Source organism: Sarcophilus harrisii, chromosome 4, assembly GCF_902635505.1.
Source record: "Sarcophilus harrisii chromosome 4, mSarHar1.11, whole genome shotgun sequence".
NCBI lineage: Eukaryota > Metazoa > Chordata > Mammalia > Dasyuromorphia > Dasyuridae > Sarcophilus > Sarcophilus harrisii.
The window spans coordinates 304,455,264-304,579,748 of NC_045429.1; the positions used below are offsets into that span (position 1 = coordinate 304,455,264).

Genomic DNA, 124,485 nt, shown 5'->3' on the forward strand with positions numbered 1-124,485 from the left:
CCTATGTATCTTAGATATAAGACTTTTGTCAGAGAAATTACCTGCAGAGGCTTTCTTCCAGGAACTATTTCCTTTCTAATGGTGTTATTATACTTGTACAAGTTTTTCTAATGGAATTATAATTGAAATTTTATTTTCTATTATTCCTTGTTTAATTAAGAATTCTCTCCCTATCCATCTGTGAAATGCATTTTTCTTTCTCCACTAATTTGTTTATAAACCTATTATTTCATTGGTATATGAAATTCTCCTAAGAACTTCTCCCATCATTGCATTTTCCCCTGCAACTTATGGTATTAGAAAGTGTCTTATGATATTGAGAATTTAAATGGTTTCCCAAGGTTGCAGTTAGTATGTACCAGAGAAAGAACTTGTATCCAAGTATTCTTGGATCTGAGTCCAGTCTACTCTCCGTTATATAATGCTGCTTCTCTTGTATATAATATAATCTTTACCATATTTTAGTCAGGGATCTATTTGGAGCTTATTATGGGGCGTGGTGTGACTGATGGTATAAAACTAATTTCTGCCAGACTACTTTTCAGTTTTTACAGTAGTTTTTATTGAACAGAAAGTCCTTTCAACTTGATCTTCCTCAAGTACAGGTCTGATCACATCATTCTCTTACCCTATAAACTACGACTTCCTGTTATCTCTAAAATGAAATCTCTAGAAAGAGACAAATAAATGTCTCAACATTTAAAACCTTTCAACTTTGTCCTAATCTCCCTTTCCAGTCTTATTAGGCATTATTTCTCTTTATACACTCTACAACCTATTCAAACTGTACTTTCTGTTTCTCATACAGAATACTTTATTTTCCGTTTCTATAACTTTGAATTCACTGTCTCCCATGCCTAGAATTCACATCATTTGTACCCATTCTGTTTTTGTGGGGGACAGGCACCTGATGAGAGAACAAAAAAGGACTAAAGGACAACTTTTGGTTTCCACTATAGGAAACAAAGATTTTCCATGCAATTCTAAAATATCTTCCAGTCTTCCAGTCTTGGGTCACCGTAAGAGGCAAAGCATCCAAGAAGTTAATTATCCCCACCAATGACCAAGTTATTAAGGTCTAGCCAGCCAATGTGTGGGATCACACATGTACAACATATATGTGTATGGGAGGATGACATTGGGGAAAGAAGGGAAGAGACAGGGAATTAACTAATGCTTTTTTCAACCAGAGGTGAATATTATTAACAGAGCTTCTTCCTTTCATATCAACTTCTCAGACTTCCTTTTTCTCAACTCTCCTATAGAAGTGATTCTTTCCCTTTCTCTATTTGAGTTACTTTTTAAAGACACTATCTGTATTATGATAGATGCCAAGAATAGATACCTTTAGGCAAGTCACTTGTATGAATAAACAAAAGCATTTCCTAAAAGCTTATTTATACCTCTGTTCACTCATTTCTATGGTATCCTTCGTGATGCTATTTTTCTTGGCAAAGATACTAGAGTTGATTTGTCTTTGCCTTTTCCAGATCATATTTACAGATGAGGAAACTGATCATACAGCTAGTATGGATTTGAGACCAAATTTGAACTCAGGTTTTCCTGACTCCAGGACCAATGCTTTATCCATTGAACCATTTAGCTCTTACAGTGATTAGGGGGATGTTTCCTCTAAGCATGTGAAGATCTCCCCTCAGTAAAATGGGTGGATAAGAACAATTTGTTCTAATGGTCATGAAGCAGGCTCTATGGAGTGCTCAGAGCTTGGGAAGACATCCAAGACACCAAGGTCTTCTGCCTCATCCTGGCCATTGCCAGTTCGCTTGACTTTTGTCTTATGACTGGACTTAGATACTGGAAGAAAGGATGAGGTAGATGACTTTGTGCAACTTTGCCTCACTTGAATCCAATTCCTGAGCAAATCAGGACATTGTCCTATGACAAAATTGGTCCTTTTTGAAAGCAAAGGGCAAACAGCAAGAAAATCCCAAGCAATAAGTGAAATGAGCAGAACCAGGAGATCATTATATACTTCAACAACAATATTGTATGAGGATGTATTCTGATGGAAGTGGATTTCTTCAACAAAGAGAAGATCTAACTCAGTATCAATTGATCAATGATGGACAGAAGCAGCTGCACCCAAAGAAAGAACACTGGGAAATGAATGTAAACCTTTTGCATTTTTGTTTTTCTTCCCGGGTTATGTTTACCTTCTGAATCCAATTCTTCCTGTGCAACCAGAGAACTGTTTGGTTCTGCACACATAGATTGTATCTAGGACATGCTGTGACATATTTAACATGTATAGGACTGCTTGCCATCTGGGGGTGGGGGTAGAGGGAGGGAAAAAGTCGGAACAGAAGTGAGTGCAAGGGATAATGTTGTAAAAAATTACCCAGGCATGGGTTCTGTTAATAAAAAGTTATAATTATTTAAAAAAAAAAAAATCCCAAGCAAGGAGTCATCATGTCTTTGCAGTCCTCAGAAATTTCCAAGAGAGCTCTGAGTGAATGATCCATGGGATGACTTCTATAGATTCAGTCAGCTCCAACACACTTCCTTTGTAATGAAGAAAAATCAGTTGTGTAAAATCAAGCTTAATAGTATACACCACAATATGTACCTAAAGTCTCAATCTTCTCTAATGAAAAGAGGCATGTTTCATCATTGGGTCTTTTGAATTGAAATTGCTCATGTCATCTAAATTCATCAGCTTTTTAGTGTTTTAATCTACACAGAATCATAGCCATTGTGCCCTTGGCGCTTGCAACCATTTATAAGATCACAGATTTAGGGAGGGAAGTTAAGCGTTCACCTGATCCAACTGTCATTTTACAGAGGAGTAAAGTTAAGGCTCAAAAAGTTTAAGTCACTTGTTCAGAAACTATGTAAATAGTGACAATGGTAGAATTTGAGCATGATTTTAAATCCCAAGTCTGGTGCCTTCCCATTGAATCATGATGCCTCTTGGTTATGAAAATCCACTCATTCTTAATATTAATTAATAACATTTCATTCGTTCATTTGCCATAATTTATTCATCCAACTGAACTTTGCTCCAGTTCCTTTGCTACTACAAATTTCCACAACCATATCTATATCCATATATATATATATATGTTTATGCCTCTAACTTCTCTGTCTTTGGCCTCTTGAACCTACTAGTAAACTTGATGGGTCAAAAGGTATGAACTTTATTGACCTTTCCGGCATTCCAAATTCCTTTCCAGAGTGGTTAAATTAATTCACAATTCTACCAACAGTATTTTACAGGGCCACTGTTTCCATCTTTCGTAGTTCCCTTTTTCAGATGGTTTTGAAGGTCCAGTAAGCCATTGCTGCCAAACCTGCAGCACATATTTCTGTTCCAATCTCATGACCAATTTTCCATTTGGATGAGGAAAAGTTTGCCCAGAGTTCCAAGGAATGAAAGATTAGCATCCCATTTCAGTTCCAAGCATACTGGGCTAGCCATTGGAATGCTGGATCACTGGATCTGCATAGTCTGTTTCCCAGAAAAAAAGAAAGAGTACATTCTTCCCCTTATTTCTAGGTCTTGGGGAAACAAGAGGATCATAGGTAACAAAGCTAAAAGAGACTTTGAAGATGTACTGCCCTAAGGATTCTTAATCGGGGGATTCATGAACCTGGTTGTGTTTTACTTTATAATTGTATTTCAATATAATTAGTTTCCTTTATAATCTTCTGTATTTTTATTTATGCATTCAAAAACATTAGGACTTTACCAAACTACCAAAGGGATCCATGATATAAAAATAGTTAGGACTTCCCGTCCAGTCCAATCTTGTTTCATAAATGAAAAAACTGGGCCGTAGGCAATCTGTCATTTGATCAAGTCAGACAAGTAGTAGATGGCAAAGCTGAAATTCAAATCCAGGTACTATTTCTCTAAATCTATCATATCACCCCCATCTCCCTAGTTTAACAAGTGCATTGTTCTCTGAGGGAAGCTTTCCCCTTAAGGAAACAATGGTGTGCTGAGTAGAAGTGAAAGGCAAGCCCTGGGAATGACCTAGGAAATGATGAACTTTTAAAAGTTTGACTCTATGCCCTCGGCAGTCTCACAGGGTACATTTACAGATTCCTGCCTTAGATATAGGGGCTCAGACTGGCCAAAATAATGAACTAGAAGCAGCATAGTGTAGTAATTTCTATGAAGATGATTCTCAGATTCAAATACCTCATTCTTTCTCCTGAGTTCTAGTCCCAAATAAGCAACTTCTTATTAGATATCTTTAAGTGGATGTCTGGACCTATAAGCTATGTGATCCTGGGCAAGTCATTTTACCCTATTTGCCTCAATCTCCTCATTTGTAAAATGAGCTAGAGAAGAAAACAAATGGCAAATCAATCCCCTATCATTGTCAAGATAACCCCAATAGAGTCATTAAGAGTTGGACGTGATTGAAAAAAAAAAAAAAAAAAAAGACTGAATAGACATCCAATGGATACTACAAGTAAAACAAAATTCATTATATTTTTCTCCAATCCCTGTCTTTTCCCTCTCTATTTCTAATGAGAGCATTACCATCCTTCCAGTCTTCTAAATTTGCTATCTGGATCATCCTTGACTTTTCTCTCTCCCTCAAATTGAATTTTTCTTTCTTCTTTCTTTCCTTCTTCCATTTCTTTCTTTAGAATTGTAAAACAGCCCTTTTGTTGGACCCCAAGTGAGACTAGCATTCCCAAATGCCTCTCTCCATGCACACATATAGTATAGTCCTTTCCTTGGACATTTTCTCTTCAACTCAAATTTCATTTTTCTTCAATAATGATTTGGTTTTTTTTTCCTCATTAAGTTAACAGATCCCAATAAAACTGTATTCATAGCCATTTCTATAAGAATGCTCCAATACCAAAGTTGCATGTTCACGACCAATTACTCATTAGTATTACTGATTTTTTTAAAACAGCATTTTAAAAAAATACATGCAAAGATAGTTTTCCACATTCACCTTTGCAAAACCCTGTTTCAACCCAAATTTCTAATCAGTTTCTAAGCCTTGTAAATTCTACTACCACCACTACATCTCAAATCCATCCTTTTCTCCCCAATCACATGATCACCACCCTAGCTGAGGTCCTCCTTATACCTATACCATTGCAATAACTTCCTAGTTCTCCTTGGCTCTAGTCAGTCTCTATTCCAATCCACTTTCCAAATAGCTGTCAAAGAAATGTGCTTTAAGCACAGGGATAATTATGTCACAACTTGGACTAAGAAACTCCAATGGTTCCTTCTTCCCTCCAGGATAAAATACATAACCTCCTCTGCCTGACTTCTAAAACCTTTCATAATCTGGTTCCTTGCTTACCTTTCCAAAATTAGTGTACAGCACTATCCTTCACAGACTCCATATTCCAGCCCAATTATTATTCATTTTTTCCCATCTATGATTTTCCTTCTGTCTTTCATACCTTCTCTCTACCTCTGCTTCCTTAAAAACTTAACTCAATTGGCCATCTCCTATAGGAAGCCCAAACTAACATTTCCAGTTACTAGTCTCTCCCCTGAGAAATTATTTTGTATCTAATTATCTGTGTATATATCGTTTTCCCCCAATACAGTGCAAATTCCTTGGGATTAGAGATTCTCATTCTTTTTTTTAAGTTTTTGTATTCCTGGTGTTGTCTATGACACTACACATATGAAGTACTTAATAGGTATTTTTAAATGAAAAGGATAAAAAAACACTGCATTAAATATCAGAAGACCTTTCTGGGCTCTTTTTTTTTTTCCCTACAAAAGGAAAGGAGTGAGAGTGGGCTCTTAAGTTGTTTAGCTCAGGCCCCCTGCTCTGCTGAAGTTGCCACCATTCTAAAAAATTCCTTTAGTTTTTTAAGGATTATAGAATATTCTCTGGGACCCAAGAACGGGCTGGAAGAACCAGCAGGAAAGATGTAACCAGTTCCCTTTTTTTTCTTTTTTAAACTCAGTTCAAATGTGGAGAACAGATTTCAAGGAGTTGGGGGGAAAACTAGCTTTGTCATTCACTCGTGTATTGTGTGTGTGCATCCACACATGTATTCTGTGCTATATTGATAAGGCCAAGGTTGTGAGCTAGATCCCTGCAGTTATCAGTTAGCTTTGCTCTATTTTATAGTCAGAGATCAAACCTTTCACCCTAAAACAAGATAGGGTATTGGCAGAAACACATGATTGGAACTCAAGAGCCCCGAGTTTTAGTCCTGCTGCTAATTGGCTGTGTGGCTTTGGGCAAGCAATCTCTCTCATCTGTAAAAAGAAAGGCTCAGGCTAGATGATCCTCAAGGACCCTGCTAGAGTTGAGTATTTTAAATAATGGTGATAAAATGATAGCCAGAATTTCACTTTCTGGATGGGATCCGAAACATGAAAAGCCAGTAGTATTAAGGACATAGGAGAGATGTCCCATACTCACCAGAGAAAAACCACTATTTATATTTGGCTATTCCTCAGTTCCCAGATGCTACAGTTGCTTAGCACCTTTGCCAAGGTCAAATATTCATTCTTAGTACTTTTCCCCCTACACTGGTTATCATGTTGTTTCAAGGCATTGGGTCAAAAGTCCCATGGTAGACTATTAATTCTTATAAAAGAACAGCATACAATTCCTGCTGGTTAGAGTTCGTCAGTCTATTAGTATTGTGTCCCACCTTATAGCAGTTATTTTCTAATATATTTAGGAGTTCTTTTCCATACTTAGCCTCCTTTCTAGGCTTTCAGACTGTCCCCTCCTTTCTACAATGAAATCTTTCTTCACTTCGGCCTTTCCAAAAGACTTGTTAATTTTCTTCAAAGCTCAAGTCCTGTCTTCTAATTCCTTTGTTAGTTTAAATCCCCTCCTCCAAGTACCAAACACATGTTTTTTGTTTTTTTTTTTTTAATTTAAAAAGTTACATATTGTATTCCCCTGGTTTGTTGGGTTCTTCATTCTCAAAGAAAACCAATGATATAAAGAGGGGGATATCTTGACTTGCAAGTGAAGTGAGGCAGAACTGTGGAAAGTTATTAGCCCCACTGTCTCCTCCAACGTCATCAGAATCCAATGACAAGATATAGGTCGTCAGAATAATGGTGATGGCTTTGAATGAAATGAGGGACTTTGGCCTTTTTAAGCCAAGATATTTCCCAGGTCCCAGTTTGTCTACAACAGGACAGCAGAGACTATTCATTTTCACTGTTGAGAAGGCTGAAAATCCCTTAGATTTAAATAAGTCAATTCACTGGAAGGTCAAACACTAAAGCTTAAACTTAAATACTTTGGTCACATGAGAAAACATTGGAAAAGACCTTGATGTTCAAAAAGAAAAAGTTTCCATGGTATATGCAAATAGTATCATGAAACAGTGAACAGGAACATAACACAAATTTCAGGAGATAGTGAAGGATAGAAGGTATGATATGGCCCATAGGTCATGAAGAGGCACACATCAGTGAATGAATTCCTATTTCCTAATATGGGGCGTTTTTTTAAATGTACTCATTGCTTATTAAATACCTGTTGTATTGGATTTGATGAAAATAATGGCTCATTCTTCTAATACTTAAATATTCATACATTGCTTTTTTCAAAATAATCCTATTAGTAGGGGTAGGAAGTACAAGAACTTCCATTTTACAAATAAAGATACTAAGGCTCAAAGAAGTTAAATGATTTTCCTAAAGTCACACTGCTAGTAAGAATCAGAGATGGACGCTTGATCTCAGGTCTCCTAGCTCTAAGGCCAGACCTCATTCACTACAGTGTCCCCATGGAGTCTGTGTGTGTGGGTTGGTGATCGCAGGGGATCATCACTAACATATATCACTTTGAACCACTTGGGGAAATCTTACACCACCTCCTTATTGCTATCTATTCCATAATCCGATATGAGAAGTAAGGACCAAGAACCTACCCATGTTTACCTTTTACTTCGTTTTTTACTGTTTTGAATTATGCTCAATGGGAATGTGAGCTGCCCCACAGAATATTGCTCTTTGATAATCATGAGACAATTTGTATTGTACTCTTATTGTATCCTTATTACTATTTTCCAAGTACTACATATAGCAGGGATCTGTAGATTTCAGATCTGTGAATTAAAGTTTTTTGGTCAATTGCATTTCAATATGACTGGTTTCCTTTGTGATTCTACATATTTTATTTTTATGCATTTCCCAATATTACTGATACACTGGGCAATGGGAAATATTAACAATAGAAAACATTGAATATCTGTACAAATTCCTCCCCTTTCCTCTCCCTCCAAGCCCAATGTATTCACTGAGTTTGGCTAGGTACTAGGACTTTCCCACAGAGAGGTTCAGTCCCTTCACCAGACTGCCCTAAAGTTATTAGCACAATGCTTGCATCAGTTGGTGTCAGCAACATGTCTTCTTCCACTTTCCTTCTCCCCAACCAGCCTGGTATCCTAAGAGCAATCTCACCCAGCTCTTCAGTTCTACCTTTTCTCACCAGCCACAAGAGAAGTGTGTAAATACACATGGCAATTTGGGGCCCTGACACACACCTGCTGTCATTTCCCCAGACCTCTGGGAAAATGCTGTTTCCTCTTATGACCTAGCAAGAGACTGCAGGAGCTAGGGACAGCAATGAGCTGCCAGTAAGTCTGCATATCACCATGAGCCAAGTGGGGAAGCCTCATTGCATCACCTTCACTGCACCTTCCTTTTCCATTGCATCATCATGTAGAAACATTCCTGTACCAATTCCCTCCCTTCTCCCCACCACTTCATTATATTTCCCAGCACTTCATTACTTTCAAATCAAGAAGGAAACCTGGGAATTCTTGAGGAACCAGGCCAAATCATCACCCCACAAGCAAGTAAGAAACTCGTGCAATCTTGTCCATCAAATATACTCTTTTCCCAACTGTTCCCTGCTCTTCTCTTATACAAATGGATTGTAAATTGCCAGAGATCAGGTACCTTGCTTTCTCTTTGACTTCTTCAACTAGCGCTCAGTAAAAGGCTTCACGCAGTATGGAACTCAAGTCTCGCTGCCCACTAACTTTCCCAAACTTCCTTCGGCTCTACTTCTCCTTCTGCTAAATGAGTAATGCAAGAAAGAAAATTCCTATGAAAATACAATTAAAAGGGAAGCTGGCTTTGGTTATATTTCTTTCAGGTTGGCTTCCTGATTTCTCTTATGTAGTCACATTTCAATCCAGGGTCTTCACATACTCCTTTATTAGGCTCTGGGTATTTGGAGCACCATTAGGTATCCAGGACTTTAACTGTGGCTGGCCTCTTCAACAGTGTTGTGGAAGCCACGGATGACATCTTAGGCTATTGCTTTCTGTGCAGGGTTTTTCTGCCTTCCTGGGTCCCTCCCCCTTGCCCAAGTTCTCCCTCTAGTACACAAACAGGAGGTCCCTGTAGAAGCCATTAGATGTTTTTCTCTTCTAAGAAAAGGCTGATTTCATGTTACCCGTGAGATCCCAGGATAATTCCTTGCTTGTAAGATCAGAAAGGTATTGCACCAGCTTCAGGGAATTAGGTAGCTAGGAGTGGGTAGGGACCTGTAAAATCACACCAGACCAGGAAGTAAACGTTCATGAGACCTACTAGTGAGGGTCATCTGGATTAATTAAAATATTCCTTAGCCAAGATCAGAAAACTGACAACTTACATTTTACATACAGGGAAATCTCTCTACCATTCCATGGACCTTTTGTTATATATATCCCTTCCACATTTCTTGAGTTAAGGGTTGGTGCCTCCAGGATTTGGAAAATACAAGTAAAATTTTTTTGACCTTTGCTTTGTATTAGAGAAGTCTGAATTATTATGGTTTTAAAAGATGAAATATGTTGATACTTTTTTTATACTTTATGCATCCGAGTTTCTACACTTTTTCTGTATCATCTGCTGGTCTTCAAGTATCATCTGTGGCTTCCACAATACTCCCCATCCCCAATAATTCCCATTTAATTTCTTACGTCACCCTGAGATATATTGAAATCATGATAAGGAAAGTCCTTATATGGAAAAGATAATTGTACTTTCACATCTCCAAAACCTAAATCAGAACTCAACCTCCAGAAATCTTTTCCTTTTAAACCTCATCTTGCACTGACCACTCCTTTACCATGTTCTGTCAAGACTGTTCTCCTTATATGAATTTATATTTGTTTGCATATGATTTGTCTTCAAATATATATATACATAATACATACAAATATATGTACCCACAATAGACAGCCAAGTGTTTGGGAGGGTGTGTGTATTGAGCAGAAAGCACCGCAGGGGATCTACTGAGTTCTTTTCCACCTTTCCCCCTCACTTCATGAGATTTTAGCTTGTAAAGAACAGGTAAAATAGACAATGAGGTATAAAAGCTTTGTCTCTTTCAGACTTGAAATCATTACATTTGCATGTTATAAAAAATATCCTCAGATTTTAAATGGATGATTTTGCACTTCATATAGGTGTAAAACATTTCTGACTTATTGTTTATCGTTCAGTTGTGTCTGGTATTTTCTTCAAAGAAACTGTAGTGGTTTTCCATTTCCTCCTTCAGCTCACTTTACAGATAAGGAAAATGAGGCAAACAGGGTTAAGTGACTTGTCCAGGATCACACCCCAGTAAGTGTCTGATTTGAACTCAGGAAGATGAGTCTTCCTGACTCCAGATCTAGTACTTTACCCACTGCAACATCTGGTTTATTCAAAGACTATAAAGGGTGAGAAATAGCCCTTTTAGGAGATAAGAATGTTTCCCCATCAACTTGATGGACTCCCCCATCAACATGAAGCATCTGCTACAATCATGGTGGTCTTTTAAAAGTGAGCTAGTCAGCTTTTCTGGTCAGTCCTGAGAATCATATTTGACACTCAAGATGAGAGGTAACCAAAGAATCAAGAATCCAGTTCCTGAAAGGCAATTACTCATTGTTTTTTCATTGTTGCCTCTTCCAGAGAGCAAGGTAGGGGAAGAAGAGCTTTGGCTCCTCTTCTCCCACAAACAATGTTTTCTTGCAGCAGAGTTAGTCATGTTAGAGAAACTATGTCTGGCAGAGAGCAAGCTCTGCATCTGGCTGGAGGGAGGAGCAGGTCCAGGAAGCCTGTCCGAGTGACCTGCACAGCAAATATTCTGCAGAGGGAGTAACAAGCATGTGAAGACATTTAAAAAAATAAATAAATAAAAGATACCTGGCCCTGTCATGTCCTGAGGTGGATTCCCTATGGGTATTGCTTTTCTATTAGTGGACTCTTTGTAGATACCCAATCTTCCCAGTGCACCTCAGATTTGGGGAAGGTTTTTGTAGCTACTTTTCTTAGTATGCAATTTCAGTAAATGCCTTTTGCTTTTAGTGAACTGTACCTTTTGGCTATTAAAGATAAATATATTGGTTGGGGCTTATGGGTTTTGCCTCTTTAATTTTGGGAGTAGACTCTCAAGAGTACTCTGAACCTGAGGTATAGTCATTCTCTGAAGGACCTAATATGTAAGTATGAGTTGCAGAGAGAGGTATTTGGAAGGGGTATAAGCTGGGTGGTCCGTCTATATATGCTTCCCTCTCTAATTTCACATTTGCATATTGGGTGAATAGTGTCTAAAATCAGAAAGATGAGTCTTCTTGACTACAAAATTAGTTTCAGGCTCCTATTAATTGTTTGATTCTGGGTAAGTCACTTAACCCTGGCTTGCCCCAGTTTCTTTATCTGTAAAATGAGCTAGAGAAGGAAAGGCAAACCACTCCATTATCTTTGTCAAGCAAACCCCAAATAGGGTCACAAAAAGTCAAACAACTGAAAAAAGACTAAATAACAATAATAAGGTAGAAATGAAGGAGAGAGAGAGATAGGACCCTGACTTTTATAGGAACATGAATTCTAAAGGTAGAAGGGATACCTAGAAATCAACTTGGTTTAAAACTTTGCCTTCACATAAGTCAAGTATTATCACCACTTTTAAGGAAAAGTTTTAATTAAGGCTTGAAGAGGCTAGGTTACTTAATTAGTAGCTTGAAACTCATGGTCTTTAAGGATTTTAGAAAATGTCATTATTTGCTTGGAAGACACCTTTTCTGCTTAATCAATTCAAATCTAGTTGGGTACGTTATAGTAAATAACATACTTTTAGATATCTTTTGGTCTTTTGATGCAGAATAATTCTGTGATTTTGATTCTAATCATATTTTATCCTTTGTATAGCTTGTTTATCCACAGTTGTTTGTGTGTCATTGCACCTATTAGACAGGGAGCTCCTTGAAATAGGGACTGTCTTTTACCTTTATTAGGCTTAGCAAATCCTAGCATACACCATATATTTAATAAGTGGTTACTGATTGAGATGAAAAATATCAATGCAAAACCATTCATAATAATAAAAGAATGAATCAAAGTGGATTTCTTGTGATCTAGTTAAAAAATAAACTATATATATAGTGAATCTGTACCTGGGGCCAGAAAGACAAGGTTTCAAGTTACCATTGTCACATACTGGCTGCAATACTGCTCAAGTCACAACCTCAGTGCTCTAGGCAATTCTCTAAATTACAAATGAGCTGCTGACTTGCCAAACTGCACCTGGGAGTTGCCTACATTAGGGAAATCACAAGTCTAGATCATTGTATTATAGCTCCAGAATACAAGGATAAAACATGATCCCACTGCAAAATGATATTCAGAATCCTGCTGGGGTTCTAGTCCACAGCCAAGACCAAATATGCCATTCCTTTTACCTATCCCTGATACCTTCTTCTCCCTATCAAACTTCCTATAGTAACATCAGGTTCTTCCCCCGTTATCCTCAGTGGCTGAATTCCTTAAGATGTCCCCTAATTATCACATTTTCCATCTACGGCACCCCTTCTCCAACTTTTAAGCATTTTCTTGGGAACAGTCTAGAGAAGAGAAGTGGTGAAGAGGAAGCAGATGACATTACCTAATTAAAAGAACAAGAGAAACTCACTGGCAAAATGGACTAAGAAGCAGAGACAATTTAAGCAGCCAGAACATGAAAGCAGGGACATTGCTAACAGTACTGACTGGGAGAGAAGAATGGGGAGATTTAACCATGCACTAGTATCGGCCTAGGCTGCCATTCCTGCTTAGTGACTGAAAATGGTCACATTTTCTTTCTCCTATGGGCTCATCTCTAGCCCAAGCTCCCCTCCCCCACCCACAGCTCAAGCACTGCTAAACTAAGCAGATTAAATCAAAATACTGTTATTAATTCAAGCAAAGAAGCAAAATAAATGATACTCTGACAGTGACTGGAAGCGATTGGAGAGTGAGAGTGTGTGAGTGTGTGTATGTATGTAAGAGTAAAAATCCCAGTGAAAAATCCCTCACATGAGCAAAGATTTCTCTTAGGTTTCTAGAATAAGCAGCACTTCTTTTTCTTAAGCTTCCAGAATAACCAACTCTAACCCTTGCACCGGAAATAGGGACTTTGCCCAAGATAAGCAAACTGAACTTATGAAATAGCTGTACTAGCCAGTCAAATTCTTTGCTGGTTGGAAATTGTGTTGTTTACCAGAGAGTCACATTTGGAGTCTCTCAACCCAAATTATCTTTCTAAGGGCTTCCCAGGTCCCCACAGATCCAGGAAGAGAATTTGAGGACAAAGAATTCTGTGTGTGTGTGAAAGAGATGGGGAAGAGGGGGAGGGATTGTTGAAGGTGGACAGAAAGAATTCCAGAAGGTATGGTATATGTGACTTCTGCTAGACTGGCACCTCCTTGTGTGTATGTATATGCATTGGGGTGTAGGTGAGGCAGGTAGGGAGAAGACAGCCCACTGGACTTAGGGCACAAGACCTTGTGAGAGATTTTTAATGACTAGGATTAGCTAAAAATAATTCCCTGTGCAAGGGGCTAAAGGCTGCCCTAGAGAGAAAATTCTGAGTCCCCTGTTGAGTGCACTGGGTGAAAGGCAGCCCCTACAGTCTCACCAATAGTGCTGAGCCCAGGAAGTTTCATTTTTCAGGTTGGCCTAGCATAAGGGACCTAAATGCTTTTCCTTCGAATTTCTGCTGCTCTTATTTTCATTGAGAAGCGATTACTTAAGAGAGGCTGCCAACTCGCACAACATCCCTTTAATTAGATTCTTCCAAATTTACTTTGTCACTGGGGTTATTAATATTTATCTGGAGCAAACCTGACATTATTAGATTAGCAGCTGGGCTCTAGGGAGAAAAGCCTCCACCCTTCCTGTGGTCCCCCTTTTGTGAGGCCGTGGCAGTTACGGAGGATAGGCAAACCTCAGATATGCCTTCTTTTGGAAAATGCACCTTTATTAAAGGAAATCAGTTGGCCTTTGGGGGTGGGGAGATCGTGAGCATGCAGGGAGAAGTAATTCTAGTTCTATTCCAGAGGGGAAAAAACCTAAACAGGCTAGTGTTCTCTTCAGCTTCCATTGCAAGTACTGCAATTCAGTCCACGATTTTACTGGGACAGTGGAAAAGCAACCTGTTCTGTCTGGGCGCAAATATCAGTTCAACACTTAAATATGCTTATTAAGGTGTGCAGTATTTTCTTCCCCACCCACGCATTCATTCCCCACTCCACCCTCCCCCGAGAAATAGCCTATTGCTTATGAAATCAAAAAGAGAAAAAAGCAGCTTCTCTAGGAAAAATGGAAAAGGCACTGACAGCATTAAGATCCCCTTTTAACCAGGGTATCAAGGAACTGTCTTTTTTATAATAGGACTAAATCACCATTCCTACCCACTCACTCCTTTCTCTGGCTACCAAACTGAAAAGGACTAAAACAAAAACCAAAAATATTACTACAGATTATAAGGCCAGGGAAATTCAGAACTGCAATGATGGTAGGCCAGTGTGACATCATTCCCAGAATTTGCTTTTGAAGTTTTGCCCTAAAAAGCTAGACAGAAATCTAAGATGGTTTTAGTGAAGAACAAAAAGGGATGTATTGTCTTTTCCCCTCAGCCCATCTAATTAGTGAGTCTATGAAGAAGACAAATATGTGGAATTGGGATATTCATCCAGTTTAAATTAAGCTTGAAGTTTAATAATATTTAAGAAATATCAGTATTCCAGGTTTCAGCATGGACAAATCACTTATGACAGATTAATTATAATTATGGAAAATAAAGTCGGAAGGGAAAATTCCATTTCAATCTCATTTCTTTAAAATGTGCCAGGCTCAGGGATCACCCTTCTCCAAATGACAGGTGTTCTGAAATCATCTTCAATTGCTCATGGGCACTATTATTAGAGTTGTTATAAGTCTAGCAACTTGGACTTGAGTAACAAAGTTAAAGAACTAATTTCTGCATAAAGATTTCTCTGCTCACCTTCTATACCAGTGGATCCTCATAATTCGAGTAAAATGTGCTTTCAAGAAATGAAAAGGAATTCAGAGTTTACTTTGCCCAAGGAAAAGATTTCTGAAATAGAAATGTCTCAGTATTCCAAAATCCTGTGTATAGAATCTAACATTAGAAAATTAAGGGGCCATACAATTAACTCTGATCCGTCTATATGGAATCCTGTCCCCTTTGGGAAATATATACAAGAGAAAAACTCCTATGAACGGACCTTTGGCATTCTGAATTAATTTCAGATCCAAGATATTAAATGGGATTGTTCTTCCTTAAGCTTGTTAGTTGAGTTCTAACTGGTCATTCAGTAGCTAGTTGTACTTTAAGCTTTAAGACAGCTCTAGCTCTTTGGCTTTGGCTTCCTAAGCCCTGGAAAGGCTTATAATCTGAAACTACTTACAACACCAGAAAACTCCATATTGGCCTCCAGGATCTGAAAGAAATTATTTCCAGTCCCTGGCAGTTTTTTTTTTTAAACACCTGAGGGGGGGCGGGTTGCGGGATGTCTCCAGAGCTATCCTGGACTTTATGTCCAGGCATCAAAACTCAGTGGTGTGCTGAGTAGAGGCAAACGACAGATACAGAGCTGAGGTGGACACTATTGAAGGATAGTTCCTTGTCACTCTGATGCCACACTATGAATAACTTCTTCATATAACACTCAACACATCTGCCATCCTCAGATCTCAAGATGGTGAAGTTGGTACTGAGGTTAGACAAACTCATTCTCTTCATGAAAAGCATGTCTTTGGTTCTTTTGGATTTCAGCTTCAAGCCAAAACTTAGTATCTTTAGCATCTTGGATCATTTATTACACACCCACAGGGAGCTTCTTATTGGATTCTACCCCTTGGAGAATTATCTCAACTACAGAGAAAGGTCTGTTCTCTGTACTTGTTAGTTTTAATACTGTCATGAAGCTTTGGAAAAGCCAGTCCTGTATGCATGCTCACTCACTTGGCTAATGTTCTGTTAGGAGGAGCCTTTCCTAAGCACCCTAGATTGACCTGGAGTCTTTCTGGGAAACCACAAAGAAAACAAAATCTCTGTAGGAAAGATGGTACATTCCTGGCCCATAAATGCTACATGCTCCCAGTGGACACCTACTGTTTAGCATCAGAGCAGAAGGCTTTCTTGGCTATTGGGTGAGACCTCCTCAGGACAACCAGACACTTTGTAGTCAGTATAAACTCTTTTTGACACTTTTTTTTTTGAGGAGAGACTTCAAAAGCAATGGTGGTCTAGCACAGTGGAAAATACCATATTGTGAGGGAGCCATAGCCAGCCACCTTGACAAATGCATCATCACTGGACTCTGATGACTTTGGAGGTGAAACTGTTTCACTAACTACCCATTCACTAGCAAGCTAAGACATCACCGGCATTCTGCCATCACCACTGCCCTCTCTTCAAGAAGGACTAACAATTGTGGGAATACACTGGTCTGGTTGCAGAGACCTATTTAACCATTTTGCCATCTTTTGGGCTGATTCCCTGATTTCAAGATTCCTACTATTCCAGAATGTCTGTTGTTTATTGTATCAAGACAGTTCAATAGAAAGAATACTAGAGTTCAGAGTCAGAAGGCTGGTATTTGAATCTTGGCTTTGCTGCTTAACACCTATAAATACTCAGGTTTTTTTACCTGCAAATTGAAAAATGGACTAGATTATCTTTAATCTTTTCCAGCATCAGAAATTTTAAATTTGAGCAGGAGAACAGTGATTTATTTCATTCTCATTTTATAGAAAAAAACTACCTATGAGTCATAAAGCAAAGTCCTTGTGCTATGGAAGACAAAAAAAAACTTCCAACTCCAACTTCTGCCTCTGTAATAAAATATCCTGAGAAATACATCTTTCACACAAACATACATACATCCTGTCAATTTAACCAAAAGACTATATTCATATCAAAGACTAAACATACAACCACAGAATAAAACTCCAGCCTTTAAAATACATTTCTCTATATATATTCTCTACACATTTACTCATACATTTCCTAGTAACAACAGAACACTATTTCCTGTCTTTTAAAGCAACAGATGACTTTCTTTTTTCTCCTTATGAGAAAAACAGAACTGGTCATTATTTTACTAATGTTATCTAATAACTAATTGTTATCCCTCAATACCAGTTCCTCAAACCTTCATTCATGCATCTCATTTCATGCTTCTTTTTTCTTGGACCTGATTTGTCCCAACTAATCTAAGAATGTGTAGGTGTAAATTGCATAGAATTTCTTAACTAGAAAGAACCAGTATGGTAAACTGCATAAAAATATTTTACTAGCTCTTGTATGCTCCAGTACTACATTAGCTTTTTAAAACAACTGTTTTAACTACACTGGTCTGACAATGTACTTGTAATCTGCTAAGACATGAGGTCGGCTCCTAATATTCTTTATAGCCAAAGTTACCTATTGTGTGTCCATGAAGTTTCCCACCTCCTATCCTTTGGCACATAATTTTCTTTTTAAAAAAATTTTTCTTAAAAAATTTTCTTGTATTTTGCTTGTGTATATCAAACTACTATTCTGAGAGGTTCATAGGCTTTACCACACTGCCAAAGATGTCTACAACACACATACGGGTTGAAATTTGTTCTTAAATCACTTAAATCTGTTGAACTGCTTCTAATTGGTCAGTAATTTGCTAAATTCTGTACTGCCTTCTGATTCACTAGAACTACACCTAAATCAGCTTAATCTAAAACTCTGCTTCACCCGTATTTCTACACGTAGGCAAAAATTAATTTGGTATTTAGTGTGCTTCACAAAGAAAGCAGATAATTTTTATAGTTATAGTTATTGCATGGCACATTTTAAAACCAATATTCCTGGTGTAGATTGAAGGAAAGAGGAAGTCTCTTGAAATTCTGTAACATCTTTTTCTTAGAACCGATTCTGATACTTATTTTATTTTTAATCACTCTCTTCTTCTGTCATTATCCAAATGACCAGTTCTCACCAGGAATAGGGTGACTCTCAGATGGAAATCAACCCTCACTTCCTTACCTGTGTTAGAGATTATCTCAGGACATCCCTGGTAGGTAGGTAAAAGAACAACCACTCTACTAAGATTCCTCAATGACCTTCCCACCTAGCTACTATTTCCCCTGAAAGTAACTACTGCAGCTAGATGATACATGGTGCATGTAGTGCAGAGCCTAGAATCTTCCAATCTGGCTCCAGACACTAGTTGTGTGATCCTAAGCAAGTCAAGAATTTGAATTTAGATCAGAGTTCTAGAGATTACAAAGATCTAGAACAATATGACTTCACAGAGAGTGAAAATGATTACATTATTTCACCAGACCCAAAACAGGACCAAATGAATGTTCTAGTCATAATATCTCACTGTTAAGTTATGCTCAAATCAGAGAAATAGATAACTGTGCTTACATTTGACCAATTACTAACTGAAGCTCCAGTTTGCTTCAGTTTCCTCATCTGTAAAATGAGCTGGAGAAATAGTAAACTACTCTAGTATTTTTTCCAAAACCCCAAATGGGATAATTAAGTCAAATATAACTGAACAATTATACTTGGTTTTTCCATTACCCATAAACTGAACATGGTTTATGGTTTGACTCCTCCAAAATACAATGTGAGCTCTTGAGGACAAAGAACTATCTTGAATAGGAACTACTTGTATCTCTACCATGTGTCAGTTCTCCACACAGTAAGAAAGACTCAAAACTTGTCCATTTATTCCATGGAACTTACTATATGGTAATCCTATTTTTTAGTAGAGAAAGAAAACAGTCATAAATATATCAAACAGAATGATACAAAGAGTACAAAGTGCCATTTGATAAGATTAATGAGAAACTTTCAGGGAAAGCTGTTTTTGAGCTGGGCTTTGAAAGAGCATGTCATCTATGATTCAAATGATCAGTAAGCAGTAAGAAAGCTTTGAGGAACAAGATTAAGGGGATATTGCATCAGAGTTCAGTCCATTTCATACAACTGACAACATTTTCTCAACTGGCCTTGGCCTTCACCTTCAAAAGGTAAAACAGTGGCTTCAAATTGAGAGACAGGACTGGGAATTTCTGAGTCTTGTTTGTTCAGGTGTCTGGATTGGGATATCATTTAGAGGCAACCCCCACAGTCCATTGGACCTTCCAGGAGAGGCCTTTTGGTTGCAGTTGTAGATTTTGTTCTGAGGGCTTATTTTCAGTGACTGATGAGTGGTGGGAAAGGGAGTAGAACTTTTTGGTACTTTCTAAGTTGTCATTTTCTATTCTCCCTTTTCACAATTTTTGTGTGTGCATTCTTGTGAATGCTTAACAATTATATGACTTGTTAGGTATTGCAGAAGTGGAACCCTATTATATGGCTGCTTGTTCTGGGAGATAACATGTTAGGAACAGGATCACCATTCATACACTTGCTGAATTTATGACTCCATTTGGAATATGGCCAAGACGTGCTAAATATGCCAATTCAAACAAAAGATTGTTAGTATCTTTAGAGATGGGGATGCTTTAAAAACAGGGTTATTTTTTAAGGTAAGTGTGATAGAGCAGCTATTTTTCCCAAGGGACCAGGTTGTTGGATTTTTAAAAACCTCTTTGTTAGAGAAATGTAATAACCTGTTGCTTCTAGAAGTTGAACACATTATGGATACCTGGCCAGCCAACCCTGGAATGTTTATTCTACACCTATGTAAAGAAGCCAAGTTTTTTTAATCTTATAACCACTGGGATAAAATCAGGTTGAGGCAGCTTGGTGGGAAGAGCTAGATTTGAAACCAGAAAGAGTCCACCTATTAGAGCTCTGAAAGTCTTTTTTTTGTTTGTTTGTTTGTTTGTTTTAGTGCCTTCTGTATTGTAGGTGTTTTTCAACTAGGCCCCAAAGCCATATCCAACAGCATTCTGATAATATACCTAGCGTAGGTATATATCCTTCAACACAAATTCTCATTTGATAATTCTTTAGTTTTATATTTAAGCTTCTGTTTTCTACAAATGCAATAGAAAATAGTTGAGATTCCACTTAAACTCAATCCCTCTTAAAAAAAACAAAGCAAAACAAAACAAAAAACGTTCTAAGAGGCATATTAACCTGGTTTGCTTCTAAATAAAAAAATCACAAATATGATGTTCAGGTCTTTCTTGAAACTGGAGCTGAGGCTATAGAGGTCCAACAAAATAGGTTTTTCCAGATTCTAGAGAAGGAACTAAGAACAAGACTTATGGCTCTTCAAAGGTCTTTTCCCTAGTAAGACACACTGAGCTATTTCATTAATACTCTGCTGAGAGTTTATGCAGCTGTCCTCGTTTAGCTTCCCTCCCCATCTGTGAGACACTGTTGTCATAAAAGGGTAAAGGAATAGATGTCAGGAGAATAACTTTTATATAGTGCTTTAAAGATTTGCAGAGTGATTTTCTCACAATAACCTTGCAAGGGAGGTAGTACAAGTATTATCATTTCTCAATGAAAAGAATATCAGAAAGATGAACAATTAATTTGTATAGGGTCACAAATTATTACATGTCCAAGTTAGAATTTGAATTTAGATCAGAGTTCTAGAGATTACAAAGATCTAGAACAATATGACTTCACAGAGAGTGAAAATGATTACATCATTTCACCAGACCCAAAACAGGACCAAATGAATGTTCTAGTCATAATATCTCACTGTTAAGTTATGCTCAAATCAGAGAAATAGATAACTGTGCTTACATTTGACCAATTACTAACTGAAGCTCCAGTGACTGGAAGTCAAGACTTCAATCTTAGTTTCAAGGACTAATTGTCCACATAGAACATAAGTTCAATTCATCTCAAATCACAACAAATATTCATTAACTACTTGCTACTGGGTTCTAAATCCAGTTTTGCTAACTGACTTCCCTTCAGACTTATTTCCTCATCTTCTAAAATGAGAGGGGTGAACAGAGAAGAACTCTAAAGTCTCTTTCATCTCTTAAAGGACCCTATCTCTTAAAATAGTAATCCAAGAAAGGTCCTCACCAATTAGAACAGTTCCAAGCACCTTGCTACTCCCATCCTCCCACTGAGGGACCAAATCAAGTCTGCCATTGTTTTTGGATAAGGTCTGTTATTAGTACTGGGCCCCTTTGGGCAGATTCATCATCCAACTTTTGGACCTAAAGTGTTCCAAGGTGACACTCCCCAATTGGAATGTAAATTCTAAAATAAAGACCTATCTTTATTCATATCTTCAGAACTTAGCATAGTACTATGGTACACAGTAAGCACATCCATCCATCCAATTTATAGCATCACAAGTTCTGAAATCATAACCTTGTACAGTTTTCAACAGTACCGTTGAAGCAGTTAATACTTTAAGCTTATTTATTATAACACATCCCTATAAAGGATGAATATGTTTCAAGGAAGGAAAGAATGAAAAGGTTTTAGAGAGAAAGCTGAAGCAAAAAGGTGATATGCATCTCAAGGTAAGATCATACACAAAGGTGGTAGGGGTAGACTTCCAAAAAAATTCTTTTGGCTCCAAACATAAATGTCTCTTACACCCATTTCCACTAACACCGATGTCAACTAACCTTCTTTGTAAAGTGGAAGTCATGATGAATACTGTTTATAATTCTCATGTCTAAAAATAAAACAAAATAACTTAGTCCTTTTGGCTTCAATTTAAGAATTGCCACCTTCTGAGGCTGAATATAGACTGTCAGGTTTTAGATTCAGCAGTATGGTAAAGTTCTCCAACAAAAGGAGAGTCTATCACTTGCCTGAGGAACTTGTTCAGGTCCTTCCTTTAGTATTGCAAAAGATAATTCATTCCCAATCCAAGAACTAACCAATCACTGATGGATTTCCAAAGCAAGCGAGAGCCTGAGGAGATCAGTGAACTAAATGGGACACTTCATTCTCTGTGATTCATCTAAGTTCAGTGCAACCCTGCTAATGCCCATTGACAGTTGGGGGCAGGGAGGTAGGACTCTAAGTGCCCTTAGATTTTAATGACATAAATAACTATGAGCCATTTTTTCTTTTATCTCTCTTCTTAAGCTTCTCAGTTTTTTCTTTTCCCAAACATTAATTCTGTGGCCTACTATTTCAGAATGATTTATGTTTCAAAACTAAATCTCACATAATTCTGAGCCATTCTTATTTATGAATATTCCTAATCACTTATTCAGACAGGACTTTGCTTTTTGTTTTATCAGTGAAGTTCTAATCTTACAATGAGATTGATCACAGTCTCATCAATATATTGTTACTTAAAAAGATATTAAAGAATCTACATAGACCTAGACCTAGAAAACTCAAGTCCTCTCCTAACTTCTTTATTCCCATCAATATTTATGTAGGCTTGCTCTGGAATTGCCCAGAATTTTATAGTCAAATGTTGCCTATAAAATTGAAATGAGAGCAAGTGAATTAGATTTACAGAGCATGAGTGATAATATAGCAAATCACTCACTTGAATGTAACCCCTTCATACATCAATCCCAGTCTGATCATCCTATCATATCCTTTCTTCTTCCCATATCCTGTGGACAATGCAACAGCCATCTTATCAATCCTTATGACAATGTTCCAAACAAAACAGAAAAATCTATATGACCCTTATCTTATTCAATTTTCAATATAATAAATTAGGCATTCCATTGAAATAATTCGCAATTAACAATCATAAAACTTCAGAGACTATGGAGTTCAAACTGCATTTTCACAACTTTGCCAAAAAAAAGATTATTTGGACTTCCCAAAAAAGCCTTTAGTGAAGGATCTGCTATTAATATTCCCTGAGGAAAACCTATTAAGAGATTTACTACCTTTTCAAAGGGAAATCAGAGATCTAAGTGTTGTGATTTCAGGTTTGAGTTTCTCTAGCTTAGAAGAAAAACTCAAGCAATGTACCCAACATAACAAATTTAAAGACTTTCCCAGGAACAAGATGACTTTGTTTTGAATGCAAAGTCCTTAACTCAGCAATATTCTTTTCCCATCCTTCTAGATCTTCACCATTCAAGTGTCATCAATATGGGCTTCCTGAACAGCATGGTAAATCAGATTTCATAGAAACACTCTCTTTGCTATAAACTGTCCACCCCTCTGCATCAGTATACCCTTCCTCACATACATCAAAGGTTACAATTCTTCTCCCAGGGGCCTTGAAACAAATTTGTGTAACATCAATGGCAGAAATTAGTGGGGCTTGAATGCTTTGAAATTTTTTAAGTATGCGCATACACGCACAAGGCAACCAATAAAATTAAGCTACATTTAAAAAATGAGTTAAATAAGCTACATTACTGAGAATAGAGGACTTCTTAACCCCTATTTGCACATTCTGATGGTGGAAAGGCTAGAAGTCTAATGACTGAATTATCACTCTAATGATTTTTGCTGGTTGGGAATAATCCTAGGGCAACAGCTGCTCCAGGGTTTTTGACTGGTTTACTCCTAATTGTATCCAGATCGAGTAAGTTGTATGAGAGGAGCTTTTCCATAGGCCTCTCTATAGCAGCAAATATTAAGAATTTTTCTAGGCAAATCTGCTGAGCTTGCCACAGCAGTGATTTCACAGACCCTTGCTGTTTTGCAGGCTAAAATTTCAATGGGCTAACTACCCCACCCCAATCCACGAGGGCCAGAGTATAAACCATGTGGTAATGACAAAGGCAGACAGCAGGTGGCGCTTTGTTTCCATTCCCTTAATGGGAAACAGTCAGCTGGTTTGGGTGGTTGTAGAGAATGGAGTTCTGTGGTTATGGTTGTGGAGAAGTTGGCAGAATTCAGAATGAATACTTTCCGTCTGGGCATACCAACAAGCCTCTTCCATCACTGGGTCACTGGAAACCTGCAGCTGTATGGAAGGCAGCAGTTTGAAGGCACATGGTACCAACACAAACAAGTGCTCCTTCCATGGATAAGGGGAAAAGAGGTAGGGATCCAAATTATGAAGGGAGCCTTTGTGTTTGTGGGGAAAACCAAAATAGTTGGAAGGTGAACCAATTATTGCATGATCGAGGATCTCTCTTCTCTGGACAATGGCAGTAGACAAGGATGAATATAGTTGAACTGCTTTTGTGTTTCTATCTCTCAAACCTCCCTGAGAAGTTGACAGGTAATTTAAATCAATATTCTTCAGCGGAAATATGTCTTACGGGAATTTTCTAGTACAAAATAAAGATAATTGGTGTGTCCTCTTTCCTACAAAAAAGTTCAACTGCAACACTCCCAGACTCATATTCCCCAATGGTAATAAAGGCTTATCCAGATCTGATGATTCTAAAACTATGTCCAAAAAAGTTCTGGGAGAAAAACTTGAAATTTTGGTTTAATTTCAGCCTTTGGTCTTAAGGTCCCTTCTCTAATGGATTTTGGATTTCAGGAATGTGGAGTGTGATGAAAAGCAAAGCAGCTGGTAACTTCATCTTTATTGCTGATAAGGATCTTTTAAAATGATACAATTCAGCTTAACCTTTCAACTTATATAACTGGGAGTAGAAAAAAATACTTTATTCAGAAGCTGGAACCTAAAGCATCAATGAGGAATGAGGTCTGCTTGTCCACCATTTCAAGCAAAGTTTTTCAGTGAAGGGACTTGGCACTCTTATTCCTTTTCAGGATGACCAAAAGGATTCTCACAGATTATGCCATTCTACTGCCAAATTCTAGCAGGGACATATAGCCCAATCTTTTTATACTAGGAATAAATGGATTGGGAGGACACAGGAAATGGAGGCAGTCCTAAATACTAAATACTATGTGACAATATTTGGCTATTTGAAAGTCAGGATCACACCCAGCAGTAGGCAAATACTTTTGAGAAGGACACTCAAAGAGAGCTGTCATTCCCCTTAAATGAATTCTCTTTTTTCCACGACTCATATAGACACACATACAATCACACAAGATACTCTTGCTCATTCAAACACCATTTGGCTACTATAATGGAATTAAGCAATGAAGCAGGCAAAACTCTTATGTAGAAAACCTGTTAGCTCTGTGAAAGAAGCCAAATGAGATGAATCATACAATCATACATTGACTCAAGAGGAGGCAGTTTCTTTTAGATGTAAGGAAGTATAAAAAGCTAGTGGTATATTTGTAAAGTCACAAACTCTCCAAGTCCTACACTGTCTCAGTATCCCCCAATCAACTGGGCTATTTTTAGTGACAACTTTTATGGCTCAAACTGGAAGTCACTTAGGCAGTAGGTTTTGGTTTCAAGAAAGAAAATTTGTGCATGATATATCAAGAGAAAGAGAGAGACAGAGAGACAGAGACAGAGAGAAAGATCACTTAAAGATTTAGCTTCAAGATTTCACCTGAGGACTGCTCTTAATCTATATGCTTTCCAATATAGAAAGCTTGGTCTTCCTTACTACCTGTCTTTCTATGTTTGAAGTTTAGTTGCTAATGAATCTGGGTCAGTGATGGGGGTGTGGATTATTCTGAAAATTACTCCTCAGTTCAAACAGGAAAGAAAAGTTCTTCTGCTACCTTATTCTGTCATTCTGTTGAATTTTCTTTGAGTTGGTGGTCACATCTTCATTCCTATTTCTCCTGGTTTCTGATGTTGCCATTAAAAAAGAAAAATTCTCCATTTTTCCATGATATTTTTGGTAAACACTGCTTATTCTTTTCTTATACCCTATTATCAGATAAGGATTTATCTAATTCTGATGGCCCTGAATTAGACATTTCCCCTAGAAACATCCCCTCCAACCTCTCTCCAGCTCTATGGATTGGTCCTATTTGCGGAAGCTGAAGACCTCTCGAGTCTTGGGGCCCTTCTTGCCTTCACTGGCAGATTTTGGAGAAGGTTCCTCCACTGTCCCACCATAGGGACAACTCTCAGATTCAGGGTGGTGCCCGGTACACTCCACAGCAGGGATATAACCACTATCCCACATGCCTGTCCCACAGAGTTTACAGAGGTCATGTAGACTACATGGGATCCGGGGCAAGAGGCGAAATTGATAGAGCAAACTCCTCGCCTGTAGAAAAAGAGAACAAGTGATATAGGAACACCAAAGGAAACCTGTTAAGGCTGTTGAGGAAACCCAGAGGGCCAAGTGGATAATAGCTTTTCTATTCAGCAATGATGAAACTCTTCAGCATGGTTGTAGATATTGGTCTGGTCTTGCTTTAGGACAAGGGTTCCCAGGTATAGAACCTATAAATGACTTACACAAAGCAGGTTTTATTAATAGTAGTAATAATGGCAATATAATAAAATGGTAACAATTCACATTGATGTAGTGCTTTAAGGCTTTCTTCAATAACCCTGGTAAGTGGCTGATTTTACAAATAAGGAAGCTGAAACTCAGAGAAACAAAGAGATTTTGGTCCAGGACACAGTGCTAGAAAGGTCAGAACTAGTTCTTGACTCTTGGTCAAGTTCTAGGTCCAAGTCCACAGCCTCAAGTCTCATAGTCCAAGTCCACAGCCTTCATATGCAATGTAAAAGACAAAGTCAAAGCTTTTTTCAGAAGGCTGACCTCATAATGGACCTAGGGGACAATGAGTTAAACTGTACTTGCAGCTTTACCCTCATTTGGCATGACCTTTTCCCAGCACTTCCTTCGCCTCCTTTCATTCATTGACTCCTTTGGAGTTCTTTCCACAAGGCTTCTTGGTACCTCTTTCTACACTATACCTTAGAACATTTGCATATGCATACTTATTTATTCCATTAACAGAAGCCAAGGAACCTGGCACCATTAGAACTTCTGGGAAGATCTACAAAAGACTGAGAAATTGGTGTTTCCATAGAGCCAGTCTGGGGAGAGGACTAAGACGTATATTAATCTCTTCTCGTCTTTCTAATTTTTTGATATAAAACATTACCTCTTGGATTAGTGATGGGACTGCATTAACTGTTCTAATAATCTGCTCCTGTCCAGTCCCAGACAACTTGATCTTTGCTATACTGCATTAAAATAATTGCAAGTGGTGCAGTGCTGGGCAAAGAGTCTAGAAGATCTAGACTGAAATCTGGCCTTAGACAAGATGTGGCCTCAGGCAAGTCACTTAATCTATGCTTGCCTCAGTTTCCTTACTTGTAAAAAGAAAATACATCACCACTACCTCTCAGGGTTGCTGCGAAGATTAACAGTGCCTGGCACACAATATGTGCCATTATTATATTATATTACCTATCATTATTATTATTACCATTATTATTATAATTTACTATTTTCTCCAGATCATGTAAAAGTAATTTTCAGTTGTTTAATGATCTAATAGGGACATAAAATCCATGATGAGTAATGGAACAACTGTACTAGTTGTTACAGAGTAGCCTCTGGGTGATGACTTGCAGAAGTCTTGAGAGCAGAATTTCTCAGAACAAAGATGGGTAAAAGGGAAGATAAAAATATTTTTGAAGCCTCACCTTCCTGAGTACAAGTTCCCCATTCATGTGCATGGCCAGATTTCCAAAGTGCAGAAGCATCTGGTCAGTGGCCAGCTGTTGTTCAATGACATCATCACCATAGATCACCACAATGGCCACACAGATAAAGAGATGGAAGTAGTCTGTCTACAGAGGAAGGGAGAGAAGGCTGAAGGTGGAATATGAGTCATTGTTGTTTTGTAGGTACCTTAGGGGACATCCCAGTGGCCTCAGGTTTCTTCTGGCTAAGGAACCATATTCTGATGTCATGCTGAGTCTGTGACAGTTTCAGCGTTTCTTGTGAAAGAGGCCTTTATTTGAAAATGTACTGAACAATAATACCATACTAAAGGTAGGGTCCAAATATCCATAGGGTGAAGGTATTGAAAGTACTATCAGATCAACTATTCCACTTTCCTGTTTCTAACCTGACTGTACTCATCTATACAGATGACTATTCACTTTTCTGTAATGACTCTACATGAAGAAGACTCCAAAATCTATAGTTACCTAACCAATCAAAGTCTATTATGTTCAAAAGTTTTCCCTATGTCCAATCTAAATCTCTGGCTACATTTTATGGTATTTTGTTCTACCCTTAATGGAAATGGAGAGCAGAGCTCTAAAGCTAATAAGTGAATTTCACCTCATTTAACATCTTTTTTTCGAAGTTCTGAAAACTTAATTTCACTCTAGCTATGGGATTCACTTGGCTTTGGGACATTTAGGGATCCAAAACATCATCAGATTCAATCCCCTAATTTTACGAATCAAAAAAATCAAGAAAGGCCTCAGAGACTAAGCAATTTGCCTTTTGGGATGGGTAGTAGGAAGCAGAATGAACATAAGCTTCAGATTTCAAATTCAGCACTTCCCCCAGCCCCCACTACTCCGCCTCCTTGAGAAGTTTACTTTACAGAAAATTTTTTTATTATGTTTTATCATTTATCAAGTTGATTCCAATTGTATGCTAAAGATTATAGGAAGTGATCATGGCATCTTAACTATGTTATACTTCTTGAATAGATGGCTCTGAGATCTCAGTTTCTGTGGTACATACTGGCCTCCTGACCCAAAAGGAAGGGTGAGAAGTATTGGAAAATCAGTGTTTAGTCTCCTGCTGCTGACAGTGAAAACTGAAGATCCAGGTAGAGAAAAAGGAAGCCAGGCAGGTCCTCAGGAAGACAGATCAGAGAAGTTAAGGTTCATACACCTAGTACCTGGGGCAGGCTTCAAGTCCAGGTCTTCCTGGACACTCTCTCCCATCATACTGGTTATGATATGATACTGGTTATAAATGCAACTTTTGACCAAAGTGAAGTTCCAATTTCAAGGTTGTGTCTAGAGATCTCTGATCTAGTCTCCTCATTTTACAAGATGAGAAGGTAAAATATTTTGTCCAAGGTCACAAGACAATAATTATTGAGGAGACAAGACTCAAAACCAGATCTGCTGAATCTGGAATAATTGCTCTTGATCCTCAACTGCCCTTCTTAACTATCTTATATTCTAAACTTGTCTGTTTCTTCAAGTAGGCGCTTGATTTTTAACTCAATCTGGCATACAAGCACAAGATATAGGTCCACCATCAAAATGACAATTGATAAAGTATCAACTGAATGGGTAGCTCTTTTGAAATTCTGTACTAGATTTAAAGAGAAAATTTCTCCAAGTAGTTGAGTTTAGTGAGTGAGGTCTACAAGTCATAAAAAACTTACTGTTAGCCTAAACAGAGTATTTATGATGATGAGTATATATGATGATGATAAATCTGATGTTAGAATTTATGTTATGTTTTTCAAAGACAAGCAAATTATTTTTGGATCCTTCACTGTTTTGGAATATCCATGTCAGTGCTCTTCTTCACTGGTGCAGAAGACTGCAAACTGACACAGAAAGAATGGCCAATCCAGGCATGAAAAATCTGGACCATTTAAAAAAAAAAAAAAAAAGTGGGGCAGCTGGATGGCACAGTGGATAGAGCACCAGCCCTGAAATCAGGGGGACCTGAGTTCAAATCTGACCTCAAGACACGTAACATTTCCTAACTGTGTGACCTGAGCAAGTCACTTAACCCCAATTGCCTTGGTAAAAAAAAAAAAAAACTTATTAGTAAATAACTTTACAAAAACTATAGAATAGTATTTTAGGCTCCCTAATAGCAGATATAAGCTTTTTATTGATATTAGTAAGTACAGGAAAGAGTGATGAATTTTTTTGGGGGAAAGGGATTGATAAATTTAAAAAATTATCTGCTAGACTGACAATTCAGCAGTTCTCAAGCTTATTTTTGTAAAGATCCTTTAATGGTCTTAAAAACTACAGAACTGCCCCTCCCCCAGCTTTATGTGGGTTAAATCCATCAATATGTATTATATTAGATGAGGAAATGTGTTGTGGATGACTACACATATATGACCTCGGTCAATTGCTTGCCTTCTCATGTGAGGGGAAGGGAGGGAGAGAAAAAGAATGTAAAAATTGTTTTTATATGTAATTGGGGGAGAAATAATATTTTGCCTAGGTCAGTGGCAATATTATTTATTTTGCCTAGGTCAATGTCAATGCCCCATTAACTGCTTGTGGCAAGAGCAAGCTCATCTCTAGATTATGATAAGGAGCACAATTTGCATCAATTTCAGTTATTTGAAAGGCAACAGCTGAAGTCACACTGTGAGACTAGGAAAACTCCCCTGTGAGGAGCCTGACTTATGCCTTATGGGTAAAGGATGTCAAAAAAGGTGATTGTAATTCAGAGTGACAACATGCTGGCTGCTCCATGAACTTCAGCATGCTGTTCCAGACTCCCATGCTCACCTGGTAATGAGCCCAGCATGCTTCCCACATGCGCAGCGCCTCTGCATCCGGAAACTCTCTCTTAAAACACAGAAGGATCCAGCGGTGGCAGAAAAGCATCTGTAGACCATCCTCCCCCAAAGAAACAAGGTGCTGGTAAAAACGTAGGTGGGTCAGCCGAAGCAGCTCACGAAGATATAGCTGGAAGCAAGAGTCAGTAGCATTCAACAATAGCAAAACCATCTCTGGTTTTACTTCTAGTTTATTCTCAGAAGCCCTTGAGAGAATATACCAATCATATATTTACTCTCTTGACCCTCATTCTTGAAATGTACTTATTCTTGAACCCATTCATGTGATGTAACTCTTATTGTATGTGTCTATTTTCTTTGCATTCTGTTTTGAGGGTGTAGAGACAGTGTCTTTGTCAATTTGATTTTTAACAGCCTCTAGAGTATGTATATATAAGTCTCATTGTTTGGCAACTACTCCCAAATTGCAAAACTGGGAGCTTAACAATTATTTTGATAAGAAATAGCAACACTTCTGTTAGCCACCAAAGTAGGTAACATTTTAAAATATTATTGCCAACTATTTTTTTTCCCTCTTAAGGTAAAGATGGCTCAACTACAAGATAGTGACCTCAATTCATTTCTGTTCTTGATCTACAAGATGAATGTCATGAATGAAGGGACAAAGGGAATCACATGAGTATCTGGATTCTCTTTCCCTACGTAGGATGTCAGCTAAGAGCCTTGCTGTGACGCAGGACAAGACCAAAGGCTATTTTAGGCAGCACTTAGGATTGAGCATGACTAGCTGTAGCTGCAGATTTCAAGGACTCCTCTGTAAAATCAATCTCTGGTGAGTGACTGATTAGTGGGCTGTAAGCCATGTGCTTCCAGGGGCCCTTTTATATCCTACCTATCATACCAGATAATTGCCTGGTGAGGTGCTGGCTTTGTGAGGCACCCTGGAAACCTTCACCTCGCCTCAGATGTGTAGGATGATGAAGAAAAGAAAAATAAATCCCCATAGTAACACACATAGTAAACTTGTGTGTCCATGCACGACAGAAATGTTGCATTTCCATTCTGTTTCTGATAGTGTTGACTATAAAGCCAAGCTCCCTCCAATCCATAGCTGGAGTCCAGTTGAACTGAGGACCAAGAAAGCCTGAAGGGACAGGGGACAATCACCTTGAACTTAACTCCTATCCCAAACCATGCAGTAGTTGAGTGACTCATGCTGCACTTGTTGTCAACAACCCTTTCACTTTTCCCCCAGTAGATGGCTAAATTTAGGGGTTGGAGAAAGGAGAGGGGAAACACTCTACCCAGATATGCCTATCATCATAGCTGTTTCTAAAGCTGTATGAGTATACGAAAGAGAGAACAAGGGCTGTGCTGGGGAGGCTGGTATGCCAGCTACAAAGACCCAGAAGCATTATCATTCTTGTCTATAACAAAGAAGAACTCCTACAGGTTATTTAGCCCAATTTTCACTTCCATATTTTGTGATTTAGCTTTCTAGTTGCAAGATTAATGAGACATCATTAGCATGGAAAGGTTACACAGTGATTGTTGCAGTTGCCCTGACACATAATTCTGAAGCCACACCATCAATAGGCTCATCTCTGACTAATAATATAATCCAATATACATGCATATGCATAAAGACATAGGATTGAGACCCTTGTAGCCAGAGTCTCACCAGCTGTTTTTCCATATCCTCATCTCGGGGAGAACTGACAAAGATCGTGTTCTGCATCAAACCTACGAAGCACCAGAAGGTATCTGATTCATCTAGAACCTCAGCCAGGATGGGAGCCACCAGGTCTGACATGCCCTGGGAGTAGCCAATGGTTGGATTGTATACCGCATAATTCAGCAAAATTCTCCTAGAGGACACAGTGGAATAGTTAAGAAGAGCACATCAGTCAACTGCAAATGGTAGGTTGAGTTTCAATTATTGCCTTGTCCTCTTCCTATCTTTATCTACTCTGAGCACCATTTCAGCAAGTGAAATGAGGGGAGAGAGCTATAATTTCTAGTCCTTTGATTTCAGGTACTGAGTTTTTAGGAGTTCTCTCAAATCTCAAGAGACATAGGACTCACCATCTTTCTGAATCTATGGGACGGATTACCCAGTTTGACTATATAATATCATGGCACTTATACAAAAAGTTATGGGTATTAGAGGCATAAAGAACACACACTAGATTTTAATTTAACTAAGTATAGAAACTTGTGAAAAGGGCAGGCTTGTAGAAATTTGTTATGTGCTGGTAATTTTGTTACTACAAGGTGATCTATTACTATATATTGTATAACTAAATGGGAATATGAATGACAAGACTATTTGACAGATGAGGGAAAAAAAGCTGGGGCATTCAGGAATTACAACTGAAAAAGGTTATAAAAACTGCCAATTTTCTAATCAGAAAGCTGCTTTGTGGGAATTGAATTTACAGTGAATTTTGGGAAAGGAGCATAGAGGGCTGTATAATATTTTAGCTCAACCACATTAATAATTCCACTATTTCTATAATGCCGATTTCCAAGAATGGTGAAAAAACTACTGTGTTTGTCCTAATATCCTAGGAGGAGGTCAGAATTATTTTCATCCATTTTTCAAATGGGGAAACTAAGGAACAGAGAAGTGATGTCACTTTTTACACGAAGTGCTGCCCTGTGAATGTAGCCTAGGATTCCTGGCTTTCTGTTTGGAAATAGCAGAAAGGAGGAGGTAGACTACCTCATGCTCTCCACATTTGGGTTGTCCTCTCCTCGGAAGAACTGATTGCTTCTGTCTGTCCGAACCACATCTTTGTCAACAGTGAACTGCACATGGCGCCAGAATTCTCTCTGTTCTTCTGGAGTCATTGAAAGCCTCAAAAGGAAAACCATCACGTTATGGCAAACCTTGGAATTTGAGTTTATTCTACAATTTCTCTGTGTACAGAGCTGACAATTTCTCTATATCTCCAACTGGAATGACAGCAGTACCTGTTAAGTTCCTTTTGTGTGGCAGAAGAGGTTTGCTGTGGAAGTCTCCAAAGATTACAGTGTCACTAACCTGGCTCTTGGGCTAACTTGGCTCCCATTTTATATTAGGTTGAGGGATAGAGTGGTAATCTTACCTTTGGAAGATCACACAACTAGATTATAAAACAAAATTCAGCTGTTCTAATTCTCAGTTAATAGCTTAAAACCAATAATCCCACCCTACTCTTTAGTTGGGCTCAGAATACCAGTGCCTGGTTAAATCTGGGGGAAAAAGAATTCCAAAGCCTTGACATGTGAGTTAATAAGACCTGTTTTGAGGCTGAAGTGCTCAGTCTAATGACAGCACTTATCCAGTCCTATCATTCTGATTCCTAGGACATCCATTTTTGAAAGACAAACCATAGGTCACAAAACATTATCAATGCTGAATTGCACCTCAGATTGTCTTTCCAGATGACATTTTCATCTGCGGGGCAAGAAGAGTGGGGGGGGGGGGGGGGGGGGGGGGGGGGGGGGGGGGGGGGGGGGGGAGGGAGGAGAGAAAGGGAGGTGAGGGAGCAGAGGCCTCTACAGTTACCTTTTCTGTTGGATCTCTGAGTATTCCCTCCTCTTCTGTGCTCTCAGTGCCTCTCGCTCCTCCGATGTGGACTCATGGCTGTAATAGCGCAGCAGGAAGGGCCAGACCTCACCCCGGATTGACACATCAATGCCGCCGAAGAAAATGGCCTGGAGGAAGCGGCAAAAGTTGGGGAGGGGGCAATAAAAGTACAGCGGCTCAAAGAACCCCCAAATCCCCAGAGATTTGTGTTTTGGTGGCTTTGGTGAATTCTCCTGACAACTGATGCCTTGATTCAAACCTCAGCAATTTGCACATGTTTAGAAGGGGAAAGTGCTGGTTCTCTATTCCCATACGAAACACAAACCAGGCTCATTTCAATGTCAATAACCCCCCCTGGAGCAGCTCTCCGATTAATGTGTCGTTCTCATGTCATAGCCTAATCCCTGATCTTGGAAATGCTGCAGTTCATTGCAAACTTTTCTATAAAGGCAGACACAGTATCCCCCAAACTCTAAGTTTTTGTTTTTCTTTAAATAGGAGTTTCCACTGCTTTATTTAGTTTGTTCACACACACAGATCTTATACAGTATAAGGTAAACTGAAATGGAAAAGATAAGTGTAGTTTATCTTATGGATGAAAGCTGGCAGCCAAACACTCAGAGCCGAGAGGTATCCAGTCACTTTTCTCCCTTAGTAGTGGATATTCTTGACAGAAAGTAGCTAAGCTGGTTTTTAGGCATTAATCCTGACAGGTGATGATACGTACACCTATGATTCATCCATTCCTTCTACTGTTCTCCTACCCCACCCCCAATGGAGTTCTACATCTTAAACAAAGTCAACAAAACTATTATCCTTGGTTCCTTACCTTACGTAGCTTATATTCCTCTTCCACCTGCCCAGATTCATTCAAGTGGTTAAGCCAGGTGGAGACATCCAGTTTTTTGTACATATTCTCCTCTGGGTGGGTCTCTGAAGAAGGGAGCTTGGGACGTCGGATGGAGAACTGCATACAAGTCTTTTCATTGGAGACCTGCTGAACAGGAGGAAAACTGGGGAAAGATAAGCATCTCAAACACTTGGCTTTTAAAGCCAGCTTTTCCCAGGATTTACAAGCCCCTGTCTTCTGAAAGGAGGAGAGATGTCTCCTGAATACAAACTCTTAAATGGCAAGTGTAATTAGATTCAATTAAAATAAAAATACCTTCATCTTAAAATAGTCTTCCCCTTTCTGGTTCTCTTTTCCCTCTCCCTCCCTCCTCTCCTCATCCGTTTCTCTTCCCCAACCCCCTCTCCCACCCCATCCTCCCCACTGCCAACCCCAGCCACAAAAACTGAATTAATGCTGCTTACAACTCACTCTGCCAGGAGTGCCTGCAATAAATTACATATGATTGGCCACATACAAAGGGATCGCTGTTAGTCGAGCAGGGGGCTGGCCTGTCAGGTTTTCTCTAAGGGCAGTCATGATCCTAGTGCAAAACTGCAGCTGACACTTAATTCAAAAATCAAAGGTTGTTCAATGTAGGGAGAAAAAAAAAAAAGCCATGCTACTGTAATAAGGACAAACAGCAGGAGGCTCTGTGGGAAGGAAGGGAATTTTAAAGTCATCACTGTTTCTAATAAGCACATACAGTATCTTAAACAGATAATTAAAGAGCTCTTATTACATTTGTATGTAGATTGAACAAAATATGGCAGGATGCCTTGTCAAAACATTATTTTCAAGTGTAGAGCATAGAATTCTCAAAAAGAACTGGGTACATTTTTCAAAACCAAAGTTGTTGATGTATCAGCCACTTCACTAACATTAGAAGCCCGAAATCATGATTGTGTGTGTGCAATAACTGTGTTCACACATACACATACATAGACACACACACACACACACTCTTGAATGGACTCTTAACTCACTAAGGAATGAAATGCTAAGAGATTCAGTACAACCAAGATTTCTGAATAAGAAGATAGCCCTCAAGTTTGGAAGAGAACAGTGTTCCAAGAGCTTTCTCCCAGCAGTAAGTGAAGATTGCTGGGAGACTGCTGGCATCTTTCAAAATTCTTTTGTTTCCTTGCTAGGTTACCTGGTCTTTGAGATGAGTCTCGGTACAGTGTTTCCATTGCTGAAAAACTTCTGACAGTTTATCCAGCCCACCATGGTGAAAATGGAAGACCTTGTACTGACTTTCTCGGCTAGCAACAACCAGCTGCCCACTGGTACAGGCCTCATCGCTAAAAGGCAGTAGAAAGAGGGGACAAGAAGAGACTGATGAATATGTAAACATGGGTTTTTATTTCCAAGTATAATCAGGGAGTATGGTTAACATCAGAAGTAAGAAACAATCCCAGAGGAGTTTGACTAAAGGGATAGAAAAACAATAACCATCTTCCACTTTGCTGAAAAATGGAAAATATTCTTATTCCATGGGATGTGAAATCTCATGTGCTAAAGTGACAGGGTACTATTCCTTCTTCTATTCCTCCCTGGTGAAATGCCAGTATACTTTTCTCATTTAGAAATTTTATTCTAAAGCTCCTTCGTTATTCATAGGGGGAACTGAGAGAACTGTCAGATTTACAGAATGTGGAAGGAAGGAATCTTGCCCTCAAGAAAGAAATTAGATGATCTCTAAGACTGCTTTCTTTCTTAGCCTTAAAATGTAGTTTATTGGCTTCTAATTTTGAAAATTCATTATTAGTAAGAATGCCTGTTTATTCCAACTGCAAGTAGAATTAGTCAGAAACCTTTGGCTACCTTGATTAATCATGCAAAGAAAGAAAACTGTTATGATTGTTAGAATATCATGGAAATACCACCCACATGAGGTTTCTAACATCTTTGATTAAATTTTGATTTAATAGATAATCCTGATGTGAAAGTCAGGATTTGACTTGTCTTTTTTCTATAGCAGTTTTCCAAGACTTCTTCCTCAAAGCTGCAGCCTGAGGAGTATACAGATGCCATCATTTATTAAAGACATAAGTTAACTTAGTAGCTAAATTCAACCAGATCATATATAATGAAAGAGGGAAACAAAGATTTGGAAATTATGGCATCAGTATGACCAAATAAGGCCCTGTATCCAGAGTCACAAAATTTGAGCATATGCCAGAGAGGACTGTCAGTCAATCCAACAGCTGCAAAAAAGGGTACATCAAGCCTGTCTCTGTGCTGCCTGGAGAAGCCTCCAGGCTGCTGAGTTCTGGGAGGAGACTTAGAGATCCTTCTTACCTAAAGAAAAGGCGGAGAGACCTCATTTGTCCCAAGTCAACCCGAAACACTCCACAGATCTGTTCGAGGGCAAACACCTTTTGCTGCTCATCCCATTTGGAGTTCTGCAATTGGCCACTGTTCTCTGGAAACTGAAGGTTGGTGTCAAGGCTGGAGGTGGAGCTGGTGGAACAGGTCATGTGATTGTCACATGTCTCTCTGCACATGCAAGGGGCCAGACAGGGTGGGGGGAATATAAAATCAATTTGATAGAGATGTTAAGACCTTTTCTGACCTGTTATTTCATTTAGAATACTTTTTATACATGTTGAATAATAATTTTTTTAAAAACCTGAAGACACTGAGGTCTATTTGATATAATCTAATTCACTAGTTTACAGTACTGGGAGAATAAGAAGGTTTTTTAAAAATAATAACAGGAATAGCAACAAACAACAACTCAATTTGCAACTAAAAAAAATTACCACTTTATATCCACATATTTGATCTTCCTTTGATTCTCTCAAGCAAATAGTTCAACTACCTCCAATTTATAGAGATTTCTTCTTACTATGAAGATCTAGATCAACTCCTGACTTTTAGAAATATGGCAACCACATGACACCATAAGCCTGATCTGAAGTCACTTGCTCTGCCCTCCAAAATTAACAAAGGGCATCTACTATAAGAACTTTAAAACACTAACATAATAGTTTTAAGAACAAAAGATGGGGAGGGGGGATGGGAATATGCTTTGAAATTTTATAGGTGGAGGCTACAATTAGTCTGTGATCTAGAAATACAAAAATGATGGATGTTTTCAGAATCATTACTTATAAAAGAACATACCCCTTAGTCTATCTTTTTTCCCCTTTTCATTTGTGTATTTCTAGGTCAAGTTAGTCAATGCAATGGCCCCAGAGTAAGACAGCTTGAGCTCTCTAGTCCTGGATCTGTTCTGAAACACTTATTTCAAATTTTCTAATCTATAAAATGAGGAAACTGAGGAATTTCTAATCTATAAAATGAGGAATTATTTTCACAAGGGACTTCTAAGGTCCCTTCTACATATCACATAACATAAAAATATGCTTCCATGATATTTCCATTCCTGAATATACACCTGAATTCTTGTAACAAGGAAAATGAAAAGTCTAGCCCTGGTCACAGAGGGACCGTGGGCCCATAACATAACATGGTGGTTCCTAAAAAGGCTGAGAGATTTCTGTCTTCTCAAGTGAACTCTGACTGAGCTGCATTATGAAATTATTGTTTGCAAAACAAGGCAAGTAGCAGGTATAAAGCCAACCCCCCACTATGCCACTTTACGCGATGTTTTATAATCTGCTTATTGAACAATGTGGCATTCAGCTGCTGAAAAAGCACATGCTCAGCACACATAACCCAGGCTGGTCTATCTATAGGATTCTGTTCAAATTCTAGCAGGCTCAGAGAAACATAGAAGGCTATAATTATTTCCAGTGCTACCATTCCTCACCATTTCTAATAATCACTACACTACTGTAAGCAGCATCTATCCCCCTAAGATCCCAAGTTCATAATGCTCTTTCTTTTGCTCACTCTGAAAGGGAAGTAGAGATTCCAGAAAACAGGGAGAAGTATTTCAGTTGCATGGAAGACAAAGAGAACTCCCTTTAGACCTGAAAGGTTTCTCCATGCCAAAGAAAAGGAAAGATGTGTTATCCAGGAAACGAAGCATAGAGTAGAAATGGATTACCAATCAAGGTCACCTATGATTCTCTCTTATATTTTGTTAGAATTCCTAATTGGCACACTTTTTGCTAGTGAACAATACAAAACAATAACATCATTTAAAAAAACCTATTTGGCATATAACCAAGTACAAATTACTTGGTTACCAATCACAAATATACTACTACTGCTACTTTTGATTGGCCCTAGAGATTCAAGGTTCCAAATACTCTCAAATTCAAAAACCTCTAGACTTGCTCTTCTCTTTGTCCTCAGATATTTTATATTAGGCAGGTCAAAAACTTAAAAATTAAAAAATCATTTTTATTGGTACCCTGTTATTTAATATCTCTTCTCCCTCCTAAGTGAATGATTATTTTGTAATAAAAGTGAAAAAAGGTAGTTCAGCAAGATGATTCAACATATCAACCAAGCATCAATGAAAAGCATTTAAGTGCTCACTATATACAATCCAAATAATGGAGATGCAAACAAAAAAGTGAAAGTCCTCCTTATATTCTAAAAGAGAAGACAATACATCTGGGGTCCTCAAACTATAGCCTGATGCTGCAGCTGAGGATGGATTATCCCCCTGAATCAGGGCTATGAAGTTTATTTAAAGGTCCACAAAACAAAGTTTTTGTTTTTACTATAGTCCGGCCCTCCAACAGTCTGAGGGACAGTGAACTGGGCCCCTATTTAAAAAGTTTGAGGACCCCTGCAATACATAGATAAATTAATCTATGAATTGATGAACACTCAAGATTCAGAGTACATGCAGTTCATTATATTAAAAATGGAGATGAAAATAGGAGGGATAGAAAAAGGCCAAGAGAAAAGAAAACCCCCCAAAAGGTGGCACTTGAGCTGAATCTCTCCACCAGAGGTGGAGTTGAGAAAAAGCATTCTAAAAGTCAGGCAAGACTGGGAGATGGAGAGTTGTGTATACAAAACAGCAAATAGATCATCATGTCTGGATTGCTGAATGCTTGGAGGCCAAGCAGTATATAAGAAAACTGAAAAGTTACAGGAAGAAACATGAATGATTTTAAATGTCAAGCAAGTTTATATTTAATCCTAGAGATAATTTGGTAGCAGTAGAATTTTTTGAAGGGGATGAGAATGACATAATCAAATCTGCAGCTTAGTGATTCCATGGAGTATATACTGGAAGAGGGAGAGAATTGAGGAAAGAAGATAAATGATGAAGGGAGGGAGGAAGGGAGGAAATATATTCCAAGTGATTGGAAGATCCAGAAACTGACTGGATATGTAGGATGAGTAAAAAAGAAAAGGCAAGAAATGAACATGGGTGATTAGAAGGCTGATTGTATCCCTAACAATGTCTGACAGTATAAATATTCTATATCCATGACCTTCATTTTTGAAAATTTTTTCCATCATCTTTTCTCCAGGACCATTTTATTTGTTTGGTTTACCTTATTAGGTTGTGTATACCATTTTTCAGGTTCTATTTATATTATGCTTGAGTTCTCCATACTTTGAGAACTTGCTCTTCCTTAACGTATCTCAGTTATAGTCACAAAATCATAAATGTTTTCTATGGGCTCTCAGTGCCATTTAGTCCAACTCCAACCCCAAAGGAATACCTGATATATAACCGTCTCTGCTTGAAGACTTCCAGGAGGATGGCATAGATAAAGGGGGAAGGTAGGGCAGAAGCCACTCTTTGTGAGTGAGCTCATGTCAGCGTTGGATAGGTCTAATCATTAGGAAGTTTTTTTTCTGGCATCAAATCTGATTTTGCCTCTAATTGTACTAATTGTACCAATTGTACTGCATTTAAATAATGTGTTCTCTGACGGACATTTTCTTTGTTTCTAGTTCTTTGTTATCAGAAAAAAAAGGTGCTACTATAAATGTGTGTATGGTATAAATATTGGACATAAACATGGACACACATCTTAATTGCTCTGTCAGTCAGGTACTGTGTAAATCACTGGAGATACAAAGAAAGGAAAAAGTCCTCAGTCCTCCAAAATGCTTTCCAGAAAGGCTTGACCAATTCAAAGCACCCTTGAAACAATGCATTAGTGTGTCCATCTTTCAACCTCTCTTAGCATATATATCTTTACTAATTTGCTTGGTATGTAGTGAAATCTTGTTAAATATGTAGTTAAATGGGTTTGTACTATTTGGAATATGTTATTGATTCACAATTCTTTGTAGAACAGTTTGCTCACATTCTTTGATTAGGGATTTCTGCTAGTTGCTTAATTCTCAGCTACCAAACCCTGTAACGCATGTGCTGATCATGTCTTTTAAATTAAAAATTTAACTTAAAACACAAAAAAGAGCAATTCCATATATACATAAGATAAAATTTCTTTTTTTATAAAATTTACTATTTTATGCATTATTTTCAAAGTGGTCCTACTTGTTTGTGCTCCCTTCTGAAGTTCCTTCTGCTATTTTCTATACATTTTAAAGATTTTTAATGGCTTTCTTTTCAATCAATACTGCTACCCATCCCCAGTATAAAGCTGAGAGAGGAGGGGTGGGGAGGGGAAGTGTGTCTCTATACCTTAATTCTAACAAATCTCAACAGCTAGCATTAACATGAGTTAAGTTGTTTTTTTCTCTACAATGTTGATCCTTTTCCTGGCTTCTTCTCATTTCACTCTTCATCAGTTCATAATATCTAGAATCTTTGCAATTATCTTGAAATAGTATTTAATTAGATCTATATTAATCTTCATCAGAAGTACTTTTAAATTTTCTAATCTATTAAAGATGTATTTCTCCTCCCCCCTTCCTCCTCCATGTTTATGTGTGGGCTTAAACTCAACTCTTCAGGTTAAGTTATTCTTGGTTGTTAAGTCTTTATCTTTGACATTCCTGGGACTTATCCTTTTAAGGTCCCTTTTGGGAGGTGATAAGTAGATTCTATTTTCACTTTGTCCCGTTTCTTCCTCCCTCCTCCTCCCCACACTTCAAGACTGGATCTCCCATCTTGCTCAGGCTGAAAGTTCAGCAGTCAACTATGTTTTTTTCTATCAGGATATGTCTCTTTCTTCTTTTCCCTATAGAACTATAGCTTAGAACTTCCAAGGTCTGAAGCTTTACCAGAAACAAGAAATACATGTGTTATTTTATTTTTGAAATCTAGACAGTTTTCATGATTTTTGAAATTTAGGGCCCCCTCAATAGTTCTGAAGGAGTACAATTAATTCCTTGCAATGTGCGCACTATAATCCTCCACTCTTCCTTTATAAATCAGAAGTTAAATTTATCTTTCTAGATTTTCAGTAATTTTGACTCTTCTTCTCTTCTTCTTTGGTTTACTATTTATTCTCTCCAGCTTTAGTTCCTAAAGTGGGACTTTTCTTCCTTTTTTTTTTTTTTTTAATTAATTTATTTTTTTAACCAGGGTCAGATTTTGTGTCATGTTAATTATATACTTTCAGGTGTATAAGTTGGGTTTCTGTGATGATCTCCTCTGGGGATTAGGTCTCTGAATCTTTTAAGGTTTGGATTTTGGCTTTCTAACTGCATCGTTTCCTTACTTACATTGGTTGCTGCTTTTTTTCCCCGTTATGGCATTATTTGACAGATATTCCTTTAATTATCAGTCTCAAATATCCACCCCCTGTAACTCCCAGGAAGAAGGAAATAAGGTTTTCCAGGACAACTCTGGATTTACAACCATTCTGAGCCTTTCTTGAGAGACCTGACTAGTTCTAAGATTATACATTATTTTTATGTAAATTTTTTCGAATTTTGTTTATTCCTGTTTCAGTTTTAAAAAGTTAAAAGTTTAAAAAGTTTAAAAAAGTAAAAAAAAAATCTCTTCTATTTTTTATCTTTAATATTCAGGTTAAATATTTTTAAGATATTGTCATGTTTGTGCCAGCTGGTAGACTAATTTGTAAAATTTCCCCAAAAAATAATTCTTAATTTCAATAATTCTTGTCAATTTTCTTGTCTTTCCTGTATAATTTATGTTTTCAGGTTATACAAACACTGGTTTATTGAGTTTGATTATTTCTGATTCTTCCTTGTTCTAGTCTACTCCATTAATCTAGTTTTCTTTTTTAAACTTGTATCCCAAGTAGTTTTGATAATAACTTTTTAATAATTTTTCTTATCTCTAAATCATCTGTAACTATCTATAAAGGTATTGAGTATGCATGATAGACTGACTCCCAGACAATTTAGCTATTTTTTTTTTTTTTTTTATTGTTTTGAATTAAGTTTCCCCCTTTCTAGTAATGCTTCCTGGATTTTATTTTTGTTGTACAAAAATGTTCCCAGTTTCAAAGTACATCTATCTAGTGGCCAGCAAAGATAGACCAAGATCTCAAAAAAGGGTATTTCCCCCAAATCCTTACCAGGGCACTGTGAAGGGAAAAGTGGGGTTCTATAAATAGTCAAAGGATGTGACAGAGAACAATGGAGACTGAATTTAAATCAACACATACTATGTTTAATTTCCCTTCCTTTTTCTTCTGTTTTTTTAATCTCATGTTTTTCCTCTTTGGTTCCGATTTTTCTTTCCCAAAATCATAAGGAAATAGTTTAAAAAAAAAAAAAAGTACATATATAAATAAAAGTTTTTATATTTAACTGGGGAAAAGTTTTTTTTTTTTTTTTTTAATGGGGGGGAATTCAAAGACCCCAGCTTTTGAGATAAGAAACTGACACAAAAACTGCTGGGAAACTAGTATGAGAGAAACTAGGCATTAACCCTAATGCCACTAAGATAAGGTCGAAATGAGTTCATGATCTAGACATAAAGAATGATATTATAAACAAAATTAGAACATAGGATAGTTTACCTCTCAGATCTGTGGAGGAGGAAGGAATTTGTGACCAAAGAAGAACTAGAAATCATTACTGATCACAAAATAGATAATCTTGATTATATAAAGTCAAAAAGTTTTTGTACAAATAAAACTAATGCAGACAAGATTAGAAGGGAAGCAATAAAAAAAAAATTTACATTCAAAGGTTCTGATAAAAAGCCTCATTTCTAAAACATATAGAGAATTGACTCAAATTTAAAAGAATTCATGTCATTCTCCAATAAATGATCAAAGGATATGAATAGACAATTTTCAGATGAAGAAATTGAAACTATCTGTAGTCATATGAAAAGGTGCTCCAAATCACTATTGATCAAAGAAAACTGCAAATTATAACTCTGAGAGACCACTACACACCTCTTAGATTAGAAAAGATAATGATGAATGTTGGAGGGGATGTGGGAAAACTGGGATACTGATACATTGTTAGTGGAACTGTGAACGGATCCAACCATTATAGAGAGCAATTTGGAACTAAGCTCAACTAAACTATTAATAAACTGCATGCCCTTTGACCCAGCAGTATTTCTATTAGGCTTATATCTCAAAGAGATCTTTGAGGAAGGAAAGGGACCCACATGTGCAGGTAGTGGCAAGAAACTGGAAACTGAGTGGATGCCCATCAATTGGAGAATGACTGAATAAAGTATGGTATATGAATGTTATTGAATATTATTGTTCTGTAAGAAACTACCAACAGGATGATTTCAGAGAGGCCTGGAGAGACTTACATGAACTGATGATAAGTGAAATGAGCAGAACCAAGAAATCATTATACACAGCGACAAGACTATACGATCAATTCTGATGGACATAGCTCTCTTCAACAATGAGATGATTCAAACCAGTTTCAAATGTTCAGTGATGAAGATGACCATATACTACTATAACATATTTAACTTGTATGAGACTTGCTTGCCATCTAGGGAGGGGGTGGAGGGAGGGAAGGGAAAAGTCAGAACAGAAGTGAGTGCAAGAGATAATGTTGTAAAAAAATTACCCAGGCATATGTTGTCAATAAAAAGTTATAGTTAAAAAAAAAAAAAGAAGACCATATACATCCAGGAAGAGGACTATGGGAACTGAGTGTGGACCACAACATAACATTTTCACTCTTTCTGTTGATGTTTTCTTGCATTTTCTTTTCTTGATCAGATTTTTCTTGTGCAGCAAGATAACTGTATAAATATGTGTGTGTATGTGTATATATATACACACACATATGTATATATGTGTGTGTATATATATATATATACACACACAGACACACACACACACACATATATTAGATTTAACATATTTAACATGTATTAGACTACCTGCCATCTAGGGGAGGTGGTAGGGGGAAGGAAGGGAAAATTGGGAACAGAAAATTTTTTAAGAATCAATGTTGAAAATTTATCCATGTTTTGTAAATAAAAAACTTTTATTCAAATTATTATTTATTAAATTTCAAAAAAAAGATGAGGTGGATTTTCTAATCACTAATAAAAAAAAGTCTCAGAAACTGGGTCCTCATCTATGGACTCATGGCTGGTCATGAGTTCTCAAATCTTTCAAGATGTTTTTCTTTATAAAAGAAACAATAACATATAACATTTTGTTGTTATTGTATAAAATGTTCTTCAGGCTATGTTCACTTTATTTTTTGAATCAGTTCAGAGAAGTCCTACTAAATATCCATTTCATCACTTCTTCTGATGTAAGAGGCTTCTATTACTTTTATACACCACAATTTATCCATTTACCAATTGATAAGCACTCACATAGCTTCCAGTTCTTTGTCACTATGTTTTTCTGAACTATGGCCCAATTTCCGGTTTGAGAGAAAGGAGATTAATGCACATATATGTAAAAATTATATAAGCTCTGCACAAGCACAAACAGAATAAAAAATAGGTGCAAAACATAACACAAATAAAAGATAGTTTGAGAGGGAAGATTCTAATAGCTGGGAAAATCAGAACAGTAGAAGATGGTACTTGAACTGAATCATAAAAAAACAGGAACTCTATGGGGAAGAAGTGAAGGAGGGAATATTCCTGGTATACGGAACAGCTGGTACAAAGGCACGTAACAATGAGGTTGCTGAGGACAATATCATGGTTATCCAGTATTCACCTGATTAGAAGAAAGATAATATCTTCAACAGAAAGGAGGAAATTTGGAAGAGTTGAAAGTTTGGTTACGTTTTAGACATTGTGTTTAAGATGTTTTTAGAACACGGAATCTGAAAATCTAATAGGCAATATTGAAGCTCAAAGGAAGAACAAACTCTGTGTGTGTGTGTGTGTGTGTGTGTGTGTGTGTGTGTGATCTGTTGTCCTTTAAGCCACAGCTTAAAAATGCTGTGAGACTTTTACTGTATTGAGATGGCAACTGAGTTGTTAAGGTTATTGAGAGAGTAAGGAGAGAAGACTGCCTAAGACACAATCTTGGGAAATACCCATAGTTAGAAGCATTATATGGATTATGAGATATCAAAGGAAATGAGTAAAGGAAAAAGAAAGGCAGGTAAGAGCAAGTAGTAAGTAATGGCAAGAATAGTACGATAGAAACCCAGAGAAGAGAGTGTCTAGAAAAAGAAGTTAGTCAATAATATTAGAAAAATGCATCATCACAGCCATCTAAAAGGATGAGCATTGAAGAATTATCCATAAATTAATGAAATGAGGAAATAAGAGATTACTGATAACTGGAGAGCAAGTTCAGTTAAATTAAGATTTGAAAGGGTTAAAGGATATCATATATATAGATATAGATATAGATAGATAAGATATCTTCTTCTAGGAGCATGGGTGAGAAAGGGTAGAAAGATAGAGACAAGATAGTTTCATGAGATTTAGTTAAGTTTTGTTAAAGATGGGAGAAGATAGATATATTTGAATGTAATAGAGAAGGAACCAGTAGGAAAAAAGGAAAGATAGAGGATGTAATCTCCTGGTGACAAGGAGGGGAGAGGCAAAGTACATGAGTACTTCTTTTATCTTTAGTAAGGATAACTATTAGGGAAGTGACGTGGGATATAACACCAAGTTTTGATATAAGAAGACAGCTCATTTCAAATGGGCTCAAATACCTAGTGGAAGGAGGAAAGAGAAAATTCGGAATAACTTGTTACAGAAGAGAGAATCAAAGAAGAATAAAAAGATTGCTTTGCTGCAATGAAGGCCAATAACTCATGTAAGGCTGAAGTTTGGCAAAAAAACGAATATTGATGGGACAAGGATGATGAGGTATTCAAAAGCAGAGAAAAATAGAGAACTGAAAAAGGCTAACTATAGGGTTGAGATTAGAAATGAAGGAAAATTAAATCAAACTGGAGAGGGAGTAGAGGAGCAGGTTTAAATGAGTCAATTATAGATTTAGGAGGAGTCAAGGCCAAGGGAACTATGGTCAAGTTATAATCAGAGCAATGTAGGAGTTCCCAATTAAGGAAGCAGAATACTTATAGAGTGCAATGTTTTATGTAACCATTCCCCATGTGAAGATGAGATCAAGTTAAGGAACAATGTTTAGGAAGTCTGGGGCTTACTGTTGTTCCTGATTCTCCCTTGTCTGTTTCCTTGATTTATTTTTTTAAAATACCAGATGATTATACTTTATAGTATAAAAGTTAGCCATTCAAACAAGGATAACCTATGCAGCAAAACTGAGTGTAATCTTAGAAAGGAAAAAAGTGATCCTTTAAAGAGAGGACTTCCAAGCAATCATAGGATAATAAGTCTAGAGCTAAGTAGAAACATACAAACACAGCAAGAGAAGCAAAAAGGAGTAAGCAAGTGGAAGAAACAATGAATGGAAAAAGTGAGGTAAAGGTGAGAAGAGGAAAGAGAACTATCACAAAAATAAGGTGTGCAAAGGGGAGTTCCTACAACAGGTGAGGTACAATGAGAAGGAGGGAAGGAAGCTCTCATCTAAATTGGTTCAAGGAAAGAAAATACAAATCCACAAAGTTGGATACAGAAATAGATCTTACCCATAAAGAGAAATATGAAAAGAAGGGGGAGATTAGAGAGAGGGCAAATAGGATGAAAATAAATATGCAGTTAGCAATCATAATTGTGGATATGAATGGAATGAATCAACACTTAAAGTGGAAGAGAAGAGCAGATTGAATTAGAAACCAGAATCCAATGATGTTTAGTTTACAAAAAACATACTTGAAACAGCAAGACTCACATAAAGTTAAAATAATGAGCTAGAGAGGAATCATGTTTAGATTGAAATAAAAAAGGCAGATGTAGTAATCATGATCTGAGACAAATCAAAAGAAAAATAAACAAGGGAACTAAATTTTGCTGAACAAATACTACTGACAATGAAATTCAAAGCATACACGCCAGAAATGGCATGGCATCTAAATCCTTAGTAGGAAAAGTTAAATGAGTTACAGGAAGTAATAAGCAGTAAAATTATAACAATATGGAGCTTCTTATTTCCTCTCTCATAAATAGAAAACAACAACAAAAAAAACACAACAAGAAAAAAAAAAAACCCTAGAAAAGTATAAAACTATAAAAAATAAATAAGGTAAGAATCTGAATAGAATTTTAGACAGTTAGATACTGACATATACCTAACCTCAGCTGCACATGGTACACTTATATAAAATAAATACTTATTTGTGAAATAAATACTTATAAATAAATAAAATAAAAACTTATTTGTGAAAATCAGAAATATTAAATGCAACTTTTTCTGACAATAATGAAACAAAATTACATTCAATAAAAGGCTTTTGAAGTATAGATTTAAAATTAATTCCTAAGAACACATCACAGAAACTGTCAATAACTACATTAAAAGTAAAGGAAACAATGAGACAACATACCCAAATTTGTAAGATGCAGTCAAAGCAATAGTAATGAGTCTCATAATCCCAATTAAACATCAAAATACAAATCCTGAAAATCAAAAAAACTACTGAATAATTAAAAAAAATAAAATATGTCCAACTATAACCCTTCAAATATTCCTTTTAGGTAAAGAGTGTTGGACAGTCACTTTCACAGTAGACTCCCAGCTGTACTTCCTGTCTGGCTTTTGTTGTTAATGCACAAAAACTTATGGGTTTTGTGAATTTATTTTATACCTACTATTTTACTGAAAGTTTTATTTCTGTAATTTTTCATTAAAATCCAGGATTCCTGAAATAAACTAATTACCTATTTTTTACCTATTCTTCTTTATGTGTTTCTTTTTCCTGTCTTATTGCCATGATTACAATTAAAACTATATGCAATGGAACAAAGTCTTATGAAAATAAATATTGAAAATTTTATTTTTCCAAATACACATTTTGATGAAAAAAAATATATAATAAATTTTTTTTCATATATGTACAAATAATGGTAACATTATACATGTCTGCGTTTTGATCCCTAATCTATCTTGAATGGCCTTCAGTGGTGTTACCTTGGTTTTAGATAAATTCATACCACATTAAAGAAAGGTAAGTTATTCCTATATTTTCTGGTTTTTTTCCCCTAAATCATATGGGATATTGTGTTGTCAAAAGCATACCTTTATTTCCTGACATAATGATGTGGTTTTTTTGCTATTTTTATTATTAATATAGTCTAGTATATTTATAGATATCTAACATGGTCATAGTAAGTGTAGTCTATACATATTTTATTCTATATGTATTAATATTAATTAGATCTATCAATTTATCAATTTTAGAGTATTCAGGATCATATTTATCTCAAAGTATCTCCCTCTTAAAAAAATATGCAAAATTTAAGTTAATTATATAAAACTGAAGATCTGTCCTTTTTGAGGGTTAGGGGATAGATGAAAGTGTTTATGGAGTTGATGAGTAGTCCAAGCCAATTTAATAAAAACAATAATGCTGTCAAAATTAATCAACATTTTTAATACTATAACAAACCACTTACCAAGAACATACTTAATAGAAGTTGATAAAAATTCATTTGGAAAAACAAAGGAAATGATGAAAGGAAGGAAGGACAAAGGAGGAATAACACTTCTAGACCTTAAATTATATTATAAAGCAGCAGTCATTAATAAAAAAAAATAACACATCTGGTATTGGTTAAAAAAAAAAAAAAAAAAGAGTAATGAAACAGACCAGATAAGAGAGAATCAGAAACAACAGAACTCAATAACCCAGTGTTTAATGAAGTATGCAAAGCATAAATTACCTAGGAAACAACTCCTTATTTGATTAAAAAAAAACTTCTGGGAAAGCTGGAAAATAAACGGGCATAAACTGAGCTTAGATGAACACCTTACCTATTTTTCCACAATGCATTTTAAATGGAAAAGCAATATTATTAAAGCTCTTGACTAAGAAACACTTTTCATGTAGTCAGATATTTGTTTTATCATTATTAATTGCCTCATCTTATGTTTGGTTAAGAATATATCTCCTACACATAGTTGTGAGAAGTATATGATCTGCTTCTTTTCTGAATTTTGAAAACTTCTGCACAGCCAGAATTAAAAACCTTGAGGTTTCACCAAATACACTGCAAGTTGGCAAAGATGACAAAATGTCAGTACCCACCCACAGGATGGATTGTAGAGGACACTGATAAAGTCCTCACACCAAAACTACAGCTGTCACTTTTGTGACAGCAAAGAATTGGGGAAAAAATGTCCATCAATTGGAGAATGTTTAAATAAAATGTACTGCTTGTGTTTCTACTGGGCTTATACCCCAAAGAGATACTAAAGAAGGGAAAGGGACCTGTATGTGCCAAAATGTTAGTGGCAGCCCTGTTTGTAGTGGCTAGAAGCTAGAAAATGAATGGATGCCCATCAACTGGAGAATGGTTGGATAAATTGTGGTATATGAATGTTATGGAATATTATTGTTCTGTAAGAAACGACCAGCAGGATGAATACAGAGAGGCTTGGCGAGACTTACATGAACTGATGCTGAGTGAAATGAGCAGAACCAGGATATCATTATATACCTCAACAACGATACTGTATGAGGATGTATTCTGATGGAAGTGGATTCCTTCGACAAAGAGATCTAACTCAGTTTCAATTGATCAAGGATGGACAGAAGCAGCTACACCCAAAGAAAGAACACTAGGAAATGAATGTAAACTGCTTGCATTTTTGTTCTTCTTCCCGGGTTATTTATACATTCTAAATCCAATTCTCCCTGAGCAACAAGAGAACTGTTCGGTTCTGCACACATATATTGTATCTAAGATCTACTGTAACCTATTTAACATGTATAGGACTGCTTGCCATCTGGGGGAGGGGATAGAGGGAGGGAGGGGAAAAATCGGAACAGAAGTGAGTGCAAGGGATAATGTTGTAAAAAATTATCCTGGCATGGGTTCTGTCAATAAAAGGTTATTTAAAAAAATAAATAAATAAAATAAAATGTACTGCTTGAATGAGGTATTATTATGCTCTAAGAAATGATGTTTGGGATAAATACAGAAAAGCAGGCAAAGTTCTACATGAACTGATGCAGATAGATAAAAAATAGATAAAAAACAAAATACATTCTATAAGCAGAATGAACTAGATATCCAAAAATAAAAAAGAATGCATGCGATACAAGATAAAGCAGTATTTTTTGAAATATGAGAAGATGGCCTCCAACCACCATGAGGTAGTCAGAGGTGTTACATGTTACATGTCAAAAATGAAAAAGATTTTCATTTTTTCAATGTATAAGTTGTACAGATTTTTTTTCCTCTGAAAAATTACACTAACCCTATTTGTTATATGGGAAAGCTTTCTGGAAGGGTAGAGTAAAGCAATACTTGGGACAACAATAAATGTAATAGAAGTTAGCAAAAGAACTTAAAATATAAATGAAACTGGGATAACTATTAGGAAAAAAAGGTATTTCAAGATAAACATTTTCTCCTGGATACAGGAAAAAGAAAGGTTTGTGGTAGATACATACATATATACATACATAGATACACACATATTTAATAAATACATAGGCATACTGAGATGACAAGACATCCTGCAAACCCAAAAGGAAAAATAATTTAATCATTAAGCAGCAAAACCTCATGCAAAAGGAACTTTTTCCTGAATAAAATCTTTATAATCATTTCTAAGTGACCACCTCTATGCATTCATGGTTTCACAAGACAATTTAACAGTAAAAACCAAAAACCCGAGTTGATTTAATGAACTGCTAGTATGTGGCACAGCAGATAGAACACCAGGCCTAGAATTGAGAACACATTAAGTTCAAATTCAGCTTTAAACATTGACCATAACCCAATTTGACCTCCGTCTGTTTCTTTAACTATAAAATGGTTAACTACATAAATAAAACTATATATTTAGTTTTTATATAAATAAACTAGATAAATAAATAACTATAACATAATATAATAAATAACTATAAAATAGTAAGATAATCATAACACCTATATCACAGGGTTGTTGTGAAGATCAAATTAGATGATTGTATAAAGCACTTGGCAAGAAACCTAGCAAAGGAGGTGCTTAACATGTGTTTGGTTGTTCCCTCCCCACAATGAATTGTACCAAATTTATTCCAGCTATAACCCTCCTGTTCATAGGGCAATGTCTCAGTGAGCATCCTGCCAACTAAGGGATATAATTATACTATTATATTAATCCAACCCAATCTAAGGCCAATTCTGAAAGTCATAAAAAAAATAATGTGATCATTCCTTGCCCCCAAGTAGTCTGTTAGTAGTCAAAGGCATCTGTTAACTAGTTTGGTATGGATGCCAACTACACGGGGCCTATATTTTGTTTTGTTTACTCTAAATGTAAATACTACTAAGAGACATTTGTGTGCCCAGGGTGCTCTGTTCCAGAGAACAGATGATAATACATGATGATATGTGATGGAATAAGACCCACATTTTTTGATTTGCCCAGTATGGGAATGTGCACATTTGGTAAGCATGTTTTGCTTTTTATTTTTCTGCCTTAACGGAGTGGGAGATGGGAAGAGGGAAAGTAAATGATTTTTAACTGAAAAAAACTGTTTAAAAATGGGGGAAGGGGGAGCTGAAAGGAGGTTCAACTATCAGACTCTACAATCCTACTGATAATGGGTCAGCATCAATATCTTTATACGTGAAGGCCAATATATTAATAATCATAATAGCTTACACACACACACACACACACACACACACACACACACACATATATACATGATATCATTTAATTCTCCCAATCACATTGAGTTGAATGTAGTTATCCCCATTTTAAAGATGAGGTAACAGAATCTGAAACAACTATAAAAAGGGAGACTGAGAAAGATTAAGTGGCTTACTTAGGGAAAGTTTTTGTTCAGTTTTCTTGGCAAAAGAATGGTTTGCCATTTTCTTCTCCAGTTCTTTTTTCAGATGAGGAAACTGAGGCAAACAAATACAATTAAATGACTGAGGGTCACACAGCTAGGTCTGAAGCCACATTTGAGCTTTTTTTGGGGGGTCTTCCTAACTTCAGGCACTACAGTCTGTCTCTACCCTGCCACTTAGCTACCTAGGGCAACAGTGTCTAAAGTAGGATTTGAATTTAGATCTTCCTGTTTCCAAGTCCTTCAATCAAATCTACTATTCTACTTAGCTGCCAGCTATGATATCTATAGCAGCTGTATTTAAAAAAAAAATTATTGCCTGGTCTTCTAAATTGGCTTCATTGCAGTGCTGAAGCAAATCTAGTCCAGTAGTTCCCTAACTTTTTTTGTGAAGTTCCCCTAGGCAATTTTAAAACTGAATGAATACTACTAATAATCTGGCTAAATTTAGGTGCTTCCCTCAGGCATCTGATTAAATTCCCTGGATTCCTTAGCAGTCTTAAAACCAAAATTTCCCTTCCCCCTAAAGAATAACAGGCAGTATTCCTTCAACAACCTACAAATCATATAAGCTTAATCTAATAGGCTGGACAAATTCTAACAAGGATGTTAGACCAGAAGAAGGTTTTAGGTAACAGAATTAGCAGGGACTATGCTGGCAGAGGCACATAGTAGGTGATTAAAAGCAATCCTCAGTATGTGTCTGGGCACAGACTGAGAAGAGTGTATATATTTAGAATTTTACAGCCATGGATAAGAAAAATGAAAGAACAGAAGTGATTTATTACACCGCTAATGGGGTTACAAAGGTAAAAATAAAGAATCCAGATTTTTCTGACTTTTTAGCCTAGTGATCTTTCCTTTATATCATTCTACCTCAATTACATCTTTTACCCTACTTGGAATATGTAAATATAACCTAATTGGGGGTCTCATTCACCAATGCAATGAACTAAATAATGTTGGTAATATAAAGAAATTAGTGACATTTCTTATCCAGGAGGAGTCTGCTATCTTGGGGAGCCGTACCTTAAACAACTGTTAATTATGGTTTTTTCTTTCAAATATGCCCATTATATTCTAATGACTTCACCACCTCCCTTTATATCAATCATTAAATCTGTTTCCTTCTTTGTCCCCAGCAAAGCCCCAGTCTCCAGGGAACTGAAAGATGAAAATTAGGGGGTAATTTATCATGGAATCTCAGAGGTGGAAAATACCTTAGAGATGATAAAACATAACTACTATAAATGAAACTTGAGAAGTGAGTTTAGAGAAATTAGGAGAGGTACAAGCTGATTCCAGGGCTTCTTGCCAATGTTATTCCCTCTAGACTGGGCTTCCCATTGATAGAATATAGCCGAAAACAGAATAGAAAACCAGCAGGACCAGGCCAGTTAGAGGTATTTTGTATTGTCTCTCATTCTTCCTTATTCTTTTATTTTCAGTTTTTCCTTTCTCCTGTGACTGAGACTCACCACTGCTTGGGCTGACTAGTCACATTTCATATTTCTACTTCTTCCCTATACAACTATTCTTTGGAGATAACAGGGATAGTCTTCATACCAGAAGAGTGGTATTAAAAACCCATCACCTTAGACACTGCTATTGTCCTTATTTGGTTAAACAAATAATAAAAACTATAGAAATAGAAGGTACATGTGCTAGAGTAATATTATAACAGACATTAGAGAAACAGATGATTTTGAAAGGAGTACTAGTAAATTTACTTGCTTCAGAACTGTCATTAAAAGAACTGATGGAGGCTGTTCTCAACAATAAGTGAAAAAGGAACTACATTTCCTTTAAAACAATTGCAAAAGCATGGTTCCAGTCATGTTTTCCATATTATTTATATGGAAATATCTCACATAATTGCACATGCATAACCTATATCTGATTGCTTATTTTCTCAAGGAGGGAAGAACAGAGGAAGGGAAAGGATAGATTTGGAAGTTTAAATACAACTTTTAAAATCTCTCAAATATATTCCCTTCTCTCTGGACAGAGCCACCACTCTGGTGCAAGCCATCATTACCTCATGCCTGGTCTATCACAATAGCCAGAGTATGCCTGCTTCAAGTCTTTCCTCACTTCTAAACCATCCTTCCATTCAGCCACTAAAGTGACTTTCCTAAAGCACATATCTGATCATGTTCAACAAACTTCAGATCAAATGTTCTGGCATTTAAATCTAGTCCTCCACTGTCTTTCCAGTCTTGTTACCTTATTTTTCAATCCAATGACACTGACCTTCTGGCTGTCCATGAACAAAATCTCTCAGCTCGGGGAATTCTCTTTGGCTGCTCCCATGAGTAGAATGCTCTCCCTCCTCTGCTCTACCTAATGACCTTCTTAAGCTTCTTTTAAGTCCCAAATAAAATTCTATCTTTTATAGGAAGCCTTTCCAAAATCCTCTTAATTTTGGAGACTTTCTCATATTATTTTCCACTTAATGCTATTTTTAGCTTGCTTTGTATATATTTGTTACATGTCGTTTCCCTCACTGGACTGTAAGCTCTTTGAGGACAGTCCTCAGCACTTAGCCTATAGCATGCTACATAGGAGGTGATAAATATTAATAAACATTATTTATTATTAATAAATGTATTATTAGTAGTAAGTTATTAGTAAAAAGTACTATTAGTAGTAGTAAATGTTTACTAGTATGTTCTCTTAAAATGTCCCCACTGCCTTAGACCAGGTCATCCCTCATGGAAATGACTTTCATAATTATCTGGAGAAAAAAATTTTAAAATATCAGTAGGAGGGGCAAATACAGAAAGGGTGGGTAATTTGATTTAGGTAGGCCAAGTTCCCCATTTAGTTCAGTTTTGAGAAAATGGCCTTTCTCATACTGAGCACCCTCACACATTTCAATCTTTTTTCTAAATAAAGGATTCTTTCCCATTTGAAGGTCAGGTACATATTCATTCTTTTTCATCATAAGGTTTGGAACTATACCAAAAGATCAAAAAAAAAAAAGATTTCCCCAGCCAATTTTTCTTCAGCCAATTTTTCATTGATCTTTTTGCTTTTCAAACACAAATTTCCCATCTTGAACTGCACTAAATGCTATTTAGTAGGTAATTAACTTTCTGTGCTGAAGACCTTCTCTAATTGCACTTCTTTCACCTCCTTAAGCTTGGGCCCTCCAGGGATCCGTAGCTGTCCTAGGGCATTTGTTCTGCTTACTCCTATCTCACAGCCACTACTTCCATTCTGACAACAGACTGCCAATCAAGGTGGAAGAGGTCAAGTAGGACCAAATGAGGGGTCTTTGTCTATTGCCAAACTTTGCTTAGCTCCATTAAAACAGAAAGAGAAAAAAAGGTTATAAAAAAAAAAAATTTCTCTGAGATTTTATATATATATTCTTTGAAATACTCATATTTATATTTTGACTGCACTGGCATCTCCCATCCATCAAATAGGAAGATAATCAGAAAATAAAAGCTTTTGATTAGCACTTGCTTTGATCCCTCCCACCTTCAATTTGAACAAAAAACCCTAATGCTAATTTCATTAAATAATCACCAGATATCCTGTTTATAAGACTTTCTTATACAGAAGGATCATTAAAGTACATTTGTTAGCTTAAATTCACATCATAAACTTTGTTTATATTTTCAGGGCAGAGACTAACCTTATTGTGACGGCCCACTAAATTCATGAAACCATGTTATCATGGTGCAGGAAAGTGGATTTTATTCCCCACAAAAGATTTCATTTGCAAATACAATATGGATTAAGGAAACAACATTCATTTCCAAAGCAATCACTATGCCTTCCAACCATTGTAAAATGTGCAGAAATTAAAAAGTTAACTTTTTCTAGTTCTGGGAAATACTTTTACTGCCCCATGCTACATGAATTTTTTGTCTTCCTATCAAAAGTAGAAATAATGTCAAAGAATGGTTGGATAGATGGACAATCTTGAAGATCAATATTCTAAATCTGTTTTCACTGAATTAAAATTCACATATGGTTCAACAGAAGTTAACACTTTTAGGGCAACATGAGAATTAACTCCAATCTGTTTCTGAAGTACATTCCACTGACCACAGCATCTTATCCAAGCTTAGGTGGGTGGGTCATCAGCTTAACTCCTGCTAGTGCAGAAGACAGACCAACTAAAAGGCTCAAAACAGATGGGATTGTTTGTTTACAGGGACAAATCTATAAGGTTGTATACTAAAAACCAGCTGTCCTTGCTAAGCCTCTAGTCATTGTCATTTATGCTGCTTAGTTTGCCAATTTTCCTTTTCTCTAGATACATATTTTTTCATTTTAGATATATTCTCATTTATAGCAAACCACTCTGGAATCACTACCACTAGAGCTATCAGATCTGTAAGAGCAAATTATAATGCAGAGATTCTAGATGATTTTCTCTCAAGAAAGAATCTGGCTTCATAGTAATATTTGGGCAATTCTTCTAAATCCAAATAATGGAGAAAAATAATGACTCTGAGATATCTTCTTTAATATAGGGTGGTTTCTAAATACTATTAGTGAAAGATTGTTTTTACTATATGTAAGGAAACCAACCAGTCTATGTAAAGTGATGTTTTACATAATGCCATTGAATATGAGAAAGGGAGTGGGGAGCAGAAAGGAGACTAGCACAGGGTTCAAAGAAACTTGGAGGCAGAGACAGTAGCCAGAACAAGACAAATATGGGCAAGGGGGGCTGAGAAATAACGGGGAGGAAAAACAGGACACAGACAGGAGAGGACAGGGAACACGCGGGAAATGGGGACGGACATTCATGTAGTACTTGAATGCAGGTAGACAAGAGACAAATGGGAGACCAACCATGGCTGAAGCATATGGAGCAGGTCTTTCTTTGCCCTAGCGTTAGTAGTGTTCTCTGACAGTGGTGTCTGTTCTGCTTCACTTGGAAGACAAATTTTTTAGGAGTGTGTATGTGTGAGTGAGTGAGAGAGAGAGAGAGAGAGAGAGAGAGAGAGAGAGAGTGTGTGTGTGTATGCGTGTGTGTGTGTGTGTGTGTGTATGTTTTGGTGGGAGGTAGAGGTGGGGAAGTCACAGAATGCCAAGCCAAGGGGCAGGAACTGAGAGAGCACAGAAAAGTAAAATTAACACAGATTTTTTTCTTTTTTTAAATGCAATTTTTGGGTAAAGTTGAATTTACATATTGTGAATTTATGTAAAGCAAGAATTGTCTGTACTTGAGATGGATTTTGGAATTTGTCTAGTTACCAGATAACCACTATTTTTTTTCAGGGAGGTAGAAGTAGTAGATCTGAGTCCTTGCTAACTAACTAGGAGAATTGGCACCTTCTGATTCTAGTTTGTGTCCTGATAGCATTTTATTGGTGATATATAGATCTGGTGCCAAAAAGCTAAGACTAAGACAGAATGGGCAATAGCAATGATTTATGCCTAAATTATAATGGTGAGCCTAGTAGTTTACTTACTGAAACCCACATATTTTCCCCAAGAGTTGTTTTATTGAGAGAGCCATCCACCTAGCTTGAAAAGGAGGTCCTGGGCACCTCTAATTTGGCCACCATAGCAAAGAGTTTAGTTGCCTGACAATCGAGTATCAAAAAAGGGGGTAAGGGATAAATGGGACAATTAAAAGTGAATTAAAATGAAAGAAAACTGAACGCTTTCTTCTGGCTCCAATACATAAACATATACATTTAAAGTATTTCTCATGTGCTTTACTGAAGAGATTTATTAGTAAACATCTCTGGAATAGATTTTACTCTTGGCCAATGGCCCTTTTTTAAAACCACTTTTTAAAAAATTGTGATTTCTCTTCTTTAAATTTACCCTGAAACATGTTCCCTCTTAGAGAAACAGCAATGGTTAAATGATTTGCTCAGCCCTTCTAACCCTTCTAACTGTTTCTCTTTTCTACTGGTTATATTTTCTATCCTACACCGACATGGAAGAAAAACAGGAATACTCCTTGTTTCCCATTGCAACTTTGCAAGAACCATCTTCACGAAGCAACCTTTATTCCTGAGGATTACTCTGTCCAAATTTATTACCCAATTCTCCTTAACGAGCACCTGGCTCATAATCTTTGTCTCCTCCCCATCTCATGCCCTCATATTATCTGTCTTCAGCATGCATATTGATGTTTTCTCAAATTACTCAAATTCTCATAACCTGTTACTCTACGTCATTTCAACTACACACAGAGACACCTTTGACCATACTAATTCCCACAACTGGCCACATCCATTTTCTGAGAATTCTTTTACCTAATCAAAAACTTTTAGCATTCTTTTTCTACATACTATCCTACCATGCCCCCATCCCTTAGTTCTTTCTTATAGTATACCATCATCCTCTATATTGGATATACTCTTCCCTTCACTATCATGACCCTTCAACATGACACAATACTCCCATCTCAACATTCATACTTCCTTGTTTTCTTTTTGAATTAGCCAAGGATCTCACCTTATCTCATAAAACAAAGGGACCATTCACCAAGAGCATCAGACACTACTCAATTTTAAGAACACAGTTGACTCAGTTTGAAAAATATTTAAAAATAAACAAGTTCTTATATTATATACAAAAGAAAGGCAATGGGGATTCTGTTTGGATGGGAAAGATGATTATTAATAACCAATGATTTGGAGGGACCCTCTCTAAAATCCTCATTTCAAAGCTCAAACATTCAGGTCACTGCTGATGGAATTAACTTCTCAATCTTATTCAGATCCACCCAACTTCATAAGGAATTTAAGATAATAAAACTCCAGCCCATTCTCATTGTGTTCAGCTCAGACCTGGTTGGAGAATAGAAATTTTTAGATTAGATTACTCAAGGTTGGGCAATTTAGAAGTAAATCTAAGTTACCTTCTCCCAACCCCTCAATATAATAGGATTACCTCTCATTGTAATATTCCTTTTCTTCTCATTACTAGTTAACCCTCAGGTGTACCCCCTTCCCAAAGGCATATAAACTGCGAGCTGACCATAAAGGAGATGCAATCAAATGACCATTCCTTTTATTAACAAAATGTCATTATATTATTAATAAAATGATTTATTACCCAGAACTTCTTAAGCATCCCAGGTGATCTAATGAGCATTTCAAATGCAATACTTAATTCTCAATATATAAAACACCGAAACTTTAGCTGGAAAAAGAAGTTTCTCAGGAAGATTATGAAAGTAATCAGTCTTCAAGAAAAATATGACCCACATCTTTAATTACTCATTCTGTCTGTGTCTCTCAGATACACACAGACACAAAACATACAACTCTATGACAGGTCACTTTCCCTGCTTTTTTTTTTTTTTTTTTTTGAGTTATATAGCCATATAAAATAAAAGTCTCAACTAATTATGCTAATTACAATCAAGCCAAATGAAATCTAAGTCCCTAGAAAGATATAAAGATTGCCTTTGTTCTGCAGTGTGGATTCCAAGCTGTGAGTTAGGAATTTCATAAAGACTTTCCATACCCCATTCTCTCAACAACTTTACCAATTCCCTATACTCTTCTCAGGACTGTAGCCCAGTCTATCTCACCATGGAAAGTTCTTTCAGTTATTATTATTTTTTTTCTTCCAAGAATGTCTATGAACCAAGGTTTTGGAAGTGAGAGTAAGGAAGGGGAATACAATTATTATTATTAAATCAGAGGTTTCTATTTGATGCTTAACACAGTAAACAAGATTATAATACTAGTACTTCTTCCCATACATTCATTCAAAAGGGCCTATGTGCAAGACACTCTAAGGAGATACAGTGATTAAGAAATGTCCCTGTCCCCAAGAATATTAAAAAGAGAGAAGAGAGACAGACAAGACAAGAAGGAAGACAAAGACAGAGAAACAGAGGGAGAAGACACTTATGCAACTAGATATAAAAAGCTGAATGATCAAGATTATCTTGAGCAGTATCTCAAGATTAAAGTGAAAAATTATAATGCTTCTGAATAGCCCTAAATCATTCCCTGCTTAGTAGTATAGTGTAGAATGAGAATGCAGCATATGTTGTTTCAGAGGAAGAGGAAATTATTTTGGGATCGAGAGAAGGAAAGAAATAGTGGGATAGTGAATTGAATGCCGGATAAATCTGAATTCCACTTTTGACCTTTGTTAGCTGTGTGATCCTGAGCAAGTTACATTATTTCTTCACTTTGGTCTTCATTTATGAAATATTATAATATCTATAGTATAAACTACACAGTTGTGATTTAAATTTTAAAGAGCTAAATGTCAGCTGTTATTTTACTTTCCTTTGTATGGCATTTTATATTTAGTTATGTGTAAATAGGAAAGCAAATAGGAGGTTAAAAGCTAATTCATCTAATTCAACCCCATCATTTTATACTTCAGTAAACAGACCAAGAGAGAATGAGATTAGGTGTTGAGATTAACTTTTAAACTTGGGTCTTTGGAATGCCAGTTGGGGTGTGCTGATTTTGCCCAACAGAATAGTTCAAAACCCATTTAAAAGCCACTTCACTTGAGATGAAAACTTAGTGTTTTCTCTCTTTTTCCCATCATCTTCATCATCTTCAATGGGTTCAGTTATCACTGCAGTAAATGAAACTCATCTTCCCTACTTAAACTCACTGTAGTACTTCTAAATTTCCTGAGTTCTACTGAAGCCACCACCCCTATCTTTTATTCTTCTCATTCCCCTGGGTCCTCCTCCTCCAAAGCCAAAATTGTTCAAGCCCTTATCATCATCATAGTTCATCACCTGCTGGATGAACTACTTTTCCTCTTTCTAATCCAATTCTCCCACCCCTCCCCACCCCCCCCAAAAAAAAAACCTTTCAAAGATATGTGCACTCATGTTTTAAGATGACTTCCTACTACCTCAAAAATTAAATACAAATGCCTCAACTTGACATTTAAGGCATCTGGCTCTAACCTTCCTGAAGAAAGGTTCTTACCACTCCTTAAATTCTACATTCATGTCCTTTATGCTTAAGAATTTTTTCATTCCTTCAGTTCTTAAAAATTGATATAATCCTTATAATTAGGAAGTGAAACATATCCCACATGTAAAGGTAAATTTGGTTGATACTTATTCACTCAAGTCATAAATATATCATAAATGTGAAGAGTTTTTGCAAGATAAGAGTGCTATTTCAATTGGGCTGATCCTCTTGGGGTTTTCTGAAAAAGCAATGAGTTAGATGGAATTCAAGAAACTAGAATAAACCTAGTGTTTTTGCTAACCCACTTGAGAAGCAACTATCTCTGAAAAATGAGGATTTACCTTCTAGTCCTCACCCCACCCAACCTGGCTGAAAAACAACTTTGCTTGTTTAAAAGTCATCAGCATCTGAATACCTTTTGTTTGGGACAGCAGCTGAGGAGAGACTGGAATCAGATTCAACAGCTGAAAGGGAGCATGATCAGAAGGATGGTAGAAGCAGAATTCTAGTTACTAGGAGCTCTGAGTTGCCCCTTTTGCTGCATATGCACTCTAATTTTGAAACTTTCCCCTAGACTTTTTACATACTTGTTACACAGTTTTCCACAAGTACATAAAAAGTCTAAGGGAAAGTTTCAAAATTAGAATCACCTCTGACTCAAGTGTACCTTTAGGACCCAGAGTGGGAGATGAAGCCTTGTTCTGGGACTCATTTGTGAGAATAGAAGTTGGAAAAGGATGTTTGATACATATTTAAAATATATTAAAAATGTCGACAAAGCTAAGCATATTTTAGGAGAAACGGGGCCCTAGCAGCTGACAGTAAAGAGAAAGGGGTGGCATATGAATTAGGTTTTGAAGAAGCAGATTTCTAAAAGGTATGGGGAATAGACCATGAGAAGAAATGAGATGTCATGTCATGTTTGAGAGATAACAAAGAGCTCTATATGGACAGACCTGAGGCTTTCATATAAAGAAGGAATATGTAACAAATTTGGAATTTATTCCAGGATGGAATGTTGGCTCTTACTGCCCCAGTGACAGAATAATCAGTTTAATTATTTCAATTTTTATAGGGATTTAAAATTTACAAAGCTGAAAATATTTGAGGGTTCTGCCTCAGAGATTCTACTAGAATCTACTATTAGAAATAATTCATAACTTTAGCAAAGTTACAGGATACAAAATAAACCCACATAAATCCTCAGCATTTTTACACATCAACAAAATCCAACAGCAAGATATACAAAAAGAAATTCCATTCAAAATAACTGTCGATAGCATAAAATATTTGGGAAGCTACCTACCAAAGAAAAGTCAGGAATTATATGAGCAAAATTACAAAACACTTTCCATACAAATAAAGTCAGATTTAAATAATTGGAAAAATATTAAGTGCTCTTCGATAGGCCGAATGAAAAAATAAATAAATAAATAAAATAAATACTCCCTAATCTATTTATTTAGTGCTATATCAACCAGACTCCCAAGTTAACTATTTTAATGACCTAGAAAAAATAAAAACAAAATTCATATGGAAGAACAAAAGGTCGAGAATTTCAAGGGAATTAATGAAAAAAAAAATCAAATGAAGGTGGCCTATCTGTACTTGATCTAAAACTATATTATAAAGCAGCAGTCACCAAAACCATTTGGTATTGGCTAAGAAATAGATTAGGTGATCAGTGGAATAGGTTAGGTTCACAAGACAAAATAGTCAATAACTATAGCAATCTAGTGTTTAACAAAGCCAAAGATCCCAACTTTTGGGATAAGAATTCATTATTTGACAAAAACTGCTGGGAAAACTGGAAATCAGTATGGCAGAAATTAGGCATGGACCCACACTTAACACCATATCCCAAGATAAGATCAAAATGGGTCCATGATTTAGGCATAAAGAACGAGATCATAAATAAATTAGAGGAACATAGGATAGTTTACCTCTCAGACTTGTGGAGGAGGAAGGAATTTGTGACCAAAGAAGAACTAGAGATCATTATTAATCACAAAATAGAAAATTTTGATTATATCAAATTAAAAAGCCTTTGTACAAACAAAACTAATGCAAACAAAATTAGAAGGGAAACAACAAACTGGGAAAATATTTCCAAAATATATTACCGACTCCAACTGAGAACTGCTACTACCCCAAAGAGATACTAAAGAAGGGAAAGGGACCTGTATGTGCCAAAATGTTTGTGGGAACCCCGTTTGTAGTGGCTAGAAACTAGAAAATGAATGGATGCCCATCAATTGGAGAATGGTTGGGTCAATTGTGGTATATGAATGTTAAACTCTAACCCTAATCCGACTCTAACCCTGTAAGAAATAACCAGCAGGATGAATACAGAGAGATTTGGAGAGACTTACTGAACTGATGCTAAGTGAAATGAGCAGAACCAGGAGATCATTATATACTTTAACAACAATACTGTATGAGGATGTATTCTGATGGAAGTGGATATCTTCGACAAAGAGAAGATTTAACTCAGTTCTACTTGATCAATAATGGACAGAAGCAGCTACACCCAAAGAAAGAACACTGGGAAATGAGTGTAAAATGTTTGCATTTTTGTTTTTCTTCCCAGGTTATTTTTATCTTCTGAATCCAATTCTTCCTGTGCAACAAGAGAACTGTTCGGTTCTACACACATCTATTGTATCTAAGATATACTATAACATATTTAACTTGTATAAGATTGCTTGCCATCTGGGGAGGGGGTGGAGGGAGGGAAGTTGGAACAGAAGTGAGTACAAGGGAAAAGGTTGTAAAAAATTACCCAGGCATATGTTTTGTCAATAAAAAGTTACAATTAAAAAAAAAAAAAATTGAGGGTTCTGATCTCTCTCAAAATTAAAAATCACAATATGATGAATGTTTTGATGCTAAAACAACCTACTCATGGTGTACAAGGGAGTACAAGTCAGAACTGGTAGGAAGTCAAAGTTTCTTGTAAAAGGATTACTTTATCTCTTAAAATAACTAAGAAATATAAGGACCATTGTGTTATACAATGAAATGCAGAGGAAGAATTGACACAGAGGTGTTAGAGAGAGGAGGAGGACTTGTTAGTTTGGAACACCTCACATCGAGAATGTGTTCAATAAGCAACACTACATATGTTTTATGAAGGGTATAGTACCCTCCAAATCTAATAAGAAATAAAGGGAGGGAGAGATGGATGGGGAAATAATAATAATACAAGGGAGGGATCCCTAGGTAGGGGGAGGTTAAGTAACAGTAAGCTAAGTTATAAAGTAAAATTTAATGAAAGTCAGCAGGGATAGGAAAGATGTGTGTGTATATTATATATGTATGTATTATATATATATAAAGCTATATTATCTATATATATCTACATATGTATACATAAATATATCTTTTCTTAATTGTAGCCTGCTTGGGGCTGGATGGGGAGATGAAAGTGGGAAAAAAGAATAAAGTAAAAAAGGAGAATAAAAGAATAAGTAAAGAAGTAAAAGAAATAAAGAAGTAAAGAAATAACAGATAATTCTTTTACAAATATATACACTTTCTTAAATTGGTATTATTTATTATATATTTTGAATCCTTCCCGACGTTCTGCTAGGCATATGACAATGTTCTGTTTTGTATAGCTTTCCTGTTTTTTTCCAATAAAATTTGATAAATAATAAAGTGCAAATTCCTTGAAGGGAAAGAAAGGAAAGAAAGGAAAGAAAGGGAGAGAGAGAAGGAGAGGGAGAGGGAGAGGGAGAAGGAGAAGGAGAGGAAGAGGAAGAGGAAGAGGGAGAGGAAGAGGGAGAAGAAGAGGGAGAAGAAGAAGGAGAAGAAGAGGGAGAGGGAGAGGAGAGGAGAGGAAAGGAGAGGAAAGGAAAGAAAGAAGGGCCTAATCACTGAGTTTGAAGTGAATTTCCTTGATGATATTCCTCCATTCTAAGTTCATTGTTTCCCAGGAATCAAGAATAGCTAAAGCTCAAGGATTTATGACAGAGAGTTCCACTAAATCCCACCACTTATAAGCGTGGAAGCTTTGATTAACACTGATGCTGACCAAGGCCTGTAAGCTTTGCTTTATGGTGATCACAGTCTAATTTACCTGAAAGGGGGGGCCTCAAAAATGAGGAAAGGAGATTCACTTTCCCTCCAAATGATAATAGCAAATTCACACTGCCTCCTCCCATACTAATACATCTGTTCATTTCACTGATGGATTTAGTTAACTAATAATACTGTAACTTACCTTATCTCAGGTTAGGTCCAATACTAATATGTGACAATGAAACCTCTCACTTTTCTTTTTTTGCTGTGATTTTTTGCTGCCTTCCTAAGGGTGGATACATCATTAAACTGGGAATTAAGAGGACCTAAATTCTCGTATATCCCTGGGCATATCATGAGCATCTCAGGGAATGTCTTGGATTTACTCCACTGAATCTCTGACCCTTATTTCCTAAGAGTGATTTCTTTGGATCAAGGAATAGACCAATTTTTCTCATTCTCTAGGAAAGTATTTAATGTCCTTCATTCAAGCCTTTCCTATCATTGGAATGTACTCATTCCTTCATTTTATTATCTATTTATTAAACTCTGAGATACAAAGGTGATAATTAAATTCCAAAATGAATACATGTGAAGAACTGTGTCTTCACCTGTGTGTGAACATCTGTGTCCATATAGAACAAAATAAAATGGGGGGAGGGAAGTGGCAAAGGACAGGCCTTGTGTAGGATTTAGAAATTTAGCTAGGAATTCTAAGAAACAGAAGAGAGAACTTTCTTAGTCCCCTTTACCTACCCCGCCCAAGATTCAACTTTTATGTCATCTCCTCTGATCTACCTAGGTTTAAGTGTTTTCTTCAATTTTCATAAATTACTTTGCTTAGAATCTCTCCTTTGATCCCATCACTTGGTATCTTGTATTACATTTATCCGTAGTAATATATTGTACTTCATTCTCTTCTCCCTTGTTAGTATATGCTTAATAAAATTTTGTGGAATTTTATCCTTTAATTTGTCCTTACTCATAAATTTTCTAAAAATCTTGGGCTTCTTTTGAGACACAGTTCAAATACAATCTTGTGCACGAGGCCTTTTTCCTGGTCCTTTCAGATGATAAAGTCTTTGCAAGTCCCTAAGTTTACCTTCCATCTACTTTGTATTTATCTTTTATATGTTGTCTCTTCTACTATGTGTTTTAAAATATAGTGTGTGATAAGTAAAAAATTCTTGTAGACTGATTCCTTAATTTTTAAGAGAAAATTGGTGGGTGAAAGTCTCTCTGTTTCTTTCTCAAAGGATTTTAAATAATATAATAGTAATCTGCAGGTCATACCTAAAAGTATTTTTTTTCTGGATTTAAAATCAGGAAATCAGTATTCAATTGAAGAGACTTGGTCAATCAATCTACTGTGCTTGGTGCTAGAGATACAAATGCCTTCTGTTCCAATTATGGGTCCTTCCCATTGAAAATAAAAGGGTCCTCTCAGAACATCCATTTAAGGGAGGTACTGAAAGAATCATTTATTTCCCACCAGGATATACTTGTCTGGACATTCCATCTTGCCCCCAACTTCGCTAATCCCCTTTCAACATGTAGGCTTTTTACATATTATTTTCCACATTAGGAAAAAAAAAATTATTGGAAGAAAAATTTTCTTCCTTTTTGTTTGAATTTGTATTCCTAGCATTTAACACATAGTAAGCACTTAAATAAAAGCACTAAAAAAAGACGATGACTTTGGAACAATGAAAAAGTTCCTGTCCTCAAGAAGCTTGCATTCAATAGAGAGACAACATATATGTAACATATATATAACCAAGTATATTATTCACATGAATATACTTTATGCATGTTATACACAGGTAAGTGGAGAAGTAGCACTGGCACTAGGAGGATCAAGAAAGGACTGAGATCGAGAAAAGCTGAGTTTTTGAAGGAAGCTAAGGATTTGCCAGGCAATTTGTCAGACGGGAAAAAGGAGAAAGTGAGAGGAGAGTTGTCAGGAACATGGCAAACAAAAAAGTTCTATTCCAAAGCTATAAAGATAAGAGTGGAGACAAATTGTAAATAGCTTCAAATGTCAATTTTTTTTTTTTTTTTTTGCATCTTTTGTATTTTGCTCCTAAAGGAAGAGAATCACATGGTCAGATTTGTGCTGTAGAATCTTACTTTGGTAGCTGTGGATTGGTTGGCGAAAACTAAGATTTGAGAGGCAAGACTAGGTGAGTAGTTATGGGAGCCTGAATGAACAACTGTAAGGAGATCTAAGTGAAGGACATAGATTTCAGATAATATGGAGGCAAACTAGACAAGATAATGGCACTAAAAAGGGAGGTTTTTGTCACCGAGATCAATGACATCATTTGTTATTCTGTATATGTATATGTATGTATATATATATTTGTCTCCTAGTGAATAGGGATGTTTCATTTCTAGCATAGCACCTGGCATAAGCATAGTGCTTAATAAATGTTTGTTAATTGATTCATTGATTGGCACTGCCTTTGGGCAACCTCTTATTGCCAAAAGCAAGATGAAGAGCTAATGTCAATGAGGAAGATTACATAGCTGAAAACAGAAACTGATCATTCAGAACAAATATATGCCAAGCCATCTCTGCCAACTTAAGCTCACACTATATTCTTTTCATTTTTTACCTCAAAGATAATGTAACTCCATTGGTCTCACTTATGTTAATGTTCAAAGAGAGAAAAATTAGAAGGACAGCAAATGCTGTAAGAATGGAAGTAATAGCAATTCTTTCCTCTCTACAGAATCTGGACTTTGCTGCTAATTCAGAGAAGATGGAAGAACAAAGTGGTTTGTCCAAGAGGCAAATAGAGGGAAGAGGTGGTTGACTCAGCAATCGAGCAGTCCTCAGCCTGTTCTGGGAGTAGCCTGCCATCTGCTGGGCACCCAAAGAATTGCAGTGAATGAATGAAGCTTTCCATTGGCACTGAATTTTTTTTTCTCTTAAGATAGCTTTCCCCACCTGCCATCTTCTCCGAGATACAGAATAAAATGGATAACAGCATACATAAAGCAAAGTGGAAAGAGAAATTTATGGTGCTATAAAAGCTAAAAGTAACCAACTAATTTCCTCTAGCAAATAACAAAGAATCTAAGACCTGGATCTAAACAAAAACACATTGTTAAATAGTTTAAGGAAACTGACCAGGTATGAATAAGGATATATAATCTTAATTTCATAATATAAGGTTTTCTGGTAGAGACCAATTTTTTTGGTCTTGATAAAGAGATTTCTAAAAGTATAAAATGGAACATCCAGAGAAGTCACCAAATCTCAAATTTATGGCTACCTGCTTCTCAACTGCAGAGCAGCTGGAACAGAGTAACCTCTACCCCTTCCCTTTCTCCCCCCCACCCAAAAAAAATCCTGTTAGTGGAAGGTGAAGACAAAAATAAAATCACAGCCTAAGTAACAGTTAACACTCTCATCTTAAGGGCGATGTGGACTTAACATAGTATCACTTGATACTCTTTCATAGAAACTTGGAAACTTGCCAGTCACAGAGAGCAAGCTTAACTACCAAAAATAATCTTTCCAGTGTTTAAATATTTACAGAAAGCAAGACAAATCCTGATATCTTCGACAATTTTCCACTTCAATCCTCTAATTCCTACAAATAGTTCTTTTACAGCTTTATATAGGTTTACTACAAGAACTACAAGAGCCTTTGCATTTTTGCATTTATATATCCTCTCTTCTTGTACTTCCTTCAACCTTGACCCTGATTCCTGTAAAATATCTCCAGGTGCACCTGTTAGGACATACTGTATTACTTCTATCTAATCTTTCAAATACTTCCCCCATATGTAGTCAAAGGATGAGAAAATTTTTAAAATAAGGAGGGCAAATCACTAAATAAAACATCAAATAAAAAATATATAAAACAATATAATTGTTATCTCTTAATATAATCATTATGTAACCTTTTAAGAACAAAATGAGTGCTTATTTAGTGCAAAGCTTCATAAACCATGGGAATGAATATTGGGGTGGCAGCAGTAAAAAGGTATCAAATATGTAAAAATAAACATATCCATATCATTAATATGAGAAGTTGGTTCTATCTTTAGTAAATGGTAAATTAATGTATACAAAATGCATACCAAAAGAATTAAGTACAAACCTTATATACATACTCTATACCTGGATATTTCTTGGGTGAAAAAGAAGCCCTGATTTAGTGCATACTCCACTGGGCCACCAAATTGATCTTCCTAAAGTGCAGGTATGATTGTGTCAATTCCCTATTCAATAAACTTCAGGGGTTCCCTATAACTTTCAGGATTAGATAAAATAAAATCTTATTGGTGGCATTTAAAGTCCTTCCTAACTTGGCTTCCTCCCATCTCTCCCATCTTCTTATACCTTGACCCTTTCCTTTCATCCAGTGACAATGCAGAGTTAATGCAGTGACAACAGCCAGGGCTGTTCTTCACCCAAGATTTTCCACTATCCCATTTCACCCATTTTCACTGTTGTGAATGCCGTTTTCTTACCTTTGTCTCTTGCCTTTTAAAAAAAATTTTTAAAAGATGCCTTTCTAGATTCCTTTTAATGCTAATGCCCTCTCTTTGGGATGAGCTCTGATTTAGCCTGTATATATATCTTGTTGTACATAAATTTGCTTCATGTTCTCTCTCTGGTAGACTGTGAGCTCCTTGAGAGCAGGTACTGTCTTTTGGTCTGTCTTAGTATCTTTAGCAAAATGTCCAGCACATAGTACAATGGTTGCTGACTTGACTTGTTGATTTACCAATAGAAAAAGAGTTGAAATGGTATATAAAAATAATGGAATGCAATGCAGCACACAAAATAATAAATGAAGAAACATGAAAAGATTTGTATGAGCTGATGCCGAATATAAGTAGAATCAATAACTATAATGATGTACTGAAAGGAAACCAAACAGTGACAGAATCATCTTAATCAAATAAAGAAACACAACACTTCTCAAAAGAAACGGAAAAATGCAGAAATCTTTAGGAACTGGGAACTGGTACCTGACTGCAATGAAACAGTACTGTGATGTAAAAAATTGAAGATGAGCAATACAACAGAGGAGCATTTATTAAATGACTTACATAAACTGAATCAAAGTGAAAGAAACAAACAAAAGAACTTCTATAAAAGAATCAAGAAAAGATGAAAAGACACCTCTCCACATTCCCTTGCAGAGGTAGGAAGTCCATGTATCTGAAACACTGGATATATTTGACATTAGTTTTGCTAATTTTTTCTTTAAAAAAATTTTTTTTAAATGATTAATGTCTAGGGGGACAGAGAGGGCTAAATTTTGATGATGTAAAACCAAGATATCTATAACAGAAAAGAAACACCTCTCTTCTTTTAGCCAAGAGTACTTCAGGGTCAGAATGTTGCATATACTATCCGGTATTAACACTATATTGGACTGTTTTCAATGCAGGTTGATTTCAATGCTAGACAAGTATAAACCTGTGATATAAAAAAACAAAAGGCAGCAATTAACTTATTTTTTTTTCTTTAAAAAAGAAAAGATTTAACATAACTCTACTTCTATGACATTTCCTGGCCTGATGATTCCCTCCTGAGCGGAATATCTTTTCCTCAAAACCACTTTGGAAAGAAGCATTTCTTCTCAGCTAGCAAGAGATTAACTCTAAATCTCTGAAGTGCTAATTCTGCCATTCTCTTCTCAGATAAGGTAAGAAAGGGGATAGAAGGTCATGTGGGCATTAACACCCAAAGAATCCAACCATACACACAGCTTCCAAAAAGCTGTTTTTCTCCCTAAAAAGCACAATTCCAATTAAGTCACTTCTCCCTTTAAAAATTTTAAAAACTCACTGATTATTCACTACATCTCAAATTAAGTTTAGGTTCAAATTGTCTAAGTCCCTCTTTAATAAGGTATCAAGTTATTTTTACTGGATTATTTTCCCTCCATATGGATTACACTTAGGTGTGTGCTAAAGCCAGTTGAAGAACTATATTTTTCAGTGTGAGCCTTTTATACTTTTCAGCAAATAGTATAAATCAGGGTTTGATTTTTGTTTTGCTGATTATGTAGACAATAAAGTAAGAAAATGTTAATATGCTATACATATATTTTCAAAGTGAAAGTTAAAATATTTACCAGCATAACACTGCATACACTCCAAACTATTCTTATTGCCTCATAAACACATCTATCACATACTTTGATTTGTGCTTTTGCCTGGAAGGTACCCTCCTCCTACTCCAACCCCTCCTCAGCTCTTTCAGAATCCTAACCATCTTTCAAAACACGGTTTTAAAAAGTTCTTCTACTACCCTTCCCTTTCACAAAGATCTTCCTGATTCCCTTCCAACTTAATATATACCCTCTCCCACTAATGAAGAACTTATACAGCCTTTCTTTCATATTTTAGTTATGGCACTTGCCACAGTTGTAAGCACCATCGTACATAGAGCTTTTATTATTTTTATTTTTGCTAGTATATGGCAAAGCTACAGTACCCAGAAAGATACATCTTTTGAACTGATTTCTTATATTTGCCTGCCAGAGAAAACATATTTTCAGGTTCTTAAAACTTGGAAAAGACAAAAAGAAAGATGCCCTTTATGGTTATTTTTCAGGAAATGGTAAGGTTAACAGGGCAGAATACTAAAAAAGGATACAGATAAAAATTCCCAAGAAAAAACGAAAAACATGTCACCATTTGCCTCCCTGTAACTTTCAAGAGTGATTTCATCAGGTATTGGGCTGCACTGCAATAGAAATGCCAAAGATCCTGGGAGGCAAAATATAAATTCTCAGCTTCCTTTTGGATCCCCTAGGGACCATTAGGAACAGCTTAGCAACTCCTAAAACATTACAAAATTCCCTGTTTTCTATGACTGCATCTGTTGTAGAACAGGTGAAGGCAACTATGTGGCCTAGGACTACTGATAAAGCAGGGATTGGGGAGGGGGATACCATCAAGGTGGTCCCCTGATCCTTCTTATCAACTCTGGTACTACTACTATTGCTCCTGCCTTCCTTTTTTCCCTCAAAAGAATTTTGCAAAGAGCTAATTTATAGATCAGCCCCTTGGGTAGGTACCTTACAAAGTTAAAATGCAAAACATTGGCTAAAGCTGCATGAAGATTCCCCCAAAGGAATTATTATCCTGGTTGTCCTCTCATATATTTTGCAATGGCAGTAATGAAATTCCCAGGAGAGAATCTGACCTTCCTTCTTTCAAGGAGAGAGAAAATGATTTTGTTACTGTTTTGATATCCTCACAGTCTTCATTGAAGACAATTTTTTAGCAAGCTATTGAGAAGTAAACTTTAAATAGAAATAAACAAAAGACAACCCTCCTAACATATTTGACCTTTTTATGTTTACCTTTTCGAATTTTTGCTTGATTATCTGACAAATTTCCTAGCAATTTTAATTTAATAAAAGCTTGTTCCTTTCCTTCCACTTCCCTTTTTATTCTAGGTGATTTTGTTCATTAGAAAGTTTTTAAAATGTAACTGAAATTTTCTATGTATCTAGTTTAGTTGTACACTGCTCTTTTTTGTGTACAATCTGGTCATATTGACCATGCTGTTCTTCATACATGTCACTCCATTTCCCATATTCATATCAGTTGTGTACCTTCCTCAAAACTTCCTGTTGCTTTTAAGGCTCAGCAAATACACTGCTATCTACATGAAATCAGTCCTATTCCCTAACCAGTTGTTGGTTCCTTCCTCCAAGAAATTCCTATGAAAATTACTCTCCCATCAAATCACTTCTCATTCTTCCCAAGTAAGTTTCCAAACAATATACAATTAAATGGGGAAAGGCAACAAGTAAGCAACCACACAAACACAGAGTTGAGATAAACTGAAGATGGCACTCCAGAGGGAAGGCACTAGAAGGAGGACCAGCAAAAGTGATTTCAATGTACTGGGATAACTGGCTTCTTTGCTATTCCTTGAACATTCTCTTGGTTCCAGTCTTTTCACAGGCTCACCCCCATGCTTGGAACTCTTTCCCTTCTTAGCTCTTGACTTTCTTCACATCATAGCTAAAATCTCCCCTTGGGACTTTAGCCAACATGGCTAAACATGCTTCCTACATGGAAACAAAGGATGAGTGAGGTGTTGAGGCTACCTAGGTAAGCATATGACTGATGGTGGTACATTAATAGAGAAGTCAGGAAGAGGAGAGTTTTATGGTAAAGATAATTAGTTCAGTTTTGGTCATGTTAGATTTGGACTTTCAAGATGTTTAATAATCAAGTGGGGATGCAAGAATGGAGGTCAGTTGAGAGGTTAGGAATGGATAAGGAGACTCAATACAAAGAAAACAATTCATGGGAGCTGATGAGATTATCAAGTGGCACAATACAAAGGGAGAAAAAGAGAAGAACCAAAGCAGAGTCCTGTATAATACCTACGGTTAGAAAGTGAGACTGTTGAAAATCTAGCATAGAATATTAAGGAATTAATTAGATAGGTAGAAGAGAATTGTCATGAAAAATTATCAAGAGTATTGAAGAGGGTAATTGACAGTGTCCAATAATGCACAGAAGTCAAGGAGAAGAAGGCCATTAGATTAGGCAATTAATGTATTCATTACTATTTTGTTGCATTATGATCAACAAATGATATTCTTTGTACTGCTGGATATACTTTGTATTTCTGGAGAGGACTCAAAAACACAGTCAACTTTTGTGATAACACTGCTGAACTATGTAAATTCCTTTTTATTCCCATTCAATAATTATCAAAGATATATCATCTCTAATTTTTCTAACATTCTATTCAGTCTTTTGATTTTTTTTCTTATCTTTTTATTATTCATGGTGGCTTTAAGCAAATTTAGTTTCAAAGCTTAGCTTTGATTACATTCAGATTATTCTTATTAGAAATCTTGATTGGTTCTCCTACCCTTTTAGTTCATTTGAAGCATAGTAAAATAGTAAAATCTGCTCCAGTCCTTCATTTGAAATCTCTATTTCATATTTTGTGTCTCATTTTCAGAGTTTGTTTTTTTAAGTAAAGTTTGGTTAACTAAATTTAGCAAGTTTTAATTTCTTTGACAAATAAAGATTCCATATACACAAAAACATTCCTAATAATACTTTCTTGGGTCAGCAAGAAATTGGAAGCAAAGTAATGATAATGATGGGACTTGGGAAGGGATGGGAAGACTTGGTAGTACAACAGATTATGTGTCAGGTCTGGAGTCAGAAGATTCCTTCTTGAGTTCAAATGTAGCCTTAGTCACTTATTAGCTATGTGACCCCCCCGCAAGGAGAAAAAAAGAAAATGGAAAATATAAATGAAACAACACTATGTAATTTTTGAAAGGTAGTTCCAAATACAATGCTTAATATACTGGGTTCTTATACCCTTACACAAATATGCAGTTTGGTTTAGAGATGCTACTGTCCTAACAACAGTATCATCATGAGAGCAATCTTACAGAAATTACTAAAAGTTATGTTTTAATCCAAGCCATTTTTATGGTAGCAGAGAAGGAAATACTATACAAATCAATGAACCTAAACACGGTCCCTGTGGCAATGAATAAAATGTGGTTTATTACTGAAATGGAGTATTACTGTGACCCAAGTGTAATAAGTATACAGAATTCAAACAAACTTGGGAACATATGAATGGATGCAGATCAGAACCACGAGAACAATGAATACAATGACCATAATCATGAAGAAGAAACAAGAGGAACAAGTGATCTATGCAGAAATTAGTGGTTACTTTGTATGACTGACAGTAATGCATTGTTCCACTTCCTATTTAAAAGTGGTAGAATGTAGGTGTAGAATGAGGTATACAAATATAGCAATGTTTTGATTCATTTTTGCTTAATTCAATTTCTTTATCCAATGAGCAAATTCTATTGGGATAGAGATGGAAAGGAATAGTTCAGAGTTGCCTGACCATGATTTTTTTTTTAAGGATCAATACAATTATTTAAAGATACTTTCAATAAATAAAACAATTTCTTCTAAAATATGAAATGTAAAATATTTGAAAAAATTTAAAATATTCAAATGTAAAATCAAAAGTACTTAGCACTTTTCAATAGAATTCGATAGAATTTACATGTTAGCATTAGTAGGGTTTCAAGCCTTAAAATGTTTTAAGGTCAAATTCATTCAGAAAAGCTATCAGGGGGAAGCTACCAGTCCTGGAGTCAGGAACACCCATTTTCCTGAGAAGTTCAAACATGGCCTCAGACACTAACTGGGCAAGTCTCTGCAAAAGTTAGATCATTCCAGTATCTTTCCCAAGAAAATCTCAAATAAGGTCAAATGAGTGAACAACAACAAAATAAGATACCATGGAAGAAAACCATTAGCCAAGCAATGTGTTTGCCTACAAATTTCTCCACAAATCTATTTCTATCCTTTTCTTGTTTTTTTCAGACTGTATTTGGAATAAGGGGGACTACAGTGGATAACTAGTCAACTACCACAAATATTAGAGAATATTACAAATAGTAGAAAAGTATTGGAGAATATCACCTGGCACAAAAGGCCATCATCTTGCTGAAGTTCAATGATGGCCACTATTACATTACTAATGTAGCAAAATTAGGTCAAATTTACTTCTAACAAAAAACAAATCTGAAAACATAGTGATACTTTCTACTATGGCGAGTTGGTTTAATTTCTGCCATTTAAATTCTGTAATACATTCATATTACAATTATATCTAACCAGGTATAATTTTTAGTATCTAGCCAGCCTCAAGTAGGGAAACAAGATCTTTAAGGACTATATTCCAACCTTGTTATTATATTACAACACAGAAGAACCCCATAAGTGGGCTTTGGTCATGCTTCCAAACTGATCCAACTTGGATTTAGACAAATCAGCCAGACTAATTTTGTTTTGCATTCCAAATTCTATGCCTCCCTCCAACTTCCTTCCTCTGTCACAAGAAGATATAGGTTATCCATGAGCAATAATGTAAAAACATTTCATATTGGTTATTTTTATAAAAGAAAAAAAAGTAAAATAAAAAAAAGCTGGTCTATATTCAATTAATATCAGTGTTTTCTCTGGAAATAAATAGCATGCTTCATTTTTCCTTTGGAATTGTCTTGGATCACTGTAATGCTGAGAATAGCCAAGTCATTCAGTTCTTCACTGGTACTATGTATAACAGTACCCCTGGTTCTGTTCACTTCACTACATGTATCAGTTCAAATAAGACTTTCCAGGTTTCACTGAAATCATTCTGCTTATTATTTCTTACAGCACAATAATATTCCATTACAATCATATCCCACAGCTTTTTTAGGCATTCCCTAATTAATTTCCCTTTGATTTCTAATTTTTAGCCACCACAAAAAGAACTGCTATAAATAAATTATTGTACATACACTTCTTTTTATGGTGGTAAAGAATTGGAAAATGAGTGGATGTCCATCAATTGAGGAATGGCATTATGAAAGTAATGGAATATTATTGTTCTTTAAAAAAAAAATGATGAACAGGCCGATTTTAGAAAGGCCTGGAAAGATTTATATAAAAGGCTGCTGAGAAAAACAAGAAGAACTAGGAAAACATTATATACAGCAACAACAAGATTGTTCACTGATGACAAACTTTTCAGCAGTTCAGTGACACAAGACAATCCTGATAAACTTTAAATGGAAAACACTACCCACACATCCAGACAGAACTATGGTGACTGAATGTAAATTAACATATGCTATGTTGATTTCTTCTGTTTTTTTTCTCTCGTGGTTTTTCACTTGTTTTGATTTTTCTCATATATCCTCATAAGGATGTAAAAATCAAAAAAACAAAATATACAAAAAATGTAAACCAAAAAAATTTATGTGTAACTGGGGAAAATAAAAAAATTTAAAAATAAAAATAATTTTTTATAAAGAACAGGATTCAAACAACTCACCTGTTTTCATTGTCCAGGAAAACAGAACTGCTACTTTCTGCAAGGGCTTCACTTATTGGTGAGAGGCAGAAAGGTGAAGAAAAGGCATCAGAATCAGAATCAAAAGTACTATCCCTGCTCACATCATCAGCAGAGAGCTCTAAGGAGCCTTCCTCTTCTCCAGGTTCTGGCCTCAACTCTGGTCCCTCCTCTGTATCATCCACTGACAATTCAGACCTATTTGGCTCATCCTGAGAACTGACAGTAGACAAGATTCCTGAGTCACTATGAACAGGCTGTGTAGCTTGGATAGGACTGTCTGTCCTCAAGCCTTGGGATAGCTTTTCCCCATCTTCTAATGAGGAACTTATGTGGATGGTATCTTGGAAACTCTGGGATACCACCAAGATGTCCTCATCCTTAGGGGTCAAAGGGTACCTTTGTTCCATGGGCAAGGGCTGATGTGGCTCTCCAGAACCCTGAGCATGACGGCCTCGTTTGCTGGGGGCCTTGCGCACAGGGGAGCTTTCTGGGGTGATGTAGCGCAGGGCTTCTTCATCTTGCCTCTGGATCCTGGAGTTAGGGACCCAAGCAAGGATAAGTGTGGTCCCCAGAAGTTCATCCTTTTCCATGTACAAGCACAAATAACCTTTGAGAAAGTAAGAGCATAAATCAAGATTACAGTGAGCTAGAACAATAGTAAAAAGCATATCTGAAGATCCTTTATATCACTACTTATGTGTAGCACTGTGTTAACAATTATACCAGCATACTATGCGGCTAGTATGATGTGGCTCATTGTAAAAAGTAAAATTTAAAAGTGATATGATTTATTGTAGCTATGGTAAATAACTCAAAGTTCACATATTCATAACTTGAAAAGGCATCAGTACTTACATTATTTATGATAGCTTTTTATTTACAAATTATATGCATGGGTAATTTTAAAGCATTGACAACTGCCAAACCTTTTCTTACACATATTTTAAATAAAACAATTGAATGATACAAAAAGCATTCATCATATTTCAACTCAGTGACATCCCTATTCAGGCTTTTTCAAATAAAGGAACCCTGACCACTAGCACAGCAACATGCAAGCCTGCCCTATGGGATCATTCTATACAAATGCCCTATACCTTGGGTAGGAAGAACAGATAAAGAAAATGTCAGGGAGCTTTTATAGATTTATAAAGCCTAGTAAATTATTAGTATTGTAAAAACAGAACAGAAAATGCACTTTAGAAAGACAAGCGTGGCATATGGATGTACCATTGGTGGAGCTGCTAAATAATTTTTTTTTTTTAAATCACAGAAGGTACTTAATACCATCTTATTCTCTCAATAATCCAATGAGATATAAGTGTTATTGTTATTATTAAACTAAATATGGATATTAAGACTAATGTTAAGTGACTTGCATAAGTTTACATAGTATAGTAGATTTAGTCTTACTCTTATTTCACAGAAGATGAGCATTAGTCATATAAAAAAAAAGCATATCTGAAGATTCTTTGTATCACTACTTATGTATAACACTGTGTTAACATACCAACATATACTATGTGGCTAGTAAGATGTGGCTCATCATGTAAAAAAGAAAAAAAAAAGTTCTTAAGTGATATGATTTATTCTAGCTTTTCCCCTGGGGAAAAAAAAACCCTAGGGGAAAGGGGACATTTTTTTTTAAGGCAACTACAAAGTAACAGCACAAATGGACAGTTACAAATATGAATCAACACACCATAATTTAAGTTACTCAGGAACCTTCAGCAAGTTAAGGATCATTAACTTTAGAGTTGGAAGGGTAACATCATCAGGTAACATCATGGGATTCATACCTCAAAAGGTCATCTAATCAAACTCTTTATTTTACCATATATTTTACTGATTTTTTTGGTTATTAAATCAATCACTTCTTGTTGCCTTCCAAACTGAACCTTCCTTTGTAACAAAGAGAAGCAATTAAGCAAATATGTGACATAAAGACCATGTCTGATAACTAATTCTTGTCTTAGTAGACCTCTATCTTTCTGCAATGAGAAGGAAAGTTTATTTCATTCTCTTTAATATACCATCATTGGATTTTCCATTATTGAGAGTTCAATTTCCTTTTAATGATTTTTTTCCAATCACATTCACAATGTATATTGTTCTCTTGCTTCTCCTTATCTCACCCTATATTTACTTATTTAAACCTCATGTTCTTCAGAATTTCTCACTTGTCATTTCATTACATTCATATGCCAGTTTTTCCATTTACCCCAAATGATGGACACTTTGTTTCTAAGTTCTTATCAAGCAAAAAGAGTGCTGCTATGAATATTTTAGCATATATTGGACTTGTGTCTATCTTTGATTTCCTTGGTGGTTAGAGTGAGTTGACTTTTCTCCAAAATCTCCAAATTTAAATTCAGAATTATAGGGATTATTTCGCAGCTATACTAATGTTACATCAGCAAGCTATGCCGTTTTCCTAAATTTCCTTCAATAAGCTTATACAAATAAGAAATCTTTTCTTCACCTTTAACAATTCGTAAAGTATGAAGTGAAATGGCAGTTGTATAAAGTGCATTTATTTCTCTTATTGTTTTCATGTAATAATTTCTAATTCTTTTTTTAAAAAGCCATTCTTTTGGGAATGGGTCTTTATATAACACTATATTTGTGTAGTGAATATGTTGGATTTGACTTTCATTAGTGATATGACAAAAATATCTCCTCCACTCTACCATTATCCTAATTGTCTTGACCAATTTTATTCAAGCAATTAAATTTAATGGTCAAAATTAAGTAATCATAGAAAAAAAGTAATTTGTTTATGATCACCTTAATCCCTCATTGAGTTAAGGATTCTGCTGATAGATATTTTAAAATTATACCTAGTTTTGTGCTCTTTTTATCTTGACCCTTTGTAGGCAGGCTGTTTATCTGAGTTTATAATAGAAAGTGTTAGATCATAGATGAATTTTTCTTCTAGTGACCAAAGACGGTTCATGTTCTTATGTTATACAATGATTTTCTTTTTCTTTTTAAACCAGTAACAAAACATAACTCAATGCTTTAATGTTAAGTCTAAGGCTCGGGTAAAGCTATAGCTTTATATCCCCTTCATTCAAACATTATTGCATTACTTCTTTCTGAGATTCTAGACCTTATGCCCTTCCAAATGCATACTGATATTATTTTGTCAACTATCTTGGGATACATGCCTTGTAGTGGTACTGTTAAATCAAAGGGTATGCATGATTTTTCAGCCCTTTGAGAATAGCTCCAAATTATTTCACAGATGAACTAAATTACTCCCTTTCCCTCTGACTTTCTTGCAGGATAAGATACACATAGTTTGTGTTATGTTATTTTCTCTTTGAGCCAATTCTGATGAGAGAGAATAAAGTTCTTTTCCATTCCCCTTCTTCCCTTGTACTATTAAAGCTTTTTTTTTTTTTAACCTCTTATGGCAGATAATTTCTACCATTTCAAGGTGGAATTCTTGGTGTCCACCAAGATACCATTCCATCTTTCTCTTTCTCTCACCTCTTAGTTTTATATTTTTAGTTACTGTCCTTTATATATGCAATACACACCTGTGCCCCATCTATATTCTCTAACTATCTACTTTTAAATCTTCTAAACTCTTCTGAGTTGCAGATGATACAACCTAGGAGGCAAACCAAAGATAACAGGATTGAAAAGGAACTAGAAAGGCTAGAATTCAGGACTATTTAGTTTTCATCAGATCTGGGATCTTGGCAATGTGGGTAATATCCTCCAATGCAATAAAATACAACCCATTCATGCCTACACATCTTAATTTCTGTGTACTGTCACAAATTAGAGTCATTCTTAATGTTCTCTCGACATTGTGAGAATATCAATGAAGTAAATAAGCAATTGATTATTTAGCCCTCTCTTCCTGCTATGTGACTAGCCCATTTGGGAGAATAAATAAATTCTTTTATTGGAGTAGAATTTTTTTTTTGTCCTAACTATGCATTGTTGGTGGAGTTGTGAACGGATCCAACCATTCTAGAGAACAATTTGGAACTATGCTCAAAAAGTTATCAAACTGTACATACCCTTTGATCCAGCAATATTACTACTGGGCTTATAGCCCAAAGAGATATTAAAGAAGGGAAAGGGACCTGTATGTGCAAAAATGTTTGTGGCAGCCCTTTTCATAGTGGCTAGAAACTAGAAAATGAATGGATGCCCATCAATTGGAGAAGGGCTGAGTAAATTATGGTATAAGAATGTTATGGAATATTATTGTTCTGTAAAAAAATGACCAGCAGGATGAATACAAAGAGGCTTGGAGAGACTTACATGAACTGATGCTGAGTGAAATGAGCAGGACCAGGAGATCATTATACACTTCAACAACAATACTACATGAGGATCAATTCTGATGGAAATGGCTATCTTCGGCAATGAGAGGATCCAATTCAGATCCAACTGATCAGTTGGACAGAACCAGCTACACCCAGCAAAAGAACACTAGGAAATGAGTGTGGACTGCTTGAATTTTTGTTTTTCTTCCCAGGTTATTTTTACATTTCTAAATCTGATTTTTCTTGTGCAACAAGAGAACTGTAAAAATATGTACACACATATATTGTATTTTAGACATACTTTAACATGTTTAACATATCTGAGACTGCCTGCCATCTAGGGGAGAGGGTCAAGGGAAGGAAGGGAAAAGTTGGAGCAGAGGTGATTGCAAGGGTCAATGTTGGAAAATTACCCATGCATGTTCTGTCAATAAAAAGCCATTAAAAAAAAAAAGTTACTGTCCTCAAAGGCAAGTAACCTTACTTTCCCTCTCTCAAGATATTAATGTAATGAATTCAGGTATAAGTTGTCCATCTGTATCACAGATTAAACAAAAGATACAATGTAAAACAAAAGAATGTATAACACAAAAACATTGTAAAGAATAACGTGCTACATGTCAAAAATTATGTTTTTATAAAAATAAGCAAGTTGTACATGATTTATATATACCATCTATTAGGGAAAATAGCAAGTACACATCTATATATAAGGAAGATAAACATAAACAAAGTAAATAGATTTGAATGTAATCATACCCAGAGGTAGTGGGATAGGATTAGTGATATTGGATTGCCTTACTGTTCTTGGATTTAATCAGTCTCTTGACAGAAGAGAAAGTAAATGGGTTAGACAGTTTTTAATAGAGCTAAAAGAGCCAGAGGAATTAGGTTATCTGCCTTGTTTTACAGACTGGGAAACCAGACCTAAAAAAGGTTTAGTGATTTGATCAAAAAGGCAATAAGCATGGAACTCAGGTGTACTGACTCCTACTTCAGCATACTATCAACTGAAACTACAGGTTTTTTCAACTTCATTTTTACAGAAGAAAAAACTGAAGTATTAAGAGATGTGACTATCTTGAGGTCATACAGAAAACTAATACAGCCAAGGAAGGATTAAAACTTTGATAAAATTTTTAATCCACGACTTGCCCATTCACATAATTTCTCTCTTCCACCACCTTACCTGGGTGATGCTCCCCAAGGCCCTGCAGAACTTGCAGGGGATGGACACAGACATTGTTCTTTGAGTAGATGATCTCTCCATCCAGTACCGAGGGAGGGCCACTGCTGCCACTGGGATTGAGGGTCAAGAGGTCAGAGGCTTTTGAGGAGGCTCGTCGGAGGAGTCGCCCAAGAGACATTGCCAGGGGAATGTTTCCATTATCCACGAGCTTCAATCTAGAACTAGTGCCAAGTAAAAGATCTACCTCAGGAAAAATCACAGAGAACAGTAAAATAATTAGACTTTTTTGTTAAAGCATTTTCAAAACATATGCATACATCACCCTTGCAAAACATTGTATTCTAAATTTTTCTCCTCCCTACCCCCTAAAGGGCAAGTAATCCAATGTTAAATATGTGCAATTCTTCTATATATATTTCCATAATTATGCTGTACAAGAAAAAAAAATCAGATCAAAGAGGAAAAAATGCAAACAAAAGTAAAGATGCTATGTTGGGATCCATACTCAGTCCCCACAGTCCACTCTGAGTGCAGATGGCTCTCTTCAACACAAGAGCACTAGAAATGGCATTGCTGCTGAAACAACAGAGCCACAAAAGTAAAACTCTTTTCAAAAGAAAGTGTTGACAGCCTTCATAATTGTTTCAGGAAAAATTGTTTTCAGGAAATTTTCTTCAGTAGCATCAGAACAAGGTTTTCAAGGTTTTAATTGCTGTCTATTAATAAGGTTTCCACGAACCAGATCTGATTTTTCCTTTCCTGGATAAAAGCTAATAACAGAGGAAGACATTTTATTTAAAGATACAACCCACAAAATTACTAGGTTTTCCATTTGTTGTAACTGTCTTTGTCAGTTATTTGCTTTTATTTTATACCAGCTTTGCAAACAAGTAACCCTTCTATTTTGAAACTATTAAATATATTATATGATGTTGGTTTTTATACCTCAATAATCACTCTTCCATTATTCACACATGATTCTCTTCCTCTTCCCATATCCTAACAATAAGATTTGTCCAAAAGTAAATGGCCTACTTCTTGAGACAGTGGTCTTGCTGGGGAAACTACACGGATTATTTGTTGGGTATGTAGAATGAACTACCATTAAGAAGTGGGTTATACTACACAACCTCTAATGTCTTTTAACTCTAATGATTACTGTAAATTGTATATTAATTGTAAACTTTCTTCAAGCCTTAGTATTTGGCTTCGTTCCTTTTTTCTCTCTCAGGAATCTCATCCATTCTTAAAATATCACTTCTATAAAAGTTAAATTTTTATCTTAATCTCCAGCCCTGATACTTCTCAGCTGTATCTCTCTATGAAATTTTCCATGTGCATCTTATGTTAAACAAATGTCCATAAACAAATTACTTATTCCCATATATCATCTCCCAAACCACCTGTCTTTAACTTAGTTGTGTTGATAGAAATCATTCTCTTCTGGGCTTATATCCATGAATTTATTCTCTCAATTTATGCATCTATAAAATGAAGTGACTGAATTAGACAATTGCCGATTTCAACAAATATTTTATGACTAAGGTATCAAAGATACAAAGACAAAAATGACAATCCCTCGTGTGACTTAGAAAGATCTGATGATGTGAGTAGATATAACATATAACACAGATAAATATAATACAAGATAGGAAGATTGAACAAGCCCCCTGCCTCAAAACAAATTCTGGAGCTGCAGAATCTATAAAAATATGAGTGAAACAATTTTCCAGCAAGATAATTTAAAAGGACTACAGGGAAGGTCTCACTCCAGTAAAAAGTACAGTACAGTACAGAGCAGGTTGTATTTGGGCAAACCAGAGAAGGCCTCTCACCCCAACACAAGTAAGTTACCCAGACCCCACTGATCCAGAAAAACAGGTGAGTAGCCAGTCCTGGAAGACTCAGTAGGCTTGATGGCCTTGGCTAAGCAGGGGCAACCAGGTGTGATGGCTTCTGTGCATCAGACAAGCCACCAACTCCAGAGACCTCAGCACAGCAAGTAAACAACCAGACCCAGAGACTCTGGCAAGGCAGGTTGGTGACCTTGCTCTAGGAGCAAGACGTATGGAACAGTACCCACTGCTCTAGGAGCAGAGATCAACTTGATATTCTTTAATAAGCAGAAATGACCAAATTTAAAAGGAGGTACAAAAGCACAAATAGAAACTGAGGTAGAATAGCTGCCCTCTAAACAAAATGATATGAAGAAAGATACCAGGACAGTCTTTGCCCTGTGTGAGGTTCCAGGCTAGTTCTCTTGAACTCGAAGCAAGAAAAGCTAGCTGGGTTAGGACAGTGTAAGACGTCCAATGTCCAATTTGGGAAGACTGAGGGAACCTTTGAAGATAAAGAATGCCAGGCCCAGCTGTTCTGCCTGAGACCTGGCCAGGTGAGAGCAGAAGCAGTGGGGCAAGGATGCTGCTGGCTGCAAGGAAAATAGAACTCTTGGCTTTGGGTTCTTTCCAGGCCAGAGGGGAGAACTAAAAGAGAACCTGAGACCACAGGCACCATTCCCCACACAGGTAATTACACTAACAAGTATAACAAGATTGTCCTTAATAATTGTGTAGTTCTTGAACCAGCTACTCCCAGAGAAAGAACTCTGGGTGATGACTAAAAACCATTACATTGAATTCCCAATCCCTATATTTATGCCCACCTGCATTTTTTATTTCCTTCACAAGCTAATTGTACAATATTTCAGAGTCTGATTCTTTTTGTACAGCAAAATAACGGTTTGGTCATGTATACTTATTGTGTATCTAATTTATATTTAAATATATTTAACATCTACTGGTTATCCTGCCATCTGGGGGAGGCGGTGGGGGGTAAGAGGTGAAAAATTGGAACAAGAGGTTTGGCAATTGTTAATGCTGTAAAGTTACTAATACATATAACTTGTAAATAAAAGGCTATTAAATAAAATAAAATAAAATTTAAAAAATTGTGTAGTTCTAATGAAATATTGGGGGCAGAGTTGAGTGTGGTGTGATTTTAAAAAGCAAAACAAAGTAGAAGAGATAGCAGGTATAGGAAACATACACAAAAACATAATGATCAGGAATATAATTTAGACAAAGTTAAATTTAAAAGACATTCAACCAAAAAAGAAAAATACAGAAACTGTAAGTCAGCCATATTAATAGTTTAGACTATTCAAGACAACTAGATAGTTGAAATATTGCTATGGCATTGGAAATGATGAGTTGGTGGATTTAGAAACTGTCTTAGACTTAGGCCTAAGAAAGATGAAAATATTCACTTTCAGAGAAAGACAAACAATGGTAGTACAATCTTACATAGATATCTGAATGTGTCTGTGTATAACTATGTATATATATATATATATATATATATATATATGCATAGATACCTACATGTATACATATATATGTAAACACACACACACACACACACACACACAATTTATGTGTATATACATAAATATACCCATACTTAACTATAGTCTGTTAAGAGAGATGAGGGGGTACTAAAGAGCCAAAACGTGCAGAGCAGATAACAACCCTACAAGGAAGCTAAGAAAAGATAAGACAGTTCTGAATATAATATATTCTATTATTACATACACTTTTCTGAAATGGAAATTTACTGTTGCATTTTTAATCTTTTCATGTTCTACTATGCATGACAATGTTTTCTTTTTCTACTTTGTATTTAAATACATTAAAAAAAATTAGAATTGGTCAAGTAAAAGCTAATTACTCGGAGACATCAAGAATTAAAATCAAAAGAATAGAAAAAAAACCCAAATCTGAAATATTTCATTGGAAAAACAATTGAGCTGGAAAACAGATAAAATTTTAGGGGCAGCTAGGTGGCACAGTGGATGGAGCACTAGCCCTAAATTAGGAGGATCCAAATCTGGTCTCAGACATTTAACACTTCCTAGCTGTGTGATCCCAGGCCAATCACTTAACTCCAACTGCCTCAGGGGGGAAAAAAAAGAATTTTAAGAATTAATGGACTGCCTGAAAATCATGATAAAATAGAGAGCCTAGCCAGCATCTTTCAAAAAATTATCAAGGAAAACTGCCCTGTAATATACTGTAAGCATCCAGAAAGTAACAATTCAAATATTAAGGAGTCACAATCAGGATTACACAGGAAAGGAGTCATCAGAAGGCAAAGGAGCTTGAATTACAACCAAGAATCACCTAACCAGAAAAACTGAGCATAATGCTTCAGGGGAAAAAACATTCAATGATTTACAGGACTTTTTCAAACACTCCTGATAAAAAGATTAGTACTAAACAGAAAATTCCAAAAGACTCAAAAGAGAAACATAAAAAAGTAAACACACAAAGAGAAAACAAGTTATTCAGCAAGATTAAACTGTTTACATCTCTACATAGGAAGATGATATTTGTAACTTTTTTATCTTGACCTTTTGTTCTTCCATATGAATTTTGTTGTTATTTTTTCTAGGTTATTACAATAGTGTCTGGAATCTGGTATAGCACTAAATATATAGAATGGTTTAGATAGATAGTATTGTCATCTTTATTATATTCGTTCGGCCTATCCAAGAGCACTTAATATTTTTCCAGTTGTTTAGATCCAACTTTATTTGTGTGGAAAGTGTTTTGTAGTTTTGCTAATATAGTTAGGATAAGGTCATCATCCTATAAGATTTCATCAGCCTCTCATCTCACCGTATAACTATCCTCTGCCTCTCATAGAATGGGTCTATAAACTCCAATGTCTATTAAAAAAAAAAAAAAAAAGAACCCAGTTCAAACATCCCATTTTCTATCTGGTTGCAGCACTATTTTGGTCCTTCTATGTTTATTTCTCATATTAGAACAACAGAATATAATACACAAGGCAGGACTACTTGAAAAAAGTAGAGACCAAAAAAGAACTGTTTGAAGCCCATTTGAAGATTTGAAGAAAAATTGGACAAAGTCCAAAGACAAAAAATTAGAATAAGTTACTATTAAAAAAATTTGAAAATTAAAAATAAACCTAGACTCACAACTTTTCTCCATAACCAACTAGGAAAAGAGCTGACCAGGAAAACAAAAAAAAAAAAAAAAAGTTACAGTGTTTCAAAGGGACTGTAAGAAGACTAAGACTGAACACCAGGACAAGCACTGGGGCAGAAAGAGATCCCCCTGAATCAGTGCTGAGAATAGTTACCAGTTAGCAGGTGTCATCCATTACACAATTCCAGGATAGAGAAGAGCAGTCATAAGTAAGAGAGGATCTGTCATAAGTAAGAGAGGACCTAGCTATATACTGAGCAGGGAACAAATTTCAAAAACTTAGTTAATGAATGGTTCTGAGCCCAAGAACTGAGGGGAGATACAGTTCTAATCTTTAGCTCTGCTCATAAGGCTATAATGTTAAGATTAAGCAGGGCAGGAAACCAAAACCAAAGAGGAGTCAAACAATTCAGTTAGTCTGAACTTCCCTTCTTTCTAGGTTTTAGGATACCATTCTGTCCTGGTGCTTCTCCTACCTGACTTTTCCTTCTGTCTCCTTTGCTGGATTCTCCTCTACATGATGTTCTCTAGTTGTCTGTGTCTAAAAGGATTCTGTCCTGGGCCCTCTTCTCCACACTATTTATTTCACTTGATGATGTCATCAGCACTACTGGATTTAATTATCTCTTTGCTGATGATTCTCAAATCTAATTAAGTGGGTAGATTTGGATAGAAACTATCTTTTGCCTCTTCTTGTATCCTTAGTGCTTAATATACTTTTAAGTAACAAGGGAGGTGCTTAAATAAATTTTATTGACCTGATCAATAAGACATTTTTACTGGAAGACTTTTCCAGGTCTTTCCCCAGTGCCTCTCTCCTAAGACTACATTCCATCTTCTCTTTACCTATCTTTTATTGTGTATTTATTTATATGTTGTCTTCCCCATTAGAATGTGAACAATTAGAATGAGAATAATTATAAAGCACAAAGTACAACATGTAGCATATAGTAAGCACTATATAAATGTTCACTGATTGACATAGTTTCTAAAAATGCTACTAGCCCAGAACAGGTAATTCTCATAGAAATGATTTTCAAAACCATCTGGAGGAAAAAAAAAATCAAGAGTAGTTGGGGTTAAAACAGTTGGGCAGAAATTAGGTACAAGCGAATTAATTCCAAAAAGTGAAGAAAAGCAAAAGAACTAGTAATCAGGGTCTAAGCTCCTTCTCAACTCCCTTTCTTCTACTTCACTACTACTACTCCCCTTTTCTCTGATCTGGGGCAGAGTTTGCCCAACTTTAGGCAACCTGATAACCCACCAATCTGCCCACTATCCTGGTGCAGATTTAGAATAAACATAACTGGATTTAGGCATAACTACAGCTCATATGATCCACCAGACTAATTCTTCCCAGGAATAGGATATATGGGGATGCACCTTTTTTCATTATTTCCTTTGGGATTCTTGATGCATTAGGTAAATTTTAATGGCATTCTGTCTACTTCCATAACATAATTCTTTGGTAATTTGGTATGGCATTAATCCATTAATTAATTTAGGTAATACTATTTTTACACTAGCACAGACCAAACATGGCAATTAGTACTTTTAATAAAGTTTTTCTTTATTTCTGTAAAGTATTTTGGATTTATATAAAAATGTGTATCATTGTTGGTGGACTTCTAAACATTTTGTGCATTTTATAGTTATTTTGTGTGTTATTGTTTCCCCCTATCAATTCCTGGTGGGTGTGGTTGGTAATACACATAAAAGCTGATATTTCAATCAGAGACTTTCATATTGCTATTGGTAATTTACATAAAAGCTGATAATTTTGCAGTTTTATTTTATATTCTTCTACTTTACTGAATTTATTAATTGTTTAATTAACTATAGGCTCTATAGGATTCCTTAACCATGTCATCAGCAAAAGTGATCACTTTATTTTTTCTTTGCTCATGAGTATTTCCTTAAATTTCTTTATTTTTTCTTACATTTCTTAAATTTCTCAAATTTCTCTTGTTCTACCTGCAATACTAATTTTTTTTTGGTTTTACTGCAATAACTAGTATTTTTAGAACTGAATGCTAGAATGCTAGATAGCAGTGGATAGAGTACCGGCCCTGAAGTCTGAAAGAGTTCAAATCTGACCATAGACACTTAATACTTCCTAGCTGTATGACCACTTAACCTTAATTGCCTAAACAAAAAAATTTAAAAATTAAAAAAAAAATGTGGAAATAATATGCTTTGAGCCACATTCAGTTTCCATAATTCTCTCTTTGGATGCTGATGGTTCTTTCCATTATGTCTATTGAAATTGCGTTGAATCGCTTCATTGTTGAAAAGAGCCAAATCCATCACAGTTGATCATCACATAATCTTGTTGCTTTGTAACAATGTTCTCTTGGTTCTACTCAAGAACTTAGCATCAGTTCATGTAACTCTCTCCATTATTCAGCCATTCCCCAAATGATGGGCATCCACTAAATTTCTAGTTCCTTGTCACCACAAAAGCACTGCTACATTTTTGCACATGTGGGTCTTTTTCCACTTTTTAATGATCTCTTTGGGATACATACCCAATAGAGACATTGCTAGAACAAAGCATATGCAGTTTATATTCCTTTGGACTTGCTAAAATATTCTTCTACCCTTTTCCACTTGAACCATCATAAACATAAAGAGGAAGAGTGAAAGTACCTTAAATTTTTTGTCAACAGCTCTACTTATTTTGGACTTCAGGAAACATCATGTCTCATCCAGGATAAACTGATCACCTAAAATCTAATAACTATGTTGACTGACTCAGTTTTTGGAACTATATCTTCAACTCTCTCTTAAATTTTCTCTCTCCACTGACTGGAGGGCTAAATGGTGGAGCCATAAATTCCTCAAAGTTTTTAGAGAACTTTCTAGGTTCCATTTTCTAGCAACAGCAAGAGAGGTTCCACTTATCTATATGGTGCTGGATATCCCAAGTGACCCTGCTTTTTCAGCTTCCTTATTATGAAGTAAAAGAGGCACCAGGAGTGATTCAGGACAGCAATAAATTGTAAAGAGAATAGTATATAAAAGTAGCATAATAGAGATTCAGTTCATGACGTGGAACAACCAAAGGAGTGCTATTTATTACATCAATTAACACATAGAAGTTAGCAAGAAGAAGTTTTTAACAATTAACTAGGGGAAAGACCAGTTCCCTACTTCCATTAGAGTTAATTCACAGTTAACCAGATGGAAGATGCCATTAAAAGGAATATACCACGAGGTAGGAGTAGTCATTGACTGGCAGGCTAAATCCATAGGGGAATTGTAGCAGACTAACCCCAAAGGGGGATTAGCAAGGGGAAGAACTACACCAATAAATGACCAACTAACCCTAAAAGGAATTTAGCAAAGATCTAATAGCTGTTTTATATAACCTCTGGGATTTGACATTATAATTAGGTTTTTTGACTGGACACACCTGGGATGGGATTAAAAGACTTACTTCAGAATAAAATGATCATTTAAGTGTGAGAAGGTCTTATCAGTGCCTTTCCTGCTCCTCTTAGGAAGTATTATAATACTGTCAGTATTACCTAGATGCCCAGGATCTAATCGGTTGTGGGTGTAATTTTTTCTCATAAAATGGTAAGTTCCCTGAGAGTAAAGAATGTTTTTCTTGTAAGTATACCTAGGACTTAGCACAGGGATAGCATCACATTAGGTGCTTAATAAATATTTAATGAAATTGAAATTGAGAGAAATAGAAGAGAGGAAGGAGAAAAGGAACAAGGAAGAGAATGCAGGAAATGTTGTATTTTACTTAGTGAATCACTAACTGATACAAAGTAATCATCCCAAACTTTCACACTGGTTAAAAACAGGAAAGTTAATCAATGGAACAGACAAGGAAAACAAAATTCAGAAGGCACAGCATTTAATAAGCTCTAGAACACCAATAACTGAGGGAAGGACTTCCTAATTCAATAAAAAACTGCTAGAAAACTAGTAAATGTACTAGGCTTATATCCCAAAGAGATTATAAAGAAGGGAAAGGGACCTGTATGTGCATGAATGTTTGTGGCAGCCCTTTTTGTAGTGGCTAGAAACTGGAAACTGAGTGGATGCCCATCAGTTGGAGAATGGCTGAATAAATTGTGGTATATGAATATTATTGTTCTGTAAGAAATGACCAACAGGATGATTTCAGAAAGGCCTGGAGAGACTTACACGAACTGATGCTGAGTGAAATGAGCAGGACCAGGACATCATTATATACTTCAACAACAATACTATATGATGACCAGTTCTGATGGACCTGGCCATCCTCAGCAATGAGATCAACCAAATCATTTCCAATGGAGCAGTAATGAACTGAACCAGCTACGCCCAGAGAAAGAACTCTGGGTGATGACTAGAAACCATTACATTGAATTCCCAATCCCTATATTTATGCCCACCTGCATTTTTGACTTCCTTATTTCAGAGTCTGATTCTTTTTGTACAGCAAAATAACGGTTTGGTCATGTATACTTAATTGTGTATCTAATTTATATTTTCATATATTTAACATCTACTGGTCATCCTGCCATCTGGGGGAGGGGGTGGGGGGTAAGAGGTGAAAAATTGGAACAAGGAGTTTGGCAATTGTTAATGCTGTAAAGTGACCCATGCATATAACCTGTAAATAAAAGGCTATTAAATTAAAAAAAGAAGGGAAAAAAAAAAAAAGAAAACTTGTAAATGATCTAAAAGGAATTAATTTAGATAACAGACAAATATCTCACATCCAGCAATGGCTCAGCAGTTACAGCACTAGGCCAGGAGTACAGAATATTCAAGTTCAAATCCAGCCTCAGACACTTATTAGCTGTGTGACCTTGATCAAATCACTTAATTCCTGTTTGCCTTAATCTAATACATTTGAGAAGGAAATGGCAAACCATTCCAGTATCTTTGCCAAGAAAATTTCATGGATATATGGTCCACAAGTTCATGAAGCGTCAACTCAACAATAACAACACAATTATTACAATTAATTCCGAATAATCATCTAGATATAAAATGTTATAATAAACAAAGGAATGTTTAAAACAGTAGTCAAATTTATCTTTCTAACTCCAAATAAAGTCCTGTTTCCTACACCAATAATAGCCAAATAATAACTAAAATTTACAATTCTGATTACATGAAATCGAAAAGGTTATAAAAAAAATCAATTTAATTAGAATTGGAAGGGAGATAATGGATTAAAGGTGCAGAATGAGACATACATTCTCAGACATGGCCAATACATCTGTTTTTCTTGTTACAAAGGTAAGGACATGGTAAAATGGGTAGTTAGGGTTAGCAATGAAAAAAAGGAAGAAAAGATAATCAATGAAACAATGAGAAGAGTAGATGGAAGTTCAAAAGGAGACAGAGACAAGTAAGTAAGCCAAGCTATTATGTTTGGTTTAATGTACATTAAAAAAACAAACTTTATCTAACAATTATGTTTGGTTTAATGTATATTAAAAAGGCAAACTAAAGTTTGTAACAAGTTGTTTCATATATGATTTCTTTCAATTCTTTGTATATTGCAATATTCATGCTTGTTAACTCATAATCAAATAAATAAAAATAAATATTAATGTTGGATGTATTTTGATTGTCAACTGAGTAAAGATAAAGGAAGTAGTTAACACTGAGAAAAAACCCAAGACAGAATCATGGATAGTCCATGTAATGTTTGATATATTCTTCCTTTTCTTTCTGTTCTGCCAGAATGCAGCAAAGTACAGTAGAAAAATTTGAAGTTAGAGATTCTGAGTTCGAATTACAGTTAAGTCATTTGATCTTTCTATAACTGTTTCCCAATCTGTAAAATAAAGGAAATTAGTCTAGGGGATTCTTGAGGATACTTCCTACTCTAAATTAGTGATCATCTTATCCTGTTTCAAGCCTTATAATCTCACATTTTGAATGATTCAAAATTCTCCTCATTCTCTCCCTGTCTCTAATGCATTTTATAAACCACTGCCAAATTATTAATCCTCCTAAACGCTACTTTGCACACATCGATTCACCACTTGAAAACTTCTAATGGCTCTAAGTGTAAACCTAAAACCCAAAAACCTAAGTGTAAAATGAAGTATAAACTTCGAAGTATGGCATTCAAAACTCTTCACAATGACTTTTACATGCCTTTCCAATTCTATCTTCCACTATTCACTTATGTGAAACCTGAATTTCAACTAGAAGTTGTCTGAAAATAATATGGAAATCATCATTCTCACAACTGCATCTTTCTTCACAATGCCTTGAAATGTTCTGTTTTCCTCTCTACTTATGCACATTTTACCCATCTGTCAAGGTCCAATTCCAATCCCAATTTATCTAAGAAAGCTTTCCAGACTACTCCAATCCAAAAGTATGAGCAATTAAGATCACTTAAACACATCACATACACAGAAACAGAGGAACTTATATATCCAAATGAATTAAATCCTTCAAAATGACTACTTGTGATGCTAAATATTACAAAAATAACCAGTGTTCAAATACTTAACTTAGCATTTCTCTTTTGGTACTGTGTTAAGAATCAATTTATGTGCCATATTCATTTTTTTTTTAAAACAAAAAGGAGCATTCCTTAGTTTGATCATCTGACATACATGGCTTCATTTGAAGTTAAATGGCTGGGTCATTTTTCTGAGTGACATAACAAGATACTCGGACCAAATATTTTTTCTAATCCCAACAATCTCTCAAATATATCCAAAACAAAAATTATGCACCAAAGATAAAAGAACTTCAGCTGTCTCCAAAGTCTAGCACTCACAGAACCCAAAAAGTTAATTAAAAAAAAAAAAAAAACACAAAAAGCAACACGAAAACCTAGGAAATGGCATTCCTAGCAATGACCGCTTACTCTTTGTCCCACACTACTGGCAGTGAGGCAGCCCTACTAGACATGGCACAGCCTTATTCAAAATACATTCTTTTCTCTTGTGAAGACCCCAGGTTCCAGACTGGGGAAGTTTACTCAGAGCTTGACAGCCAGTGTGGTCACAGGAGCAAAAGAGAAGCTAGGGAAAAAACAAAAAACACTAGTACTGGCAGGCTCTTAGCTGCTGATGCCAGACCAAAGAAATAAGAAATACAGTCAGTGGGAAAGGTTACCAGTCCATGAAACTAAGAATATGAGAAGCTGTGCAGCAATCCACCAAGCCTGAGGGAAAGAACACAGTACCCTGTTGGGGCTCGTTCTGACTACCCAAGTCACTTGGGACAGATGATTAGGTTGGTGAACCATGAATTGCCCAGTTTGGAAGAGGCTGAAAACATTTTGAGATCTAGCAATCTATGGAAGTCACAATCAATAAGAAAGGAGTTAGGAAATATAAGATAAAAGTAAAAGAAATGATTAAAAAGACTGAAAGTATCAAAGATGTCAAGGAGAAAAGTATTAATTTATCTGCTTATATTTAAGGCCTTTTAATAGGAAAAACAATAACAACAGAAGAGGTCAATTTAATAAAAAATCAAAACCCTATAATCTGTTGCTTACAAGAAATAAAAAATACACAACTGAGACCAAAAAAAAAAAAAAATACTATGTATCAAAAAAATCTAAAAGAGTACACATTGCTATAATGCTAGCAAAACAGGGCAAAAACAATCAAAAAAGAAAAAAGGGATACACAAGAAAATAATATTGTGCTAAAAGAAAACAAATAAGAAGCAATATCAACAATGAATTTATATGTTACAAATGTCTTAGCATCCAAATTTATAAAGAACATATTATTTGTACTTCAAAATCAGACAGGGTAACACAATAGTGACAGGACTTCAATATACCTCTAGCCATTTTAAAGACATATAAAGATAAACAAACAAACAAAAAAAACTATGGAAATGAACAAATTTCTGGAGAAATTAGTTAAAAGACTAAAAAGCATCTGCTAAATGGAATAAAAGATTATATATATTTCTCTGTACCACATGGAAGTTTCATAAAAATTGGCCACATATTAGGGCAAATAGTACATTAAAAATGAATGTAAAAAAGCAGAAATAGGCATTGATTGCATCCTTTACAGACATAATGCAATAAAAATTGAAACTGGTTTAGGGACCACAAAGTTACAAACCAAAACAGAGAGTTAGCAATGAAACCATGACTAATTAATGGGTCAAAGAATAAATAATAAAAGCAATTAATAACTATGTGAAAAAATCATAATGATAAAGCAACATACCAAAATTTCTGTTAAAACTTTACAATTATTAACAAACATTGACAAAACAGAAAATGAGAGTTAATTAATGAGTATACAATTTTTAAAAATCAGTAAGAAATAAACCTAAATAAACACAAAATGGGAAGATATTAAAAAAATGAAAGGGGAAATAGACAAATGAGAAACAAAAATCTCCATTAAAATGTAATACCCAATACCAGTTCTTTGAAAAAATTAAAATTGGTAAATCCTTAGGCAAGTGTTTTTTAAAAAGAGAACAGAAAATTAAATTAAAAGAACAGGAAATAAGCTAGTGAAATCATAGCAAAACCGGAAGAAATGAAAAGAATAATCAAAACATATATAGTTATATGCCAACATAATAGAGAACACAAAAGAAACAGAGGGATACCTTCAAAAGTACAAAATATATAAACTATTAGAATAAATAATCCAAAACCAGAAAAAGAAACAAATCTATATATATATATATATATATATATATATATGTAAAGGAAGTACCAAAAGAAAAAACTAGGAATCCAGATATATTCCCAAGAATTCTAATCTCATCACCACCCAACTTAATTCAGTTTAGGATACTCAACATCTTGACTCCTCTCTAGAAGGGGAAAATTTGGAACACGAGGCTAATGAAGGGTCAATGCTGAAAAATTATCTGTGCATACGTTTTGAAAATAAAAAGCTTTCAAAAAAAAAAAAGACTACAGTTATTACTAAAGCTGTGAGGAATAAAGAGAAGCACACTACTTTAGTTCTCTTCCCATCTCAACAAGAGCCGGGTTTACCTATAGCTGCTTACTAGTGCTACCTGCTACTTCTAGAAGGTTACGCTTCTAGTTAAAAAGATGTTGCTGTTCAGTTGTTTTCTAATAGTGTCCAACTTTTCATGATCCCATGTGGGGTTTTGGTTTTGGGGGTTTGTTTTTTTTTTTGACACAGATACTGGAGTGATTTTCCACTTCTTTCTCCACCTTATTTTACAGATGAGGAAACTGAGGCAAGAAGGTGAAATGACTTGCCCAGGGTCACACAACTAGTGTTAGATGCTAGATTTGCATTCAGGAACATTAATCTTTCTGACTCCAGACCTGGCACTCCGGCCAGTGTTCTACCTAGCTGACTCTTTTAGATAAAAAAAGATTGGAAGTAAGCAACCTGATTGAAAAACCTGGTTGAAACTCAAGTATATTTTTCATAAATAATTCTGAGGTCACATTCTACCATATCCCAACAGAATAATAATAATAATAACATGCAATTCAACTTATAATGTTCTTTGGAGATCTATTGTCTAATGGCTAAAAGAAAAACAAATTTTTTATGACTCCTCCCTACCAGAAGGGACCAAAGATAAAGTCCCCAAAGAAAATAATTATTTTTGCTTTTGGCATTTAAAAGTTCAGAGAAAGTAAAAACAGAATTTTCTATAAGTCTATATAACATTATCAAACTGTGCATACCCTTTGATCCAGCAGTGTTACTACTGGGCTTATATCCCCAAAGAGATTTTAAAGAAGGGAAGAAGATCTGTATGTGCAAGAATGTTTGTGGTAGCCCTCTTTGTAGTGGCCAAAAACTGGAAACTGAGTGGATGCCCATCAACTGGAGAATGGCTGAATAAATTGTGGTATATGAAAGTTATGGAATATTATTGTTCTTTTAGAAATGACCAACAGGATGATTTCAGAAAGGCCTGGAGAGACTTACACGAACTGATGCTGAGTGAAATGAGCAGGACCAGGAGATCATTATATACTTCAACAACAATACTATATGATGATCAATTCTGATGGACCTCTGATGGATCTCATCTTCAGCAATGAGATGAACCAAATCAGTTCCAATAGAGTAGTAATGAATTGAACCAGCTACACCCAGCGAAAGAACTCTGGGAGATGACTAAGAACCATTACATTGAATTCCCAATCCCTATATTTTTGTCCACCTGCATTTTTGATTTCCTTCACAGGCTAATAGTATACTATTTCAAAGTCCGATTATTTTTGTACAGCAAAATAACTGTTTGGATATGTATACTTATTAATTTATACTTTAACATATTTAACATATATTGGTCAACCTGCCACCTGGGGGAGGGGATGGGGGGGAAGGAGGGGAAAAATTGGAACAAAAGATTTGGCAAATGTCAATGCTGTAAAATTACCCATGCATATAACTTGTAAATAAAAAGGTATTAAAAAAAATTTTTTTTAAGTATAACATTCAGCATGATGTGGCACCAAATCCTTAAGATAATGGCTTGAAAGGGAAAAGAGAAAAGTATTCAAAGAGAAGAATTCCAAGTGGTTAAAGTAAAGTTGTGCTTTGAAAAACTTAAGAACTCTAATCAATGAGATAACCAATGAGGATGCCAGAGTATTTTAGGATCATTGATCCAGGGCTAAAAGCAACCTTTGAGACCATAAAATATAAGCTAGTTTCTTCATTCTATAAATAAGAAACTTGAGAGATTAAGGGACTTGCTTGAGATTACACATCTCCTGAAGTAGGATTTGAACCGAAGTCATCTGCTTTATCCACTGTGTCATGCTGTTGATACAAACTATCCACCTCTTTGAGTAATGTAATCAAAGTACAGAATAAAGTGCATTTGGGGCAGGGCAAATGCATGAGCTTTATTTTGCTTGACTATGCTTACATTTTTATCAATAAAAAAGAACAAATCAATGAACTGAGCCTGAGAGTAAAATTCTAAAAAAGCAACAACTAAACAGAAAGATAGAAATTCTAAAAATGAGAGACAAAATTAAATTTTAATTTTAATTTTATTAAGTTATGTACTTTTAAAAAACCAAGTTGTACATAATAGATACTTGTGGGTTCATGTTGGGGTTTTCCTGGAGGCAGCCTTATTGAAATAAATAATAACTCCAAAATCGCAGCCAGCTGGTAAAAATGCAAACGTTTATTTCTCCTTCCAAATTAGCCCGGTTAGTTGAGGCCTATCTCTCTGCCTGGCTCCAACAGATCTTGCAGCTTTGTCCTTGGCTTCTGCCTCTGCTTTCTTCAGCCTCCAGCCAACACCAAGGTAGAAGAGGCAATGAATCTCTTGCCTCGAAGATAGGGCTTCTGGGTTCCAAGAGCTCTCTCCGACTCCAAGTAAAACTCTCTTGAGCTCCCAGAGTTTCTAGTAACTCCTCAAGTAACTAACTCAAGTAAGTATCTCCAGCCAGTTCCCAAACTCCAAGAGCTCCCTCTATTTATGTGATCTCCCAAAGGTTAACTCCACCTTCTGGAGGGAGAGGGATTCTGGGTTATCTCCCAGAGTGCTCTCTGGTCCTAAAGGAGGTGTGAACTCCATTGAGTACTTAGATACTTATGAGCTCTCTAAAGATGTGAACACAAACATTGTTCTATTAGTTCCACTTAGTACTTTATTTCAAGTTCTGGCCCAAAATATCTCTAAGATCAAATCAACTCCAATGGCTTAACACTTTATAAATATTCCAACAGGTTCACATACAATCCTCCTTTGCTGTTCTTCTTCGGATATGAAAATGTTAATTTGCCAAGTACAGAAAAACAAAAAAATGTGTTCTAGAAGGTATGCTAGAGATTTTGCTCTACACTTGATAGATGGAGCTAATCTAAAGTTCCAGGACACTAACCTGGACGTATTCCTAAAATACAAAGAAAAGAAATCCTACAGGAATCTGACAGGAAACATTAACACCCCAAATTGATACCATATCTTATATTATCAAAACTTTGTTCCTGAACAGTAATAGCACAAATTAATGGCTTGTCAGCCTTTGCCTGTACTTTCTCATTTTCTCCCCGTCATCAGTTCAATGTCAAACAAGATTGAGAGAACAAATACATTTAGATAAAAACAAGAAGCTATAAAAGCAATCTAACACAGTATAAATTAGCTCATCTGTCACTGGAGTAACAAACCAATGTAGCACCTATATGTTAGCTATCATCCATCAGGTGTGAATTTGCCACCATGATGAGTCCAGATGGGAGGTGATTTCCTAGTAATTAATCACTAAAAACCAGGTGAAAGAGGTTCTAAGTGATTTAAAAGAAAATAGTCCTCCATATTAGAGAAAGGGTATCACATTCCTTTAACACAACCACCTTTTTATTTGTATGCAATATTCACTACAAGCTGTTATACAGTATATTTACTTATTATCTAATTATCTGCTTAAAAATGCTTATTTCTTTAACTTTTTCTCAAGGCCAATATGCTGAATGCCATAAGTTAAAAGGCCCTAAGAGAAATAATGCCAGTAACAAAAGAACCAGACCTGTGATTTCACTGGAACTTTTAACTATGAAAATGACCTCTATCAATGCAAGTTGGCACCTTCTATACAGCTTGCCTAGAGCAAGGTTTCTTAAATTTTTTTTTGCACTTGACTCCTTTTCTCCCAAGAAATTTTTAAGTGACTCCAGAATGCAGGTATACAAAATAAATATTCAAATGAAACATTTCCTGGTAATAAATCATAATTTCATAGACTCCATATGGGACTGCAAACCACAGTTTAAGAAGTTGGGACCTAGAGCACAAGAAGTCAGTGACTTGGCAAGGCCATAGCCAGTATGCAGCAGAACCAGGTTTTGCATGGAGGTGTTTCTGGCTTCAAGATGGACTGGCTCTCTCTCTCCACTCTTCTGGAAAGGCTCTCTATGATACAAAGATGCCTTAAATTGCTTTAGGGGGAATCATGATCCAGTGATTATCCACACCCCAAGTCAAATGACTAGAGGAAAACTGCTTCAATCACTCAACAAACATTTACTAAATGCCTATTACATGAAAAAAACTGTGCTCTTATTTGCATGAGCCCTGTTTGGCAGATGGCAGATGAGGAAACACAGGTATTAGATAGGTTTTTGCTTATGCCAGATTATCTTATTTTAAAACTCCTTATCTATATATGTCTCTTCTTATACCATGATAAGCAATCTCTATGAAAGTTCACTTCTCTGAGTGTTTTACTTTTATGTCAGTTGTTTGCCCAATCCAAGCTAACTATTACTTGGCTTTTTTTTATTTCTTGCTTCTGATCCACACTGATACCGAAAGCTCTCAACAGGTTAGAACTACAGATCTGGCACCTGCTTTTGAGCAGGTCTTTCTTTCCTTTCTCTCTTTATTTTCATTACCTCTCCTAATTATACTTTAAATCTGTCAGTGACATTCAAAGGCATTGCATACGCCTAGACCAGGGGTCTTCAAACTACGGCCCACGGGCCAGATGCGGCAGCTGAGGACATTTATCCCCCTCACCCAGGGCTATGAAGTTTCTTTATTTAAAGGCCCACAAAACAAAGTTTTTGTTTTTACTATAGTCCGGCCCTCCAACAGTCTGAGGGACAGTGAACTGGCCCCCTATTTAAAAAGTTTGAGGACCCCTGGCCTAGACTATTAGCTTATTTAGGGCATAACCTGTTGTATGATTACAAAAATAAAACAAAGGATGTAATCATCAACTGAAAAATAGCTATATGGACGTGACAGATTATTACTGAACCATAAGAAATCACATGAGATATTCAGAGAAACATGGGAAGACGTGCAGATAAGCAGAACCAGGTGAACAATTTCCAATGCTATATCATATAACAACACAAAAGACAATCAAACTAAATATACTGACAGATCTAATGATGAAACACCCCTCAGTGTCTTTAGAAAAGGAGGATATTAGGGGCAGCTAGTTGGTGCAGTGGATAGAGCACCAGCCCTGTAGTCAGGAGGAACTGAGTTCAAATCTGGTTTCAGACACTTACCATGTCCTGGCTGTGTGACCCTGGGCAAGTCACTTAACCTCAATTGCCTCAGCAAAAAAAAAAAAAAAAAAGTAGGATACTAAAAGTAGAATGTACATGCTATCAAAGGCAGTCACTGAATCTTTGTTTTGCTTAAATGATTTTCTTTGAGAAGAGAGAATGATTGGAAAATAATAACGGTATAAAAAAAGGCAATAATAACGGTATAAAAAAAGGCAATAATAAATTTTTAAAAAATAAAGAGTTTTTCCAGTTTTATGTAATGTAAATTGTCCTTCATCTTGCAATCTTAAAAAGGGAGCCCTGAATCTTGCAGAAAGAATTCTCATACTGCAAATTTTCTATCTAGAACATATTAGAATATGCTCATCTGGCCTTAAATGAATAAAAGGTGATGTGGGAGAGGTGTCCTACCCAAGACCCTCTCCATTCCTATAGCACTGTAAATTGGTTAGCAGAATAAAGGATAGTGGATACAAGTATCAGAATTTAAAAATAAATCATAGAAGAGTCCTTGCTGGGAACACTGTGTTCCATGTGCTATAAAGTTTACATAATCTGAACTCCTACAGAAGATGGACAAATATGTGCATACACAAATATAAACAGGAATAAGGAGCCATCTGGCCATATTAATTAAGCCAAGAGGTTTATAGATCTAGTTCTATGGTAAGAAAGAACTGCTCCTCTGAAAGAGGGAAATCTTAAGCTAATTCCAAAAGGATGGACATAGTTTTGTGCCCAGAAGAAAACCATTCCACATGCTATGGAGCATCCATTCCTAACAACTTAGGGGAGAAGGTAGGGCCATATGAAAGAAACTGGCAAGGTTGGATAGAACTAATCAAAAATGTCAAAATCTACACTGAACTTCACAATCATTTAAAGAGCAAAACAGAATATCAACAAAGTTTTTAAAACAATCAAGTAGTTTAAGTAGTGTTATCCCCCTATGGAAAATAAATGAGTATGTATTGAGGATAACACAAACAAAAGAATCAATAGTGGAGAAAAGATTTTAGAGGAGATAAGAGCCTGAAATATAGAAGTGGCAAAATAAATTCTGCTATCTAAACACAATAAACTCTGTATAGTATGACAAGCATGCACATTATACCAATACATGAAAATGTATATATGAACTAATCTTAAGGGGGGGAAGGGGAAACTAGATATTATAAATATATAAATTACAATTCTATAAAAATACATGTTAAATTATCATCAAATTGAAAGAAAATGAAAATGATCTAGATGATGGTTCATTACGTTTGTTTTTTCTTCTAAAAGTTGCTTAAATTCAATTTTTTATGTCTACAGCCTGAATAAGAGTTTGTGGAGAGCCGGGGGTGGGGAGGGAGGGAAATCTGGGTTGGGAGGGAAATGTGAGTTGTATAGTTAATTCATAATCGTCTACTGGGTAATTAGATCAAATAGACAAAAAACCTTAAGTGTCAATGATGCTGCTACACAGCAATACACTGTTGTTGGAGCTGTGAATTAGTACAACTATTTTGGAAACAAATTTGGAATTATGCAATAAAAATGGTTAACATGTTCATACTATTCACCTCCCCAGATTCCACTACCAGGCATTGTCACTGATAAAAAGAAAGGCCCCTTAGATGCCAAAGTTTTTATAGTACCACTTTTTGTGTTAGCAAAGAACTGGATTCAAAAGTGATAGGCAATGATAGGGAAACAGCTAAATAAATTGTGATAGATGAATGTAAGGGAATATCACTGTGCTATTAGAAAAGGAAGACAAAGAAAAGTTATCTGTAAACTGATACAAAGTAAGCAGAGACAATAAAACACTACAAAAATGTAAAGGAAAAGAATAACAACAACAAAATGAAGCACTGAAAAATTACAAAGAACAAGCTTAGCTCAAAACAAGGAATAAAAAGATAACTCCTCCCACTCTTTTGCAGAGATGGAGCTGGTGGGAAAAGGGCTGCTGTTTACAAATGTAGAACAATGCATATATTGTTGTGTTTTTTTTAATGTACTGAGGTTATTTTGTTTTTTCTCCTTTTTCTTCTTCATATTTATTTGAGGTAGTTCTCTGAGGAGAGATACAGGAGGAAGTTTAGACAATGTAAAAACAAAAGCTGTCAAAAATTATTTTTTTTTAATTTGGCATTTAATGCTAAGTAATTAAGGGAAAGGAGGAAGACAAGAGCAGAAATCAGGGCCATCAACATTGATGGAAGGATGTGAACAAGGAATGAATGGAAACCTATTAAATTTCCATGCTTTAGCAAGAAAAACAATAAAAATAAATAATATGAATTAGAATAATACTCTTTTCCAGAGGATAATGAATACCTCATTTGTTTTCAGTATCATTTGCAAAGAGCAAGAAGGATATCATGGTAAAATATGGAGAAGCTAAGATCCTTGAAAGGGTATCTCACATTTTGACAGCTTGTAGAAGCCAAAACACTCAGGTCTGAAATAATACATTGTTCTATGAATCTGAGGAGTGATTTTTATTACATGTTCAGAAATGTGTTGCCAAGAACTCATCTAACAGAGTAAATGTCCTCTTAAGAGAGTTTACATTCTCAGAAAAGGTTCATAAATCAGTACTTGCCAAGGGAAGCAAGATTAAGTCCTGTAGCAAGAACTGCAATTTTGGGAAGAAATTAGTTACCTGAAACCTGAATAATAAAGCCAAGGAACTCAATGTACTTTTCAAGTACTATAACAAAACTTTCCCCCAAATCCCTGGGAAATGGAAGTTATAACAATACTGTTATAGGGGTTAGCTATGCTTTAGACCAACAATAAAGCTTTACTATCTTCAAATAGAATCACAGACTTTTTAGAGTTGGAAAGTTCTACCAGTGATCACTTATTCTGACTCGATCAGTTAGTGAGGAGAAAACTGAAGCCTAGGGAGATAAAATGAATTGCAGAAAGTCACATATAGCTAAGTTAGTGTGAGAATCACACTAATTTCTAAATTTGATTATATGTTATTTTATACTGTTCCAAATGGGTTAATCTTGTCTCCCCAAATGAATTGTAAGCTTAGTGGGTTTAATGCTTTCATTCTACTATTGCAATGGCTATATCACTTGTGTTATAAGATAAAAAATTCTTAAAACACTTTTTAAAAAAATCAACCTTTTACTATGTAAATAACATAAGGTGCTAAGGGTTATAAAGGCAAGTAAGAGAAGATGCTTCCCTCAAAGGATATATTATATAATTGGTGATTATAAAAGTACTGAACTATAAAACAAATTATAATGGGGTTATAAGATCTAGAAAATCAGTCATAGTATATAATGTATAATAGAATTGGCTTCCAAGTCACAAACATCAAGGTTCAAGAACTAGGTTTGACATATGTGTCCTATGTGACTGGAAATAAGTCACTTAATGTCTCAGTGTTCCCCAAACACTCTCAGAGACAAAGTAGCAGAACAACATTTAGATCTGCAATGGAAGAGGGCATTTCCACACCACCAATTCCCTCTGATAAAATCATAGATCAGGTCACTGTTACCAAAAAAACAAGGGATCTAGAGATAATCACTTCAGCCTAGGGAAGACCAGGGAATATTTATTTGAGAAGGTGACACTTAAACTAGGCCTTTCCCAGGACCAGATGGATTTACATGTGAATTCTACCAAACATTTAAAGAACAATTAACTCCACTGCTAAATAAACTATTTGAAAAAAATAGGGATTGAAGGAGTCCTACCAAATTCCTTTTATGACACAGACATGGTACTGATATCTAAACCAGGTAGGTTGAAAACAGAGAAAGAAAATTATAGACCAAATCTCCCTAATGAATATTGATGCTAAAATCTTAAATAAGATATTAGCAAAAAGGCTACAGAAAATAATCCCCAGGACAATACACCATGATCAAGTAGGATTTATACCAGGAATGCAGGGCTGGTTCAATATTAGGAAAACTATTAGCATAATTGACTATATCAATAACCATAATTAACAAAAACCATATGATCATCTCAATAGATGCAGAAAAAGCATTTGATAAAATACAACATCCATTCCTAATAAAAACACTTGAGAGGATAGGAATAAATGGACTTTTCCTTAAAATAGGCAGGAGCATATATTAAAACCATCAGTAAGCATCATATGCAATGGGGAAAAACTGGAACCTTTCCCAGTAAGATCAGGAGTGAAACAAAGTTGCCCACTATCACCATTATTATTCAATGTTGTATTAGAAACACTAGTCTTGGCAATAAGAGTCGAGAAAGAGATTAAAGGAATTAGAGTACATAATGAGGAAACCAAACTATCACTCTTTGCAGATGATATGATGGTATACTTAGAGAACCCCAGAGACTCTACTAAAAATAATTCATATAATAATAAATAATTCATATAATAATAAAAATAATTCATAAAAATAAAAATAATTCATAACTTTAGCAAAGTTGCAGGATACAAAATAAATTCACATAAATCCTCAGCATTTTTATACATCACCAACAAAATCCAACAGTAAAAGATACAAAGAGAAATTCCATTCAAAATAACTGTCGATAGCATAAAATATTTGGGAATCTATCTATCAAAGGAAAGTCAGGTATTATATGAGCAAAATTACAAAACACTTTCCACACAAATAAAGTTAGATTTAAATAATTGGAAAAATATTAAGTGCTCTTGGATACGCCGAGCGAATATAATAAAGATGACAATACTCCCTAAACTAATCTATTTATTTAGTGCTATACCAATCAAACTCCCAAGAAAATATTTTAATGATCTAAAAAAAAATAACAAAATTCATATGGAAGAACAAAAGGTCGAGAATCTCAAGGGAATTAATGAAAAAAAAAAAATCAAATGAAGGTGGCCTAGCTGTACCTGATCTAAAACTATATTATAAAGCAGCAGTCACCAAAACCATTTGGTATTGGCTAAGAAATAGATTAGTTGATCAATGGAATAGGTTAGGTTCACAAGACAAAATAGTCAACTATAGCTATAGCAATCTAGTGTTTGACAAACCCAAAGATCCTAATTTTGGGGATAAGAATTCATTATTTGACAAAAACTGCTGGGAAAAGTGGAAATTAGAATGGCAGAAATTAGGCATGAACCCACACTTAACACTGTATACCAAGATAAGATCAAAATGGTTCCATGATTTAGGCATAAAGAATGAGATTATAAATAAATTAGAGCAATATAGGATAGTTTATCTCTCAGACTTGTGGAGGAGGAAGAAATTTGTGACCAAAGATGAACTAGAGACCATTATTGATCACAAAATAGAAAATTTTGATTATATCAAATTTAAAAGCCTTTGTACAAACAAAACTAATGCAAACAAGATTAGAAGGAAAGCAACAAACTGGGAAAACATTTTCACAGTTAAAGGTTCTGATAAAGGCCTCATTTCTAAAATATATAGAGAACTGACTCTAATTTATAAGAAATCAAGCCATTCTCCAATTGATAAATGGCCAAAGGATATGAAAAGACAATTTTCAGATGATGAAATTGAAACTATTTCCATTCATATAAAGAGTGTTCCAAATCATTATTGATCAGAGAAATGCAAATTAAGACAACTCTGAGATACCACTACACACCTGTCAGATTGGCTAAGATGACAGGAAAAAGCGATGAATGTTGGAGGGGATGCGGAAAAACTAGGACACTGATGCATTGTTGGTGGAATTGTGAACAAATCCAACCATTCTGGAGAGCAATCTGGAATTATGCCCAAAACGTTATCAAACTGTGCCTATCCTTTGATCCAGCAGTGCTACTACTGGACTTATACCCCAAAGAGATACTAAAGAAGAGAAAGGAACCCGTATGGGCCAAAATGTTTGTGGAAACCCTGTTTGTAGTGGCTAGAAATTAGAAAATGAATGGATGCCCATCAATTGGGAGAATGGTGGGGTAAATTGTGGCATATGAATGTTATGGAATATTATTGTTCTGTAAGAAATGAGCAGCAGGATGAATACAGAGAGGCTTGGAGAGACTTACTGAACTGATGCTAAGTGAAATGAACAGAACCAGGAGATCATTATATACTTCAATAACAATACTGTATGATGATATATTCTGATGGAAGTGGATTTCTTTGACAATGAGAAGATCTAACTCAGTTTCAATTGATCAATGATGGACAGAAGCAGCTACACCCAAAGAAAGAACACTGGGAAATGAATGTAAACTGTGCATTTTTGTTTTTCTTCCCAGGTTATTTTTACCTTCTGAATCCAATTCTTGCTGTGCAACAAGAGAACTGTTCGGTTCTGTACACATATATTGTATCTAGGATATATTATAACATATTTAACATGTATAGGACTGCTTGCCATTTCGGGGAGGAGATGGAGGGAGGGAGGGGAAAAGTTGGAACAGAAGTGAGTGCAAGGGATAATGTTGTAAAAAATTACCGAGGCATGGATTCTGTCAATAAAAAGCTATAATTATTAAAAAAAAAAAAAAAAAAAAGATATCTTAATTAAAAAAAAAAAACTAGGCCTTTATGGATGGAAACTATTTCTGTAAAATAAAGTGAGGGGATGACCACTAATTGAATTTTCCTTTGACACAATTATTGTCATTGATCAAGTATTTATACTAAGAAGTCAAAAAGAGAAAGCCCCATACATGAAAAATATTTACAACAGCACTGTTTGTAATAGCTAAGAACTAGAAACAAAGTGAGTTCTCATCAACTGGCCAATGGCTGAACTAATTATGCTACATAAATGTAATATAATACTGAGTCATAAGAAATAACAAATATGAATTCAGAGAAATTGGGAAGACTTAGATGATGACAGAATAAAATGAATAGAATAAGGAAAACAAATTAAGTGAGGAACACAAGAAATTTAAAGACAACTATAAAATTACTTCAATTCTAATTTTTGCAGTGATGCATTATAATTTCAGAAGATTAAAGGCAAAACATGCAATTCTACTATTGCAGAATACAGGGATATATTTTCCAGACATGGTCAATATGTTGCTTTGTCTTGTTAAGCTGCGGTGAGCAGAGGAAATTCAGCAGGAAATGACAGAGAAGTTTCTTAAAACTACATCAACAAAACAAATTATCTTTCACAACTTTAAGTGAAAAAGTCATAACTAGACAAGATAAAGAATCACAAAAAATAAAATGGGTAATTTTGATCCTATCAATATTTTAAAATTTTACATAAACAAAACCAATTAAATTAAAATTAGAAGAGTTAATTGAGGGAAAAATCTTTGCAGAAAGTTTCTCTCATAAGGGTCTCATATCCAAGAAGAAAGGAACTGATTCAAACCTGTTCCTGTTAGAAATTAACAAGTCATTTCCCAATAGAGAAATCTCAAGAGAAAATACAAACAGGCTGTTTCCAAAGGAAGATATGAAAAAGTGCTCCAAAATCACCAATTAGAAAAATGCAAATTAAAGCAAATATGAGGTTCCAATTCTCATCCATCAAAGTAGCAAAGATGACAAAAAAGGAAAATGACAATTGCTAAAGAGGCCACAGGGAAACAGGTACACTAATGCATTATTTTGTGGACCTGTGAATTAGTCTAGCTATTCTTGGAAGCAATGTGGAAATATGCCCAAAAAGTTACTAATCTATGTGGATCCTTTAGGCCAAACCCCTTTAGATATCAAAGAAAGAAAAAAAAAAAAAAAAGGATCTATCTAGACAAAAATACTATAGCAGCTCATTTTGTTATATTAAATAATTAGAAACAATGGGAGTATCCAAGAATTAGGGAAAAGCTGAAAAGTTGTGGTATAAAGCTATGATAGAATATTATCATGCCGTGAGAAATAATGAATTTCAAAGAATCTTAGGATGATTTTTAATGAACTGATACAAAGTGAAGTGGGCAAAATCAGGAAAACAATTTACACATAGCATTATAAAGAAAAAATTTTGAAAGCCTTAAATACTTTGACAGAAGAGTAGTTAGATGGCCTAGTGGATAGGATACTAGCACTGAAGTCAGGAGGACCCGATTTCAAATCTGACCTCAGACACATACTACTTCCTAGCTGTGTGACCCTGAGCAAGTCACTTAAACACAACTATGCCAAAAAAAAAAAAAAAAAGCCTCCGATAAATACAATGACCAATTACAATTTCAGAAGATAAATTCAGAAGATTCAGAAGCATCATATATGGGAACATCTTTGTTAAGTTTTTTCTTTCCTTTTTTCAAGGGGAAAGGGAGAGAAGAATGATAGTAAAAGAGATGCCAAAAAAATTGAAGCTTTTTTTTTAAACACATAGGAGAGAATAGACGCACAGACAAGCATATGAGCTCTGAAATTTACATGCTAAATTTATTATATAATTAAAAGGAAAAGAAAGCTCTATGGAAGAGAGTCATAGTTTCATGTATGAATTTTCTCTTTTATACTATATATGGAAATTCTTGTATTATTTTGATATTTCTAAGTTCTGAAAAAAGAAAAATTTGATTAAAAAATTTCATAAGTGCCACAGATTAGGGAATGGCTGAACAAATTAGAATGTGGATATAATGGATTACTACATCCTACAAATGATAAATATTAAGGATTCTGAGAAATTTGACAAATTCACTTAATTGAACTTATTTATACAGAGTGAAGTAAACAGAACCAAAACTTATTTATAAGACATAAATATAAAAATATAAAGGAAATAACACTGAAAAACTTTAGAACCCTGATAAATTAAGTGACAAGAATGACTTCAAAAGAATCAACAATACTGCTGATTTCCTTATTATTCAAAAGATGCAGAATGAGGCATATATATTGATATGGCCAATGTGTTGATTTGTTTTGTTTGATTGTATTTACTTGTGAGAAGGAATAGAGCTTTTGTTTGATTGTGTTTATTTGTGAGAAGGGATAGATTTATTCAAGAATAGGGAAAATCACTGGAAAATGACAATACTATAAAAAGAGAAAGCATCAATAAAAAAAAATTTTAAGACCAAGCAAATTCATTCTAGTTGTGAGAATTGCATAAACCAACTCATCTAAAAGGGAAATGACAAGATAAGTTTGAGGACAATGAGTAGTACAGCTCAGGGAGAGCATAAAGTATAAAAATGAATTACTTTGAGACTAAACCAGACTGTGGAAAACCTTAAACACTACATTAAAGGAGAAACTAGTTGAATGATAATTTGTCAACAGATGCATAAGACAGTGTAGAGCAGGAAAATATTGAAAGCAGGTAAACTAGCTATAAGAGTGCCACAAGAACATCAAGGATAACTTAAAGGGAATGGTAGGGCAGTCTTAAAATGTTAAGAATTCTCTTCCCAATACATCAGAATACATCTCCCTTTACTCTTTTGTTCAGATGGGAGGAAAAACTATAGGTATAAAATATTGAATTTACTGTCAGGTTGTTTTTTTTTTCCCATTTCTCAATGTATTGATTTTGCTGATGTTTTTTCTCTTTAAAAAATTCTTTTACTAAGGCAGGAGTTTGAGATCCAGAACTTTTAAAAAGACATATATTTTGATAATTATATTCCAATGTAATTGTTTCCCCATTGTAATCAAATGATTTTTAGGTTATGAATGGAGTCCAAGACACAAAAAATGTAAGAACCACTGTAATATAGCTCTCTGGGAAAAGGGAGAAAAAGGAATACAAAGGTATTTGTTGTTATTTTAAAAATAAACTCTGATCTCTCTACTCTGAAAAACTTTAGAACCCTGATTAAATGACATTAATTAAGTGACAAGAGTGACTTCAAAGGCCCAACAATACAGATTATTTCTTTATTATCATTAAAAAGATGCAGAATAAGGCATATATATTGTCAAGGCCGATGTGTTTGATCTCTTCCTCTAATCTCAACTACTCCCCACCCCCCAATGGTGGCTTGCTGTACATAGCAATATATACACATGCTGCTGGACTTCCTCTTCTACTTATGTTTGGTTCCCTTAGTACAGGTTACTGAATAACTATTATAAGACAGACATTTCCAGCCTTGGAGGCAAGCTTCTGAACTTGAGACCAAGAACTCCCCAATCAGAGCTGGCTGCACTTGTGGAAGGCACTTGCTGAAGCTGCTACAATTCTTCCTGGAGAAAACGGTCACTGACAAGACATTAACTCCAAATTCTGGCCTGACTTACCAGAAGACATGGCCCTCAAGGGAATTGTTCTGTCAGTACAGAGCAATGAAAGTGAAATGTCTATTCAAAAGTTCTACATTTACACATCTTAATGTTTTAAGAACAAATATCCTGAGATAGTATAATAGGAATTTGGTTTACTACATCATGTTTTAAAACTGTCCATGGACACTTTTAAATCCCTTTTGGCTTTAAGCATTTCTTTTATGTGGAGAAAATAAGTGAATGTTAAAATAGGATTAATAGGAGAATTCCTATTAATCCTATTTTAACATTCACTTATTTGGTTATTCTTAACTTGACAAACATCAACAAATATGAACATCTTCACGTACAAAGAATAGAAAAGAGGACAGCAAGTAAAACCACAAATCTTTTAAAAACAAAATATATTCAGAGTATTTGTCCCAACAACAATTTTAAAAAGTGTTAAAAAAAAAAAAAAAAGTCATGATTACCTTAAGGTATCAGGTAAAATTTAGTTTTATGGTTAGCACATTTTGAGTAATTAAGTTTGACTGCATTCATTGAGCAGTATGTCTATTTTAAATAGCTTTTTATTTTCAAAATATAAACAAATTATCATGCTGCACAAGAAAAATCAGATCAAAAAAGAAAAAAAATGAGAAAGAAAACAAACAAACAAGCAAACAACAATTAAAAAAGGTGAAAATCCATATTCAGTGCCCTCTCTAGATACAGATGGCTCTCTTCAACACAAGTCTATTGGAATTGGCCTGAATCACCTGATTAGTGAAAAGAGCCATGTCCATCAAAATTGATCATCACATAAGTTTAACTCTATTTAGTGTTTTAATAACACTAATTAGCATATTTAACAATAGATCATTATTGTGTATTAATAGACACCAAAGCTAAAAGGCTGTTTCTATTGAAGGCACCATCATCTTCTGAGTGTTTCAGATTCAAAACGAAACATTATCCCGGTCTCCTGATTCTCCCTCACTCTACATATTCAATTCGCTACCAAATCTTACTATTGCTCCTTCACCAACATCTTTTTGATCTGAACCCTTCTTGGTTCTCAACTAAATTACTGCAACGGCCTTCTAATTAATCCCTCTATTACCTCAAGACTCTCACAATCTAGTCTACCCTATATTGTCACCAAAGTAATTTTCCTTAAGTACAGATCTAGTGGTGTGACATCCCTATTCAACCAACCCCCCTGACTTCTAAATACAACCTGGCTCCAACCTGCCTTTCCAGTCTCTTTTGATATTATTCCCTTCTCACACTCTTAAATTCAGTCACACTGTTTCTTAACCATGACACACTCATTTCTGTGCTTGGGTACCGAAACTCCCCATTGTCAAAATGCATTCTTTTATTTCTCTCTCAATAGTTCCTCTCTCTTCTCAAGATGTTTTTAGACAAAAATCAAGGAAATTATTTCCTGAATTCTTCATCTGCTACTGCCTTCTCTCCCAAGTAATCACAGCTACTTTGTGTATATATGTGTGTGTATGTATTAATTCACCTTATATAAATGCTACATATATAAACATATAATTTTATATACTTATTCTCTCCAGTTATTCTTTAAGATCACTGAAAGTAGGAACTGTTTTATTATTCATAGTTGTGTCCCCAGTATCTATAACATGTCTGACACATAGTAGTAGGTCCTTAAAAAAATTCTTGTTAACTGATTGTTTGAATCTAACTTTTTGTTTTTGTATTACTGAAATGTATGACTTGTTAATGACTGTACTTTTGAAAATACAAATGTCCTGTGGGCTTAATGGCCATGCTATTTCAACTGAAATGTAAATCAACTCAATCATCAATAAGCATTTATTGAATTTTACAATATGCCAGCACTACTTGGCTCTGGGGATTCAAAGGCAAAAATGATGAAGTTTTTGTCCTCCAAGAAATTTATTTTCTATGGATTATACATCATGTATACATATAAATATATATAAAATAAATACAAAGCAATTTGTAAGGTAGAATAATGGGTGGCATTTGAGCTAAGCTTTGAAGAAAACCAGAGATTCTGGGAAGCTTTCTAACTAAAAATTTAAGATGTGGCAACCAGAAGGAATAAATATTCTTGAGGAGGAGATTTTGAGCCTAGTAAAAATATTGTTTTAATACCAAATATTTGGTATTAAAGTACTTGGCTTAGGGAAACCAAAGCTAGATGAGGTATAATAGCAGGAGACACTAAGAAATGAGATAACAAACAACATAAGGGCAACTGGCATCTGAAGAGGGGAAATTGGAAATCGAGAAGTGGGCAACAGGAAAGAGTGGGATATAGAAAGGAAAATTTCCCTCATTTATTATCTTGACAAAAACTAGCTCTGCTTCTAGTCTGAAACAAAAGTATCACCAGAAAGGAGCTAATCCATGGGCTGTAAGCCACTGCATTCTACATTTAAACAAAAGTAATACTACTGTAATAAAGTCCATTTCAATGTCAGTGGAAAATAATGGTTCCAAAAAGAATTTACAGAAAGGTCATTTATTACATGATTTCCCTCAAGGGAACCTCCAAAGAGGCTAAGCATTCTAAAAGTTGGGATTAACAATTCACTCAAGTAGAAATTTTAAAAGAAGCCAATCTCTCTGGATAGCCATTAAACCACAAAATTAAGAGATATTTGCACTCTCCACATTTCCCAAACACACTCCTCTTTCTGTTGTCTGTGAGGTATACTTATAGGCAGATTTTGATTTAAGATACCTTGAAATTTAATCTGATATTATATTTGAGATGTCCATTATAATCAAGGCACTGTGCTAAATCTTAAGGACACAAATATAAAGCAAGTTGGTCAAAGTATCATAAGGAAAGCTGAAAATAAGTATTTATTCGGTCATTTATTAGACCTGGCACTTTACAAATATATCTCATTTGATTGTCACAATCTTGTGAGGTGGGATTAACTCGGGTCTTCCTGAATCCAGGCTCCATGTTACATCCACTGCTCCACCTAGCTATGAACACTACAAAATATCCTTTACAGAAATACAGACTTAAATAATAGCAGTCCTTGTGGTTAAGTGCTCAATGGGTAGGCCATTCAATTAAGTCCTCAATGGGTAGGCCATCCCAATGTAATTAAATGAGAGTACTTATATTAGGTTACTTCTAAAAAATAATTATAACCAAACTCCTAGGTTCAAGAGACATTGTGAAGGTAAGAGTTAGCAGAATGAAAGAAAGGAAAGGATCATAAATGACGCAGAAATTTAGGTCTTGAATGAGTCAACCAGAAATAAAGAAGTGAGGCAGAAAAGCAAAATTCTGGAGTTCAATTTGGGACAAGGTGATTATGAGGCACTACCAGGACACCAGGTGGAGATACCCAGCAAGCAGCTTAAGAAATGAGACTGGAATTCAAGGGTAAGTTTAAAGTTTGAGATATCATTTGGGAATCATCTTCATAGAGGTGAAAAATGATTGACATTGCCAAGGGAGCAAGTACAATGAGAGAACAAATGACAAAGTTTTGGAGAATAAAAAGTTGACAAAGAAAAAAAGAAAAAGAATGGTAAGAAAACACAGATAACCACAGAATCACAAAATTTTGGAACTGAAAGGGGTTTTAGCTGCTATCAGGTTCAATCTTAAAAGAAATCTCCATTATAACATATCTGACAAATGTTCACTAGGTCTTTCGATTGAAGACCTACAATGAAAGGAAACCTATTACATCCCAAAGTAGCCAAACAGGACTTTGGGATACTCTTAGGAAGTTTTTCTGACACAATGCCTAAATATTCCTCTTTGCAATTCCCATCTTTTACTCCTGGCTCTGACTGAGCATACCAGTCCCACATCACAAATTATTAAACATTCTGAAATAAATGTGCTTCAGAGGCACTTCAAATTCAACATCCACAAGCAGAATTCATTACCTTTCCCCCAAACTCACCAATCTTTCAAACGTTCATATTTCTGTCAAGTGACAATCACCTAGGTTTACAAACCTGGTGTTATTATCTTCATCTTCTCATTCTCACTCACTCCACTTATGCAATTAATTTTCAAGTCTTTTCTAACTTCATAATATCCCTTACATTTTTCCCTTCTCCCTTATACAGCCATTCCCTCAGTTCAGGTTCTTATAACTTCTAATCTAAATAATTACACTATCTTCTATTGGGGATTTAAGTCACTCTCGTCTCCAATCCATTTTCCATACAGTTGCCAAAGTGATTTTCCTAAAGTGCAGGCCTGACATTACACCATCCTCCACCCCCAATCATGTTTAAATTCCAATGACTTCCTATTGCCTTAAGAATCACGTATAAACTTCTCTATTTGGCATTTTAAAGGTCTTTACAATCTGGCCTATTCTTACTTTTCCAGTTTTCTAATACATAAATTTTTCATACTGAACAAGCCTACTTGTTATTTATCTCCCATGTAAATACTTTTGTATTATATGCCTTCCATAATCTACCTAAACAGTCTTCCTTTTCACCTCTGCTTTTGGGAATCTCTGATATTTTTCAAAACTCAACTGAAAATACCTCTATCTACACAAAACCTATCCCAATTCCCACAGTTATGGGTGCCGTCTCTTCTAAAATTATCTTGTATTCATTTCATATGTATGTACATGCTGTCCCCCCATCAGAAAATAAACTTCATTTATTTTTGCCTTTATATTAGCTACATTTAGATCACAAGGGCTTTGGAGAATTTAAAAAAAAAAAAAAAACTAGCAGAGATGGATTAAGGAAATTGTTAGTATTTATATAGGGTTAGCAGGGCAAAAATTACAGAAAACAGCAAGAACAGATTAAAAGATAGAGACCAAATAATGTCCCAAAAGTCTTAGTATGATTTTAAACTAAAGTTTAGCATAGTAGCAAGACTTTTGGGAAACACTGAATACATCACTGCTCAAAGTCAAATGGAGAAAATAATACAGCCAGGACAAGGTTGTTGAGACTTTTTTAAAAATCAAGGCACAATAGGTTACAAGAAGGGGAAAGAGTAAATTGGTGGAAGGATAAGACAGGAAACTGTGCCTTGAAAAGGGAATTTCAAAATTTACTATCTTAGAGGAATCATAGTTTTAAAGAAATTACATTCATAAATCATAACTTATGCCATTCCCCAAATGATAGGCATCTACTCAATTTCCAATTCCTTGCCAACACGAAAAAAAGCTGCTACAAACATTTTTGCACATGTGGATCCTTTTCCCTCTTTTATGATCTTTTTGGGATACAAACCTAATAGTAATACTGCTGGATCAAAGCATATGTACTGTTTGATAGCTCTTTGGGCATAATTCCTAATTGTTTTCCAAAACAGCTAGACAAGATTTACCCTCATATGACTTCTTCAGAAAACTATAAGACACAGCTATGGTTCCAGAAATTAACAAATATGCTAAATGTTAATCACATTTTAAGAATTATGAATTTTCAAATCTACTTTTCAATGTAATTCATCTAACCTGAATGACAAATATAATAAAAATTTTAAATAGCCTATGAGGAAATCCAAATCCAAATAATCCCAACAATCATTGAACTCAAATAAAGGTAAAGAGATCAGCAAATATATAAGTACAGTATCAAAGTTTAAATTTTTTGTTTTTTTACTACATTTGTATTATTAAATCATCTATAATCCACTGAGATTACTGAATTCTTACCAATTTATAGATGGATGTTAATTGTCACAAGGAGCTTGTTGTAGAGGTAGAAGGTCTGATGGTCCCTGAATTTCTATATATACCTTAGTATAGCAAGCCATACTGATCTGCCTGAAAAAAATAAAGTGAAACATAAAGCAAAATGCTAGTAAGATTACCCCCCCCCCTTAATTTCTGAAGGATCAAATAAATTAACTGTTAACAAAGAAAACTCTCCAAAGTGGTTTTTAAGAGCCAAGGTAATTTAGAAAATATGTTTAGTCATGTCCTGGGGTCAGAAATTATTTTCTACATTTAAGTAATTCATTGAAAGGTAACTTTCACTTACAGACAATATAAGCCACAGTCATTGATTCAATTTAGAATAATAAAAATATTTCAAAAGCTTTCAACAAAGATCTCAATTATTAATGAACTGAACTTCAACATCTGTTATGAGAGAAATTTCCAAAACTATTCTAGCACATTGGACCAAAAAAAAAAAAAAAAAAAAAAAAAAAAAAAAAAAAAAATAAAAAAAAAAATTCCACCATAAATCTGTCGCTCAGGTGGAAAAAAAAAAAAAAAAAAAAAAAACAGCCAAATTCCAACTTTCTTCTTCTCTTACATGATAATAACCCTAATACATTCACCATTTCCTAATAACTCAATTTTCGAATTTGGATTATTAAAAGCCTTCAAGTACAAAAGAAATTTTATCCACACGATCAGACCATGAAAGCCTTGGCATCTAGCTCTGCTTCTGGGATGAATTTTAAGGAGACAGTAAACATTTAAGCATTCAAGACAAACCCTTTCTCTTCTTCACTAGTTTTTTAATTGCACCTCAAATATGAATCAAATTAGTATCAGGCTAACACATGATGCCAATATTTGAATATAAAAATTAAAGTTTCTAGATTTGAGTTCTAGCTAGGTTCCAAAATTATTTTAGTAATTTTAAATTGCTCATTAAGGAGGAAAAAGAAATAAGAAAGAAGAGCATTGGCTCAAATGAAGCGAAATTTCTTAGAGAGCCAAAGAAATTATGTCAGCAGAAGAATCATCCAGTTCTAACATGAACCAGACAACTAATGGTGAGAAGGAACAACAAACAACATTGAGAAGGCACTGAAGAACAATAAAAGTAAAAGTACGACTATAAAGTGAAAACATTTCATAAATTTAAAAATATGTAATATAAATTTATACTGAAATTTATACACGTGTTTTCTGGCCTTTTTTTCAGCTAATTCTAAGGATTAGGGGAAGTGCTTCTAGCCATGTATGGATTTATCAATGGGAGTCTTCTAATTGAATGCTGAAATGGAAGAACTGATGGCTTATGGATGTCAAAAAAAAAAAAAAAAAAAAAGAAAAGAAAAAAGAATGGCTTTCAGCCTCTTGTTTATCTGAGCCTTATCAGGTTGCAAAATATGATTTAAGAGGATAAGAGAAGTATCATCCTGAAAGGATCATGTCTCCAGGACCCTATCAATGCAAAAGATATGGAGATCCCATTGGAGGTTCCATCAGAATTAAATGATGGAAGTACTAATATCCTCTGGGAAAAGCAGTGACTGAAAATAATAAACTGGAAAGACCACAAGAAAAAAGATCAAACTTGCTCTATTGATCTGGCAGTGCCTAATTCTAAGATAAAATGTGAAATGTCTAATTAGCACTGTTGCTTTATGTTCTGACCCAAAGAACCATAACAGTAGCTATAAATTATATTACTGAATCAATATGAATCCTATTAATTCTATAAATGTTCCTTGTGATTCTTCCATGGCATTCTTTATCTCTGTATAGAAATAAAATATATTCAATGCTTCATTCAAAATATATATTAAACATCTCTTTTCTATTTTCTTTTGGGAAATCTGATACACTTTTAAGCCATAACTAAGATTATAATTAGCAATTTCCACTGAAAAGCCTGGGGGATGTGGAGGGGATTATTGAGTCACTGACTGTGAGAAAAGGAAGCCGGCTATCCCCCTGGTTGGAGAAAGGCTTCCCTTAGCAACGAACACATGGCTAGATAAAGAAGGGGGAGGGGCAGGAACCCCAGCCCTCGTATTCCCACCAGTAGGGCCACAACGCTAGGAACACCAACTCAGTTCACACGTTCCTTTTCCGCTATTTTCTATTTACTACAGTCAAGGTGGGACTCAGAAACACTCGGGAAAGCTCGGAGTAAGGACGCCTTTTCCAAAAACCAGCTTCACACCAAGTCCTAATAAATCCTAAGAGAGACTCCTTTTCCCGAATCGGACTCCCACACCATTCTCTACATGACTTCTTACCACCCCCACCCCCCCCACCCCCCGGCTACTGGGAGCAGTAGGGTTGTCACACAACTCCCCACGCAGAGGGCAGCTCTCTTTCAGATTGCTCCTCCTTCCCAGAGTCCTACTAAACAGCCCAGAGGCAGAGGCTCCAAAAGTGCCTCTCCCGAAGCGGTCTGAGAGTGTTGTCTGCAGCCAGGAAGCTCCGAATTCAGATTCAGACATTTAGCAGTAAGACGAGCCGCTGAAATCTCTTACGGCCCTCCATTTCCTCATCGGTAAAATTAAAGTGAGACTAACCGCTGCCTCCCGAGTTGCTGAGAAGCAGCAGCTCGGCACACAGCAGGAGCTTGAAGGCTTTCCTCCTTGCTCTCTCCCCCCCCTTCCCCCCCAACCCGGGAAGACTCCCTCGTTTGGGGGCCCTGAAGCAGCCGGCCCGTCCCCTCCCTACCCCACCACCTCTCCACCTGGCCCGGCGGCCTGGCATTTCTCCCCGATACGGGCAAGCTTCACCGCGTCCCATGCGTCTTCGACCCATCCAGAGCAGCCAGAACCGAGACTCACCCAGGGACCGGGCACGGGGCTCTCTAGGGTGTCGGGTCCCGCCGGCGCAGCCGCAGCCGCCTACCCTAAGGACGCGGCGGGGAGGGGCGGGAAGGAGACACGAGTCCAGCACGCAGATACGAGTCGAGGCCCGGCCCCCCGGCCCGCCCCCTACTCGGCTGAGGTCGCCTCCAGAGGGATTGAGGATCCGCCCGCCCGCCCGCAGGGCCTGCCTTTGGCTGCTGCGGCCAGCGCAGCTCCCGCCCTCCCAACTCCAACGCCGGTTCCGGCTCCGGCTCCGGCTCCGGCTCCCGGGAAGGGAAAAGAGCCAGCCGGGCCACCCCGCCCCCCCCCACACCCGGTCTCCCGTTTCCGGTCCGGCAACACTTCCTTAGCAACCATCCCTGACAACTAAGGCGGCGCGGCGGTGGGTGGGGGAGGGGGCTCCTTCTCTTTTCTTCCTCTTCTTCCCCGTCTGTCCATCCCCTTCTAGCCCGGCCTTCCTGGCCCTGGAACTTCGGCCACGGGAACAGGGTTTTCGGCACTTGGGAGCTCTCGGATGAGTTTGCTTCGGCAGGGCGAGGGGATTTGAGAGGAAAAGCACCGGATCTTGCTAGAATCCGGCATCCGTCTAATCACGGCATACTCTTCCCTCACCTTCCCCTCCAAACCTTAAAAAAAAAAAAAAAAAAAAAAAAAAAAAAAAGATTGTGGGGAAAGGGGGAAGGTGAGGGAAGGGTACGCTGTGACTCGGTGGAGATGCTACAGCGAGAACGCGGCCCGTTCGAGAAGAATTAAGAAAAAGGTTTGGAGGAGGAACGTGAGCCGTTCAGCCGGCGCTAGAGTGTGGGAAATGGGCAACTCGTGTATCCAATCCTGAGGACCCAGAAAGCACTTTTGTTAGACCAGTGCTGCTGAGCCGCCTTCTTCTGCGACAATAGTTTGTAACAATAAATATTCACAAAGTGTTTAGCGTGTGTGTTAGACGTGCTAATGTGAAAAAGACAAGGGGCTTAGAGTCTAATTGGAGAAGGCAACAAACAAAAGCCGAAAAGCGGCTCGGGATGGGAGAGAGAAGAGATAGCAGGCACGGTGGTATGAAGACCGAAAGGAGAGGAGAAAGGAGAGCTCTGAGGAAATGTTATTCCTGATCTCCTTCAAACGCAGGAGTTTTTGGTTTCGCCCTCTAATCAGAGGGGCAAAGGGCACTGGTGAGGCCGATTGGATCTTGCAAGATGAGGAGACTTAGACTTCCCCAAAACTTCAGTGGTTTACTTGGGGCATGGTGAAGCTAAGTCCAGAATTAGTGCAGCCAATGAGAAATGAGGAAATGTCTGAGCAGGGCTATTTAAACTTTTTGCCTGAGACTGTATCCTGAACCAAAGTGTTTCTGTCAGTTCGTTGGTGGACAGCACAAAGGGTGCATATTGTGTGTTCAGATCCAAGGCTGCAATAAAATCTTAGGATGCAACACAGGCAAGCAACCCCAGATTCATTACATTTTTGATTTTGAAATAAGTTTTGTTCCTTGAGTTCAATAAACTTTTACTACTGCCAAGCTGTTTATGACCTTCCCACATTCAGTTATGAAATCCCCACATGGAATAGTGACCCACAGTTTAAGAAGTTTAGATATATGCAAAGATGACCCAAACACTCTCCCTGACCTTTCTAAGCATTTTCTTTAGCAATCATCAAACATTTATTAGGCACTCACTATGTGCCGGACACTGGGTTGAGCTGTGTGATTATGGTGATGTTTGTTTGTCCTTTGTTTTCTAAGAAGACCAATAATATCACTAGCTGATGTCTTAACTTGCATGTAAGTTGGATTTAAGTGAGGCAGAGATGCACAAAGTTTATCAGCCTTACTGCCTTCCAGAGTCATCAAAGTCCAGTGGCAGGATAAAGTCAAGGATAAAGACTAGTGATGGCCCAGGATGCAGTGGATGATCTTGTCATCTTTGGTGTTTGACCAGTTTCTAATTGTTCATAATATCTGCTTCAGCTGTCTTCATGAGCACTAGAACAAATTATTCAAATTTCCCCATTCCACAAGAGAAATCTTCATATGCTTGGGGTAAACATCCCCCTAACTCACCCACAGATTTGAGACCATTAGTTATTCTTAAAATGGTTTAGCCCATCTTCTAAAAAGATTTTACTAAGGTGTGGTCTCTGCCCATGCTACACTTTCTTAGAATCGGTGAGGTGAGAATTGGGTAGCTGGTAGACAGAAAGGTGGATGAGCAACTCTGAAAAGAGCTTGGCAAGCCCTCTTACCAGAGGTGCTAGTCCTCTTTGAACAGCTTGTATGCACTAAGCTGGGAATACAAAGGCAAAAACAGTACTGCTTTCGAGAAACTGACATTCCAATGGGGAATACAATATATAAATGACTAGGTACATATAGCTATATAAAGAGTAAATACTAGCTGTGTGACTCTGAGCAAGTCACTTAACACCAATTGCCTCAGCAAAAAAAAAAAAAAAAGTAAATGGAAGACAGCCTAAAGAGGAAGGCATTTTCAGCCTGAAAGATTGGGAAATGCTACCTGTAGAAGGTATGGTTTGAGCTGAGTGTTAGCCAGGTAAGCAAAAGTCCAAGCATTTCAAGCACTGAGGGACAGTCATGCATAAGAACAGACAGAAGAGTTGCAGTGTTATATTTCAGGAACACCAAATAATCCGGTGTAACTGAATAGTAGAGTAAGAAGAGGGATATAAAATAAAAGAAGGCTGGAAAAGTAGGAAGGAGCCAGGTCATGAAAACCTTTAAATGATAGAGGAGTTTATATATGATCTTGAAGTTAAGAAGGAAATCACTTGAATTTATTGAGCAAGGCAAATTAATGTAGGGGAAAATTGAAATAGGGGGTTTAGTTAGATGGGTACTGTAGTAATTCAGACAATAGGTGACAAGGACCTCTACACTTTGTTAGAGAGATTTTGTTAAAGTAGAAACTATTAAGATTTGGCAATGGATTTGATATGTGAGATGAGTGAATGAAGAATCAAGATTGTAAACCTAGGTGACTCGATACCCTCATCAGTGATGGGGAAATCCAGAACAAAGAAAATTTGAGGAAAAGATAGTAAGCCCTTGGACACCATGAGTTTGAGATGTGTACAAGACATCTAGTTCAGTAGGAGCCGATCAACCAAGAGCCTAAGACAGAGTCTTAAGGGAGACTTAACATGGATGAAGAACCAATAAAGGAGATTCAAAAATGGGTCCCTAGGGTAGATTGTTTCTAACCACACGCTCCTATCTATTCTAGATGATATGCTGAAATTTGTGGGACTACCCACATGGCCAGATCAAGCCTGATCAGCTCTGACTAGGATATATACCCCATCCTTTTTTGCCACCTATAATCACAATCAACAGATGGTACTAACAGTGAATAGGCAGTAGTAACTGATCAAGGACTCAACCTAGAAGTCTCTTTTAACCCAACTTTGATATATATACTTTGATATAAAGTAACCTGGTTGGTGTTTTGATTTCATCAAACACTTCTACAGATGCCATTCCTTTTATCTCTTCAGATATTAGAACTTATGCATAGAGACAGTAACACTTATTTTC

General features: G+C 36.0%; 1 protein-coding gene and 1 long non-coding RNA gene across 12 annotated transcripts; one reads left to right on the top strand and one right to left on the bottom strand.

The window, feature by feature from the left end:
* Positions 1-2,365: 2,365 nt before the first annotated feature.
* Positions 2,366-120,995, bottom strand: TBC1D16 (TBC1 domain family member 16). 11 transcript variants are annotated; one of them, XM_023502691.2, is made up of 13 exons: positions 120,915-120,995; positions 118,078-118,188; positions 83,327-83,566; positions 78,245-78,455; positions 37,217-37,378; positions 36,069-36,216; positions 34,853-35,020; positions 34,003-34,151; positions 33,175-33,309; positions 32,131-32,317; positions 30,439-30,618; positions 27,622-27,768; positions 18,957-26,221 (listed from the first exon to the last, which is right to left on the bottom strand). In XM_023502691.2, the coding sequence occupies exons 3-13, from the start codon at positions 83,502-83,504 to the stop codon at positions 25,976-25,978; spliced, it is 1,911 nt and encodes a 636-aa protein (XP_023358459.1). In that variant the 5' UTR covers positions 83,505-83,566; positions 118,078-118,188; positions 120,915-120,995; the 3' UTR covers positions 18,957-25,975. The 11 variants fall into 11 exon arrangements, with proteins under 11 accessions (XP_031821444.1, XP_012404101.1, XP_023358459.1 ...); XM_023502689.2 differs by having other exon boundaries at positions 34,853-35,017; positions 77,828-78,455; XM_012548645.3 differs by having other exon boundaries at positions 77,828-78,455.
* On the top strand, positions 37,251-68,967 carry LOC116423245. The gene is made up of 3 exons (XR_004233777.1): positions 37,251-37,353; positions 68,039-68,132; positions 68,685-68,967. It is a non-coding gene; the product is annotated as an uncharacterized LOC116423245 (long non-coding RNA).
* Positions 120,996-124,485: the final 3,490 nt, after the last annotated feature.

What these genes read in the sequence shown, in the direction of transcription:
- TBC1D16 (XM_012548643.3), bottom strand. Translation starts at nt 83,504, where the DNA reads ATGTCTCTTGGGCGACTCCTCCGACGAGCCTCCTCAAAAGCCTCTGAC. An exon ending in TTCCTGGACAATGAAAACAG is followed by an intron (nt 37,415 to 77,827) that starts GTGAGTTGTTTG and finishes TTGCATGTGCAG; the next exon opens with AGAGACATGTGACAATCACA. An exon ending in TCAGAGATCCAACAGAAAAG is followed by an intron (nt 33,310 to 34,002) that starts GTAACTGTAGAG and finishes TTTCCTTTTGAG; the next exon opens with GCTTTCAATGACTCCAGAAG.